The sequence below is a fragment of the Heterodontus francisci genome, chromosome 26, assembly GCF_036365525.1.
Source record: "Heterodontus francisci isolate sHetFra1 chromosome 26, sHetFra1.hap1, whole genome shotgun sequence".
NCBI classification, from domain to species: Eukaryota; Metazoa; Chordata; class Chondrichthyes; order Heterodontiformes; family Heterodontidae; genus Heterodontus; species Heterodontus francisci.
Genome location: NC_090396.1, coordinates 28431097 through 28552992, shown reverse-complemented (window position 1 = coordinate 28552992; position 121896 = coordinate 28431097). Strand labels below are relative to the sequence as shown.

At 42.8% G+C, this 121896-nt stretch overlaps 4 protein-coding genes across 6 annotated transcripts; 2 read left to right on the top strand and 2 right to left on the bottom strand.

Annotated features, from left to right (window-relative positions):
* The first annotated feature begins 8355 nt into the window (after positions 1-8355).
* tmem220 (transmembrane protein 220) lies at positions 8356-30562 on the top strand. 2 transcript variants are annotated; one of them, XR_010977597.1, is made up of 7 exons: positions 8356-8510; positions 15539-15568; positions 15704-15764; positions 20298-20421; positions 21262-21321; positions 24682-24865; positions 30227-30562. XR_010977597.1 is itself a non-coding variant. In XM_068058686.1 (6 exons), the coding sequence occupies exons 1-6, from the start codon at positions 8391-8393 to the stop codon at positions 24809-24811; spliced, it is 525 nt and encodes a 174-aa protein (XP_067914787.1). In that variant the 5' UTR covers positions 8356-8390; the 3' UTR covers positions 24812-26404. The 2 variants fall into 2 exon arrangements, 1 of the variants encoding a protein (XP_067914787.1); XM_068058686.1 differs by lacking the exon at positions 30227-30562 and having other exon boundaries at positions 24682-26404.
* A 172-nt stretch (positions 30563-30734) lies between these two features.
* Positions 30735-62512, bottom strand: LOC137384542 (manganese-dependent ADP-ribose/CDP-alcohol diphosphatase-like). Its single transcript, XM_068058685.1, has 4 exons — positions 62449-62512; positions 57327-57959; positions 48469-48591; positions 30735-31030 (listed from the first exon to the last, which is right to left on the bottom strand). The coding sequence occupies exons 1-4, from the start codon at positions 62486-62488 to the stop codon at positions 30735-30737; spliced, it is 1092 nt and encodes a 363-aa protein (XP_067914786.1). The 5' UTR covers positions 62489-62512.
* Positions 62513-72066: 9554 nt separating this feature from the next.
* Positions 72067-83491, bottom strand: adprm (ADP-ribose/CDP-alcohol diphosphatase, manganese-dependent). Of its 2 annotated transcripts, none has more exons than XM_068057977.1 (4): positions 83400-83491; positions 80092-80735; positions 78550-78672; positions 72067-75460 (listed from the first exon to the last, which is right to left on the bottom strand). In XM_068057977.1, the coding sequence occupies exons 1-4, from the start codon at positions 83408-83410 to the stop codon at positions 75195-75197; spliced, it is 1044 nt and encodes a 347-aa protein (XP_067914078.1). In that variant the 5' UTR covers positions 83411-83491; the 3' UTR covers positions 72067-75194. The 2 variants fall into 2 exon arrangements, with proteins under 2 accessions (XP_067914078.1, XP_067914077.1); XM_068057976.1 differs by having other exon boundaries at positions 72068-75490.
* Positions 83492-86946: 3455 nt separating this feature from the next.
* LOC137384239 (protein SCO1 homolog, mitochondrial-like) lies at positions 86947-115561 on the top strand. The gene is made up of 7 exons (XM_068057960.1): positions 86947-87167; positions 90908-91033; positions 92330-92420; positions 101009-101206; positions 104888-104980; positions 106126-106241; positions 112440-115561. The coding sequence occupies exons 1-7, from the start codon at positions 86997-86999 to the stop codon at positions 112569-112571; spliced, it is 927 nt and encodes a 308-aa protein (XP_067914061.1). The 5' UTR covers positions 86947-86996; the 3' UTR covers positions 112572-115561.
* Positions 115562-121896: the final 6335 nt, after the last annotated feature.

Genomic DNA, 121896 nt, shown 5'->3' with positions numbered 1-121896 from the left:
AATCTAATTGAGTTGTTTGGTGAAGTAACAGAGAGAGTTGATGAAGGGAATGCAAAGGATGTTGTCTATATGAATTTAAGAAAGCGTTTGACAAAGTACCACATAAATGGCTGGTTAACAAAATTGAGGCTCATCGAATGGAAAGGTCAGTGTCACCTGGCATTAAAAAATTGGCTTAAGGACAGAAAAAGGCAAGTCATGGTCAATGATTATGTTTTAGACTACAGAATAGTAGACAGTGGTGTTCCCCAAGGTTCAGTGGTAGGACCACTGCTTTTTTGATGTATATAAATGACTTGGATATTGGAATACAGAGTAAAATTTCAAAATTTGCCAATAATAGCAAACTTTGAAGGAGTAGCAACAGTGAGGATGATGCAAATTGATTGTAATAGGACATAGATAAGCTGGCAGAATGGGGATACAAATGGCAAATGGAATTTAATACAGACACATGTGAGGTGATGCATTTTGGCAGAAGGGCTAGGGAGAGGTAATATAGACTTAATGGCACATTTCTAAAGAGTGTGCAGGGACAGGGACCTGGAGGTGCATGTGCATAGGTCTTTGAAGGTGACAGGACATATTGAGAGAGTGGTTAGCAAAGTATATGGGATCCTGGGCTTCATAAATAGAGGTATTAAGTACAAAAGCAGAGCGGTTATGCTGCTTGTTTATATTGCTTCTTCACAGCGTTAAGCTTAGTAATTCCTCAACTCTGACAGCAAATGTTTTTAAAGATATGTTAAAAACAGCTGAAATAAAAGGATAGTCATGAAAATTCAATTTTTTAAATGGGGAATGGTATGGTGCATTAATAGCTTTGGGCTGTTGTTTATAATTATCATTTCCAGCCCTGAGTACTTATGATTTTATGAATTTCAATTACATCTTTTCCCCTTAATTGTGCTCTAACACCCTGGTTGCACTGTGGTGTTTGGCTTTGAATTAATCCCATTATGATGCTGGCAGTGTAAATCCTGCCAGGACTGCTGGGATGAAAATATACTTTTGTAGTGGTAGCTTAATTCCCGGATTTGCTTGAAACCACATCAAGAAAAACTTTGCGTCAGGATGCATAACCCAGCAGGTGTGTGCTTTTTGAGGAATTCACATTTAAATGAAATGCAGGAACTGCAGTATTCTGGAAACTATTAGACTTTATGTTCCTGTCTGAGGTTTTTCCACAATCCAGTATTAGAAGTTATGTCAGAATAATGGGATCTATTTCAGGTCACTGATCTAAATTCCAAGGAATGATTAATATTTCTGGTACCATTTAGAGTTTCATAGGTAAATTTCTAATCTAGTGTATAAATTAAAATTGAACCAGGCCTTTTCTTTGATTCTTTTATGTGTATAAACTTCTCGTTTGTAATAGAAATTTACTGAATACCCATCCTTTTAAAAAAAAAAGTCATCCGAGAATAATTGATGGCCATTAATGCAATTGCATTCTTAGTGTTTCACAATTATGCTTGGTTGGAGCCTAAGATATACGGTCTGTTAGTCAGAGGGATAAAGAATGCAAATAAAAACAGGAAATGCTAGAAAAACTCAACAGGTCGGGCAGTAACTGTGGAGAGCAAAATAGAGTTAACATTTCAGGTTGAGGCCCTTTGTCAGAACTGAAACTCAATTCCTCTCCCTGGCAACAGTCTGAGATTAAGCCAGTCAGTTTGCAACCTTGGTGCCACATTTGACACTGAAATGAACTTCCAATCTCATATTCACACCATCACTAAGACCGTCCATTTCAACCTCTGTAATATTGCCCAATTTAGCCCTGTCGCAGCTCATCTGCTGCTGAAACACTCACTCATGCCTTTGTTACCTCTAGACTTGACTATTCCAATGCACTCCTAGCTGGTCTCCCACATTCTACCCTCTATAAACTTGAGGTCATCCAAAACACTCCTGCCTGTGTTTTAACTTGCACCAAGTCCCATTCTCCAATCACACCTGCGCTTGCTGACCTACATTAGCCCCTAGTCAAGCAACGTCTTGATTTTAAAATTCTCATCCACGGCCTCGCCACACCCTATCTCTGTTATTTCCTCCAGGCCCACAACCCTCCAAGATATCTGCGCTCCACTAATTCTGGCCTCTTGAGCATCCCTGATTTTAATGGCTCCACCATTCAGTTGCCTACGCTCCAAGCTCTGGAATACTCTTCCTACACCTCTCTGCCTCTCTACCTTGCTTTCCTCCATTATGATACTCCTTAAAACCTATCTCTTTGACCAAGCTTTGACAATGTCTCCTTGTGTGGCTTGGTGCCAAATTTTGTTTTATAATGCTCCTGTGAAGCAGCTTGTGACTTTTTTAATTTGTTAAAGGCGCTATATAAATAAAGGTGGTGGTGAGGGAGGAGGTGGTGTTGAGGGAGAGTGTGATGGTGGTCGTGAGGGAGGGGGGGGGGAGATGATTGACAAGGGTGCATAAAGTTAGGAGCACAAGATCTGATTGCCCTCTAAGCATTGACACATGATAGAGATAGCTTTCTACTCCTTTACTGATTAATGCCCAAGCTTGTTTCCAGTGCCCCTGTCCTCTCCATCCTCTATTGACTCCCAGTCCCTCAATGTGTCAAATTTAAAATTCTCATCCTCTTGTTTAAATCCCTTGCCCCCTCCACCATCACCGATACCTGTCTTGAACCAATTAAATTTATTCCATGACATGAAAAGATGGCAGAGTACAGTGAAGGCTGAGAGCCCTGACAGAATCCCAGTTGTAGTGCTGAAGACCTGTGGTACAGAACTAGCTGTGCCTCTCGCCAAGATGTTCTAGTACAGTTACAACATGGATCTATCTGATGATGTGTAAAATTGCCTAAGTCTGTCCTGTCCATAAAAAGCAGGACAAATCTGACCTAGCCAATGGGTGGCACAGTGGCGCAGTGGTTAGCACTGCAGCCTCACAGCTCCAGTGACCCGGGTTCAATTCTGGGTACTGCCTGTGTGGAGTTTGCAGGTTCTCCCTGTGTCTGCATGGGTTTTCTCCGGGTGCTCCGGTTTCCTCCCACAAGCCAAAAGACTTGCAGGTTGGTAGGTAAATTGGCCATTATAAATTGCCCCTAGTATAGGTAGGTGGTAGGGAAATGATGGGATGTGGTAGGAATATGGGATTAGTGTAGGATTAGTATAAATGGGTGGTTGATGGTCGGCACAGACTCGGTGGGCCGAAGGGCCTGTTTCAGTGCTGTATAACTAAACTAAACTAAACTACCCTAGCAACCTATTCCTAATCATCTGCAAAGTAACGTAATCAACAGTGCTATCAAATGCCAATTATTCATCAATAACCTGTTCATTGATGCTCAGTTTGGTTTCCACTTGGACCACTTAGCTCCAGACCTCATTACAGATTTGGACACATGCTGAATTCTACAAGTGAGGTGAGAGTGACTGCCTTTGACATGAGGGCAGCATTCAACCAAATATGGCACCAAGTAGCTCTGGTAAAACTGAAGTCAATGAGGATCAGGGGGAAAACTCTTCACTGGTTGGAGTCACACCTGGTACAAAGGAAGATGGTTGTGGTTGGTGGTCAATTAGCCCCACCCCTGTTAAGTAGTAAGTAACATACATGCCACAAAAGTGCCAGGCAATAACTATCTCCAACAAGAGAAAGTCCAACCACCACCCACCCACCCAACCAAGACATTTAATGGCCAAATGCCCCACTATCAACAACCTGGGGGTCACAATTGACCAGAATCACACACAAATGGCTTGGCTAATTGAGCTGGTCAGAGACTGCTGTGGTGAGTGGTTCATCTTCTGACACCTCAAAGGTTCTGTACCATTTATAAAGCATAAGTCCACAGTGTGATGGAATACTCTTCATTTGCTTGGATTGCTGCAGCTCCAACAACACTCAAGCTGTTGAACACTATTACAGTGGCCTGCTTGATTGCCACCTCGTCCAGTACACTGAACGGCCACCCCCTCCACTGCCTTGTCTGCAGAGTGTACTATCTATAGAATGCACTGCAGCAGCTGCGTCAGCAGCATCTCCCAAACCTGAAACCTCCATCACCAAGAAGGACCAGGGCAGTAGGTGCATGGGAGCACCATAACCTCCAAATTTCCCTCACTCACAAACCATCCAAACTTGAGCATATACTGCCATCCCTTCATCACTGGGTCAATATACTGGAACTGCCGACCTAACAACACTGTCGGAGAACTTTCATCACACAGACTGCAACAGTTCAAGAAGGCCCACTATCACTTTCTTAGAGTAGCTAAAGATGGGCAATAATTGCTGGTCTTGCCATTGATGTCCCCATCACAAAAATTAATTTTAAAAAGAGTGATTAGGGAAAGACTGTTTCCTCTGGTTGGAGAGTCCGTGACGAGGAGTAATCATTAAGATTGAGCAAAACCATTAAAAGAGCAGGGAATGTTTCACTACAGGGAATGTTTCAGGCAGAGATCATTACATCTTTTAAGAAAAAATTAGCTAAATATTTGAAGCAGAAGAAGATAATGAGGAGAAGCACAAGTTAGAGGGATTAAAAGAAAGAACTTGCATTAAGGTAGGGATTTTTGTGATCTTGGGACATTGCAAAGCACTTTGCACTAATGAACTACTTTAAAAGAGTAGTGTAGGGAAACACAACAGCCAGTTTGCTCTTGGTAAACAGTACTGTGATACAAGACTAGTTAATCTGTTTTGGAGATGTTAGTTAAGGGATAAATGTTTGCGACAACAGCCCTCCTGCTCTGCTTCAAATTATGCCATGGGATCCTTTGCAACCACTTAAGACAGATGTAGCCTTGGTCTTACAACTCAACTGACAGACAGTATCTCCAACAGTGCATTACTCCCTCAGTACTACACTAAAGTGTAAATTATATGTTCAAGTCACCACATAAGTCCAATAGTGCTACTATTGGAGCCAAGGGTGACATCAGTTTTGAGTTGCTCTAACAAAGCCTACACAGACACGATGAGTTAAATGGCCTTCCTCTGTGTTGGAAACTTCTATGGAATTTGAGACAATCTGGCTGTCCACATGGTTATTTTTATTTTTGTTAATTTAGCCCACAAGTAACCAGATTTATTGAATTTAATTTTACCACTTGACATAGTGTCAGGATTTGAACTTATCCTCTGGATTCCTAGTCTGTATTGTAACTACGATATTACTATACTATTTTATTGTGAGGAAGCCTAAGTTTTAAGGACTGCATTCCTTTAGTTAAAGGCAGCAGTGACCTTGTTCCTCGTAAGAATTTTGTTTGTCACAACCATGATGGGAAGTCAGGTATTCAAAAACCTCAACTAATAAGCGCTTGTAAGCAACATTGAACTATTCTTCCCTCATGGCAATAGTGACGGTCTGTTATGAATACTGGACTTTGTAGCATAATTATGTTTTTAAAAAACTGTGATTTTTAATGCAGTGTAAAATGGAGTTGCAAGAGACATGTGCCAAGTCTATCCAGAAACAAGCCAGGGGTCTTGGTTGCCATGCAAACAAAGAACCCAGATCAAAGACCCTTTTGAAAGCAGAATGTAAGGTTGTAACACTTGAAAGATAATGATTTTCACTCTCCCAGACTCTCAGATCGTAAACAAGGAGCTGGGGCACTACAGATGCAAACTCCAGTTGAAATTTTTAACACCTGGAAACAAAGGAAGGCCTGGGTTCTGCTGTGGCCAGACTTGTGGACTTCGCGTATTGAAAAAGGCAAGTGACTATTAACCTTTGATTCTGGAGGCTGTCAGCCAGAGTAGAAGGCAAAAAAACGGTGTTGGCAGCCTCAGGAGAGACAGAGAGAGAGAAAACAACTGTTCTCAAGACATTGATACAGCGAAAGGCTGTGAAGACTTGAACCCAATTTGGAAACTGAGGTTTGCAGAGGGAAAAGACCAATAGGGTCACCAGAGATCACATTCATGGAAGTCCAGGTTGAAAGTGCTTGGAAGAAGTGAGTGAAGAGGCCATTGACTTTGAGAAAGGCCTGGGAGATCCAACCCATTGTGACTGGGAGCAGTTTGGGAATTTTAACTGCAAAGACATTGCTTCAATATGGACACTGTTTATGTATAAATGTGATGTGGAGTTTTCAAGTGTTTTGATAAGTTCAGGAAAAATACTGTTCTCTGTAATTTAGTGTGTTAGCTACTTACAAAGTACTGTTTAGTTAATATTGATTTTTAGTTTTGTAGTTTTGGTAAATGTCTTAAAACGTGAAATCTTGTCATGTATTTCTTTAAATTGGTCTGGGAAATTCATATACCTGGTTTTAACGTTAATGGTCTCAACTGAGGTCATAACACAGATTCACTCAAAAACAGCTGGTGCAGGAAATGAAAATATCCATCGTGGGTTATCGTCTGAAGCTAATGTCAAGGCAACTAGATTGGCCAGCGTAGAAGAATTTCTACCTTGTATCTGTTCCATTGTATACCTGATCTGGGAATGTTGTACAATGAAACTGGCTGCAAGAAGTGAAACAAGTTCCGTTGGCTGAACAGTGACGTTTCTCTCAGACAAAATTCATCACAAATTACTATTGGCCCAGATTTTGCAGTCAGTGGTGAAGAAAGGATGCTTGCTGCTGACCTTGAAGAAAGCTGCCCATAAAGATCTAGCAATCTCCGTGGCGTGGTTTTACCCCTTCTGACGATAGTTGAAATCTTGCGCCAAGTCAAGGGAATGTCGTGGCTGGCAGCAGCAGTGATGTCAGCAAACAGGCAAGCAACCAATCAAATTGAAGCATCTTCATACACAACAAATCAGGAAGTTAAAAGCACTTAATATCCTTCACTTTTAATATAAGTTTTCAATAGCAAAATAAATGATTGGATAAAGATGCAAGCTAATGTAAAGATAAATGAACTTAAAAAAAGAAAAGTACCTTTTTAAAAATGTGAATTTTTAATTTTTTGAAAATGTGACATTCCACAAATATAAAATTAGCTTTTCAGGGCCAGTGAGGGTGTTTAGCAGTAACGATGGAATCAGGTATTACCTTATCAATGGTTCTTACAGCGAGACTAACAATGTAAAAGTGGAAGTTCTCATCAATTCAATTGATTTCCATTGACTGCCTTCTGGGTGGAGCTGGGGAGGGGGTCATTATGCAGCAATAGATTCCCAAAGTCTTTTATGGGACCCCTGTTTCCTCAGCTGTCCATTAGGAGCAGGTGAGAGGTAGGGGGTGGGGTTGTTGGCCAATTAGCTTCAAGGAGCAGCAGCTAAAAGTTGTGAAGTTAACTATAGCAGTAATTTGACTGCTCTGGTGTCTTAATCCCATTCCCTTTTGTAAGTGTAAGATTTTACATGGTATTTTTAATTTACTATATAAATAATTTAGTAACAGTGTATGCCATCTCCTGGTGACAGTTTCAGAAAAGCAGCACACATACGAGGTCCCATTCTTGAAAATTCAGTGTGTAGGTTGTATGACCGATTTCAATGCCCCCTTCCAAATATATGAGCTAATAACCTTTGTAATTTCTGTGTCAAAACAGAACATTAGTAGCTGGGCTGGAATTAAATCCAGCTTTTAGAAAGTCATTGGAGCTCTTTTTTTTTTAAGGTCACTTCGTAGCCCCAAGTGAGGATGACTGTCTGTGACACTGATGCAGCTGATCGCAACATTATACCTGCAAAAAAAAAACGCTTGGCAGCATACGAAACTGTCTCGTCTGGTCCATCTACTGAGCATAACTTACTTCACTGCTGACAAGAATTTTCTAAGACTGGGTCATAAACAGAGGATGTTTATCTATTGGAACAGGCCCAGGAAGAGATCAACCTTACACTATGGCTTTACCGAGTAAAGCAACACGCTGTTTATTAACAAACTACTGATCAACATTAAGCAACCTTCATGGAGCAAATAATATGAACAGGGTCACATTTTTAAAAACCGAGGATACTGCAGAAATTTTTTTAAAACTGTTCACAGTTGGGTGGTTTTTTTTTAAACAAAACCTCTTTTAAACTGTAAGCTGCCCCTGGCAAACGGATGGAGTGTCAGGGGTCTGCATAACCACAAGTCATAAAACTTCTGCCTGGGTCATGTCAAGACAATGTGTGCTTGCAGTTTATTCTGCAAATTAGATTAGACTGATTTCATTTGGCTCCAATTCATTTCCCAACTTTTACTGGAATTAAAAGACAGTTTTTGCCCACCCCCACCCTGACGGTGCTGCCTCATGTTGGGGGTGAAACTCCATGGGCACCTTTTGGTATGATCTTTCTGAAAAAATTCAGCTATCCAGCCTGCACTGATCTCGTATCTTTGGCAAACTTCTGAATTAATATTGCATTCACCCTCAAGGGACGCCAAGCGTAAGGGGTGGGCCCCACACAACACGTCACCAGCATAAACTTACAGGGTCGAATATGAAGCGGAAGGAACATGGAAGCGAAATCACAGCAACATCTCTGCAACTCGCCTCCTCCGCCGCTTTATCGCATATCCTGGAAAGTCTGCAACTTCTGCATGGCTTTCTTTTTTGCACTTGCCGCCTATGTGCAGGTAAGTTTCCTGTCAACTGCTTGCGAACTGAGCAGGAAAGCAAACCTCAACCACCATTCGACCATCCACTCCACACACAGTCGGACAACATGCTAAAGTCCAACTTCGCTTCCCGATTGTAATGGGTGCTCCTGATTATTGGGACTGGTATCCTCTTTTTTCACAGTAACTAACAAGAGTTTGAAAAACTCAGCCAGGCTAGTTTCAGCCTCTGGGTCCAGTTTGTTCATGGGGAGTTAACTGCATTCAGGTTATTTACCATCTTCCTCAATTCTATGAAAAGGGTTATCTGAACTCCTTTGGTATGTCCAGTACCAGTCTGCGTCAAAATAACCACATCAGGCCAAATGAGAACATTAATGTTTGAAACAAAAAGTTTAGAGACACACAAATAATGACCTGGAACTCGCTGCCCACAAGAATGGGGGAAGTGAAGACATCAATGACTTCAAAAGGAAATTGGATGGCCACTTGGCGATAAACTTGCAGAGCTACAGGGATCGAACAGGGGAGTGGGACTGACTGGATAGCTTCGCAGCAAGCTGGCATGGACTTGATGAGCCGAATGGCCTCATTCTGTGCTGTAAATGACTCTAAAAGGATCTACTTTGTAAGAAATGGATTGAAAGAGATGCTTGTCATCACGAAAAATTGGTAAATCTTTGGGGAAGGGCCTTTGTCTTTTTTATCGTAATGGTCTGGATTCTGAGGTTGTAATGAGGGTGAAACTGTCAACGTTCACCATCATTACAATTGTGAAACTGATAGCAACGCATGCTCGGTTAAACATGGAAATCCAGAAGTTGCTGTCAATAATTCCCATTCCTTCACAGGATGCGCTGCTGGAGTCCCTGCACTTGGAAATCTTAGAAATCACTTGAATTGATTCCACTCTTACCCTACTAGTCTCACTGTAAAAGCCCTCAAAAAAGTTACATCTTGTAAAATGACGTGTAGCTGGGTTTTTAAACAATGTAATAAGTTCATAATTACTGATGAACAACCTCTCTGGCCCTGAAAAACTAATTTTATATTTGTGAGATGTCAAAATTCTCCATTAAAGGCATTCCATCGATCTTTTCAATATAATAGGCTGGATTTTGCAGTCAGTAGTGAAGCAATAGTACCTGCCACTGATCTTGAAGAAAGTTGCCTCCAAAGATATCGCGACCTCAGTGGCATGGATTTCCCCTTTCCTGACGGCAATTTAAATCTAACAGCAAATCAGGGGATCTCCAAGCATTCAGCAGCAGTGATGTCATTAACCAGGGTAAGTAACCAATCTCTCTGAAGTATTCTCACACTGCAAACCAGGAAGCTAAAAGCAATTAATGTCCTTCACTTTTAATTTAATATTTCAGATTGTGAAATAAATGATTATGATTGGTTTAAGATAAAAACTAAAGTAAAGATACACAAACTTTATATATATATATATTTATTTAGAAATATAGGAAATTTTATCATAATGGAGAAACTTGACATTCCACAATTATAAAATTAGTTTCTCCGGGCCAGTGAAGGTATTTAGCAGTAATTATGAAGTTAGTCCACTGTTAACCCAGTTAGTTACACTCTCTCATTTAACAAGTTATAACTTTTGTAAGAGTAGATGTTCTCACCAATTTAATTTATTTCCTTATTGATTGCAATCTGGCAGTTCCTCAGAAGCATATTTATTTATTTAGAGATACAGCACTGAAACAGGCCCTTCAGCCCACCGAGTCTGTGCCGACCATCAACCACCCATTTATACTAATCCTACATTAATCCCATATTCCTACCACATCCCCAACTTCCCTCAATTTCCCTACCACCTACCTATACTAGGGGCAATTTATAATGGCCAATTTACCTATCAACCTCAAGTTTTTGGCTGTGGGAGGAAACTGGAGCACCCGGCGAAAACCCACGCGGTCACAGGGAGAACTTGCAAACTCCACACAGGCAGTACCCAGAATTGAACCAGGGTCGCTGGAGCTGTGAGGCTGCGGTGCTAACCATAGAATTACTGACTGCTATTTCTGGATAACTGCGTTAATCTGCACGTGTGCGGAGTCTAGAAATTGCTGTCAGAATTTTAGCTTACACCTTAATCCCACGTGTAAACCTCAGTCCTTATTTCACTCTCTATAAGATGATTTGAAAGTGAAAGATAATCAGTGCATTTTACTTCCTGGTTTTCTAGCTGTGAGAATTCTTCAATGTGATTGGCTGCTTAGCCCGATTGATGACATCACTGTTGCCGGATGCCTGATATCCTGCACAGCTGGCACCAGAATGAAATTAACATTGGAAAAGGGGAAATCCACATCACAGAGATTCCTAGATCTTTGTAGGTAGCTTTCTTCAAGGTCAGGGGTGAGCATCGTCATCACTACTGGCCACAAAATCCAGCCTTTTGTCAACAAGAGAGGGCTGGGTAGAATTCCTGAAAGGGGTGGTGTGGAGTGCATAAGATTGCACCCAACTGACATTGCGCACTCCCTTGCACATTGTAGTTACCTACAAGCATAGGAAGGATTCTACGCTCTGAAAGTTCAGCTTGAGTGTGACCATCAGCAAGTCAATGATCACTTCCCCCAGATGTCACTATGTCTCCATTTTAAAGCAGTTCACTGTCCCACTGATACTTAACCCAAAAGGGTAAGTTTCAGGGTGACTCCAGGACGATTAAGGCTATAACTCAATATCTGTGTGGCATCCAATGATGCCAGATAAGACCAGTATAATAATAATTTTCATCCAACAATCAGTCAGTTCACCATTTACATTAGTTTATTACCATTTTAATTACATTCTCCTTTCCTCCTTCTGTCTTGTTCTGCTCTTCATTTCTGAGGAAATATGGTGATCGTGAGACTCTTGCAGATCTCTGATTTTAATCGCTCCACCAATGGAGGCTGTCCTTTTGACTGCCTCAGCCTGAAATTCTGGAATTCCCTCCCGAAAGTTCTATACCTCTGTCTTCTGCTATTAGGGGCTTCTTAAAGCCTAACTCTTTGAGCAGGCTTATGTGGCTTGATGTCAAATTTTGCACCTTGCGACATTTTACTACATTAAAGGTGCTATATAAATGCAAGTTGTTGTTGTATACGAATAAAATCTCATACTAAAATCTGGAGCCATTGTAGGTTAGCATAACATGTGATAGAAGATGCAGCATATCAATTGTTTAATGTTCCTATTTATACAAAAACTGGAACTAAATTACATGATCAGAAGCAGGTATGGAATAACACTCAAATCAAAATTACATAGTTAATGCATTAGACGCTAGTAATTCTACCATCAACATTTTGTGTCAAGTGATCTCAGGTAGAAAAGCAGTTGTCATGTTACAACTGGCCTTAGTATCTCTGAGCGTGGTGGGAGGGAGAGCAGGAGAGGAGGAATGGGCTAGGGTTCCATCTCCAACCCAAGAACTACAGCTGCAAAGTGCTGAAACCCTCATCCATTCTTTTGTTTACTTCCATTACCTCACCTATTCCAGTGCTCTCCTGGCCAGCCTCCTACTTTCCACTCTTCATAAACTTAATCTCATCCTAAACTCTGCTGCCCGTATCCTAACTCACACCAAATCCAGTTCGCCCATCATCCCTGTGCTGGCTGACCTACAATCGCTTCGGTCTGACCATGCTTCAAATTTAAAATTCTCATTCTTGTTCAAATCCCTTCATGACCTTGCCCCTCCCTATCTCTGTAACCTCCTCCAGTGCCACAACCCTCCATGCTCCTCCAATTCTGATCTTTTGTGCTTCCCCAGTTTCCATCGCCGCACCAATGGCGACCATACCTTCAGCTGCCTTACTAAGCTTCTCTGCCGCCCTCTGCTCCTTTAAGACACTCATTAAAACCCACATTTCTGTCCAATCTTTTGCTCATCTGTCCTAATATCTTTTTATGTGGCTCAGTTTCAAATTTTGTCCGAGTATGCTTTACCATGTTAAAGTGCTATATAAATGAAAGTAGTTGTTATGTGTGGATATATGTGAGTACAAGACTGGGGACTATTGTTAAAATGGCCTGATTTGACTAGGAATAGCCACTTGATTGAGGTACCAGAGAGCTGCCAGCTGCCATGGAACTAGATTCTCAGAATCAGCAGGAGAAAATTAGAGAATAAAAAGGCTGGCAATTTTGTACCTGTCCATGTAAATTTATGATTTGTTTGGGAGTTCAGAATACAGAGTACGGAACATGTACAGTGGTTTGCAGCAAAGCCAGAAATAATGAAATATGTTGATAGGGTCTTGAAGGTACTTTGTGGGGGAGGGTGGGAGGCTGCTATTTCAGGATAAACAAAGCTTTTCATGCAGCCGTACCTTCTGAGGAAAATGATGGTGACACCAAAGTCATTCACATGCATTATTTGCAGTTCAAAGTCTGGTGATCGGAGAACTTCTAAAATAAACACAAGCTTATTGGCTCTGCTGCAGCATCTCAAAACAGGCTGCATAACGTTACTTGCATTTAGACTACAAGCTTAATTTATACTATCACAAGATTCACCATTGCACCTTTTAATACACATTTTTGTTTTTTGAATTCCCGAATTTTTTTGCCAATGTCCCTCCGCTGCTGCTAGAAGACGTTGAGATGGAAGTGGGGTCTTTTCCTTCCTGACTGCTTTACTTTTTTTTTTACTTGAGATATGTTGCCCTTCGCTTCTGATTTAGTTACAACAGACTTGCTGTGTCCAGAGCATCAGACACAAAAGCTCACTATACCACTCTTCTGTGCCTCGAGTGCCATACAGTTCATAAGACCTCAGCATGAAACATCTGTCAGTGTTGTTTTTATGGTAAAGTGAAGGTAGATTTGGCAACACCTTTTCATATATCAAGATATCTCTAAGATAACTGCAACTATTTATGTTTATGTAACGCCGTCAAGATAGTAAAACGTTTTGCGGCAAAATTAGACATTGAGCTACAAAAAGCATTATTAGGTCAAATGACCAAACGCTTGGTCAAAAAGGTAGATTTTAAGGAGCATCTTAAAGGAAGGAAGAAAGAAAGGTAGAGAGTCAGAGAGATTTAGAAAGGGAATTCCAGAGCTTCGGGCTTAGGCAGCTGAAGGCATGGTCACCAATGGTGGGGCGATTAAAATTGGGGATGCGCAAAGAAACCATGGAGGCATTTGAAAACAAGGGTGGGAATTTTAAAACCAAGGCATTGTTTGACCGGGAGCCAGAACAATTAGACAGACAAAACATATCAGCTGAAGACCACATATTTTCAATATGCTTTTCCATTATTGATATTATTCGCAGCCTTTTTAAAGTTAAATAACTGACTGATTTTTGTGATATGAAAATTATAGCAGCAAGGAAAAGGTCACGATTGTGTCAGATCATAATAATTATGGTTATGACACTTAGTCATAGAAGGGTTACAAGTGAGTCAACAGTAGTTTATAAAATGTTAGCAAAAAGGATAATTTTTAAGCCATTGTGATTTCCAATTGTTTTCTGTGGGAATAAACATTTTTTGGCTTTATTGGTACAGTTGGTGCAGTAAACTGAGCTCATGCTGGGCAACGTTTATGCAACCCATAAGTAGAGGTAATTAATGGTTTGGAATCAGATTATGGATTTATAATTCTAATGTCAGTACTTTCTTATGAACTAAAATACATAAACTTGGTAGGATATAAAAGTGAGACTTAATACTGTGGGAACACAGATATATTGAAGTCGTGGGAAACCCCAGAAATCAAAATTAAGTACCAATATTGGTGCTGTTATAACCTAGCGAAGTATTTCAAATATTTGATCTGCCATGCCGCCAAAATCCGCAACACAATACACTGTAGTACTTACATGTACTGAGCACTTCCTCAGTGTAAGGTAAACAGCGCACCCTAGTGCTTTCCATTATGTATTGTCGAAATGCTGGCTTCTTAACACACAATTATTAATGGTTCAATTTTATGCAAGTTCTAGGAAGTATGTAGTTAGCAGAAATTTGGAAGCAGATTTATGTTCTATTGTTAAGTTTGTATGATTATTTAAACTACTCTGGTACACACTTAAACAACACAAAAGCAAAAAGCTGCGTTTGCTGACAATGCTACGACTAGGTGGCGCAGTACTGGCACATGCCCAAATGCAGCCTCACCGACTGAAAGGTCACTGTCTGTGCCGTCTCAGGCAGCTGCCAGTAATAAAGATGGCGCTGCTCAATTTGACACACAAAAAGCGAATTGAACTTAAACCTCCTCACATTGCCGCCTCCATACCCCCCAGACAGTTCCCCACTCCCTCCACGGTCGCCACTTCTGTTCACCACTCCCTCCTGCAATCATTGCTTGGGAGGGTGCGGAACCAGGGGTGGAGGAGGGTGGGAGCAGTGCCGGTGGGGAAGGAGCTGGGAGAGGGGAAGTGAATGCAACGATCGTGGGAGGATCACATTGTGAATTTGCTTTTGTGTGTCAAGTTTAAAAGCAGACAGGTGGGGAAGAGATCCTCTCTGGCCCCGTAATCCCTCCCATCCTTTCTCCGCTCCCCGTTCTCTTCTCGGGTGCTGATGTTGGCTGCGCATGCAGAGCATCATACTGGCAGGATGAAAGCTTTCTGCGCATGTACGCAGTTCAGACCACAGTGATGGCGGCAGCGCTTGGCTACGTTGTCAGGAAACAGTCTGAAAGCAAAACACTGCAGATGGTGGAAATCTGAAATAAAAACAGAAAACTCTGGAAATACTCAGCAGGTCTGGCAGCATCTGTGGAGAGGTCACAGAAATCAGAGACTTGAAACATTAACTCTGTTTCTCTCTCCACAGATGCTGCCTGACATACATAATTAAACGACACTGACACAGTCACCCATCACCATATTGCAGAAGCTCCATTATATTGCCTGTGAAGGAAAATACTTACAGGTTTGCTAAATGGGTCTTGTACACAAATGCAACTGGTCACCTTGTACTGTAATTAAAATGAAATAGCTTGAAAAACAAACCATTCTGAATCTCCATGTCAAAACAATTATAAAAAATGTAATCTCTTTTTTTAATTGTCCACAGATTAATGATCCAGATGCAGGAATATGGATCGTAAGTATATTTAATTACAGAGTGGACTCTTTAAAATGTGTTCAGTAACATTTGGATTATATGTCCATGCATAGTAAAGCTCAAAGGAATTTATCATCATAAAATCACCTTTAATTGTTCTCTTTTCACCAACAGGTTGCCTATGTAATCCCTGCTGCATTAGCCTTTCTTGTTGGGCTAAATCCACCAATCACAGGTAGAAAGCATAGTATCACTTAAGTCAGTATCTCCATTGGGTTATATTTACAGCTGAATCCAAACAATGATGGTCTGTAGATTCTCATTCTGGTTTTCAAATCTCTGCATGGCCTCACTTTAACTGTGTAACCTCCTCCAGCTCCACAACCCTCTGAAATCTCTGCACTCCTTCAACTATGGCCTCTTGCGCATCCCCGATTTTCATTGCTCCATTATTGGCAGCTATGCTTTCAGCTGTTCAGGCCCCAAGGGAATTTTCTCCCTACATCTCTACCACTGTCTTTTGAAATTGCTCCTTAAAACCTACCTCTGTAACCAAGGTTTTGGTCTCTCTCTGGTTCAATGTCAAATTTTGTTTGATTACACTCCTGTGAAGTACCTCGTTTTAATAGGTTAAAGGCTAGGTTATATAAATATAAGTTGTTGTGGAACGTTTTTATGTAGCTCAGTCTAATACGGTGATAGTCTGGTCTCTCGAATGGTTGTAAAGGGGTCTGCATGTAATTAGAATGAGAAATATTCAGTCTAAATCCTAGTGATCTCAAGTCCACAGGAAACAGCTGCCCCTGCTTTGTCAGTAAATTGGCAACTATATAACAACTACTGCTTCTTGTATCTCATTCATAAAAGCTGTAAACATGGCCGATGTAGAAAAGCAAAATATTTAATTTGTCATTTGTCTTATGTCATTTTTCTGCCAAAGAACTAGCTGCTGCAACTTACCTGATCACCCCGTTCAACCAGCAACACGTTCTGAAAAGTACATTGCCAGTATTATCAGCTCCCTTCTTTCTCTCAGTACATGGAAGCTCAGAACATGCAGCCTTCCACAACAGGGGAAATCATCCATCTTAATTTCCTGTAGTATTAGTGACTCAGCAGTTGTCAGGTTTCCCTGTGATGCAGGTCTGTGCACATTATTCAGTGCAGTTGTTTTCCTTATTCTGTGAACGATTGAAACAACCCCTCCCACCAAAAGAATACCAAATCTGTGTTTAAAGTCTGCTATATTGCACATTCAAAGTTGGACAATCTCTTTCACAATCTCTCTGACCGTCACATTTCAGAAACAGCCCTAAAACAAGTGTATTTGCTGCTCAAAGTTTCTATTTCCATTCATGTGGTATTTTTTCAATATTGCTTTTTGTACCATTAATAATTGTGTGCAAGGAAGAATAGAGATTGGTAAAGACATTTTAAAAAATGAGAAATGTGTATTTTCTGGTGGAGCAGTAATAAGTATTTCAGTTACATTAGCGTAGTGGTTATGTTACTTGGTGAGTAATCAGAAGGTCAGGCTGAAGGATCTGGAGACATAAGTTGCCATCACGACAGTGGGGAATATAAATTCAGTTCGTTCATTAAATCTGGAATAAAAGTGAGCATCACTAATGGCGACCATCGTGACCAGATTGTTGCAAAAACCCAGCTGGTTCAGTGATGCCCTTTAGGAAAGGAAAACTGCCATCCTTACCTGGTCTGGCCTATACTAGACTACAGACTCAATGCAATATAGTTGTCTCTTACCTACCCTCTGAAATGGCCTAGCCATACTAGTGAGTGTGACTGTGTCAGGCTGTTGCTTGATTAGTCTGTGGGACAGCTCTGCCAATTTTGGCACAAGTCCCCAGATGTTAGTGAGGAGGACTTTGCAGGGTCAACTGGGCTGGGTGTGTGTCTGTTGTGTGCTGTGCCTAGCTCGATACCAGGTGGTCCATCTGGTTTTATTCGTATTGTTTTTTGCTACAGTTTGATACAACTGTGGCTTCCTAGGATGTTTCAGAGAGCAGTTAAGAGGCAATCACATTGCTGGCATATCCCTCACTCTACCATGACCATCAAGCCAGGGACCAACCCTGGTTCAATGAAGAGTATAGAAGAGCATACCAGGAGCAGCACCATGGGTACCTAAAAATGCAGTGCCAACCTGGTGAAGCTACAACACAGGACTACATGCAAAAAAAACTTTCATTTATATCGCACCTTTCATGACCACTGGACAACTCAAAGCAGTTTACAACCAGTGAAATGGTTTTGAGGTGTAGTCACTGTCACAATGTGAAAAACGCAGCTGCCAATTTGCTCACAACGGGCTCCCACAAACAGCAATGTGATATTGACCAGATACTCTGTTTTTGTGATGTTGATTGATGGATAAATATGGGCCAGGACACTGGGAAAAACTCCCCTGCTGCTCTTCAAAATAGTGCCATGAGATCTTTTACATCCACCTGAGAGAGCAGACAGGGGCACCTCTGACAGTGCAGTGCTTCCTCAGTACTGCACAGGAGTGTCAGCCTTGACTTTTGTGCTCAAGTCCTGGAGTGGAACCTTCTGACTCAGAGGCAAGAATGATGCCAACTGAGCCACACCTAAACTTAATGCTTCCTAAATAGTGGAGGCAGCATGCTAGAGTTGGAGACACAACCAACAGATCAGATCAAAACTCTGCAGTCCTGCCAATTCCAGTTGTGAATGGTTGTGAACAATTAATCAACAAACGAAAGGAGGAGGGTCCATGAACATCCCTATCCTCAATGATGGCTGGCACATGAGTGCACAATACAAGGCAGAAGCCTTTGAAAACATCTCAAGCCAGAAGTATTGAGTGGGTGATCCATCTTGGCCTCCTTCTAGGTCCCCACTATCACAGAAGCCAGTCTTCAGCCAATTCAATTAATTTCAGATGATATCAAGAAATGGCTGAGTGCACTGGATACAGCAAAGGCTCTGGACCCCAATAACATCATGGCTTAGTGTTGAAGACTTGAGCTCCAAAACTAGCTGCACCCCTAGCCAAGCTGTTCCAACACAACTACACCACCTACCCGGCAAAGTGGACAATTGCCTGAGTACACCCTGGCCACAAAAAGCAGGAAAAATCCAATCCGGCCAATTACTGTCCCATCAACCTATGCTCAATGGTCAGCAAAGTGATGGACGGTGTCATGGACAGTGCTGTTAAATGGCACTTACTCAGCAATAACCGGGTCACTGATGTTTAGTTTGGATTCCTCTAGGACCACACGGCTCCAGACCTCAATGCAGCCCAAGTCCAAATATGGGCTAAAGAGCTGAATTCCAGATATGAAATGAGAATAACTACCCCAGACATCAAGGCAGCATTTGACCAAGTGTAGCATCAAGCAGCCTTAGCAAAATTGAGGTCAATGGTTATCAGGGGGAAAACGCTCCACTGGTTGGATGTGTGCCTAGCATGAAGTGTTGTTGGAGGCCAGTCATCTCAGCGGCAGAACATCGCTGCAGGAGTTCCTCAGGATAGTGTCCTTGGCCCAACCATCTTCAGCTTATTCATCAATGACCTTTTCTTCATCATAAGTTCAGAGTGGAGATGTTCGCTGATGATTTTATAGTGTTCAGTTCCAATCACAATTCCTCACATAATGAAGCAGTCTGTGCCCCCATACTTCAAGACCTGGACAACACTCAGGTTTGGGTGGATAAAGTGGCAAGTACTATTCACAACACACAAGAGTCAGGCAATGAGAGAATCTAACCACCTCTCCTTGGCATTCAACAGCATTACCATCACCGAACCCCCCTCATTGTCATTCTGGGGGTCATCATTGACTGGACACTTAACCAAGACCAGCCACATAAATACTGTGGCTAGAGGAGCAGGTTAAGGGCTGGACATTCTGCAGTGAGTGACTCACCTCCTGACTCCCCAAAGGCCTTCCACTATCTACAAGGGATACGTGAGGAGTGTGATAGAATACTGTCTACTTGCCTGGATGAGTGCCAGATAACTTTTTTTTTTAAAAAGGAGTTCTGTTGCAACTTCAATTTGTTAAATCTAATTTATGTAATTCAGCCACTGAAACTCAGGGCACACTTGATTGCTAACTATTTTGTCATTGACTCTCTAACAACTATCCAGTTTTAAGTCAACAAAAATATTCGCGGGCACTGACCCATTTTTTTTAACCCAAGGTGTGTGGCCACTTTTGCTGGGCTTGGTGGAGGAGAGAGCAGCGTTGTAAATGGTGTCAGCCTTAGCTCACTGATGACATTCTTATCTCTGGGTCAGAAAATTGTGGGTTAAGGCCCCACTCCAGAGATCTGAACACATATTCTAGGCTGATGGAGCTGCTGTCTTTCAAATATTAAGTTAAACCAAGGCCTTCTCAGGTGGCACTATTTTGAAGAAGAGCAGGGTATTATCCTGGGCAGCTTTTTATCACTCAACCAAAAGCACTAAAACAGATTAACCGGTCATTTATCTCATGGTGGGACCTTGCTGTGTGAAAATTGTTAGCTGCATTTCCCTTCATTACAACAGCAATAACACTTTAAAAGCACTGTGATGTCCTTTTGGATGCCTCAAAGTTATGAAAGACACTATATAAATGCAAGTTCTTCCATGCTGTTAGCTGTGAAAGGAATGGGATAAACTATGAAACACAATGATTTTAAGAAATTCCTGTAAAGCAGCTCATATAGTGAAGAACCATGCCTGTCTGAATCATGTTTTTTTTTCTCAGTTTATCATCACTTTTAACTTTTGTAGAGCACTTCATCTGGAAAAGTCTTTCAGAATTGCACATGTACATGTGTTCCATGGTAGCAATCCTGTGGGGTTGGCGTCTTCATCGAGCTGCAAAGAGCAGCATTTTCCAAGAAGAGGAGGGACGGTATGCAGCTTCCATTTTAACTATGTCGCTGAGACAAACAGTAATATTTCACTGCATGTCAATCATTCATTTTAAAGCACGGATATTTTGTTCATTTTCTGCATTAAATGTGCTATATAAATGCAAGTAGTTGTTATCTTGTGCTCCCTTTCATTTCATTTTACTTTTTCCCTTTTGTGTCTTCCCACGTCACGCACATTCCTTGTCGAAGAGGTTGGACAGAGGTAGATGCTCCGAGGCATTGTACCCAAGTAGATCTTGGTCCAGCCACTTGACAATGTACAGGGTAGACTGGGTAAATTAGTTTGGCTCAGTTGGTGTCAGTTACACCTCTGAATCAGGAGATTGTGGGTTCAAGCCTCATGTAATTTAGGCTGACACTGCAGTGCTGTATGGATGGAGTGCTGCATTGTCAGAGCTGCTGTCTTTCAAATGAGGTGTTAAACTGAGGCCTGTCTGGCTGGCCAGGAGGTTGTAAAATATCTCCATGGCTGTTCATGGGACTTTGTGTGGAAATTGGCTATTGGATTTACCTATATAACAAGAGTACGTAAAGAAACAGTGCTCAGCACTGTCCCAAGGAAAGTAGAAAGTGCTATATAATTGCAAGTTTTTTTCATGAATGACGGCATGAATTACCGACAAAAGGAGAGTAATTGTCTGTTATCACTGTGGTTTTTTAAATTAAACTTTTTCCATTTCTTTTATTCTGTAAATTCTTTTTTACATGGGATATTATTGTATGATTCAACAATTGCTTCACGACCGTCAAATCGCAATGCTTTTTCATGAGAATACTAAATGGAACCATTATGATTCTTACTCTGTTTCGTTTTGCAGGGAGTTTTTGGGGTTAGTTATCATTGTTATATGGATTCTTCTGTGTCGGCATTCAGGAAAGTGAGTATAGTTCATTATTTTTCAAACAAATCATCAGACAGGATACGACCTTGGATATTTAAACAAAGAAATAATATGAATAACTCATAATCTAGGTTCCATCTCCTTTAATCATTCCAACAACATTCTGTCCAATACTCCTAAAACCTAGAAGCTTTTCATTTCATTGATACCTGGAATGAGCGGGTTGTCTTATGAGGAAAGGTTGGACAGACTGGGCTTGTTTTCACTGGAGTTTAGAAGAGTGAGGGGAGACTTGATTGGCGTATACAAGATCCTGAAAGGTCTTGACAAGGTGGATGTGGAAAAGATGTTTCCTCTTGTGGGTGAGTCCAGAACTAGGGATCGCTGCTTTAAAATTAGGGGTCGCTCTTTTTGGACAGAGATGAGAAATTGTTTCTCTGAGGGATTTTGGAACAGGGTCATTGAATATTATTAAGGCGGAGGTAGATCGATTCTTGTTAGGCAAGGGAACCAAAGGTTATGGGGGGGTAGATGGTAAGATGATAGTGGTAATGTTGCTGAACTAATAATCCAGAGGCCCAGGCTAATGCAACTGGGACACAGGTTCAAATCCCACAATGGCAGCTGGTGGAATTTAAATGCAATTAATTAATAAAAATCTGAAATTGAAAGCTAGTCTCAGTGTGGAATTCGAGCCACAAACAGATCAGCCATGATCTTATTGAATGGCAGAGCAGTCTCGATGGGCTGAATGGTCTACTTCTAATTCGTATGTTCAATGCAAGGTTATGCTTTCCAATATAGGACTACCAAAGATCGAGTATGTAGTTATGATTAGATTAGATTAGAGATACAGCTCTGAAACAGGCCCTTCGGCCCACCGAGTCTGTGCCGAACATCAACCACCCATTTATACTAATCCTACACTAATCCCATATTCCTACCAAACATCCCCACCTGTCCCTATATTTCCCTACCACCTACCTATACTAGTGACAATTTATAATGGCCAATTTACCTATCAACCTGCAAGTCTTTTGGCTTGTGGGAGGAAACCGGAGCACCCGGAGAAAACCCACGCAGACACAGGGAGAACTTGCAAACTCCACACAGGCAGTACCCGGAATCGAACCCGGGTCCCTGGAGCTATGAGGCTGCGGTGCTAACCACTGCGCCACTGTGCCGCCCAAAGCTCACTTCCTTCAGTGCAATTGGATCTGCGCATTTTGCCACCTATCAGTGAACCTTCTGGGAGATGGTGGCATAGTGATAATGTCACTGAATTAGTAATCCAGAGGCTCAGGCTAATGTCACAGAGACAAGGGTTCAAATCCCACCATGGCAGCTGGTGGAATTTAAATTCAATTAATTAATAAAAATCTGAAATTGAAAGCCCGTCTCAGTAATAGTGCCATGAAAACAAATGATCGATTGTTGTAAAAACTCATCTGGTTCACTAATGTCATTTAGGGAAGGAAATCTGCCGTCTTTACCTGGTCTGGCCTACATGTGACTCCAGATCCACAGCAATGTGGTTGGCTCTTAACTGCCCTCTGAAATGGCCTAGCAAGCCACTCAATTGTCAGGGGCAATTAGGAATGGGCAACAAATGCTGGTCTTGCTAGTGATGCCCACATCCCATGAAAGAATAAAAAAGAGGTATCACACTATAACATCCTATCAGCCTCATTTGCAGGACCAGTGTTGTACACAACATAAAGGCAGTATTGTGGTTTGACTACAGTCCTGCCATTTGTTATGCTAAAGGTTCCAGTGGTCTTAAAGGGACAGGCAAGGTGCTAAACATTACAACTGTTTCATTCTGCACTGTACCCAAAGGGATCCACTAACCCTTTAAAATTGCTGCTATCTCTCCTGCATTTATGGAAATATTTGAGTTAAATTTTGCTTTTTCTACCATTTAGCTCTGTTGATCATTTTTTGATCAACTATTTATGCCAGTGATTTTGCGTAGGATGCAACCATATCTGGTATAAACAGCACATTTCTGTATATATTATTAAAAAGAGAAAATTGACTTTCCAATGCAGCATATGCATCCTTCCCTTTCTCCCCATTCTTTCTATGTTCTTCCTTATTCTTAGTCTTGGCCATGGACATTGGATAGATGGCCTGGTTCACCATTCCCCTCTGGAGATATGAGCTGAAAGTCAACCGGGCAAGAACACCCCAGCCAGTCTTCTCCCTTCATCTGCTGTGCTGCCCTGCAGGGATATGCTGCAAACTTTGCCTTGCACAACGTCAATTAGAAATTGAACAGCGAGGGTGGATTAAACCTGTGACTTGCCACGCTAGTGCTGCTTGTTAGTGTTCTGACATACAGTGCCATCTTGTTGCCATTAATTTTTCAATTTAAATGCACTTAGGATAACTCACTTAGTGATTACCAGTGCCTAACTGTTAAAATGCAACGATTCATTGTATCAAATATTATCATGAGCTGAAGTTAGTGCCACGTTTAAAAGTAAATACTTGAGATGCTGCCAAATAGCAAATATTTTTCAAATCTTGTCACTCATAGTCCTGTGGATTCTCAAATCTGTAGTTAATCTGTCAGACAGCATTTACAGGGCTCATTCCCATTTACACTGTAGCCTAAGTTCTTTGCCCTCACTTCTGGATCACATTGTGTCCTGTTTCCACAGCAACACAGACCCGGCCTAAATGACAAAGCTTTGTAGGTGTACACTTACAGCACTAATGCAGGATTATCAGAACAGGACAAGCACTAGCAACTGAAGGTTGCCTTCTATCAACAGTCCTGAACTTGGCAAATGGCTCAGTGCTGCAGCTTGGAAAGCCATGATATCTAACATTGTCTGATTATCACTCCAGTTTCATGATAAAGACCTATGACACAACTTTAATGATTTTGCTGTGGTAATGGTCATGAAGCTGCCTCTTTAGAATGGCTGTCAAATCATTTGGTTTCCATGTTTGATTGGAGAAACCTCTCTTTGTGGTTTCTGCAGCCATCTAGCTGCCTGTCTCATTTCCTGATTGCATTCTTAGTGTGTTAAATGTATATTAAAGGAGAACAGTAATGTCAAAGGAAATAGTTTAGAAGCAAAGTGCTTTCTCATTAACTTGCAAGTGTGGAAACCTATGAGGAGGAATGTTTGTGACCACAGTGCTTCATATCTACAAGGACCCAAGATTTTATGCTGGGTCATGGTATGTTACCGATTAATGATGAACTAGTTAACAAATCGCCACTCAAAATTAGATTGCCATCCTTTACCCAATAGGTAGGATTTATTTGGATTATATATTTCAAATTAATAAAGGGCGGTGCACTACTTCGATACTTTATAGTATTATTCCATTGTGCAATCTCAGTTGGTGATGAATTTAATTGGATTTTATATTTTCCAGGTATCTTGGCGGCTACAGGCTTTCCATCGCAGTTCTCATTACAGTCCTGCCATTCATAACATGGCTATATTACTACATCAATAAAGAACTGCGAGCATCTTGGCCAGACCACTGTAGGAACACCATCTAGGCTGAATGTAAGCCAACAATGGGACCAGGAGAAGGGCCTCAGAACTAGACTGAGGTAGATTGATCAGAATAATTACCCGAGCCTCCAGTTTTTATTTTTTATTTAGAGCTGCTGGTCTGGATAATTTTGATTTGTGATAGAAAACTACTTTGTATTCAAGCACATTTTTCTGTTTAGATGGTATAATTTCTGAAGAAATTTTACTTTTAATTAATTTAAATTTTAATTAGTGTGAATTATGTTAATTTTACAATGTAAGTGTCATTTTGACATCTCCGAGTCAGAGGTGGCAGTTTGAAGCTGTGTTCCAGGTCTTGAATATTTAATCTGGGTTGAAACATTTTTACAGTGACGTTTTCATGGCCTTAGTGGGCTAAACACATTTATATTTGACAGAGTGGGCATCAATAAGTCTCAGAAGCTGAAAATTTCTAACTGCAATCATAATACAACAAATTTTAGAATTGGAAAATATTATTAGACCTAACAAACCCACCCCTTTTTGGCAGGTGCCATTGGTCTAGCAGAAAGCAACAGGCTTGCTGTGTCTAATAGATGTATACTGCTCCAAAAATAAAACGTGATTTATTTTGCACATCCAGAATGGAAAATGAGTGCGGTTGTAATGTATTATTATTGTGAAATAACTACTTTAAGTCAGCAGTTTTAAAACAACACAATACAGTAGGCATTTACTAATAGGGAAGCAATTCTTCACAAACTTTTTAGTTTGAGTGAACTTTGTTGACATTGTGACATAATGTTGCTTCTTTGCACAGCCTTGCTGGCCATTGCAATTACGAGATTTTTATGGACACTTTTGTGTTCCGCTCATCAAGTTTAATTTACATTGTAAATCGTTCTATTCAGTTACTTGCACATTTTGAAAAGCTTACTGCGCTACCAATGTGCTCATACTAGTGAGGTCCAAGCTTAGGCCTAGACCTGCTTGACATGGCAGTAACTGCCTGTGCTTCATGCTGTTAGGTTATTATAAAGTGACTTGAGATGTTATAGCATTGAAAGATAAGAGGCATGGTTTCCCATTCTGTGTTTGGAAACTTGAGATTGTACATTCCTGAAGAGTAGTTGCAAGGAACGAGGTATAAGGTGTCATGGAACTTTGTTTAAAGCAGCATGCCTTTAAGACTCTGTCTAAAAACAGTGTACCTTTAAGACATAAAGAGAAGTTTTTTTAGATTCTTTGAGAACAGTGCCACAGCCAGCCTGTTCCCTAGGCAACAGCAGGAGATGTGCTGTAATGTTTCAATTTGACTGTGTGCAGTGACAGGCTGAAACCAGCCTGATCCGGAGCCCAAAGAAGTGCCTGCTGCAGCTGAAATACTTTGCCTATCTATTAAAGACTGTTTCGTCAAATTCGCCTGGAGACTTCGAGTGGCATCTGATTATTCTACCCTGGGACACCTCATCAACCGGGAACATAACTCACCAGGACTTAAATCCCTGCTACTTATTTTATTCCTAAGAAACCCCATTTTTTACAAAAACTGGTTGACTGACAGTTTTTGAATGTAAAGGGGGGTTTAGGTTGAATAAGAAGTTATAAGGTCTTAAGACATAAATTTATCTTAATAGTGTTTATGATTTAGTTTATTAATAAATAGTTAATTTGTTGTTTAAAGATACCTGGTTTGGTGTATTTTATTCCGGGGGTTGAATAAAATGTTTAATTTGGCTGTTCTCCGATTAGGTGGGAAAACTTTAATAAGGTGTTGCGACCTGTGAAGTGATGGGACTGAATTGACAGTGCATTGCTCCCACCTCGGTTGTAACATCTAATTGGGGGCTCATCTCTGGGATCATATTAATCATATTAATTGCTCTTGCTTCTGGGGTCATAAAAATTGCTCTCATGTCTGGAATCATATTAATTGGAGACTCAATTGTCGGGATCCAAATCTAGAGCCAATTACGTGAATTATAAGGGGATTAATAATTTGAAAGAGAAACATAAAAGGAACCAGTTTTCTTGTATATAAGGGTAAAGGCTGTATCATCAGAATGGCATTAGCAGTTGCAGCAGAGTTTCTGGGAAAGGAGAATGTGCCCTCAGTGACTTGACAACTTTAACCAAGAATAAACTAAAAGAGTTGGCGGCAAAATTGGGGTTAGAATTGAAATCAGGTGCTAAAAAAGCAGTGATAATTGACCTAATAGCCTAACATCTGGAATTGGAAGAAGAAGATAACTCAGAGTGATGCAGTTGAATTGGCTAAGATTCAGTTACAAATGAAAAAAACTAGCAGGAACAAGAAATGAGCAAACTTAGGCTTCAACAAGAAACGGAAAAAGAAATAGCAATAAGAAAACTTGAATTTGAAAGGGAGAAAGGGAGGGAATTTAGGTTAAAAGAGATGGAACTAAGACAAAGGGGTAGTCTTGAATCCAGGGAAAGTTCTGGTCAGGAAGAAACTGAATTCAGCCCAGGGCTCAGCAAAAAGCTGTTTAAACTTATACAAGCTCTTCCTAAGTTTGAGGAAAGGGATGGAGAAGGATTTTTCACATCTTTTGAAAAAATAGCTGAACAAATGAAATGGCCAAAGGAAAGCTGGACACTACTAATGCAAAGCAGGTTGATAGGCAGAGCTCATGAAGTTTATGCCATGCTTTCCGAAGAGGCTTTTGCAGATTATAAAATGGCAAAAAAAGGCTATTCTCACTGCCTATGAGTTCGTCCCTGAAACTTACTGTTAGAAGTTTCGAAACTTACAGAGATTGGCTGGGCAGATGTTTTTACAATGTGAGAGGGTGAAGCAAATTCATTTTGACCGTTGGATACGGGCATTAAAGATGGAAACTACATATGAGAACTCATGTAGATAACTTGAAAGTTTTGAAAGCTAGGCAAGCAGCAGAAATTGCTGATGATTTTGAGCTTGTGAAGAAGCCAAAACCTTTTGTCCGTCACCCCCATAAACCCGAGAAGGATAGAAAGTGGGAAAGTGAAAGGAAGACAAGTAGCCAGGGACAAGAAGGAACAGCTGGGAATGCCCCAGGATCACCACCTCAGGCCTGAAAAGGTGCTGAAGTTACAAGTGAGGTTCACAAGTTGAAGTGTTGTCATTGCCACAAAACTGGTCATCTTGGTTCAGAATGCTGGAAGTTACGAGGTAAACCCATAGGACTTGTTGGGGTACACAAAGCTAATGCAGAGGAAGTAGCTCTGACTGACAGTACAGCAGACCAGGCTGTAGCTTTAACGGCAGCTGTAAAACCAGATACAAAAACTAAAGTGAGTGTAGACGTTAAGAATTAGATACTGGAAAGTTATAATTAATTTTTGTCAAAGGGGAAAGTAACTCCATATACTTTAAGTGAGGCAAGAAAACCGATATACTCAGGGATACAGGAGCAACCCAAATATTCTTGCTGGGGAAAGGTGTAACGTTTCCACCAGAGAGTGCCTTGAACGCTAAAGTTTTAGTTAATGGAATTGGTGGGGAGTATATACCTGTACCTTTATATAAAGTGCGCCAAGAGAGTGACTAAATATCTGGGATGGTAACTGTAGTAGTCCACGGTTTGCCTGTAGAGGGAATTGATCTACTCCTAGGAAATGATTTGGCTGACTCAAAAGTATCAGTTTACAGAGGAACCAAGTGAAGTTAAAGAAACTGAACAATTACCGGAACAAGTTCTGAGAATATTTCCTGCGTGTATAGTCACCTGAGCAATGTTCCATTGACAGAGGTAAAAGTGGCACCACAGATAGCTGGGGATTTAGATAATCCAAATGAGATGTTTAACAGATCTTCTATCACTGTAGCACAGCAAGCTGATCCAGAGTTATACAGAATGGGACACACACCTGTTTAATTTGGCTGTTTTCCAGTTAGGTGGGAAAACTTTAAGAATATGCTGTGACCTGGGAGTGATGGGACTGAATTGACAGTGCATTGCTCCCGCCTCGGTCATAACAAAGATTATGTGAAGGGCTTGGCATGGGTGAGGAATGAGTGAAACTTCACAAACAATCTTCAGGCCACCCTTGCAATATATGAAACTGTTAGGGACTGTTTGCTTGCCAAATCACATTAAATATGCTGTTATCTTTTGCATCTAGTTTCACCTCTTGCTGCTAGTGTGTACAGTGTGCATTTAACATCCTCTGGGAACGAGGCACCCATCTTGTGCGGCTTCATGTCCGTTGAACTGCCTCACAAATGAGGCACTTTACTACGCAGTCATTTTGCATCCACATTGGGTTTTCTTCCACTTGTTTTATGCCTGACACCTATTGCCTCCTTCCCAATTTTGGCCAAGATTGAAAATATCTGAAATTGATTTTGAAGCTTGACGAATATTTCCATTTATTTCCACTCTAAGTGCACACAGCCCTTTAGTTTGGATCTGCTGGCGCAAGTTTCCGCTTCTCCCATTGTGATTGCTCCCTGCGCAAGGGCAAAATGGAATAGTTATTTATGAATAATTATTCAAATGAGCTGCTGGAAAATTTGAGACAGCTCATTGCTGCACTGCGGGTACATGGCAGCACTGGGACTTTTGTGACACAAGGCTCGATTATGCTAGAATTGGAATTTCAGGGTCCTAATGATCTATTACCCTATTCTGACATGCAAGCCTTTCAGTGCCTGTGTTTACACTGCATTCTCCTGCCTGTCCCGCAGGCTAGCGGGAGACTTTTTTTTTTCATTGTGGGGGCATTTCATTACAAACAAATATTTTATCAGCCCTTTTTCAAATGGGGACCAGTAGCTCATTAGAAGAAATTTTAAGTGCTGATCCACATTGTTGGGCACGTTTTCAATTTGTATATTTGTATTTGCTGGTTATCCTTCTCAATCTATAATGGTTGTATTAGCAAACAAACAATGGCCTAATATTAGTTGAAGAATAGACTTATCATTGTACTGTATAATGAGACAAATTACTGCATGAAAACAAAATGAACCTATGTATTACCAGTAAGAAACAACTGTAGCTATGCACCTTTGGTTTGAAGTACTCCCCCACTCTCTCTTCAAAATATACACATCGATAAAAGGTTTGCTTTTAAATGTTTTTATGACTGCAATTACCCTATTAGGGTTGCCTTGCCCCTGGCATGCTGACATACTGAAAGTGATGACATACTGAAAGAGACCAGAGTGCATCAATTACCAGCATGGCCATGCTTGTGGATCAGCCTGAGAGCTGATTGGGAGTCGCCTGCCAAGTGGTACCCTCATGACTATTTTGAACAACATTTTAAAATTTCTACGAAAAGAAGTTCTTGCATTTAGATAACAGCTTTCATGACCTCAGGATGTCCCGAAGCACCCGACAACCAAAGTAGTACTTTTGAATATAGGAAATAGAGCAGCTAATTTGTACACAGCAAGTTCCCACATTATCTGTAATCACATAATGACCATATAATCTGTTTTTTGTTAGTGATGTTGATTCAGGGATAAATAGTGGCCCGGAACTGGAAGAACCCGACTGCTGTTCCGATAGAGCCATGGGATCTTTCGCATCTACCTGAGAGGCCAGGCAGGGCCTCAGTTTAACATCTCAGCCAAAAGGTAGCACTTTTGACAGTGCAGCACGCAGTGTGCGCTGAAGCCTCTGGAGTGAGATTGAACCAAAACCTTTTGGATCAGTGGTAAGCGTTCTACCAGTAAGCCAAGACTGATAACTAAGTGGGCAAGAAACTCGGAAAATGTGGGACAAAATTTGATTATGAAGAATGCAAGGCCAGAGGTCGCATTCAATTGATCTTGAAATAAAGGCAACGATTCTGACACAAAACAGAGCATTGGACTTACATGATTAGAGAATTTAATCTGTATCTTCTACTATACGTGACAGCTCTTGATCTAATTTTAATCACACCTACCACATTACATTCATATGGGATGGAACATTAACATATGTGCCATGTATTAATATATAAATCGATTCAGATTTTCCTATAGTGTAGAATCCTGTCCTGAATCCTGCCCCTTCCCTTTAAAATCATTCTGTCACTATATACGTGGATAGTTCCAAATGCATGGCTCTCTGGTGATGTTTCAATCACACCTTCAAAGGTAAGATGGTGAATTCCATGATCGTCCAAGTAGTAGCCACCATCGTGATCGTGTCCTGCCATAAAACACACTACACTACTGTGTGCGTACAATACGGAGAGGATCTCTTCATAGTTCCAGGCAACACCTTGTGAATTTGTAGAACATGGATGGATTGGAACATGAGCTGCAAGAAGAAGACAAAGATTTTATTTGTGTGATCCGACATTGTCAGCACCTTTGATGATGCTGGATCAGATAGTTATGGCTTCAGTCATCACACACACAAGCTGAAGTGAAATATACTGCTGGGTTGATTAGATAATGATTTTCAGGAAGTGTCTGTGTGCATTGGTGGAGTATATGGAATTCACCGTACAAAAGGTTATCCCAACATTCTATAACTACCTCTCAGTGCTCTGTTTCCCCCAAGAGTTCAATATAAATTAAACAAACCATTTAATATGACTATACTTGATCATAATTGTGAAAAAAACAAATAGAGTGATGACCATTATATCTAGAGGACGAGAATATAAAGGGGTAGAAGTCATGTTTCAGCTATACAAAGTCCTGGTTAGATCACACCCTGGAGTATTGTGCTCAGTTCTGGACACCACACCTCAGGAAGGATATATTGGCTTTGGAGGGAGTGCAGCATAGGTTTACAAGAATGATACCAGGGCTCCAAGGGTTAAATTCCGAGGAGAGATTACACAAACTAGAGTTGTATTCCCTGGAATTTAGAAGGTCAAGGGGTGATCTGCTCGACATTTTCAATGTTCTAAGGGGATCAGACAGGGTAGATAGATAGGAATTATTTCTGCTTGTTGGGGAGTTTGGACTGGGGGCATTGTCTTAAAAAGTAGAGCCAGACCTTTCAGGAGTGAAATTAAGAAACAAAAAGGGCGCAATAAGTTTGGAATTATCTTCTGCAAACAGCAATTATGTCAGATAAACTGTAAATTTTAAATCTGCGATTGATGGGCTTTTGTTGTCCAACGATATTAAGGGGCAAAGGTGGATATATGGAGTTAGATCGCAGATCAGCCATGATCTCACTGAATGGCAGAAGAGACTGGGGGGGCTAAATGGCCAACTCCTGTTCCTAAGTTCCCATAATCAAAGATGAGTTATTGTTACCCTGTAAATAGTTATAATAGGACCACATATAAATGGCATTCCACAATAATTAATGTAATGTATAGAATAATATTTGATAAAAAAAAATATACAATGCTATTAGAGCTGTAGTCTTTGTGCAATTAGGTGGAAATCGATGAGCCAGATTTTCACTCTATCTGTGTGCTGCTCAGTTCTCGAACCAGATGGCATGTGGAAGATCCCATCCATAACAGGTGTATGTTCCACATGTGCTCACCTGCAAGTTGTGAAAACTAACAGGTCAGACAGTAGTTCATTACGAAATACAAGGTTAGGTGTTTTGGGTCCATTTCTGGCCAGGGGTGGGGGGAGCATTTGCTTAGTTCATCACTCTCTGTTGTCACTTAGGCACTCACAATCACTTGTACCAATTGTTCTTAATCTTTGTCTCTTGTTAGCAGCACTCTTGTTGGCATCAATGTTACTGTAATAGGGTCAATTCTACAATCTACAGACTTTGAAAGATGAAGCATTGTATCACCTAAGAATTACTGGATTTCTTCCATCCTCCTCTTGTTGATCTAGGTAGACTTTCAGCGTCTGCCTAAGGTCTCTATTCAGATAAGATCAGGAATCTACATCAAAATAGTTAACTCATGCTGTTCAGAGCATTGTCCAGTTGAACTGTGATAAACATGGAACAACACAATTACAGACATCACCAAACTTTGGTATAGCTGATGAGAGCATTTTGCACTATACAACAGTTCAGTAAAGTACTGCTGCTCTGTCACTAGTGGTGGTGATGGTTAGGAAATTTCAAGGTGATGAATTGAATACATCAACAAGAAGCTTGTAAAAATATATTGGGTTAGGTACAGTTTCTCTTGGATAAAAAATTGGCTAAAGGACAGAAAACAGCGAGTTGTGGTAAATGGTCGTTTTTCAGACTGGAGGATGGTAGACAATGGTGTTCCCCAAGGTTCAGTGCTAGGATCACAGCTTTATTTGCTATATATAAATGACTTGGACATTGGAATGCAGAGTAAATTTTTTAATTTGCCAATGATACCAAACTTGGAAGCAAATAGTGAGAATGATACTAATTGATTGCAACAGGGCATAGATAGGCTAGCAGAATGGACAGACAAGTGGCAGATGGAATTTAATACAGAGAAGTGTGAACATTTTGGCAGAAGAGATGGGGGAGCTAATATGGACTTAATGGTGCAGTTCTAAAGAGTGTGCAAGAACAGAGGGACCTGGGGATTCACGTCCATAGATCTTTGAAGGTGGTAGGCCATATTTAGAGTGTAGTTAGCAAAGCATATGGAATCTTTGGCTTCACAAATAGAGGTATTGAGTACAAATGCAGGGAAATTGTGCAGAACCTTTATAAAGGTCTGGTTATGGCACAACTAGACTATTGCATCCAGTTCTGGTCAGCAAATTTTAGGAAGGATATGAGCGTCCTTGAGAGGGTGCAGAGGAGATTTGCCAGAATGGTTCCAGGGTTGAGGAAGTTTAGCTACAAGGTTAGATTGGAGAAGCTTGTGTTGTTCTCCTTGGAACAAAGAAAATTGAGAGGAGATTTGATAGAGGTGTACAAGATTATGACAGGTAAGGTTAACAAAGAAATACTGTTTCCATTAGCTGATGGTACAGGGACTAGGGAACACAGATTTTGGACAAGAGATGCAGGGGGGAATGTGAGGAAGAACTCTTTCACCCAGCAAGTGGTGATGAGCTGGAACTCATTGGGCTGAATTTTATTGGGTCCCAGGGGTTGGGAGTGGGGGCGGAGTAAAATTGAATGGGAGGCTCCGGAGGCCTCCTCGCCCCGCTCCTGCCTCCGGCCAACTTTACGACGGTCGGAAAAAAGGTCAGCCTGCCCGTCCAAGGCCAATCAAGGCCCTTAATTGGCCAGCATCGCCAGCCTCCACGGGTATTTTACCCGTGGCAAGCGGGCATGCTGGGGACATGAAAGGCCACCCAGCAATAGCTGCTGGCCTTTCTGCGTGCCGGTGGGGTGCCATGGCAGTCGGGCACAGGGTGCCCAATTGAGGGCCACCCCCACTCCCAACCCCTGGGACCCAAGACGCCCCCCTTCCCCACCCCCTGTAGACCCATCAAAAACACATCAAAATTTAGTTAAAACAAATGGGCTAGTCACACAACAATAAATAATGTGTTAAAACATGGGGGGGTATGAGTAGAACGGGGCCACAGCACACAGATGGCCGAGGAATTGTAAACAGTATAGATAAGACATATTGATGATACCAGACCCTGTCTTTCATGTAGCAGATAAAGGGGGTCGTCATGGATACTAGATAAGATCTGACTCATAGTAGGTAATGGGAAACTGTGAAGTTTTGAACAGGTTCTCACCGAGCCAAATAAGGAATTATCATTGTCATTATACCAGACCCTTATGAGTAAGTAAGAGGGGAGGGTCTTGGAAACAAGATTTAACCCCTGACTGAAACTAGGGAAGGTACAAGAACCCCGGGGAAGAACATTCGAGAAGATACCCTGAGCCAGGGGCTCAGAGAACAGAACAGCAGCCGCGAGTCTGAGACTGATCACCTCGTGTCTTGACGGGTGGTATATCGTACAAATAGTGAGAGCTTGTACTTTGAGTTTTGATACTGTGCAAGTAGTGAGAATTTGTATTTGATAATTTAGTATGTGAATAAAATATCAATATACCTTTCACCAATCGGATTCTGTGGATTCTTTAAGAGTAAGTGCGTATTAAGCACAACATAATTGGTGCCCGAACAGCACTCAATTGTAGTGCTATTTCAAATTATTTTGAATAGCCTCGCTGAGTTTGAACTAAATTATAAACAAAATTACGAGTCTGACAGATCGGATTGAGTAATTATAGCCCTGGCCAGGCCAGCATGGGAGTTGGAGCTCCGGAAATATTTGAAGGGCAAGTAGCCCTCGTGGATAGAGTTTACAATACACGGGCCAGGGGTCCGTTGGGGTATAGCAATGGGAGGATGCGCGTACCCACCAAGCCAAAAGGGCACCTATGTTAGTGAAAGCCACTGCTTGTATGAGGGAATTAGATGAAAAAGAGAGTGAAGCCGAAAGATTGAAGCAGGAGTTGCAAAAGTCAGAAAAAGAAAAGAATGAGTGGCGTGATAGGGCCCTGAAGGCAGAGTCAGTTAGTGCAGCACAGGTAGTGCATTTTAAGTCAATTCCAGTCTCAAGTTGAAAAGGCTGAGTACCGACGCAGTAAGGCTGAGAGGGAAGCGAACAAGGCAAAGGAACAGCTCACAAGAACGGAACAGAAATGCTCTGACTTACAGACCGCAATGACAGTTATCAACCACTCAGACGGAGCAGGCGTACCAGTCAGCGGATCATACAAAATGTCAGCAGGAGATAAATAAACTACAGTCTCAACTCTCAGCGCAAAGGGGTATAATATGCGCGTTTGTGGATAGGGAGGATGATGACAATGACGACATTAAGTGGACCGACTTGGCAGACCAGGCCAGTACGTACCATAACGATGAAAACGGTTCATGGGATGATCCATCTCCCGAACCGCCTGAACCCCCAACTGAGCTGTCTGCCCCCACCCTGGCCTTACCTATGGCACCATTGATAACTAGTCGAATAGACGGGGTCCAAGGGGGCAAACACTAACATATACGATCACTCAATTGGCAGAAATGCAGAAGGAGGTCCCTAAGTATAATGGAGAAGGGGACCTGTACATTACCTTTGCAGCTATAACCCATTTACGGGCTCTACACGGATTGGACAATAAAGAGGAGGTTAAACTATTGGGAATGTGTTTTGCTCCCATACTCTTCTCTGCATTGCCACAAGCACAGCAAGGGGGCGAGGGTACCCCAGATGAAATGAAGGCAGCAATATTGGCAGCATCAGGGTGTAATAAAGGGGATCCCACAGAAGGCTTGCATAAGTGCCGGCAGGGGTTGAATGAGCATCTGGTGGTGTTTGCCTATCGATTATGGAATAATTTCAATGGAGTTTATGGGCCCAGACTAGGCAGAACTAATCTTGGGAATAACACATCTAGATGGGTGCGCATGTTGACAGCTCATTCTAATGAGAGTAGTCAGAATGCATGTGAGAGTTCTGATCTGGAAGACCAAACCCACACTGAATAGTGGGCTCTCCGACATATGACTCATGTATGGGAAAGAGGCCTGGGAAAACGAGAAACCAATAAAGACAAGTGAAAGGGCAAAATCAGCGCCTTTCACCCGAGGGGCCCGGGAACAGTATGGAGAAATGAGGGGCCCAGGAAAGGTCGAGGTCGCACAGCTAGGGTACCACCACCACCCCTTTATGAAGAAGAAGTAGGGTGAGGTAGAGCGATGGCCAGGAACAATTCCCCCCTGCCCATAATCGGCAGATGTTTTAATTGCGGGAAGCAAGGACATTTTCGTTCGTGATTGTAATGCACCCCAGCAACATATAAGGGAAGGAGAACCAGAAGTATCCTATACCCTCCGTTGCCTTTGGAAGGGGCCAGGAGACCGGTGACTCAGCAGCCGGAGTGCGAGGGTGGTCGATATCATCCTATGGCTCCTGTTAGTGAAATCCGGAGAAGGGCTGGACAGAAGGAAGGGTTAACCAAGTTGGTTACCTGTAATTCTGATCTCGATACAGGCTGGGACGATTGATGGTGTCAGGCCTCGGTGGAGTGGGTTTGCAAAGGGAGATGGGATCCGTTTGGGCGACCGGTGGTGAAAAGTGAGGTAGGAGGCTGCCTCGCTATGTTTTTGTGGGATACCGGTGGATCCCGGACAGTCCTGAAGCAATCTAAAGGAACAGACCCTTCTTGACATACCCAGAATAAAGTGCTGTTAAGTGGCTTTACAGGCCATGTTCAAACAGGGATTGAAATGAAACCATTACTATTCAGATTTGAAAATTATTGTTTTAACCGTACACATGTGATCGTCAAGTTGGGACAATTGATGGAGAACATTTTGGGATCAGATGTAATGAGGAAACAAGGTTTGTCTTTTGATCCGGTGAATTGTTGCATCTGGAAGATGCCGAACGTGCAGGGTTTCTCTGGTATGATCCAAACGGGTCAATACACAGAGAGAATCTGCGCGATGGCAGAATTGGGGTTAAACCCAGAGGACATGACTGCTGATGCGGCAGCGCAAGTTATTGAAAAACACCGTTCGGTGTTTGCAACTCACAAGCATGATTGCGGACGGATGACAGGCGACGTCCTAATTGAGGGGCCAGATCATCGACCCCAGAAACAGTATGGGTTCCCCAAACAGGCGGAGATAGGAAGGTCATTGACAGTCTCCTACAACAGGCGATATGAAGACCAATGGCATCCACCAATAACGCTCCTATTTGGCCCGTCCGTAAACCAGATGGATCATGGCGATTGACTATTGACTATCGAGAATTAAATAAGGTCACACCCTTGACAGCACCGACTATTTCTACAAGCCCTGCAATGATAATGAAGCAGTTCCCACAGTCTAAATGGTTTACCGTGTTGGATATTAGTAACGAGTTCTGGTCCATACCACTGGCACAACAGCATCAATATAAATTTGCGTTTACGTTCCAGGGACAACAGTACACCTGGACATGTCTCCCCCAGGGATTTCATAATAGTCCATCAATATTCCACCAGCGGTTGGCAAAAGGGTTAAGTCCTTTCTCCCTATCAGAATGTTTGATCCAATTTTTGGATGACCTTTTTCTCCAAACGGAGCGTAAGGAAGAGCATTTCGAGCTACTGGAGGAATTCCTTCAACTCCTTTGGAAGGTCGGAGTGAAAGTTAACCCGAAAAAGGCACAGATATTGAAAGAAAAGGTTTCGTATTTGGGAATAGTGGTAACACAGGGAAAGCACGAGATAGAGCAAAAGCGAGTACAGACAATCCTCGAACTTCCCCTACCACAAGATATTAAAGCTCTGAGATCATTTTTGGGCCTTGTTGGGTATTGCAGGAACCATATTGATGGATTTGCCTTAAAGGCAGCCCCTTTATATGATCTCCTGAAGAAGAACTCCGAGTGGGTATGGACACCAGAGTGTACGTCAGCAGTTGCAGAATTAAAACAGGCACTAGCCACAGCCCCAGCGCTACAGGTGCCGGACCCATCCCTACCCTTTGCCCTCGAGGTTGCTACCACAGATACTACCTTATTGCTTCAGGAAAAATATGGTCGATTTTTGTCCAGTGGCGTACGTGTCTCGCTTGTTAACATCAGTAGAACGAGCTTTTACAGTGTGTGAAAAGCATTTGCTGGCCGTCTTCTGGGCAGTTCAACATTTTACTTATATTGTCGGCCTCAGCCCGGTAACTATTCTAACTGAACACACGCCTATCCGGTTGTTACTGGATGGACGACTGAGGAATGGTAATGTTAGTCAGAATCGTATTGCTCAGTGGACCTTACTCTTGCAAGGCAGAGACATTTCAGTAAAAAAGGCAAAGGCCCTCAAGGGACCTTTTGTGTCAAAATCATTGGGGGGTGTACATGGGAAAGAGCCAGAAATCAAACCAGCTCTAAAAAATGTTATTGACGGTTCCTCTCCAATGGAGGATGGGATTAGGCAGACAGGATGTGGATTACATGTACAGGATCATAATGGAACACCTATTAAAGATATTGCCTTACAGTTACCCGTGAGTCTATGTGCGTAGGGTGCAGAACTAGCTGCGGTCGCTTTTATGGTGACACAACCACACGTTTCCCCCACCAGTTGACATTTATTCTGATAGTATGTATGTGTGTAACAGTTTAACCGAGTACCTACCTCTGTGGAAAGCGAGAGGTTTTGTGTCGGCAGATGGAAAACCTTTGCTGTCTGCCCTCTTACTGCAGAGGATAGTAAATGCAGCAAGAAAAGGGGAAGGTCAGTACGGGATCATTAAAGTAAAGGCTCATAGTTAAGAGAGTCCTGAAGGAAATAAGAGAGCCAATGAGTTAGCAAAGACCGGACCAAGAGCAGGGAAATATTGGGATCCGAGGGGAGATGACACGAACCCCATAAGCGCAGTGATAGTCTCCCAGCTTAAGATTGAAGATCTGGTAGAGGCACAAAGCCAAGATCCCATACTAAAACAGATACAGAAAAGAAAAATGGCCAGAAGAGTATTCTAGATGGAGGTCGAAGATACAATCAGAGACAGGAGTGGTACTGAAGGAAGGAAAATATGCAGTGCTGATAGAGGATAGAAATCAAATAATTTATCAGTGTCATGATGTACAAGGACACCAAGGGATGGAGGCTACAGAAGGTCGAATAAAGGAATTGTGTTGGTGGCCAGGAATGGGAGGAGATGTGAAGCATTATGTGGAAAACTGTTTGATTTGTGCTCAAAATAATCCAGACCAGTACACACAGAAAGGAGAATTACGACACACACGTCCGGTAGAAGGGCCGTGGACGAATCTGCAGATTGATTATGTGGGGCCATTGCCTCCATGCAGGGGAGGATTTAAATATGTACTGGTGATTATTGATACTTTCACTAAATAGGTAGAGGCTTTTCCCACAAAGAGTAACACAGCACGGGTAACTGCTGATATTTTAGTGCAGCATGTTTTTACCAGATGGGGGTTGCCTCGAAGCATAGAATCAGATCAAGGGTCTCACTTCACTGCTGAAGTGATGCAGAGTGTGATGACTATGTTGGCGATTGATCAGAAATTCCATATAGTCTATCGCCCTCAGTCAAGTGGGATTGTAGAAAGAATCAACAGGACTTTAAAGGGAATGTTGAGAAAGACTGTGCAGCAAAATAATTCAACTTGGTATAAGGTCCGACCCTACGTCCTGATGGTAATCAGTCACATGGTATCCAGCTCGACTGGATTTACCCCCCCATGCCCTAATGACGGGAAAACAAATGCGAGGGATAGTAACACTGTTGGGGTTAGACCTTTCTGAACCTGAGATAACTGCCCTAACCCGTGAGAAATTTATGAATCAGTTATTGGAGCATTTGTGGGCAACTCAGAAGATAGCAGCAGTACAAATGGGACGGAAACAGAAACAAAGTAAGGCATATTTTGATGGAAAGATAAAGATGGTAGAACTAGATGTGGGGCAACAAGTTATGGTCCGAATCCAACAGACAGGAACTTTTTTGTCCCCAAAATACGCTGGGCCATACCGTATCATAGATAAAGCCGGCCGTCAGTGTACAAGGTAATGATGGAGAACGATAGGGCACGCTGGTACCAGGTGAACCAACTTAAACTATTCGGAATACAGAATAGCCATCAACACCATGTACAGTCAGACGCACTAGGAGAGGTAGAGATGGGGCAAGTGGGAAACGCTCCCGCCCATGGAGGAAATGGACAGGATCAGAGTCCTCAGTTCTTAGAGGATGATATGGAAAACTTAAGTTTTGCATTCCAGAGAATGTTTCTAGAGGACCCAGGGGAAGCCACTTCCTCTGGAGTCACAGAAGTTGAGAAAGGTAGCATCAAAACAGAGAAATTAAATGTGGAACCAGCTGTCCGTTCAAAAAGGAAACAGCTTAAACCACACCTTCAAACAGAGTGGAGGCGAATGGGGAAACCACAGGGTAATGGTCCATCAGAACTAGGGGTACGGGGTCGATTAATCCGCATAAGTGATGATGAGTTTGACCCAGCTGGGGTACACTAATGAGAACTGTAAATAAGAGCAGGTGTTATCTTGATCTTACAGGTAACAGAATGAAACCTTGGTATCTATTGCTCGTGATGACTGCTGCAGCTGTAGCCATCAACGCGTTGAAGGAGGATGACAGACCGTATAACATCAAGTGCTGTAACGGGAACTGATTCAGGGGAGGACATACAGATGACATTGTCTGACTCAGTAGAAGTACATGGCAACTATCAGGGGCTATGGGAAGTTGCAGTTGGGGACGAGCGGTGGGAGCAGTGGGCTTATTTTGTAAATGTTACTATCAGACAGTGGGTATGTGTCGAATGCCCAAAGGGAACCACCTTACGGGACCCACCAGGTGGCCCCAAATTTCCTGTATGGGAATGTGATGATAAAGACTGTAAGAACCGACCACTGTGTGTGAAGCCGCACAGTGATAGGGTTATTGGCTCGACTGCGTTGGGAAAAATAAAAAAGGACAGTTTCTACTTCAGGTCGTGAGTGTAATCGGGCTAGAAGCTCCAACCACCACGGTTAACCCCACACCCGAATTACTAATGAGGAGGGTTACAATCCAGCAGCCACAAGTGACTGATCTCCCTTGCCCTGCCTTAACTGCAGGACCAGAAAATGGACTTGCGATAATAAAAAATAAAATTGTATGTGATAATATACAGCATGAGTTGGTACCAGTAATATTAAATATCTCAGATATCCAGCTACCTGGCTGGTGCCCTGAGAAGACCCGAGAGTTGTATAAGGTACGACTGCAACAATTGCTGAGACAAGAATTTGGTGATGAGGGAATAATAAAGGGAAAGAGACGTAAACGTAGTTTAGTTAATGACGTAGTCACAGTCTTTAACTTCAGTTGTTAATACTATAGATTTGGAAAATGTGGACCAGAAGGTTAGAACTCAGAAAACTTGTTAAGGTATGGAAGGGTCAGGAGTGTGTAAGTACAAGATCTATGAGTATTGGAGTAGTATTGGGAATACCTGTAATTCCGAGAGATAAGTTAGGGATGCAGTTATATAAAGTGGAAAATATAGGGGTGATAAGGGGAAAAGATTACATAAAATACCATGATATTTTACCCTATGTTGTGGAAATTGGAAAAGAGGTAGTTGGAACAACATTGTCTGAGTGTAGTGTGGAAAACCAGGTGGTCATATGTCCTCATCCTATATATAAAACAGAAGAATCAAAATGTGGAGTTAATGCCACTGTCTATTGCACCATGGAAACTAGGAAAGCATTGTCAGGGGTAACCCATGTGGCCTATATGGGAAAGGGGAGATATTGCTTACCCACCACGGCAGAGGAGTACCAGTATGGACATAACCGGACTTGTCTGGTGAGCAACAGTACATTTTGTTGAAATTAATTAGGCAATGTGAGAGGATGTATGAACACAGGTTGGACAGCTATCTTAAAGGTGATCAGTATTCGAACTTGTTCTATAAAAGATAGACAATTAGTTATGTAACAAGAGGGTAATTGTATAACCTATTCGTATATACTGAAAATGAATTAATGAATGATCAACATACTCTAAGAATGAAATTGCACTGTATTATGTTCACACAATTGATTGATTATGTAATAGTGATGTTTAAATTGTGCTTTCTTTAACATTACACTGCTTATGCTTTTGCTTTGAAAATGAAATTGTAATTGGACAAGTGTACTACCTAAGAGACATGAGAGTGTGATCCCTTGGGCATAGCCCTGCAGGATCAAAGGGGGGACTGTAGACCCAGTAAAAACACACAAAAATTTAGTTAAAACAAATGGGCTAGTCACACAACAATAAATAATTGTGTTAAACAATAGGGGCTATGAGTAGAATGGGGCCACAGCACACAGATGGCCGAGGAATTGTAAACAGTATAGATAAGACATATTGATGACACCAGACCCTGTCTTTCATGTAGCAGATAAAGGGGGTCGTCATGGATACTAGATAAGATCTGACTCACAGTAGATAACGGGAAACTGTGAAGTTTTGAACAGGTGCTCACTGAGCCAAATAAGGAATTATCATTATGTCATTATGCCAGACCCCTATGAGTAAGAGGGGAGGGTCTTGGAAACAAGATTTAACCCCTGACTGAAACTAGGGAAGGTCCAAGAACCACGGGGAAGAACACTTGAGAAGATACCCTGAGCCAGGGGCTCAGAGAACAGAACAGCAGCTGCAAGTCCGAGACTGATCACCCAGTGTCTTGATGGGTAGTATACTGTACAAGTAGTGAGAGCTTGTATTTGATGATTTAGTATGTGAATAAAATATCGATATACTTTTCACCAATCGGATTCCGCGGATTCTTTAAGAGGAAGTGCGTATTAGGCACAACACCCCCCCCCCCCCCAAATGACCACCCTAGCCTCACCAGGGCATGACTGATGTCCCTGGTGAGGCATGCCCAACTTACCTTCCCTCCTGCCACCATGTCATCGGCTGGGCTGCAGTCCCAGCAGTGGCCACCGCTCCCAGTGGCACTGCTGGGACTAAGGGCTGCCGGCCCACTGATTGGGCGGCAGCTCACTGAGGCAGAATTTTCTCCCTCAAGCAGCTGGAAGTCCCACCTCGGGACAATTAAAGCCCGGGGACCTGTAAAATGCGGGATGGATGTCCAGGCTAGGTGGAAGCGGGTTCGCCACCGACTTTTACATCGGTGGCGAATTCCTGTCCGCCTAAGGTAAAATCTGGCCAGTTGCCTATGAGGGTGGTGGATGGGGAGAGGATCAGTGATTTCAAAAGGAAACTGGATGGACACTTGAAGGAAATAGACTTTCAGTGCTAGGGGGGTAAAATGGGGCAATGGGACTGACTGGATCGCTCTACAGAGAGCTGGTATGGACTTTTTTTTTGATTAGAGATACAGCACTGAAACAGGCCCTTCGGCCCACCGAGTCTGTGCCGAACATCAACCACCCATTTATACTAATCCTACACTAATCCCATATTCCTACCAAACATCCCCACCTGTCCCTATATTTCCCTACCACCTACCTATACTAGTGACAATTTATAATGGCCAATTTACCTATCAACCTGCAAGTCTTTTGGCTTGTGGGAGGAAACAGAAGCACCCGGAGAAAACCCACGCAGACACAGGGAGAACTTGCAAACTCCACACAGGCAGTACCCGGAATCGAACCCAGGTCCCTGGAGCTGTGAGGCTGCGGTGCTAACCACTGCGCCACTGTGGCCTCTTTCTGTGCTGTAATGACTCTATGACAAATATTTGCTGTGGGGCTGTAAGATGCTCCAGGTACATTATGGAAGCACCCCTCATTGTTTTTTCCTCATAATGAGTCCTATGCACAGTGTGTGTACAGGCCTATTAGGGCTGGGCATTATGGTTAGGTGGAAGACTGCAGGCGTGTTCACCCGGGAAACTTTGCCGCATTCGGTGGCAATCATCGTTTTATTGACCTCTATGAGCTTTAGGCCTTCCTCATTTGAAGACAATGGGGATGAGGGAGTGGAGCAGGGAATGATTAACAATATTCAAGTTGTTTTTATTTAACACCATAAATGACTGATATCAAAAAACACAAAAAAAAACTAGCAAATGAAAATAAATTAAAACTTCTAAGTTTGCTTTGCAATTCATAACATATTTAAATGTTAAAAAGAAAATTACATTAAAAGAAAAATAAGGTTAGCAAAATCATGATTTCAATAGTTAAAAGTGTCTCAATTTGTAAACAAATAGGCGAACATTTCTTCTGTATGTTGTGTGTAATGAGTAATCAGAAAACTGGTAACTTGGGAACCTAGAAATGTTTGGAGTAACTAGCACAATCCCAATGCATGTGTTAATGAAAGGTGTTTTGACCATGGCGGGAGAAATCCACTGTTAATTTAGTCCCACTTCTCCATGGGTCACAGCATATCAATACATTTTCCAACCTACCGAAGAATAGCCAATTAAATATTCCATTTGTCCCCCAGAAAAAAGCACACCAACCAGGTTTCTTTAAACAACAACAACATTAACTATTTCTTAGGAAAAAAATAAGGCTTAACCACTAATGAGATAAATCTATATATATGAAAAGCTCCTTATTTCCCTAGCCCTCATGCACACACACACACATGCAAAAAAATGATTTTTGATTTACAGCTTTTTAAAAGTGATAATAAAACAATTCAGTTTGTCACGTTCTGGTAGGAAATTCTTCAATTGAGTGAGGTGTCCTAGAGTCGAATAGTCAGATGCACTCTAAGTCTCTCCCGGCAAGGCTGTTGAGCAGTCTGTGATGGGTAGGCGTTCAAGGCAATTTGACTACAGCAGGTGTCACATAGGTCTTTCAGCAGGGGTGTAGCAACAAGTCTACTTTGGACTCACAGCAGCAATACAGCAGCAGAAGCTTTCTTCAGGTTCCAGGATTTCCAAAAACACAGGAGGCAACAGGAACTACACTGAATGCAGGAATTCTTCAGAGACAGGAGGCAACAGGAATCTGCCACCTTTCAAATACAGATGCAAGTCTCCTATATAGAGAGAGGTCTTTTTCTGGGTCTTCCACTTTGATCTCCAGGCAGGTAGGTCAAAAACCAAATTTCAAATGCCTGCTCTTTGTCCAACTCACTGGTTTTTAAAAGGGTCGAAAGTGAAAGTAAGCCATCCTGAACTGATCACATGACCAGACATAGTCTCCCTGTCATTCAAAGTGTTGTTCTGAGGAGGTCAAAATCCCTGGCTGGCTTCCTTGAAACTGCTTGCTTTTCCTATTGTATACAAAGTCAACATCCAAAAAATGCAGCTATTTGCAGGTATCCATGTCCACTGAAAATCCTTTTTCAGTTTTTTAAAACACACAGACTTCTAAGATTTTAGTACAAAAATAAACCCCTTGTAGCAAAGGGGATTATCAATTAGCTTTGAACTGTTGGTAAACAATTTAAGAATAAACTATTCTTCCCTCATTAAATATGGTGCAATATTCCTTGTGAAAAACATTTAATATTTGAGCCAAAGCTTTCATTGAGATGTTGTACAAACAGACAGCGATCCTAGTGTGTTGATTTTTGATTCCAGTCAAATCTATAATATTGTATGATTGATACTGTCTTATGGGGTAATGCCGTCCTTTCCAGGGGCTTTTCCACTGGCTAGAGAATCAACGGTTCTGATTTTGTTGGCTGTTTGTCCAGCTCATCCATGACTGGCAGAGACTGGGCTGCATTGAGGGCAGAATCAGTGACAACATTTTCCTTGGAGTACAGTTTTAGGTAGTGGTCCACCCAGTGGTCCATTTGCCTGCGTTGGTCAGTGATCGTGTCCCCTGATTTAGATTTGAGGGGGGCGATCTTCTTGATGGTTGGCCCAAAAGCTCTCTTGATGCCATCATACATTCCTCTGATGTTTCCGGTGTCAGAGGCCAGCTGAATACAACTGCATAGGTGTTGCCAGTAGTCATGTGCACAGCGCCTGGCTGTTCTTTGTGCAGCGCTTCTGGCTACTTTAAGTGCTACAGATGTTAACTTGCTGGGGGCTGCTTTGCAGTTCAACAGTGCAGTGTGCTTAGTGGCTATGACAGGTTCCATCTCTTCAAAGTGAGATTGAAACCAGTCTGCATTCTGCTTCTCACATTTGCCAAAGGTGGTCATTGCTGAGTCATAGATGGCGTCTCAGATGTGGGCCCACTTCGTCTCTGCATCCCCAGGAGGAGTGTTTTGAAGGGCTTTTTCAAGTGAATTTAGAAACTTATGTAACAGCTGTGGATAAGAAATTCTGTTAGTGTTGATGCGCAGGTGGCCCTTCTGCTTGGAGTGATGCAGCTTCTTTGGTTTGTGTCTAACTTTGCTGCACACCAGGGAGTGGTCACTGTCGCAGTCTGTACTCTGGAAGCTGCGCATGATTTGGACACTGTTTTGTGATGAGGTCCAGCTGGTGCCAACAGCATAATCTTGGGTGCCTCCATGAAACCTGGTGACAGGGTTTAGTATGAAAGAACGAGTTGGTGATGCAGAGGTTGTGATAGGTACACAACTCTCGCAGTCTCTGCCAGTCATGGATGAGCTGGACGAACAGCCAACAAAATTGGAACTCAGTGATGTCATTGATTCTCTAACCAGTGGAAAAGCCCCTGGAAAGGACGGCATTACCCCTGAAATTATCAAGAGTGCCAAGCCTGCTATACTCTCAGCACTCCATGAACTGCTTTGCCTGTGCTGGGATGAGGGAGCAGTACCACAGGACATGCGCGATGTCAATATCATCACCCTCTATAAGAACAAGGGTGACCGCGGTGACTGCAACAACTACCGTGGAATCTCCCTGCTCAGCATTGTGGGGAAAGTCTTCGCTCGAGTCATTTTGAACAGACTCCAGAAGCTGGCTGAGCGCGTCTACCCTGAGGCACAGTGCGGCTTTCGAGCAGAGAGATCCACCATTGATATGCTGTTCTCCCTTCGCCAGCTACAGGAGAAATGCCACGAACAACGGATGCCCCTCTACGTTGCTTTCATAGATCTCACCAAAGCCTTTGATCTTGTCAGCAGACGTGGTCCCTTCAGACTACTAGCAAAGATCGGATGTCCACTAAAGCTACTAAGTATCATCACCTCATTCCATGACAATATGAAAGGCACAATTCAGCATAGCGTGCCTCATCAGACCCCTTTCCTATCCTGAGTGGCATGAAACAGGGCTGTGTTCTCACACCTTCACTATTTGGGATCATCTTCTCACTGCTGCTCTCACATGCGTTCAAGTCCTCAGAAGAAGGAATTTTCCTCCACACAAGATCAGATGGCAGGCTGTTCAACCTTGCCCGTCTAAGAGCGAAGACCATAGTATGGAAGGTCCTCATCAGGGAACTCCTCTTTGCTGACGATGCTGCATTAACATCCCACACTGAAGAGTGTCTGCAGAGACTCATCGACAGGATTGCGGCTGCCTGCAACAAATTTGGCCTAACCATCAGCCTCAAGAAAACGAACATCATGGGACAGGACGTCAGAAATGCTCCATCCATCAATATCGGTGACCACGCTCTGGAAGTGGTTCAAGAGTTCACCTACCTAGGCTCAACTATCACCTGTCTCTCGATGCAGAAGTCAACAGGTGCATGGGAAAGACATCTGCTGCTAGGTCCAGACTGGCCAAGAGAGTGTGGGAAAATGGCGCACTGACACAGAACACAAAAGTCCGAGTGTTTCAAGCCTGTGTCCTCAGTACCTTGCTCTACGGCAGTGAGGCCTGGACAACGTATGTCAGCCAAGAGCGACGTCTCAATTCATTCCATCTTCACTGCCTCCGGAGAATCCTTGGCAGGACCGTATCTCCAACTCAGTCCTTGAGGTGGCCAACATCCCCTATTGAGCCAGGGCGCTTGAGATGGCTTGGCCATGTGAGCCGCATGGAAGATGGCAGGATCCCCAAAGACGCATTGTACAGCGAGCTCGTCACTGGTATCAGACCCACCGGCTGTCCATGTCTCCGCTTTAAAGACATCTGCAAATGCGACATGAAGTCCTGTGACATTGACCACAAGTCGTGGGAGTCAGTTCCCAGCGATCGCCAGAGCTGGCGGACAGCCGTAAAGGCAGGGCTAAAGAGTGGCGAATCAAAGTGACTTAGCAGTTGGCAGGAAAAAAGACAGAAGCGCAAAGAGAGAGCCAACTGTGTAACAGCCCCGACAACCAATTTTATCTACAGCACCTGTGGAAGAGTCTGTCACGCTAGAATTGGCCTTTATAGCCATTCCAGGCGCTGCTCCACAAACCACTGACTTCCTCTAGGCGCTTACCCATTGTCTCTCGAGACAAGGAGGCCAAAGAAGAAGACTGTCTTATGGACATATGCATAAAAGTTCTATGCTTACATATATTTTTCTAAACCATGACTTACCAGCAACTGTAACCTTCTCCTGGTTACTATCTGAGAAAGTTAGTACTTTGTTTAGCCAAACCAACTGCTCCTGACTGAAACCTCCATTGAATGCCACAAAGCGTTTATCCAATCCGGTGAGGCCTGTTAATGAAATATTTCAGAGCCTTTCAATTCTCAAGTTGCATCAATTTCAAACATTTGACACATCATACATTTTTGAAATGCTAGGAGACACACAACAATTCGATACCTTTAGTTTTTTTTTTAATACCATGGTCCTTCCCCCAATTTTTACACATTTGTTCACTGTAAGTCATTCAGCAAGATGCCGCAGCAGCCACTATTATTTCACTGAAATGCCAGGGAAGTTGGTCCCTATTTAATATGTCTGAGATTGAACTTGAAAAAGACCAACATTCCATGGCCTTCCATCGTCACACTCTGGTAGGAGTGAGATAGAAGGGCTGAAGTATAGCCCGCGAATATGATGCATCATATGCTGTTTTTTTGTCTTACCACTTCACCAACAAAGGCATATGGTGTGAAAATATGAATATCAAGTTTCCCAGTATCTATCACTCTTTTTATTTACTAATAGGTGATTGGCCACATCTGGATTCACAGTGAGCTACATGTGGCAGTTCATTGGATAACACTGAATTTCAAAGATTCACCACCCTCTGAGTGAAGAAGTTCCTCCTCATCTCAGTCCTAAATGGCTTGCCCATTATTCTGAGATTGTGTCACCTGGGTCTGGACCTCACAGCCAGAGGAAACATCCTTTCTGCATCTACCCTGTCTATCCCTTTAAGAATTTTGTAAGTTTCTATGAGATCACCTCACATTCTTCTAAACTCCAGAGAATACTGGCCCAGTCTCCTCAATCAACAATCCCACCATCCCAGGAATCAGTCTGATGAACTCCGCTGCATTCCCTCTATGGCAAGTATTTCCTTCCTCAGGCAAGAGGACCAAAACTGCACACAATATTCCAGGTGTAGCCTCACCAATGCTCTATACAATTGAAGTAAGACTTCTTTGCTCCTGTACTCAAATCCTCTTGCAATAAAGGCTAACACACCATTTGCCTTCCTAATTGCTTGCTGCACCTGCATGTTAGCTTTCAGTAACTTATGAACAAGGACACCTAGGTCCCTTTGGACATCAACACTTTCCACCCTTTCATCATTTAAGAAATACTCTGCATCTGTGTTCCTTCTACCAAAGTGGATAACCTCACACTTATCCACATTATATTCCATCTGCCATGTTCTCGCTCACTCACTCAGCCTGTCCAAATCTCCTTGTTTGCATCCTCCTCACAACTCACATTCCCACCATGTCTTGTGTCATCTGCAAACTTGGAAATATTACTGTTACGACCAGGTGATAAGGGGTCTCGGGGTTCCCTCTCAGCATTTGCCTGGTTTCACCCTAAGAGGGTTTAATCTTAGAAACACTGTGTTTTTAGCTCCCCCTCAGTGAATCCTTGTTCACTGCTCCAATTGTAGGGCAAAGAGATCAGACAGGTTTCCTTAGATTTAAACAAAAAAGGTGGAAGTTTATTAATCTTAAATTTTAATCCAGTTAACGACTACAAATATGCAACGCGACCACGCTAGCAAGCATACGTGATAAAGACACACGCAGATAGAGACAGAAAAAGTAGAAAAGAATAAAGGGGAAAGGTTTGAGGCAATATCGGGATTATAATTGCAGTCCTTTACGTTCAATGTGGAGTCTTTGGTTGCCGGTAAGTCCTGCAAATCATTGGGGCCCAGTGCACGCTTCAACTTGTTTCAATGTTGGAGTCTTTTCTCTTTTGAGGTTTACGAGTCTTCCATGGGTCCAGTGGCTTGGGAGAAAGCAGAGAGAGAGAGACAGCCAGGAGAGCGGCTTGCTTGTTCCAGCTTCAGTTGCAAACTGCCTTCCGTTCCTTTCTATGTGGCAGAATTCAAAATTCCAAGTTGGCCAGCAGGTTAGTCATATGACTAACTGGCTTAACCACTCCTGCGTTTGTGGATTTCAAAGCTCTTGGTCGGGGTGGGGTTGGGGGGGAGGGGGTGGTGTTTTGTTGTAGTGCTGTCTCGTACTGACAAGATGTGGAACCATTGCCCAGACCAATCTCTGTTAATTGAATAAGTGAGCAATTCCTTTTTCTCTCAAAGCACTGTCTCTTAGTATGCAAATGTTCTTCCAACCAAGTGTCTGGTGATCTTCAAATAAGTCATTCCTTCACTCCAGCAACAGTTTAAAATTAATATTCATATGATGAAATTCATATGCCTCATTCTTGGCAGGTGGGGGTCTGCATGACAATCACAATTGGTCCCCACATCCAAATCATTGATATAGATCATGAACAGCTGGGGCCCAAGCACTGATCCTTGCGGTACCCCACTGGTCACAACTTGACCCATTTATTTCTACTCTCTGCTTTCTGTCTGTTACCCAATCTTCAGTCCGTGCTGGTATATTACCCCCTATCCCGTGTGCTTTAATTTTGCATATGGTTACGCAGACCCCCACCTGCCAAGAATGAGGCATATTAATTCTGTCATATGAACATTGAGTTTAAACTGTTGCTGGAGTAAAGAAATGACTTGTTTGAAGATCACCAGACACTGGACTGGAAGGACATTTGCATACTAAGAGATGCTGCTTGTGGAGACAAATGACTATTCCCTGCTCCAATTAACCCAAATGGATTTTGATCACCAGACATTGAAGGTGTAAGGAAGCACATTCCAGAGACTGCTAAAGTAATCCAATCCACAAACCTCACAGGAAAGACTGTTCCAAATAAGGAGCTAGTCACAGGACTAACCTGCTGGGCAACCTCAGGTTTTTTGAATTGTGCCACACACAAAGACAGAGGCAGTTTGCAACTGAAGATCGAACAAGCAAGCCGCTCTCCTGGCTGTCTCTCTCTCACTTTCTCCCAAGCCACCAGATCCGCGGAAGACATGTAAACCTCAAGAGAGAAAAGACTCTGACATCAAGACAAGTTGAAGTTTGAACTGGGCCCCAACGAATTGCAAGACTCACTGGCAACCAAAGACTCCACATTGAACTCAAAGAATTGAAATTATAACCCTGATATTGCGTCAAATCTTTCCCCTCTATTCCTTCTACGTTTTCTTTCTCTGTCTGCGTGTGCTTTTATTACGTATGCATGCTAGCATGGTCACGTTGCATATTCGTAGTCGTTAACAGGATTAGAGTTTAAGATTAATAAACTTCCACCTTTCTTGTTCAAATCTAAGGAAACCTGTCTGATTTCTTTGACTTACAATTGGAGCAGTGAACAAGGATTCACTAAAGAAGAGCTGAAAACACTGTGTTTTAAAATTAAATCCTGTTACGGTGAAACCAGGCAAAGGCTGAGGGGAAACCCTAAACCACTTCTCACCTGGTCGTAACAATAGTAACCGCCTATGTGGGATTTTATCAAAAGCCTTCTGAAAGTCCAAATACACCACATCCACTGGTTCCCACTTATCCACTCTGCTAGTCACACCCACAAAAAACTCTTAAGTTTGTCAAACATGATTTCCACTTCATACCTCCATGTTGACTCTGCCCAATCAGACCATGATTTTCTAAGAGTCCAGTAATCACATCCTTTCTAATAGATTCTAGTATTTTCCCAACTACCAGCGTCAGGCTAACAGGTCTGTAGTTCCGTTTTCTCTCTCCCTCCTTTCTTAAACAGTGGGGTTACATTTTCAACCTTCCAATCTGCAGGCACCATTGCAGAATGAAGAGAATTTTGAAAGATGATCACCAATGCATCCACTATCTCTGTAGCCATCTCTTTCAACACTCTAGGGTGAAGATCATAGGGTCCTCGGGATTTGACAACTTTCAGTCCCATTAATTTCTTCAATACTACTTTTTTACTAATCCTAATTTCTTTCAGTTCCTCATTCTCACTAGACCCTTGGATCTCAATTATTTCAGGGAGACGTCTTGTATCTTCCTCCGTGAAGACCGACACAAAGTAATTACTTAGATTCTCTGCTATTTCTCTATTTTCCATTATAAATTCTCCTGTCTCTGCCTTTAATGGACCCACATTTGTCTTTGCCAATTTTTTTCCTTTTTACATAACTATAGAAACTTTTACAATCCATATTTATATTTCTTGCTAGTTTATGTTCATATTCTATTCTCTCTTTCTTTATCAATTTCTTGGTCCTCCTTTACTGGATTCTAAAATTCTCCCAATCCTCCAGCTTATGACTTTTTTGACAACTTTATAAGCTTCCCCCTTTGATCTAACACTATCTTTAACTTCCTTTGTTAGCTACGGCTGACTTGCTTTCCCTTATGGGCTCTTTTGCATTAAAGGAATGTTTGTTTTTTGAAAACCATGCAATAATTCTTTAAATACTAACCATTGCCTATCTACCATCAAACCTTTTAATGTATTTTTCCAATCCATCATGGTCAACTTGCTCCTCATACCCTCATAATAGCCCTTGTTTAGATTTAAGACTCTAATTTCTGATTGATCTACGCATTTTTAAAACTTAATGGAAAATTATATCATACTATGGTCACTTTTCCCTAAAGGTTCTTTTACCGCCAGATTATTAATTAACCCTTTCTTATTGCATAATACTAGATCCAAAATAGCCTGTTCACTAGTTGGTTCCTCAACATATTGCTCCAGAAAACCATCTCAGACACATTCCAGGAATTCTTCTTCCACATCATTGGTGCTCATTAGATTTACCCAGTCTAGATGTAGATTGAAATCACCCATGATTACTGCATTGCTCCTGATACATACACTTCTAATTTCCTTATTTATATCATTCCCTACATTACCACTGTTTGGTGGCCTGTAAACCACTCCTACCAATAATTGTTGCCCCTTGCTGTCTCTTAGGTCCACCCAAACAGATTCTACATCCTGTTCTTCCGATCGAGCATCCTCTCTCACTAATTCACTGATCCCATCCCTTATTATCAGCACTACCCCACCTCCTTTTCCTTTTTGCCTGCCCTTCCTAAATGTCAAATATCCTTTAATATTCAGTTCCCAGTTTTGGTCACCCTGCAGCCACGTCTCTGTAATGGCAATAAAATCATACCCGTTTACTTCTACTTGCACCATCAACTCACCTACCTTGTTGCGAATGCTGCGTGCATTCAGATAGAGTGCCTTTAATTCCACCTTTTTAACTCTATTCTGTATTTTGTCCCTGGTTGGTTCCAGCATTTGTTTCTGCTGCTTTCCACTTTCATTCACAGCTTTTCTACTTCCCATAACCAGCTTTGTTTTTCTCCTATCTGAACCCCCTGACAAACTAGTTTAAACCCTCCCCAACAGCACCAGCAAATCTCCCTACGAAAATATTCCTCCCGGTCCTGTTAAGGTGTAACCCATCCATCTCGTACAGGTCCCACCTGTTGCAGAACCGGTCCCAATGCCCCAGGAATCTAAAGTCCTCCCTCCTATACCATTTTTCCAGCCACATGTTAATTCGCTCAATCTTCCTATATCTATATTCACTAGCATGTGGTTCTGGGAATAATCCTGAAATTATTGCCTTAGATGTCCTGCTTTTCAATCTCCTTCCTAGCTCCCTAAATTCTGCTTTCAGGACCTCATCCCTCTTTCTACCTATGGTCATTGGTGCCAATGTGGACCACGATTTTTGGCTGTTCACCCTCCCCTGAAAGAATGTCCTGCAGCCATTCTGTGACATCCCTGACACTGGCACCAGGGAGGCAACATCATGTCCATGACCACAGAAACGCTTGTCTTCCACTATCAAATTGTCTACCACTATTGCCCTTTCACTCTTCTTCCCCCCACCTGTGCAGCTGAGCCACTTGTTGTACCACAAATTTGGCTCTTGCTATATTCCTATGATGGACCATCACCCTATCCAAAACAGAAAACTGTTTAGTGAGTGAGGCAGACCCAGAGGACTCCTGCACTACTGGCCTGGTCTTTCTAGACTGCTTAGCGGTCACCCATTCCCGCTCTACCTGCACGCTCTTAATCTGTGGTAAAGAACAAAGCCAATAGGATGTTGAACTATACAGCCACAACAATAAAATATAAGCCAAAGGGGATAGTGAACAACCTGGACTGTGCTCTGGTTAGACTACACCTTGAATAATGCATTCAGTTGTGGTCACCAAGAAACGAGAGAGGCATTCAGGTATTGAAGAGAAGAGCGACAAGACTGATCCCTAAGGCTTGAGTTATGAGGAAATACTGCAGAAACTTGTGCTTTTCATTACAGAATCACAAAATTATTACAGCACAGAATGAGGCCATTCAGCCCATCATGTCTGCACCAGATCTCCAAATGAGTAATTCGCCTAGTGCTCTCTGTCCTCTCCCTGTAACCCTGCACATTCTTCCTTTTTAGATAACAGTCTAATTACCTTTTGAATGCCTCGACTGAACCTGCCTGCACCACACTCTCAGGCAGTGCATTCCAAATCTCAACTGCTCGCTGCATGAAAAAGTTTTTCCTCCTGTTGTTTTTGTTTCTTTTGCCAATTACTTTAAATCTGTGCCCTCTCATTCCCGACCCTTTCATGAGTGGAACAGTTTCTCCCTATCTACTCTTCATCCTAGAAAGGTCTGAGAGGTGAGATAATAGTTATGAGATTGTTAACAGTGTAGCAAAAGTTACAACTGCAAAAATAGAACTAGGGGACACTAGTTCAAGCTGGTAAAAGGTAATTTTAGAATTAATATCAGGAAATACTTCTTAGCACAATAAGTGATCAACACCTGGAATACACACCTACAGTGCTGTTAGGGAGGGAGTACCAGGATTTTGATCCAGCGACGGTGAAGCAACAGCAATATAGCTCCAAGTCAGGATGGTGTGTGACTTAAAGCGGAACTTGCAGGTGGTGGCGCTCCCATGCATCCGCTGCCTTTGTTCTTCTAGGTGGCAGAGGTTGCAGATTTGGAAGGTGCTGTCATAGGAATCTCAGTGAGTTGCTGCAGTGCACCTTGTATATGGTACACTCTGTTGTCCCTTTGTGCCAGTGGAGAAGTGACTGAATGCTGAAGGCGGTGAATGGGGTGCCAATCAAGCGGGTTGCTTTGTCCTGGATGGTGTCGAGTTTCTTGACTGTTGTTGGAGCTGCACCCATCCAGGCAAGTGGAGAGTATTCCATCACACCCTTGACTTGTGCTTTGTAAATGGTGGACAGGCTTTCAGAAGTCCGGAGGTGAGTTACTCACTGCAGAATTTCCAGCCTCTGACCTGCTCTTGTAGCCACAGTATTTATGTGGCTGGTCCAATTGTGTTTCTGGTCAATGGTAACCCCCAGGATGGTGATAGTGGGGGATTGAGCGATGGTAATCCCATTGAATGTCAAGGGAAGATGGTTAGATTCTCTCTTGTTGGAGATGGTCATTGCCTGGCAATTGTCTGGCACAAATGTTACTCGTCATTTATCAGCCCAAGCTGAATGTTATCCAGGTCTTGCTGCATGATGGCACGGACTGCTTCAGTATCTGAGGAGTCGTGAATGATACTGGATACTGTGCAATCATCAGCGAACATCCCCACTTCTGACCTTATGATGGAGAAAGGTCATTGATGAAGCAGCTGAAGACGTTCGGGCCTAGGACACTACCCTGAGGAACTCCTGCAGTGATGCCTTGGGGCTGAGATGATTGTCCTCCAACAACCACAACCATCTTCCTTTGCACTAGGTATGATTCCAACCAGTGGAGACTTTTTCTCCTGGTTCCCATTGGCTTCAATTTTGCTAGAGCTCATTGATGCCATACTCGCTCAAATGCTGCTTTGATATCAAGGGCAGTCACTCACATCTCACCTCTGGAATTCATCTCTTTCGCCTATACTCATGGAAATAAAAGCCAAGTCTGTACATGTGTAATGTAACTTCCACCCATTTATATTCCAGCCCTGAGAGAAAGCCCAACATCCCAATGGTCTTTTTAATTACTTTTTTATCTGCCCACTAGCTTTTAGTGATTTTTGTACTTCAACCCCTAAATCTTACTCATCCGCAGTTTCTAGCTTCTCCCTATTTAGAAAATACTCTGATCTGTCTTTCTTAGGTCCAAAGTGGATGACCTCACACTTTCCCACTTGAACTCCAGCTACCACATTTTTGCCCACTCACTCAATCTATCTGTCCTTTTGAAACTTTTTGCTCCCATCTACTATTTACGATACCACTTCTTATTGAGTGCGCAGAAACAGCACTATGAGAGAGATTAGAGTTTTTTTTTATCATGGTGACTGAAAGTGGAGTTTTCCTTTATGCCCTGTGGTTCAGCTTTATCCTCTATATTCCTAGAGGTACAGTAAAGAAATCTAACCAACACAATCAAACAAAGAAGGCAACTACTCTCTCATAGGTAAGTTTCCCTAGGAAATTAGTATTTATTGCCTACATAATTATTGTCAAAAATTAATACATTATTCTATGTATTACTCCTGCAATTTATGATGTCTAAATGAGTTATTGTCTAACAACACTTTAAAGACTAATGTCCTAAATATAACTTTACTAAATAGTGCATGATATGCATTTTATTAACAGAATACCACAGAGCCAGAAATTGTGAGGCTGAACAATGAATACAGAAAGATAACCTGTTCCTGGTATTTAAACCAAAATAGGAAGTTTCAGACAGTGAATTAATTAAGAAAGGGCAATGCCTTTATGAAAGACGTGCCCAGTCTTAAGAAAAATGCATGAAACATCATTGCTTAAAAAAAGAAAACTGGTGTTTTCAACAATGCATTCGGGAATTAAAAAATAGTATTTATTAGAGGCTCAAAATTTATTTTTCTATATTGGAAACCAAAAATAAAGATACACCACTGTATATGGATGTAACCTTAAATTACCTTTCGAGGTATTAACATTTTCATTTTTGTTGGATGACTTCAGTATCTCCATTGAATCATGGTATTTCTTGCTGGAATATTTCCTTCCCAGAATGCTGAGATCATATGAGTCAGTTATTATGAATCGAAACTTAGGAAAAGGGCTAAAATGGTAGCCATAAAATGCCTCAGGATCATCAAGGTTGAACTCTGTCTCAACTCTGCTATCTGTGTTTCCCAGGTGCTTGCTATTGAGAGCTGATTTAAGTAATACCTCCCTGTCAAAATTATACAATTCATGGTTTCCCCAAATATGGTGCACTGGAGACATACAGTTTGCAAATTCATTTATTACCACTTGTAGCGCATCATCTGAGGACTTTAGTTGTGAATTGCATCCATCAATGATATCGCCAAGCTGCAGAATAAACCTGGGAGTGGTAGGTTCTTCATTCCATCCCTTGACAGCATTGTGCAGCAGATGCAGGCTGTTCCTGTAGTAACGCCTCTTTGTGCGTGTGTCATTGTAACCATTATCTACATTGGCGTATTGAATATCTGCTATGACTCCAAAAGCAAAATTCAGTTTTTCACTCTCATCTGCTTCAGTTGCCATTCTTTCAAAAGCTAAAATTCCACATACCTTGCCACCATCTGAAAAATATAAAACTTAGGTTTAAAATTGGCTCAGTTCTAGTATAAGTTAAAGTAATAATTATTGTTAAGCTTTCTTTGTTCATACCACCTGGCAATTCTATATTGGTAAAAGATTTACTGATAATCTGATGCCAGGATTGTTGGGCCCAATCCTCCCCGGGACGGGATAGGCTGATGTCGGCCTTCTCGCCCTGGGTCAATTGAGGCCCTTGAGTGGCCTGTTGACAGCAAATTAAGGGCCTCTTCCCACCAATGCTGGGATCTTACCAGCAGCGGGGGTGGCCTCTACTGTGTTGGGAGGACGCCTTGGAAAATGAGACGTCCTCCCTGTGGGTTTAGGTGAAGGAGGCCCTCCTTTGTGGGCAATTTGTGACCTATGGAGGACCCTCTGGGAACCACTGCACCTCCCGGAACCCCCACCCCGGGGCCTTCCAGACCAGCCCTGATGACCCCGCCTCACAAACCCTGGGTCCGGGGTTCCAATGAAGGGCTTGGGTCTGAGGTGTCTGCAGTACCAGCAATGGCCAGCACTCCTGGTGGCACGGCCAATACTGTTGAGCTGCTGGCCCTGAGATTGGCCAGCAGCTCTTCGGGGAGGGTACCCTGTCCCTCGTCAGTGTGTAAAGGGATGGGAATTCCGCCTCCTTCAACTTTCACCAAAGACTGGAGGATCGCTCCGGGGGCCTGAAAAAGTGCAGAGGTGGGGTTCCCCTTGCCTTTTCGGCCTGGTGCCGGGACCTCTGCCTCCTGCACAAAATCCAGCCCACTATGTGCAATCCTGGACACCCATACAGGTAATAAGGAAAGAGCACAACAAATAATCATTTGGACGAAAGTCTATAACTAAATAAGAATTGAAAAATTGGAGCACAGAAGGGAAACAGAGATTTTAAAAATTATGAAGGTTTTTGAAATGGTAAATCGTGTAAGACTTTTTCTGTTGGTTAATAAAATGGTAACAAGGGACATAGACTCGATGATCATTAGATGTAAAGGTGTGGGGGGTGGAATTAGGAGACAACTTTTCACACAGAGAGTTATTAGAACATGGAATGCTTTACCCAGGCAGTCCACAAAGTCAGTTTTCTTGTCACCAGATGTTTGTATTTGTTCTATATTTGTTGATTTACTGATACATTAGGGTTGGAAAATCTGGCCTTTAAAATAACAGGCAGCCAACCCCCAATGCCAGTTTTATACCTGAGTGGCAAGTTCAATATCCACCCCATTATTTCTCTTGCTGTATACCGATTTAAAATAAAGCCTTCGCAATAATAGCACTAATTTTGGTTGGGTTGCTGACACTGCCTTTTGGAATTTAGAAGAGGGAAGTTTGAAAATGACTGTACTCTTGGGAACCAATACCTGCTTACAGCAATGTAGACCTGGCTATCTGACGTCAGCTTATTCTCTGAAAAAGAAAAATGGAACTCTGTGCATATAGTTGACTGCTTTGGATCAGCATGTATTATTTTTAAAACCCCAGTCAAATAGAAGAGAGCATGACAAAGCAGTTATATCCTCCATAGATCCAAATGACAGTTACAAAGTAGTTGAAGATGCCATCTGAATCACAAAATGCATAGAGAATCAAGGAGCAGAGGGAGCAATAAGGACTCCAGTGTTATATCAGATGAGTCCAATTGGCTTCTGTATGATCTAGGATGATCCAAACTGTAGCCCCAGGGTGACATGCAGCCTTCAAGGGAGTAACTCAGCCGTACTTGTAGTGTTTCTGGGGATGTGGAAAGCGCAGTTCTTAGTACTGTTGCCTTATTAGATTAGTCCATATTAGATCACCATGATCTAGTGGTATCTGAAGTTTGAAATCAATGCCAATTAATGAATGCATACTGTCACACAGATGCCAAGAATGAGGCATATTAATTTTGTCATATGAACATTGATTTTAAACTGTTGCTGGAGTGAAGAAAGGACTTGTTCGAAGATCACCAGATACTGGACTGGAAGGACATTTGCACACTAAGAGACGCTGCTTGTGGAGACAAAGGACTATTCTCCGATCCAATTAACCCAAATGGATTTTGATCAACAGACATTGTAGATGTAAGGAAGTGCATTCCAGAGACTGCTAAGGTAATATAATCCACAAACCTCGCAGGAGAGACTGTTCCAAATAAGGAACTAGTCGCACGGCTAACCTGCTGGGCAACCTGGGATATTTGAATTGTGCCACACAGAAAGGCAGAAGGCAGTTTGCAACTGAAGCTGGAACAAGGAAGCCGCTCCCTCGGCTGTCTCTCTCGCTTTCTCCCAAGCCACCGGACTCACAGAAGACACATAAACCTCAAGAGAGAAAAGGCAAGTTGAAGCGTGAACTGGGCCCCAATTAATAGCAGGACTTACCGACAACCAAAGACTCCACGTTGAACTCAAAGGACAGTAAATAACTAACAGAAATTGCCTCAAACTTTTCTCCTTTATTCTTTCTACTTTGTCTCTACCTGCGTGTGTGTTTAATGCGTATGCATGCTAGCGTCGCATATTCGTAGTCATTAACTGGATTAGAGTTTAAGATTAATAAAATTCTGCCTTTCTTGTTTAAATCTAAGGAAACCTGTCTGATTTCTTTGCCTTACAATTGGAGCAGTGAACAAGGATTCACTGAGGGGGAGCTGAAAACATGGTGTTTCTAAAATTAAACCCTTTTATGGTTAAACCAGGCAAAGGCTGAGAGGGAGCCCCTAGACCCCTTCTCACTGGTCATAACAATATGGATTTAAACATTATAGGGTCAATTTCCCACTTCAGCAGCTGGATATTGTCATGGTCCTGTAGTTTTTTTTCGGCATATACGGTTTGCCTTTAAGAACCAGCAAGCTTCAGGAGTTATAGGAAGGCGCATTTTCGTTGCCCTAGAAACAGCCATTTGGAGACTGCGATTCAAAGGGTGCATTCTCATTACTATAGATATAGCCACTGGGAGTGAGCCTGATGCGATACATTTGTTACAATTCGGTTTTGAACTGGCTTATGAGTTGAAGACAGTTTGTCCTAACAGAACACACACACTGAGACACACAGAGGATACAGCTGTGATGAGCACACCTGAAAAAAGCTCTCAACCATTTAAACTAAAGGAAGAGGATTTTAGTCTATTATCTCTCAAAATTCTAAGAAAAAGTCAAGCCAAAACAGAGATCTCTGGTAATTTAAATTGAAGAAAGGGAAGTTAGACTGTGACAATCTTTTATCCCTCAAAAACTCTAAAGTCAGATTGATTCTGTTGAAAATGTTTACAAGTCGTTAATTGTTGAAATTCACTGGAGAAGGAAAGCAACATCCTGTGAGGACTCCGAGCAACATCCTGTGAGGACTTCAAGCAACATTGGACTGTAAAATTGCAAGGACTCTCATTTTTTCTATTTTAAATGTTGTCTATATCTTCATAGTGTTTAAGAATTTAGTTCTTCTAATTAAAGAGTTAACTTGTTGATTTAAAGACACCTGGTTTGGTTAGCATCATTCGGGGGTTAATAGATGGTACAATTTGGCTGGGTCTTTCTTTAATTTGGAAAGTTTTAAATGATATGTTAGGCAATCTGTGGAGCGGCGGGATTGAATTAACAGTGCGTTGGTCCCACCACAATCAGAATTGCTTATTTTGATTGGGGGGCACTGACTGTAGCGGTTGGTCGTAATAATATAAAGGCCTGCTGAGGTATAAAATTGAAACCCGACTCGGGCCCGACCCGACCACAGCCAATCCGAACCCATCCCGGGCCCAACTCCTTTAATTTTTTTTCGCACCCGACCCGACCCAAATATCGCAATAAATTTCATGATATCAAGCTTGTTATTGTCCAAATGGTAATACTTGTGATCCTATTCATCTGTTCCGGCAGCAGGCTATTCCTGCAGATGGAGTTGTGGGGAATCATGACTGAGTCTGAACTGCTGAGTTACCGAAGGCAGCACTGTCCAGCCCGACCCGACCTGAGCCCGAATGTTGGACTGGCAATATTGACCCGACCCCACTCGAACCTGACACGTAGTCGGGCCTAGTCGGGTTCGGGTCGAGTAGTTAGGCTTTAGCTGGACGTAGGTTGGTGGCTGGAAGCCCCTCCTGTAACTTCAAGCACAAGCTGCCTTAAGATTTTTTTTCTTCTTTAATTTTTATTGTGGAAAATCGTGAACTGCATGTGCCTGGATTTGTGATAAGTGCTACTGCAAGCCTGGCGACTGAAAAAGAACATTTGTCCAAATTTGTGACTCAGGACCTGTGTCATGGCACCTGTGTCGCCCACCAAGAGTTTCGACATCTCTATCCATAGATTTACCTGCAGAAAATATTGCGCTCCTTACATAAAATGTTGCATTTCCAATCCTGCACTGCCTACATAAAATACTGCACTTTTCGGACCACTTCATCCTGTGAAGTGCTTTGAATAACTTCGACTTAATAAAGCGATATATAAATTAAAATATTATTATACTAATTGGTGTAGTTTTAATTAAAACAAACCTGCAAGTTTCATTGAAAATAAGGAAACGTGAGTGTACATCTACAAAGATGAAATATTCCTTGGGAACGACATATAGACCGTGCCCCGTCTTTGAATTGTACCTGCTGCAGAATGACTGTTGCTGTATGTACGAGAAATATCAGGCGATCCGATAACAGAACAGCCCGCAATCTCCAACCAGAACAGAAATTCCAATGCAGAAATCTACATCAACAAATTTCCCCCACACAAGGGTACAGAAGCTGACACAGTGATTCTTCACCGCTAACGCAGACAGGGAGCTGACCGTCCTACCTTAACGGCACAGTATCAGGGCCGTCATTTTCATTGATTCTATTGCAGAGATCAAACGAGGGAAACCCATGTACATCATTTCCGCCAAACTGGACAAATTGCAACAACAATTAAGATCCTTAATGTGTATTTTCTTTCCGAACTGAAGGTGGTGCAGCAATTATATATCTAAACGTCAAATAAAAACAGAAAAAAATACCGTCAATGTCAGATTTCAGATTAAATATCTTAATTACATTTTAAAGATGTTAATTTGCATTTATTGCATATATACCAACCTATCAAACCCCAAAAAGATGACCCATGTTACCCCCGCCCCCCCCCACAAATCTGACTTTTTAAATTATAAAAGCCTGCTGAATAAGTTAAACTAGCAGAGACAGGCAGAACATTACTATTTTTAATTGCAACAGTACTTCTTTATATACAGGATTTCTAATTTAACAGAATCAAAACTTCTCACTCTGGAAATGGCTAAGTAAAACTGTCCATGTGTAAAAACAGGTGGAAAATTTAAATACAAATTCTGTCAGGAGTCTGGCCTTGTGGCTTTTTTTATATAGTCATAGAATATGGAAGTCTCATTGGGAACTGTTATCTCCTGAGTTGAAAAGGCAATTTTACATCTGATGTTATTCAAGGAATAAACACTGTATCTCCTTGAAATGTGCCTGTTATAATTTCAGTATCTATCATCGAAGAAGACAGCTTCCTAACAACCAATCTTGTTCCATTACAAAGTCCTTGTTTAGGATTATGGTTTCATAGCAACATTATAACTACTCCTTCCTTGAGTCTACGTTTGTGTGGTAATATGCCTTTTGGAGTTAGACTGTGTGAAAACTCTGGAGCGTATAGATGGTTATCATCTTCTTTGTCTGTAGAATCAATGCCTATGTATTATTTTAATTCACCTGACAGGTTTTCTAAAACTTTTTTATTCAAATCTAGTGAACCTTCGTTTGCAGCACAAATAGCTTTTGAATAATAAATTGTATCAAATAATTGTCCCCGCCATTTTGCCACACTTAACCAATTCCATCATCTCATATATATTCCACTCCTCCCATGCCATCCCCATCCCATTCCATCCTTCCAATGCCTGCCCCAACCCATTCCTACCATCCTTCCCATGACATCCCCATCCCTCCCATCAATCCCTATCCCATCCCTCATGGAAACAATCTCTCCTGCCAGGGTAACTTTGTTATTGGGCTCCTCTTACCTTCTCCTGTTTTTGTTCTCAACCAACCACCACACTCCACCAGGTCATCCCCGCCGCCACCACCACCTGTTGGCAGCTGCACATGCATCATGTGCTAAAGTCCTCCACGAACCACAGGTGCCTCTGTGTGCGCCAGGCACCTCCCACCAAATAAACCCACCAACAGACCTGTCCCTTAAGCTGACCAATCAAAACAGTCTGAGCCAAAAACTGAGATTATTATAGATTGATAGCTATTACACTGGATTTCAGGACTTTAATTAGTCTTTTGGAATCGCATTCTGTGAAAACCCAACCCTAGTGGCCTCATGCAAGTTTCAAGGCATATATGGTGACACTGAAGTGTTTGTTTTACAGCCAATTATGTGTGACAGTGAATGAACATTTAGTTAGGTTGTGGCAGGAGGCTTTTCTGTGTAAAGACCCTGTAAGATTACAGTATCATAGTTTCTAATGCAAAATGCAACTTATAATTGAGCCATGCTGCAGTATGGATGGAAAAGGTAAACATTCAAATAGCCATAACATTATTTTTGATTGGGAAAATATAAAAGAGAATCAGATAACAAGAAAATACTTTCTGACAGGCTTGGAATAGGAAGGCTTACCTTGACCTGCAATCTTCTTCCACTTTTTAGAGCCAGGTTTTCCGGTTGCTGACAGAATTTATCCCATCAACAAACTCAGGCAAATTTATTGCACAATTCTTTTTTCTGGAGAAGGTGCTTGACAAATTTGGGTTTCACAAGATATTCTCTCAACTTCAGCATTACTAGTCTCCCTTGGTAATCAGATCCCACATCTCTTGCAATCAGGACTTCACTTTACTTCCCAAGTATCTGGACCTACAACAGTGTGACCCAGGAGCTGTAACCATGTAGCTCCTTGTTATTGTTATGAGAATTTTTTTTGTAAAATATGTTTTTAAGGACTTAGAACTGAATTATGGACATTGAGTCATCTGGAAGCTTAAAGCGATGCTGAACTTTGTGTTTTTTTAAAAAAAAGAGGTCACCAGAAGGCTTCCTGGACTTGGCTTGTAAACAAGCAGGGAGCTTGTTGTTTTGACTTAGGGAAGATGTTTACAGAGAAGTGACAGGTCAAGATGTATAGGGGTCAGGAGGCTTGAATCCTGTGACACTATTTTGGTTTCACTTTGGACAGTGAGTTGGAGGGCAAACTGCTTGGAAGACAGTTGGTTTTTGCCTGCGAAGGAAACCCAGCTCACCTCTTTCTCTCTCTTTGAAATAAACTCTGTGTGTCCAGTGTGTCAGTCTCCTCTTTCCTCCTATATTTGAAGAAACCTTGCATATCAAATGTGTGGGAACTGAAACCCCTCTTGCCGCATTTCTGCTGTGAAGCCTATCTTAAACCTCTGTTGCTACATTTCTTGGAACGCCTACCCAAACTGATCTTCAACATCACCTGGAAAGAACTGTTCTTGGAAGATCCCGGTGACAGCTGTATACACACATTTGGAATGGCAAACTAAAACAAAGGACATCTTTCCCTATCTTCTCTTTCTTATTCAAAAATTAGCAAGTATTTAACCCTTTTGTTGTCTTTTTTTGTAATAAAGCTCTAAAACACAAATCCCTATATTTTTCAGTTAACTGATGTGTGTGTGTGAGTGTGAAGGGCTAAGGTATAAAGGGAACTTTAATATTTCAATCTGTGCGCTTATGCTTTACTTCATTACTGGTTAAGACTTGATTTATAATAAACTGATAATTTTGTTGTTTATTAAAGAAACCTAGTTGATGTGTTTTATTCTGGGATAAAAATAAAGTATGATTGACCATATCGGTAAGTGGGGAAACATTTAAATATATGTTGTGATCCGTAGAGAAGTGGAACTAGAATAAACAGTGCACTCCTCCTGCCTCGGTCATATCATTATATGAACTGGATACAGTAATCCCAGACATGCCACCACGTGCAGTTCTCCAATCTTCCAAAAGGTGGTTGGATCAACATTCAAGTGAGACAACGACAAATATAAATTGTCAATCTGTTTATTTTTAAGGATTATTAGAATCAATTTTCACTTACTTCAGCTATAAATACTCAAGTTGTTTTTAAAGTGACAGATGAATTTAAAAAAACTTGCATCCTAAATTTGAGACGATATTCTAAAATTTCCCATCTTTTCCTTACCAAGTAACAAATTTATATGCATCCCATCTGTTACATCAACAACCATGCTGTGTATTTCATGTAATTTGCCATAGTCACTGATGAGATGCACACACACTCAGGACATAGGACAAGAGTGACTGAGAGTTTTTTTTTGTATAGTACAGCAGATGTCAATCTTTCATTCTTAGGCAGGTATGGAGCAAGAAGAGCAGTGTACAGAGAGTTACCAAACTGATTGTCCCCGGACACCCTGGTCATTAAAAGCCAACTCAGGTTATTCAAAGCAAGGTTGCAACTGTCTCCTGGTATGTGATCTTCAATGATTTTTATTTTTCCACTCATAGTTTCAGGCAAGCAGTGGAAGCCGGAATAAACATAGATTCTTTTACATTACTATAAACTTTTCACAAGAATCATGTGAAGTGAGTCTGATGGTTAGCCCCATAAAAGTGGATGTGAATTGTTATAATTGAGAGTTTTCATTTACCTCGAATTAAACCCTCTTTAACTCCTATGACTGTTTTCTTGAGCTTTAGTCATGTTCAAAATGAAAACTGACTTTATTCCATTCTCCAAGTTTACTTATTTTTAGGTTCAATTCCCCCTCCTCCCCCACCCGAAATATTTCCGCCCAGTTTTACACTTAAAAATATCACTTTATGACAATAAAAACTGACTTTAAAGGTCCTTATTGCACTGACAAACAATAAGTGAACTGAGTAACAAATACAATAAATTACAATTTATTTATTAACACAACTTGCAACATAGAAACTAATAAACACCACATTGACCCCACCAGTGAGCCAAGTGCAACCTTTCTCACGAATAATTGTGAATCTGATCTACTTTAAGGACAGCATAATCATTGTTTCTGACTGCCTTACCAGATCTTTCAGACTGTCTCAGTCTATGTGCTTCTGTGTCTTTTGTTCCAAACTTGGACAGGAAACCAATGGCTTGACCTCCAACCCTCAACATGTCTGGAAAGTGGCCCAGATGAGCCATCTACCACGCACTTTACTGAGGCCTTTGAGGAACTGACTACTGCTGAGCACAAATGGAGGAACATTCCAACACCGATGTGTGAATATTTACTGGGATGTTTTGAGACAACCTCTTGTCTCAAGAAATTTGGATGGAAGTTTCATCTGGATTCCATCTTTCGCAGAAGCTGTGTGTTGCAAATTTAAATACTTGTGAACTGAACCTATCCGAATGGCATTTTGATATCAGTTACACCTAAATTCTTCCACGAACAAAATATTCAGAAATCCAGAAATGTGACAATGATGCTGCTAGTGATGGCAGCGTTGTTTTCTTCACTTCTTCAGCATTAAAGAACAAATTTGCATTTATATAGCACCTTATCACAGCCTCAGGATGTTTCAAAGCACTTCCAATGCAGGTAGCGCAGGGAAACATGGCCAACAATTGTGCATTGCAAGGTTCCACAATCTGCAATAGAGATGAATTACTAATTAAATGGTTTCTCTTGATGTTCATTGAGGAAACAATGTTGGCAAAAAGAGAACTCCCAGCTCTTCTAAATGTCACAAGATCTTTCATTTGCACTTCATTTTAATGTCTGCACAAATGGATGGTACTGGTGACAATGTAATTTTCTATCAATAATGTACTGATCTGTCAGAGTGGGGCCTGAACTCGCAATCTTTTGACTAGTACCAATCTTGGTAATTTATATCTAGACTTATCCTTATAAGGTCAATCTCATTCAGACACAAATATTCATTGAGCTTTTTTATACGTTTGCATTACTTTTAATGGTGGTTATTTTGTGCATGCATTTATACTTTTCTTTGAGATAGAAGTTTCTTCTGTCTTAAATATCACTTAAAGCTGGCCAGTTTTGTACTTATTTTGTACTCTAGTTCCACTATCACAATTTAAATGGAATAAGCTGCTTACAGCAACATATTAAAGACTTGGATTATGTCCCTTCTAAATCATCATTTCTTTAATAGGATAAAAGCTAACATCTGTAAGTAGCTCCAGATAGTTTTGAACCTTTCCCCTCTTCTCTGGACCTTCTAAATTGTATCAGTATCCAGTATGCTGAAAATATCCTTATCAATGATTTCAAATCAAGATGCCTCAAGTAGCGTCTCATTAAAGCCTCACACTGCCTAGATACCTTCCAGTATTCAATAATCATAAAGCTTTTATCGTTCCTACCTCTGCACATGAACACCTGGTCTTTGTGGGGCCTATGGATAAGTGATCTAAGCTCTGGCCAGCTTTCAAATGTGAGCTTACTTTTTACTGACACCTTGTTCTGATGTGTTCACTTAAGTGAAACTACCGAAATAACCAAAATCGGACATTAAGATTTCCTGTGTTATACTCCAAAAAGACAGTTGGTCAACTGGAGACAATCTTTACAAACTTCTACAAGCATGCTTCTCCTAACTCAATAACCAGAGTTTCAGTCTGGGTCTATTTATAGGGGCACAAGTGAATCCCCAGTTACTACCCACCACCTGCATACAATTAAACACAATTAATATACAATTAACATCCTGTACCAAGCTGCATTCCTATACATGTAATTAAATTCCAACCTTAATTTTTAGCTCATCCTCTTTATTTTCTAGGTCCATTTGGATGCTATTAATCTATCCTTCTCATAGAAACTTACAGCAGTGAAGGAGGCTATTCAGCCCATCATGCTTGTGCTGACTCTTTGAAAGAGCAGCCATGCTTCGTCCCACACCCCAACTTTTTGTCTGTAACCCTGTAGGTTCCTCATCCTCAAGTACCTGTCTAACTCCCTTTTAAAATTATTTATGGAATCCGCTTCCACTACCTTTTCAGGTAGAGCTTTCTAGATCCAACAACTGAGTAAAATATTTTCTCATTGCCTGCTAGATCTTTTGCTGTTTTTAATTCCATGATCTCTAGTCATTGATCCATTCATCAGAGGAAATAATTTTTCCTTATCTACTCCATCAAAACCTCTCCATCTTGAAAACCTCCACCAGGTCACCTCTTAACCTTCTCTGTTCCAACAACAGTCCTAACATGGATACAAAATTGGCTATCTGACAGGAAAGAGATAATGGTTAATGGATGTTTTTCGGACTGGAGGAAAGTTTGTAGTGGAGATCCCCAGGGGTCAATGTTGGGACCCTTGCTCTTCCTGATATATATTAATGACTTATACCTTAGTGTACAGGGCATAATTTCAAAATTTGCGGATGATACGAAACTTGGAAACATTGTGAATTGTGAGGATAGTGTAGAACTTCAAAAAGACATAGACAAATTAGTGGAATGGGCAGACAAGTGACAGATGAAGTTCAAAGCGGAGAAATGTGAAGTGATTCATTTTGGTAGGAAGAATGTGGAGAGGCAATATAAAATAAAGGGTACAACTCTAAAGGGGGTGCAGGAGTGAAGGGACCTGGGTGCATATATGCATAAGTCATTGAAGGTGGCAGGACAGGTTGAGAGAGCGGTTAATAAAGCATACAGTATCTTTGAAGAAGTTCTGCTCTGCTCTCCCATGGGATTTCCATTTGTCTCTTTTACCTTGTTCGTCTTCATTGCTTTCTATTTCCCTCCTGGTGTTAGATAAGGTGTCAACCAACACTCATTTTCACAGCCACATCTCCTTCCTCAGCGACGGTCTCCGACTCCGACTTATTCCACGTGGATTCAACTGAAGTCCCATCCTTCATGTTTTCAATCCACCCAGGATTTCAGGGATCTCCGAGAAATACGTTTTTCGGACTGCTGCTCTCACCGCATCCTGAGATCCACTTGACCTCTCTCTCCAGAAGCACCGCCTCACCTTATCTCAAAGCTGTTCTGCTCTGCAGTTTCATTTCATCTTTCGTCTTAACCGATGCATAAACAAAAAACTTTTTCACTTCTTTTCAGGTGTTGAGGAACGCAAGCTCCAGCAGCTCATGGGTACCAACGCCCCTCTAGATCCTTCTTCCCCTTCAACTCCATCCCTTCTTCTAATCTGTCCCCGAGTCGTGTATTCACAAATACCCTCTGACCTGACCTTCCCATCTCTGATGCTGAACAACCTGTACTTAACAAAGGACTCCATCTTATCCCCTTATGGCCCCACTTCAATGAATTTCACACTCGGCATGACGTTGAGCTCTTCTTCTGTTATCTTCGCCTCCAGGCTCATTTCTTTGAGCAGGAGTCCTCCCCCCAACCAGCAGACCCTTTCAGCCACCTCCAGTATTCTCCATCCACCTGGACCCCTCCCTCTGGACTGTTACCCACTCTTGATCCCTCCATTGAGAACTGTCGGCGTGACATCGGCCGTCTCAATTTCTCTGCTCCCCACACTGACTCTATTTTGCCCTCTGACCTTGCTGCACTCCATTTTCTCAGGTCTAACCCCAACATTGTGATCAAACCGGCTGACAAGGGTGGTGCTGTTGATGACTGGTGTACCGACCTCTACCTTGCAGAGGCTGAGCGCCAACTCTCAGACACTTCTTCCACCCGCCCCCAGACCACGACCCCACCACCGAACATCAAGCCACCGTCGCCAGGAGTGTCACTGACCTCATCTTCTCCACAGATCTTCCCTCTACAGCTTCCAACCTCATAGTCCCTAACAGCCCACTTCTACCTCCTTTCCAAAATCCACAAACAGGATTGTCAAGGTAGACCCACCGTTTCAGCTTGTTCCTGCTCCACTGAACTTATTTCTTCCTATCTTGACTCTATCTTTTCTCCCCTGGTCCAGTTCCTTCCCACCTACATCCATGACTCTTCGAACGCCCTACGTCATTTTGACAATTTCCAGTTTCCTGGCCCTAACCGCCTCCTCTTCATTACGGACATCCAACCTCTCTACACCTCCATCCCCCACCAGGACGGTTTGAGGGCTCTCCGCTTCTTCCTTGAAAAGAGGTCCAACTAGTCTCCATCCACCACCACCCTCTTCTGCCTGGCTGAACTTGTTCTTACACTGAACAACTTCTCCTTCAACTCCAGTCACTTCCTTCAAGTAAAAGGTGTTGCTATGTACCCGTATTGGTCCTAATTATACCTGTCTTTTTGTGGGATGTGTCAAATATTCCTTGTTCCAGTCGTACTCAGGCCTCATCCCTCACCTCTTTTTCCGGTACATTGATGACTGTATCGGTGCCGCTGCCTGCTCTCGCCCCCCAACTGGAAACTTCATCAACTTTGCTTCTAATTTCCACCCATCTCTCACCTCTACATGACACTTCCCTTCCCTGACTTCTCTGTCTCCATCTCTGGGGATAGGCTGTCTACTAATATTTATTATAAGCCCACCGACTCCCACGGCTACCTTGACTACACCTCCTCACACCATTTCATGTAAGGGCTCCATCCTATTCTCCCAGTTTCTCCGTCTCCAATGCATCTGTTCTGATGATGCAACCTTCCACGACAGCACTTCTGACATGTCTTCCTTTTTTTCTCAACTGAGGATTCCCCCCACTGTGGTTGACAGGGCCCTCAACTCCGTCCGACCCATTTCCTGCACTTCTGCCCTAACCCTTCTTCCTCCCTCCCAGAACTGTGAAAGGGTTCCCCTTGTCCTCACTTTCCACCCCACCAGCCTCCATATTCAAAGGATCATCCTCCGCCATTTCCGCCACCTCCAGCATGATGCCACCACCGAACTCATCTCTTACCCTCCCTTGTCAGCATTCCGAAGGGATCATTCCTCCGCGATACCCTGGTCCACTCCTCCATCATCCCGACACCTCGTCCCCTTCCCATAGCACATTCCTAGGCAATCGCAGGAGGTGTCACACCTGCCCTTTTACCTCCTCGCTTCTCACCATCCAAGGCCCCAAACACTCCTTCCAGGTGAGGCAGCAACTTACTTGTACTCCCTTCAATTTGGTATACTGTATTCACTGCTCACAATGTGGCCACCTCTATATTGGGGAGACCAAGCGCAGATTGGGTGACCACTTTGCAGAACACCTCCGCTCAATCAGAAAGCCATGACCCCCAGCTTCTGGTCGTTTCCCATTGCAACACCCACCCCTGCTTTCATGCCAACATTTCTGCCTTTGGCCTGCTCCAGTGAACATCAAGGCAAGCTTGAGGAGCAGCACCTGATCTTTCAATTAGGCACTCTACAGCCTTGTGGACTAATCATTGAGTTCAATAACTTCAGAGCATTACTGGCCTTTTTAAAAAATTTATATATTTAATTGTATAACCATGTGACTGTTATTCATATTGACAGAGCTGTGCATTATTCTATTAACACTCTCTCTGGACTAATGCTTTGGCTTTCACCACAAGCATTAACACTCTCTTTGCCTTTGTCCCATGACAGCTTTGTTATTTAATCACTCCTGCCCTCTGCCTGATCACACACCTTCCCTTTTGTTGCCTTCCACCCCCCCCCCACCCCACCCCCACACGCGCTTAAAACCTAATTCTTTTCTAACCTTTGCTAGTTCTGATGAAAGATCACAGACCTGAAACATTAACTCTGCTTCGCTCTCCACAGATGCTGCCTGACCTGCTGAGTATTTCCAGCACTTTGTTTTTATTTCATCCTTGTCTTTATTAATAGGGGCATAGAGTACAAGAGCAAGGAGGTTATGTTGAACTTGTATCAGACACCAGTTTGGCCTCAGCTGGAATAGTGTGCCCAGTTCTGAGCGCCGCACTTTCGGAAAGATGTGAAAGCATTGGAGAGAATGCAGAAAAGATTCAAGAGATGAATTCCAGGGATGAGGAACTTCAGTTACGAAGATAGACTGGAGAAGTTTGGACTGTTTTGCTTAGAGAAGGCTGAGAGGTGATTTGAGAGGTGTGAAGTCATGAGAGGTGTGAAGAGTAGATAGGGAGAAACTGTTCCCATTCGTGAAAGGGTCAAGGAAAAGGCACAGATTTAAAGTAATTGGCAAAAGAAGCAAAAGCGACAGAAGGAAAACTTTTTCACACAGCGAGTGGTTAAGGTCTGGAATGCACTGCCTGAGAGTGTGGTGTAGGCAGGTTCAATCAAGGCATGCAGAAGGGAATTGGATAATTATCTGAAAAGGAAGCATGTGCAGGATTATGGGAAGGCGGGGAATTGCACTAGGTAAATTGTTCAGAGAACCAGTGCAGACATGATGGGCCGAATGGCCGCCTTCTGTACGGTTACAATTTTGTGATTGTGAACTTTCCCAACCTCTTTTCATAACTGACATCCCTCATCTCTGGTAATATCCTGGTAAAACTCCTCCATATCCTTTCCAAGCCCTTTATATTTTTCCTGGAATGTGGTGCCCAGAATCGTCCACAATGCTCCAGCTGAGGCATAACCAGTGATTTATAAAATTCGAGCATGATTTCTTTGCTTTTATATTCTATACCTCCACTTAAAAACCCAAGTAACCCATATGCTTTTTTAACCACCTTATCAATTCTCCTGCTACCGTTAGGCTTTGGTGTCCACATACAAATCCTTTCTGCTCATCTGCACTTTTCAAAAATATGCCATTTATAGTATACGGTCTCTATATATTAGGTCTCCCAAAGTTCACCACTTCACATTTTTCTGCATTAAATCCATCATGTATGCTTCTGCCCATTTCACCAAACTGATGTCTGCTCCCTACACACAAAGTCTAGGTTGTTTATAAAAATTAGAAAGAGTTATGCACCCAAAATTGGCCCATGGGAACACCAAAAAAACCCACTCCCAATCTGAAAAACACCATCAACCAGTATCTTCTGTTCCCCGTCACTGAACAAATTCTGTATTCATATCGCTACTTCCCTCTTTTTAATAAGCCTTCTATGTGGCACTTTGTCGAATGCCTTCAATCCATATCCTTATCAGGTGGATAAGGTAGTCAAGAAGGCATACGGCATGCTTGCCTTCATTGGTCGGGGCATAGAGTATAAAAATTGGCAAGTCATTCTGCAGCTGTACAGAACCTTAGTTAGGCCACACTTAGAATATTGCATGCAATTCTGGTCACCACACTACCAGAAGGATGTGGAGGCTTTGGAGAGGGTACAGAAGTGGTTTACCAGGATGTTGCCTGGTCTGGGGGACATTAGCTATGAGGAGAGGTTGGATAAACTCGGATTGTTTTCACTGGAACGACGGAGGTGGAGGGGCGACATGATAGAGGTTTACAAAGTTATGAATGGCATGGACAGAGTGGATAGTCAGAAGCTTTTTCCCAGGGTGGAACAGTCAGTTACTAGGGGACATAGGTTTAAGGTGCGAGCGGCAAAGTTTAGAGGGGATGTGCGAGGCAAGGTGGTGGTGAGTGCCTGGAACTTGCTGCCGAGGGAGGTGGTGGAAGCAGGTACAATAGCGACGTTTAAGAGGTATCTTGACAAATACATGAATAGGATGGGAATAGAGGGATACGGTCCCCAGAAGTGAAGATTTTAGTTTAGACAGGCATCAAGATCAGCGCAGTCTTGGAGGGCCGAATGGCCTGTTCCTGTGCTATACTGTTCTTTGTTCATATATAGATCTACTGCAGTACCTTGATCAACCTTCTCTGTTACCTGTGTTAAGGTAATACGATCACTCAACTTCAGCAAATTTTCTTTTACTAAATATTGTGCACCTGATTAAAAGGTGATCGAAACAAGAAATTTGTTACTAACAAGGGTTCACTGTGTTCACATATATTAACTTAACAGCTGATATAATTTAGTAACAGCTGGTTCGAACTGCATCATAAGGGCATGATAAAATGAAAGGGTACAGATGAATAATACCATGCACAAGCAAAGCAATTTAATAAAGTCAAAATTCCAGAGATAATAGTTTACCTTGTCATTAGGTGCACAATTCTTCACTATGGGTTTAAATTTTCAACCACTGTCAGATTTTGAGACTGGGTGCAAATCTTCAGTAGAAATTTGCCATTTAAGTTCTTTTTTCATCCTCAGATTTACTCCTTTGGATTATATTTTCCCATACCACTGCATTGCTCTGTCATTTCAGTTTGATTAATAAAATTACAACAAAAAATGCAAGGCAAAGGGTGTGCAACTGATTGCAACATTTGCCAGGAAAGTACACAGCGTCATGTGATAGAGGTCACTGAGCCACACTAGATTATAACATAGAAGTCTAGTCATTTATGTTTTTCTGTAGTATAGAATTCTCTCAGGAATCCTGCCCCTTCCGTTTAAGATCATTCTATCTTCATATACATGAATGGTACCAAATGCATGGCTCTCTGGTGATGTTTCGATCACACCTTCAAAGGTAACATGGTGAATTCCATGATCGTCCAAGTAGTAGCCACCATCGTGATCGTGTCCTGCCAGAAAACACACTACACTACCGTGTGCGTACAATACTGAGAGGATCTCATCATAGTTCCAGGCAATGCACATTGGATCTGTAGAATATGGGTGGACAGGAAGATGACCTGCATTAAGAAAACAGTTTACAATTACATCATCTTACCCCCTTCCTAAAATAGATACATGTTATATTGCTCAATGCCTAATCAAAGTAGAAAGCAACAAATCCACTCTATCCATCTTTTAGTACTTCAGTCAAACCAGGTAAAACAATAACCTATAAGATAAGGGTGCAACTATATTACAGGTACCAATGCGAGACCAGTAGAGCAACAAAGAGCTGACAGAACACTTGTACAGGACTATGCATCTCTCTAAATAACAGTAAACAGAACTCTGCATGTCTCTGCTTCCCATGCACATCATGCAAATCCTGGTTTAATTTTAATGTTCGCAGGGAAACAACAGGAGAGTCTGTTAACATTAGAAAATTTTTAAATGAAGCTCAAGTTATAATATCAAGTTCCTAAGGTATCAATTGCTAAAATTAAGAACCCTAGTATAGGTGACTTTATGCTTGACTAATACTACATATCCTGCATCAACATGAAGATCTAGTTGCTTTGCATTGGTGCAAACTTTGTAGTCTAATTGGCCTATAAGATGAATGGCAGATAAAGATAATAAACTGACATCAAAAGGAAAAAAAAAAAATCAGCAAATTACACATTTGCTAAAAATACTGGAGGAAATTTCACAAAGACATTTACAATGTCATTCATGTAACATAGTGCCCAGAAGTGTTCAGTTGCTTTTGCTAGCAGCAAACTAACGAACAGGTACAAGTGACTTGGATGAGATGTTACACTGAAGATGGCAACTGCAATGGCACAGCACTCCTTCAGGATTGCCATCCTAGATTATGAGCTGAAATAAGGGCACTGTCAAACTGATAAAGTCAAGTGGAAGACAGCAAACGGTACTCTCAGCAATTAAAAAGATTTCCTCAGCAAACTCTCCAATTCTCTCTATGGAAATGAAAGATGGTCTTTTTCTTAATTGCTGAATGGCTGTATGGATTTGAGATTTGTTTCTAAACGTAACTACACATACCAGATAGTGGACCTGCAATTTTTTTTTGTGAAGTCCTTGTAATGTAGTTTTAAATACTTGTGCATACATTTTAAGTATCAGCTAGGCTCAGTTGCTGGCACTCTTGCCCAAGTCAGAAGACTGGATAGCACTCTCACCTCTAGTTCTGGATTCAAGCCCCACTACAGACATGATCAGTTAATTTAGGCTGGCACTTCAGTGCACCATTGAAGAGCTACATTGTTGAATGTGTTGTCTGTCATATTAGATGTTAAACCAAGTCCCATCTACCTGCTCAGGTGGATGCAAAGGATTGCACGGCATATTCAAAGAACAGCAGGGAGTTTCCTGGTGTCTTGCCAACATTTTCTTCCTCAACCGACGCAACCAAAAACAGATGATCTGATCATTCAATTGTTGAACCTTGTTATATTCAAAAAGTAATCCATTGGTTGAAAAGTACTTTAGGGAATCCTGAGGATGTGATAAGGTTGTATATAAATGCATATATACGTTCACAAAAATTATTTTGTAACTGATATTAATCACAAGATAGAAATTATAATGCATCAATTCACAATAAATTTTGAATGAAAATAATGAAGAAAAGGAAAACTTTATTTCATGGAAAAGTAATCAAATGTGTGATTACATAAGGAAGAGGTAAACTTAAAATAGAATGTGCAAAAAGTTCAAAGGAGAGTCACTTTAATGTCTTGTGTCTAACACTTCCCTGGAACATTCAAATTATTAAGGAATGGTAACCTCTGAAATATTAACCTAGCTTTCTCTTCCAATATTTGCATCTTTTTTTCTAGGTAATTCCTCCAGGGGAATGGTCTAACATGGTATAAAGGGTTCAAGATTAAATCTTAATGAAACCAAGTATCAGCACAATGATCAATATAAGTGAGATCAAGGCAATGCAAATGTAGGTGCAGCTCCCATTATTGTAAGTCTCTTGTGATAAGAGCATGAGTATGATGTCTTCCTGGCCAATATTACATACAAGGGATGGAATGAAGGAGGATATTTTGACTCCCTAAATAAAAACAGAAAATGCTGGAAGTACTCAGCAGGTCAGGCAGCATCTGTAGAGAGAGAAACAGAGTTAACTTTTCAGGTCAATGACCTTTCATCAGAGCTGGGAAAAGTTAGAAATGTAATAGGTTTCTTTTGGGCCTCCTTATCTCGAGAGACACTGGATACGCGCCTGGAGGTGGTCAGTGGTTTGTGAAGCAGCGCCTGGAGTGGCTATAAAGGCCAATTTTAGAGAGACAGGCTCTTCCACAGGTGCTGCAGAGAAATTTGTTTTTCGGGGCTGTTGCACAGTTGGCTCTCCCCTTGCGCCTCTGCCTTTTTTCCTGCCATCTACTAAGTCTCTTCGACTCGCCACATTTTAGCCCCGTCTTTATGGCTGCCCGCCAGCTCTGGCGAACGCTTGCAACTGACTCCCACGACTTGTGATCAATGTCACAGGATTTCATGTCGCGTTTACAGACGTCTTTAAAGCGGAGACATGGACGGCCGGTGGGTCTGATACCAGTGGCGAGCTCGCTGTACAATGTGTCTTTGGGGATCCTGCCATCTTTCATGCGGCTCACATGGCCAAGCCATGTAATAGGTTATAAGCAAGTGAAAGGGGTTAGTATGGAAAAAGAACAGAAGGGAAGGTCTGTGATAGGGTGGAAGGCAGGAGAGATTAAATGACAAAAGAGTTGGTGGTGCTGGGCCAAAGAAACAAAAGATGTGTCTAGAGGAGGTGTGAATGGCTGAATGAAGAACAGCTGGCATCTGAACACAAAAACAAGAGAAAAACAAGATTAAAACCACAATCTGCAAAGGAAAAGGAAACAACATGGGGGCATTTGAGTCCAGAAGGCTGTAAAGTGCCTAATCAAAAGATGAGGGGCAGTTCCTTGAGCTTATGTTGAGATTCAGTGGAAAACTTCAGGAGGCTGAGGATAGTAACGTCAGCATGAGAGCAAGGTTGCTCTTCTTTGAATACTGCCACAGAATCTTTTGTATCCATGACAGGCAGATAGGACCTTGGTTTAACACCTAATATGACAGATGACACATCATTACTTACCAATGACTGTAACCTTTTCTTGGTTATTATCAGAGAGAGTGAGTATTTTGTTCAGCCATTCCAGCTGCTCTTGACTGAAACCTCCATTAAACCCTGTAAAGCGTAAATTCAGTCCAGTGAGACCTGTCAGTTAAAAATATGGAATGAATAAATTTTCAATTCGCACTGATTCACTACAGCAATGCTACTAAAATTCTCTATTTTTAATACATATCCTTGCATTTGTACCAATTTTTACATTTCTTTTGCTATTTGTGCGTTTTGTAAACAAAGCTAATAATTGAATTCTGACAGAAAATATTTCAAACAACATTTCTGTTAGGATTACACATTATGGAAATTGATTAATTATACTACTATTCTCCAAACCCAAATTGATGCCGTATACCAGTTAATATTAATTCTGGGACTGCTTTATATTGTGGTCAATGCTACGACTACTGGGCAGGTTGATACAGCTGTAGTTCAATTCTGGGTTTTGAAATAAATTCTTAAATCATTCAAACTTTGTTTGTAGTTTCCAATCGGATCGGAATCCTTCAATTGGGTTTCAATCCTTTTAGGTAGTTACCATTCTACACATAATTTTTAAAAGTTTCTATCAGATGTGCTTTTGTAAGCATTTTATTAACAGACATGAACAATTGTAATGACTATGAAAATTAAAGAGACCTACATGAAGAAGAAATATAGGTTTTCAATGCAAATTCATGGGCAAATCTTGTACAACCCCAAACAGGGGTTTGTCCTACTGAAAGGATTAAATGAAGGAAAAACTAATGACCTTTATGTCTACAAACCAAGAACGATGTACACTGCACATACAAAGTAGAGATTGGTTAATTGACAGGTATTAGGTTTTTAAAAAAAATTAGGACATTATTCTGGCATTCATGAACTAATTTTATTTTCTTATTTTCCATGTCTACTTCATAATAGTATTATTCTATGCTAGGTGCCTATGCTTTTCTAAGGTCGAACCAAGGAAGCATCTCCAGGTGCTTCACTATAATTTTCCTTCCCATTCTCTGGGGCAGCCTTCAGCCCAATAGGTAGACAATTTGCAGGTAGGGAAGCTGGTACTAAACTGCTGCAACCTAATCACATTGTTAGATAATACTAGTCAACCTTCTGTGGCATTTCCTGTGGAGAGTCAAGTCTGTGCAGTATTGAGGGGAGGTAGGGGTAGAGGGTGGAGATTATTAGATCAGAAGGTGCAAATATAAACCAGTCCCCACTTTAAAAATCATATTCATTCTGTTCTCATATTATATATTTCCATTGTAAGTTCCTATGCCCACGTTTATAATGGGAACTGTCTCTATAAACTAGTTAGAGCAATTTCATTCTCCTGCTAACATTGTCATGCAGCACCTCCCAGAGGGGAAGTGTGTAATTATAAGACAAATTTTACATAGACTGTTCCATTTTCAATGTGGCAATGAGACTTGTTTTTTTAAATAAATGTAAAAAGTTGACAGGAAGTGCACACAAGGTAAAACCAAAATTACATGACAAGTTGATAATAAAATAACGGTTTACCTCTGGGGCTATTAAGGTTTTCATTTCTGTTGTTTGATTTCAGTCTCTGCATTGAATCATGGTATTTTTTGCTGGTCTTCTTCCTTCCCAGAATGCTGAGATCGTATGGGTCAATTAATATGAAGCGGAATTTAGGAAAAGGGCTAAAATGGTAGCCATAAAACCCCTCTGCATCATCAGGGTCCAAGTCTGTCTTAACGCTGCTGTCCGTGTTATCGGAGGACTTGTCATTTCCCAGGTACTTGCTATTGAGAGCTGATTTAAGTAATACCTCCCTGTCAAAATTATAAAATTCATGGTTTCCCCAGATATGGTGCACTGGAGATGTACAGTTTGCAAATTCATTTATTACCACTTGTAGCGCATCATCTGAGGACTTTAGCTGTGAATTGCATCCATCAATGATATCACCAAGCTGCAGAATAAACCTGGGGGTGATAGGTTCTTCATTCCATACTTTGACAGCATTGCGCAGCAAGTGGAGGCTGTTCCTATAGTAACGTTCTCTTGTCCTTGAATAGTTAAAGCCATTCTCTGTATTAGCATATTGAATGTCTGCTATTACTCCAAAAGTAAAATACAGGTTGTTTTTGGCTACTTCAGTCTCCATTCTTTTAAATATTTCACTTATACATGTGCACCATCTAAAAAAAAGAGGTAAGTGAAAACAGTAATCTGGATTTAGTATAAGTCAGGCTACTGGCAGTAGTACAAGGGAGCAGGGGGGGCAGACTGGTTCTTTAGTAACGTGATCATAGAGCATGGCTTTGTGCTGGTTTTGTGATCTTGGGGCAGGCAATTAAGCAATGCTAAGCAGCTGCAAAGTGCTGTCCACAGGGAGGGGGAAAATGAAGTCAACTGTTACTACCTGGGCAAAGATAGCAAGTTTGCCAGAACAGTGCTAAAATGTAAAATAAAAACAAGAAATGCTGGAAATACTCAGCAGGTCTGGCAGCATCTGTGGCGAGAGAAGCAGAGTTAACGTTTCAGGTTAGTGACCCTTCTTCAGAACTGGCAAATGTTAGAAATGTAATAGGTTTTAAGCAAATAAAGCAGGGGTGAGGCAAGAGATAACAAAAGGGAAGGTGCTGATAGGACTCAGGGTCACAGAGAATAACTGACCAGAAGGTCATGGAGCCAAGGCAAATGGTATGTGAATGGTGTGCTGAAAGACAAAGCGTTAGTGCAGAGAGGGTGTTAATTGACAGAAAAATGAACAGCCCTGGCCCAAAGAACAAACATGAAAAAAAAAGTGGGTAGGCACATGGTAAAAAAAATTATGAAACAAACTAAAATAAAACAAATAAAAAAGAAAAAATAATAATAAAAAGGGGGGCCCTGTCATTCTCCAAAATTACTGAGCTCAATGTTCAGACCAGCAGGCTGTAGTGTGCCTAATAGGTAAATGAGATGCTGTTCCTCGAGCTATCGTGTTCACCGGAACACTGCAGCAAACCCAGGACAGATATGTGGGCACGAGAGCAGGTGTGTGTGTTGAAATGGCAAGCAACCAGAAGCTCGGGGTCATGCTTTCGGACTGAGTGGAGGTGTTCCGCAAAGCGGTCACCCAATCTGCGTTTGGTCTCCCCAATGTAGAGACCACATTAGAGCAGCGAATACAGTATACTAAATTGAAAGTACAAGTAAATCACCACTTCACCTGAAAGGAGTGTTTGGGGCCTTGGATAGTGAGGAGAGAGGAGGTAAAAGGGTGGGTATTACACCTCCTGTGATTGCATGGAAAGGTGCTGTGGGAAAGGGGCAAGGTGTGGGGGGTAATGGAGGAGTTGACAAGGGTGTTGCAGAGGGAAACATCCCTTTGGAATGCTGACAGGGGAGGGGAGGGGAAGATGTATTTGGCAGTGGCATCACGCTGGAGGTGGCAGAAATGTTGCAGGATGATCCTTTGGATGTGGAGGCTGGTGGGGTGGAAAGTGAGGACAAGGGGAACCCCGTCATGGTTCTGGGAGGGAAGGGAAGGGGCGAGGGTAGAGGTGCGGGAAATGGGTCGGACGGAGTTGAGGGCCCTGTCAACCACTGTGGGGAGAATCCTCGGTTGAGGAAAAAGGAAGACATATCAGAAGCGCTGTCATGGAAGGTTGCATCATCAGAGCAGATGCGTCGGAATCGGAGAAACTGGGAGAATGGAATGGAGTCCTTACAGGAGGCAGGGTGTGAAGTGTAGTCTAGGTAGCTGTGGGAGTCAGTGGGCTTATAATAAATATTAGTAGACAGCCAGAGATGGAGACAGAGAAGTTGAGGAAGGGAAGGGAAGGCAAGTGTCGGAGATGAACCACGTCAAGGTGAGAGAAGGGTGGAAATTGGAAGCAAAGTTGATAAAGTTTTCCAGTTCGGGGTGGGAGCAGGAAACGGCACTGATACAGTCATCAATGTACTGGAAAAAAAAGAGTTGGGGTGGGGGCCTGAGTAGGACTGGAACAAGGAATGTTTAACATATCCCACAAAAAGACAGGCATAACTAGAATCCATGCGGGTACCCAGAACAAGCCCTTTTACTTGAAGGAAATGACTGGAGTTGAAGGAGAAGTTGTTCAATGTGAGAACAAGTTCAGCCAGGCAGAGAAGGGTGGTGGTGGTGGATGGAGAATGGTTGGGGGTCGGTTCAAGGAAGAAGCAGAGAGCCCTCAAACCGTCCTGGTGGGGGATGGAGGTGTAGAGAGATTAGACATCTGTAGTGAAGAGGTGGTGGTTGGGGCCAGGAAACTGGAAATTGTTAAAATGACGTAGGGCGTCAGAAGAGTCACAGATGTAGGTGGGAAGAGACTAGACCAGGGGAGAAAAGATAGAGAAAAGCAGAGTTCTAAAATGTAAACCTGGTTTGTAAAATTGCAGTCTCCTTTCCCCCCCTACATCTATCTTGTTGGGTGAAGGAATTAGTTGTGATTTATTTCAAGGAATTTGCATCAACAGCAAAGGATACTCCAGAAACAAAGGCACAATCCTGACTCTCTCTGCCCATTTTGGTAGATGCTAAAGAACGCAGTATGCGCTGAGAGTTTCTCTGGTGGCCTGAACCCTACCCCCCAACCAAAATCAACAAAAATATATTAACAATCTTGTTAACTGGTTTTAAACAGTGATGCGGGAGCGGCGAAGTTGAACTTGATTCCCTCTTAGTAATTCAGATCCATTTAACTTATACATATATCCCAACCATAGTTCCATATTTAATGCTGCAGCTTAACATGCACAGTCTATGGGGCCCTGATCCCAGCTCCTCTGAGCAGCAGGAGAAGCCGCTCCCAGCGACCCAGTGCCGGCAGCAGCCTCAGACGCACTTGACTCACCTGGCGCGCATCCACTACCCAAGCAACACCGTCCGCCAGCCCCGCCCACCGGCAGCAGCACCACTTCCGGCATCACCGCCTACCGGCAGCAGAGCCACTTCCGACAACTTCACCACCGCCAGCCCCGCCCACCAGCATCATCGTCACTTCCGGTAACTGGTTTTGGTTGTGTTCATTTGTGACGTCAGCAGTTTTGTTTCCGAGGGGACAAATTGGTTCCATTCAGTACTTCCGGGGTTAGCTGGTTAAAGGTCATTCTTGAAGTTAGTTAGCAGCTAGTGGTTATTTCTGGTAATAGTTGGTTAATGGCGCTACCTGGGAATGGAAGGTTAATTGTTATTCCTGGGAATATTTGGTTAATGGCTAGTACTGGGTAGCTAGTGATTATTTTTGGGCATATTTATTTCCAGTTATAGTTGGTCTTAGTTTCTCTGTATATTTGGGTTATATGGGCTATTTCTCTGTCTAATCTATTGCCATTGGCTATTTCTGGCACTAATTGATTATTTCTAGGCATAGTTGGTTGTTACGTTAAAATACCATTTAAAAAATAAATAGATTGAACAAAGGCAAAAAGCCATTTTGTCACAGCATCATTGGGTGTGTCTGTCCATAATTCGACATTTTGGGGTCTTTATAAATATATTATATGTTTCTCAGAATGTTTGATTTCTGAGTGTTTCCATTTCCAATTTTGAAATAGGCTCTACAAAAACACACATTCTTAATCTCAATCTAAAAAGTTGATACAATTGGGGAACTTTTAAAAAAAGCCAACATTTAATTGCTATGCAATGACTACCGTTATTATTACAAAAAGTGCATATGATGGAGGACAGCGTTAGGTTTAGTTGTTGATCCCCAAAACTCTGGCTTCATCTGAAGAATGACTCTATGGTTGAAATACTAGGTGCTTGCCAGTGCCCAAAGAACTGTAGCCAAGCAAAATGTCACTTTAGGATAGGAAGGAAGGAAATTAGAGGGAAAAACAAGACCTTTAATGTATTTTATGAATAAAATTACAAATTGTTAACCTCTTTTTGGTTGTGTGACTTTTAAAAAATATATGTGGTTATTTCATTTCTTGTGGAAAGATGTGAAATGCTCCTAACATTCTGGTAATCTTAATCAGCTCTTTTCTACAAGGCTACATAATTTTCCTGTATGCTCTTCATGTTCCTATATTAGCAGAACAGTAAAAGTATACAAAGAAAATTTTGATTTTTGACTTTTAAAATCACTTCTTACGGCCAGGTGAGAAAGAGTCTAGGGTTCCCTTTCAGACTTCACCTGGTTTTATTGTAACAGGGTTTAATTTTAAACACACTGCCTTTAGCTCCCCCTTGGTGAATCCTTGTTCACCGCTTTCCAATTATAAGGCAAAGAAACCAGCACAAACAGGCTTTCTTAGCTTTAAAGCAGAAAAGTTGAAATTTATTAAACTTAAACTCTAATTCAGTTAACTCTATGGACACACACTGCGCCCCACGCTAGCATGCATACACAGGCAAATATAGAGATCGAAAAGAGCAGAAGAAAAATACAGTCGAAAGTTTGAGGCAATATCTGAAGAGTTGTTACATTTCCTCAAGCTCACTGTAGTGTCTTTGATTGTAGGTAGATCTTGATTTTCATTGGAGCCCAGTATTCTTCTTAAACCTTGTTCGCTGTAGGAGACTTTTCTGTCTTGGGGCTCATTTGGATTCAGAGGCTTGTGAGAAAGAGATGGGAGCAGACAGGAGAGAACTTCTCAGTCCAGGAACATTCTGCTTTTTGCCCAAACTGTTTGTACAAATTCAAAAAACTCAGGTTGCCCAACAGGTTAGTCATGTGACTAGCTGGTTTGACCATGTCAATTTGTGTATTCGGCCACTTTAGTAGTCAACTTGGAATCCGAGCTCCCCCACCTTCAAAGTCTGGTGATCGAAAGTCCATTGTGAGTTGAATGTGCCAGGGAATGGCTGCTTTGTCCTTCCAAACACCCTGTTAATATCCAAATGTCTTTCCAGCCACTGCTGCTTTGTTTAACAAGTCCTTTCATCACTCCAGTAACAGTTTAAAATCAATGTTCATGACAAAATTGATGTGCCTCCTTCTTGGCAGGTGGGGGCTTAGCATGACACACTTTTAAAGTTTCTTTGAAGGCTCAGAAAGTCTTCCACTATCAAGATCCCCACATATTAGCCCAACGCTCCAAGGGCCTTCCTTAGGTGGAAAAAGCTGGCTATGATTGGAATTCATTGGAATAACTGTACCAGTTTTGTGAAAATATTCGACATTTTGGGTTCGATACCAGCCAATGTTCATACAGTTGAATAATATTGTAATTTGTGGTACAATTTTTAAAAATACGGATCGGTTTATTAAAAAGAAATGATAATTTAACCTAATTTTGTATTGCTTTTGAGAAGGAAAAAGATTTACAAAATGTATCGGCGTATGGACCCTCCATCTGCCTAGTTTCCTAATCGAGAAATGGTGGAAATAGCACTGATTAAAATAAATATACCTTTAGGGATCGATTTTTGTAATTCGAACATATATAGTGGGGCATGCAGTGATTAGTTCATATGTGCAATATATAGCAAAACGAATGCATATATTTAGGAATTCCATTTACTCGATGTAGCAATGTTATCAAATGTTTTATAGGATGCAACTTTAGTTCGCTGTGTTAGTGTTTAATTTCAAGTTGGTGTTGACTAAAGCTGTAATGTGGACAATAAAGTAAAACAACCCAGCTGGAGAATGTTGCTGTTTGAATATTGTTCCATGTGTATTTGCTGTGCGGAACACAAAAGTCCGAGTGTATCAGGCCTGTGTCCTCAGTACCTTGCTCTACGGCAGCGAGGCCTGGACAATGTATGCCAGCCAAGAGCGACGTCTCAATTCATTCCATCTTCGCTGCCTTCGGAGAATACTTGGCATCAGGTGGCAGGACTATATCTCCAACACAGAAGTCCTTGAAGCGGCCAACACCCCTAGCTTATACACACTACTGAGTCAGCGGCGCTTGAGATGGCTTGGCCATGTGAGCCGCATGGAAGATGGCAGGATCCCCAAAGACACATTGTACAGCGAGCTCGCCACTGGTATCAGACCCACCGGCCGTCCATGTCTCCGCTATAAAGACGTCTGCAAACGCGACATGAAATCGTGTGACATTGATCACAAGTCGTGGGAGTCAGTTGCCAGCATTCGCCAGAGCTGGCGGGCAGCAATAAAGACAGGGCTAAATTGTGGCGAGTCGAAGAGACTTAGTAGTTGGCAGGAAAAAAGACAGAGGCGCAAGGGGAGAGCCAACTGTGCAACAGCCCCGACAAACAAATTTCTCTGCAGCACCTGTGGAAGAGCCTGTCACTCCAGAATTGGCCTTTATAGCCACTCCAGGCGCTGCTCCACAAACCACTGACCACCTCCAGGCGCGTATCCATTGTCTCTCGAGATAAGGAGGCCCAAATGAAAGAAAAGAAAAGAATTTGCTGTGCACTCATGGTTTAATGATGCAGAGCTGATGCCTGGCAGTGATGCTGCCGGTAGGAGGAGGCTCTGAGTCTTTTACCGGATGTATTCAGCGAAGGTCATGTAGTGTGCACCATGGCGGTGCTACTGCAGCTCTGGAAACGGACGAACGCTATTTCAACAAGGTTTAATTGGGAAGTTTTCTGCGAAGCAGCCAGGGCGGCTTCTTTTTGCTGCAGAATCACCGCACGGCAATGCAACCGTCCGAGATTAATCGCAGCAAACGCACGGTGCACGAACACAGTGGTGAGTACCAGACCAGGAAACGCTAAACACTTAGCATGCAGTGTCACTGAACAGGGGGATCTCAGAAAGGCTGCCCACAGCAAAGCAACAACAAGGCATAGAATGGGATCATGACGTGAGTTATGAAACTCTGTTGCTGACGTGCATTGATTGATCCCCCTGAGTAACTAATATGGCCACATCACAAGGCACAGGAATGGGAAAAGGACTGATAATGGTAATCTATTATGTCTGGCTTATGTATTTCAGGAATTTCCAGAAAGGTCATTCAAAGGCTGGATGATTGGCAATCACAAGTTCACAGTTTTGTCTTTACTAAAGTCACTTAGAAATCTGCTGTTCCTAGGTGAATCCACTAATTATCAATGGGGATGATATAATATATTGGCTTGATAGGGTAGAAGCTGAGAGATTGTTCCCACTGGTCAGGGAATCTAGAACACGGGGACACAGTCTCAGGATAAGGGGTCAATCATTCAGGACTGAGATGAGGAGAAATTACTTCACTCAAAGGGTTGTGAATCTTTGGAATTCTCTACCCCAGAGGGTTGTGGATGCTCCATCATTGATTACATTTAAGGCTGGGATAGATAGATTTTTGGTCTCGCAGGGAATCAAGGGATATGGGAGCGAGCAGAAAAGTGGAATTGAAGCCCAAGATCAGCCATGATCGTATTGAATGGCGGAGCAAGCTCAATGGGCCATATGGTCACAGGCAGTGACTAGTGGGGTACCGCAGGGATTGGGCAGTGACTAGTGGGGTACCGCAGGGATGGGGCAGTGACTAGGGGAGTACCGCAGGGATTGGGCAGTGACTAGGGGAGTACCGCAGGGATTGGGCAGTGACTAGTGGGGTACCGCAGGGATGGGGCAGTGACTAGGGGAGTACCGCAGGGATTGGGCAGTGACTAGTGGGGTACCGCAGGGATCGGGCAGTGACTAGGGGGGTACCGCAGGGATCGGGCAGTGACTAGGGGGGTACTGCAGGGATAGGGCAGTGACTAGGGGAGTACCGCAGGGATCGGACAGTGACTAGGGGGGTACCGCAGGGATCGGGCAGTGACTAGGGGGGTACTGCAGGGATAGGGCAGTGACTAGGGGGGTACCGCAGGGATCGGGCAGTGACTAGGGGGTACCGCAGGGATAGGGCAGTGACTAGGGGAGTACCGCAGGGATGGGGCAGTGACTAGGGGAGTACCGCAGGGATGGGGCAGTGACTAGTGGGGTACCGCAGGGATGGGGCAGTGACTAGTGGGGTACCGCAGGGATCGGACAGTGACTAGTGGGGTACCGCAGGGATCGGGCAGTGACTAGGGGGGTACCGCAGGGATCGGGCAGTGACTAGGGGGGTACCGCAGGGATCGGGCAGTGACTAGGGGGGTACCGCAGGGATAGGGCAGTGACTAGGGGAGTACCGCAGGGATCGGGCAGTGACTAGGGGGGTACCGCAGGGATCGGGCAGTGACTAGGGGGGTACCGCAGGGATCGGGCAGTGACTAGTGGGGTACCGCAGGGATCGGACAGTGACTAGGGGAGTACCGCAGGGATGGGGCAGTGACTAGTGGGGTACCGTAGAGATCGGTGCTAGGACCCCAGCTATTCACAATATATATTAATGATTTAGATGAGGGAACTAAATGTAATATCTCTAAATTTGCAAATGACACAAAACTGGGTGGGAGGGTGAGTTGTGAGGAGGATGCAGAGAGGCTTCAGGGTGATTTGGACAAGTTGCGTGAGTGGGCAAATGCATGGCAGATGCAGTATAACGTGGATAAATGTGAGGTTATCCACTTTGGTAACAAAAACAGGAAGGCAGATTATTATCTGAGCGGCTATAAACTAAGAGAGGGGAATATGCAGCGAGACCTGGGTGTTCTCATACACCAGTTGCTGAAGGTAAGCATGCAGGTGCAACAGGTGGTAAAAAAAACAAATGGTATGTTGGCCTTCATAGCGAGAGGATTCGAGTACAGGAGCAGGGATGTCTTGCTGCAATTATACAGGACCTTGGTGAGGCCACACCTGGAATATTGTGTGCAGTTTTGGTCTCCTTATCTGAGGAAGGATGTTCTTGCTCTGGAGGGAGTGCAGCGAGGGTTTACCAGACTGATTCCTGGGATGGCGGGACTGACGTATGAGGAGAGATTGAGTCGGTTAGGATTATATTCGCTGGAATTCAGAAGAGTGAGGGGGGATCTCATAGAAACCTATAAAATTCTAACAGGACTTGACAGGGTAGATGCAGGGTAGAACAAGGATGTTCCCGATGGTGGGGGAGTCCAGAACCAGGGGTCATAGTCTAACGATACGGGGTAAACCATTCAGGACTGAGATGAGGAGAAATTTCTTCACCCAGAGAGTGGTGAGCCTGTGGAATTCACTACCACAGAAAGCAGTTGAGGCCAAAACATTGTATGTTTTCAAGAAGGAGTTAGATATAGCTCTTGGGTTTAAAGGGATCAAAGGGTATGGGGCGAAAGCGGGAACAGGTTACTGAGTTGGACGATCAACCATGATCATAATGAATGGCGGAGCAGGCGCGAAGGGCTTATGGTCTATTTCTATGGTCTATTTCTACTCCTATTTCTTGTGTTCTTGGAATGCAACTGCGATGAGAAAGTGGTAGCATAACTTTGGAGTCAGGTCCAGAATACACGACAGCAGGGTCAGTGCTTGGCCTGGGCAAGGTTTGGAGTCGAACACCATCGTGGTGTGCAGTGAAGTTTAAAGGGTGTTCAGGTGGTCTCTTGGTCCTTTTAGGCAACTAAAGCACTCACTGTGAAGTATTTTTTAATATTTCTAGAGTGTCAGTCAGAGATTGGAGCGCTTCCTGTAGGCATAGGTGTACAAAATTGTTCCCTTGCCTGGCAGAGTACAATTAGTAGCCCACACTACAACATGAGACATGCCAATTGAACTCCATGGGCACTGGTCTTAGACCAGTGGTGAAATATAATTACAACCTAGGAAATATGACAAATGATGCAAAGATGTTATTGAGTAGAAAACTGAGATGAAAATAGTCCAACAAAAATCATTCCAGGAGCAGAGAATTTAGCTGAAGCTTCTGTAGTTTCTAATTTATTCTCCTGCACCTTCATTGGGGCAAGGTTTAATGCCATGGGCAATATGAATGACTCACGACTGACCACCATATAAATCAGGGGCTCCAACTGTTTACAGCTAGTATAGGGCTACGCAAAATAAAAATCTTTCTTTTGTAATGTGAATTTGCATGCTAAAATTTTGCATATTTAAGTAAACATTGTGGTTTGTGTTTAATCTTTAGCACTCTTGCCTCTAACTCAGAAGCTTGTGGATTTAAGCACTACTCCAGGACTTGAGCACAAGATTTAGGCTGAGACTCCAGTGCTCTGCTGAGGGAGTGCTGCATTGTCAGAGGTGTCATCTCTTGGATGAGACAATAAACTAAGGCCTAGTCTGCCTGCTCAGGGGGATGTTTAAGATCCTGTGGCCTATTCAACAAAGAGTTCTCCTAGTGTCTTAGACAATATTTATCCCTCAACGAACATCATTTTAAAAGTAACAGAATATCTAGTCATTAGCTCATTTGTGTGATCTTGCCGAGCGCAAATTAGTTAATCGTGTTTGTGTGCAAAATGTCAATAACTCCACTTTAAAAGTAATTAATTGGCTGTAATGTGCTTTAGAATGGTTTGAGTATGTGAAAGGTACTCATTAATCGCAAGGTCATTCTTCTTTTCATGTTTGTACAGTTCAGTAAAGACCTTTGCCCAATATGGAAGTCTACCAAATACTCCATGCACAATCTCCACTCCTTCAGTACAATGCCTCCATCACCACCTGGACAGAAACCAAACAGTGGGACTAAAAAGAGTGGGGTAAGTGAGGATGTGGTTAATTTTGGTGAATAAAATAGCAATGTTGATTGTGCCAAATAGTTGTCCAGATTATCGGACAGATTTTTCTGTTCCTGTGGCTACATAGCCGAACTCCTTTACAGGCATGTAATCTTCCCTGCCCGACTTTCCACTATATTCCTCCAGGCCCAACTACAGTAAAATCTACTCTCACATTTTGTTTTAAGGATTGGGCATACCTTACTGTACTTTGAGCGTAACTGTATCAAATGTTTGAACTAATTAAGTCTCACTCTGGAGACTTGAGCACAAGATCTAGGCTGACACACCAGTGCAGTACTGAGGGAGTCCTGCACTGTTAGAGGTGCTGTCTTTCGGATGAAATGTTAGACCGAGGTCCAGTCTGCTCTGTAAGGTGGACATAAAAGATCCTATGGCACTATTTCAAAGAAGAACAGGGAAGTTATCCCCATGTCCTGGCCATATTTATCCCTCAATCAACATCACAAAAACAGATTATCTGGTCATTAGTACATTGCTGTTTGTGGGAGCTTGTTGTGCACAAATTAGAGTCATAGAATCATAGAGAGATACAGCACCGAAACAGGCCCTTCGGCCCAACAGGTCCGCGCCGACCATCAACCACCCATTTATACTAATCCTACATTAATCCCGTTTTTTCCCTCTCACATCCCCACCTTCCCTCAATTCTCCTACCACCTAACTACACTAGGAGCAATTTTTTTACAATGGCCAATTTACCTATCAAGCCGAAGTCTTTGGCATGTGGGAGGAAACACCCGGAGGAAACCCAAGCGGTCACAGGGAGAACTTGCAAACTCCGCACAGGCAGTACCCAGAACCGAACCCGGGTCGCTGGAGCTGTGTGGCTGCAGTGCTGCATTCACTACATTCCTAAAGTGAATACACTTTAGGACATCTCGAGGTTGTAAAAGGTGCTATATAAATGCAAATCTTTTTTTAATCAAATGCAGTTAGCTATTTGGAAGGACCAGTTTTACTCTTATCTGTTGCATAGAATCTATTGAGCAAATGTTGCTGTGAGGCACAAGACAGGTCATTAACATCCTTTTGCTTTACAATGTTACACACTGTAGTTGAACAGTGACAATTCAAAATATTGTACAAACTGATGGTTCTGAGTAAAACATTACTAAATAACTTTTACGCTCCAAGCTATGTTCAGGCCTCTGGTGTTCAAAATCAAACTGGAATTATTTTAAAGTTGGCCAACTATTTATAGTTTGTTTAGTCCTATTTTTTAAAATCTAAGACATGTTTTCTGTTTCTTAGTAGCCTGTTACATGGAAGTCTTTAGCAATCACTTTTGCTGTAGGAGGAGCACTGTTGGCTGTCATGAAATACTTTAAGAAAGAAAAAGAAGAAAGTAAGTCTCGCTTACAACATACTTTTATCACTTTGGACCTACAAAGGATAGATCAGACTACTTTCAAAATGGTGAAAAGCTAGAAACAGTGGAGGTCCAAAGAGACTTGGGGTCCATGTGCATAGATCATTAAACTGTCATGGACAGGCAGAGAAAATAATCAAAAAGGCTAATGGAATGCTAAGATTTATATCTGAAGGACTAGGATACAAGAGGGTAAAAGTTCTAGTTAGACCACACCTGGTGTACTGTGTTCAGTTCTGAGCACCACCCCTCAGGAAGGAAGTATTGGCCTTGGAGGGAGTGCAGTGTAGATTTATCAGAATGATACCTGGACTCCAAGGGTCAAGTTATGAGGAGAGATTACAAAAACTAGGTTTGCACTCCTGGCTGGTCTCCCACATTTTACCCTCTGTAAACTTGAGATCATCCAAAACTCTGCTGCCTGTGTCTTAACTTGCACCAAGTTCCATTCACCCATCACCCCTGTGCTTGCTGATCTACGTTTATTCCCGGTCAAACAACAACTTGATTTTAAAATCCAGCCCCACAACTTTCCGAGATATCTGCACTTCTGTGATTCTGGACACTTGAGCATCCCTGATTTTAATTGCTCCACCATTGGTGGCCAGGCCTTCAGCTGCCTAGGCCTCTAGAATTCCCTCCCTACACTTCTCCGCCTCTCCACTTCTTTCCTCCTTTAAGACGCTCCTTAAAACCTACCTCTTTGACCAAGATTTTGGTCATCTGACCTAATATCTCCTTATGTGGCTTGGTGTCATATTTTGTTTTATAATGCTCCTGTGAAGCGCCTTTGGACGTTTTATTACTTCAAAGGTGCTATACAAATATATGTTGTTGTATTCCATGGAATTTACAAGGTTAAGGGATGATTTGATCAAAGTTTTCAAGCTATTAAGGTGAACTGTTAGGGTAGATAGAGAGAAACTCTTTCAACTGTTTGGGGAATCTAGGACTAGGGGACATAGCTCAAAAGTTAGAGACAGGCCTTTCAGGAGTGTAATTAAGAACTACTTCTGCACGCAAAGGATGGTAGAAGTTTGGAATCTCTTCCACAAACAGCAATTGATAGGAGATCAATTGCTAGTTTTAAATCTGAGATTGATAGATTTTTCTTAAAGGATATACGGGAAAGGCAGATATATAGAATTAGGTCACAGATCAGCCATAATCTCAATGAATGGCAAAACAGGGGGAGGTGATACCGTAGTGGTATTGTCACTGGACTAGTAACCCAGAGACCCAGGGTATTGCTCTGGAGACATGGGTTCGAATCCCACCACAGCAGAAGGTGAAATTTGCATTCAATTAATAAATCTGGAATTAAAAGCTAGTCTAATGATGGCCAGGAAACCATTGTTGTAAAAACCCATCTGGTTCATTAATGTCCTTTAGGGAAGGAAATCTGCCATACTTACCTGGTCTGGCCGACATGTGACTCCAGATCCACAGCAATGTGGTTGACTCTTAAATGCCCTCTGAAATGGCCTGGCAAGACATTCAGTTGTATCTAACTGCTACAAAGTCAATAAAACAGAATGAAACCGGACAGACTACCCGGCATCGACCTAGGCACCGAAAACGACAATGGCATACCCAGCCCTGTCGACCCTGCAAAGTCCTCCTTACCAACATCTGTGGGCTTGTGCCAAAGTTGGGAGACCGGTCCCACAGACTAGTCAAGCAACAGCCTGACATAGTCATACTCACGGAATCATACCTTACAGACAATGTCCCAGCCGCTGCCATCACCATCCCCGGGTACGTCCTGTCCCACCGGCAGGACAGACCCAGCAGAGGCAGTGGCATAGCGGTATATAGTTGGGAGGGAGTTGCCCTGGGAGTCCTCAACATCGACTCCAGACCCCATGAAGTCTCGTGGCATCAGGTCAAACATGGGCAAGGAAACCTCCTGCTGATTACCATCTACCGCCCTCCCTCAGCTGATGACTCAGTACTCCTACACGTTGAACATGACTTGGAGGAAGCACTGAGGGTGGCAGGGGTGCAGAATGTACTCTGGGTGGGTAACTTCAATATCCATCACCAAGAGTGGCTCGGTAGCACCACTACTGACTGAGCTGGCTGAGTCCTAAAGAACTCAGCTGCTAGACTGGGTCTGCGGCAGGTGGTGACGGAACCAACAAGAGGGAAAAAAATACTTGACCTCGTCCTCACCAATCTGCCTGCTGCAGATGCATCTGTCCATGACAGTATTGGTAGGAGTGACCACCGCACAGTCCTTATGGAGACAAAGTCCAGCCTTCACATTGAGGACCCTCCATCGTGTTGTGTGGCACTATCACCATGCTAAATGGGATAGATTTCGAACAGATTTAGCAATGCAAAACTGGGCATTCATGAGGCGATGTGGGCCATCAGCAGCAGCACAATTGTATTCAACCACAATCTGTAACCTCATGGCCCAGCATATCCCCCACTCTACCATTACCATCAAAGCCAGGAGACCAACCCTGGTTCAATAAAGAGTGCAGGAGGGCATGCCAGGAGCAGCACCAGGCATACCTCAAAATAAGGTGTCAACCTGGTGAAGCTACAACCCAGGACTACTTGCATGTCAAACTGCGTAAACAGAATGCGATAGACAGAGTTCAGCAAACCCATAAGCAACGGATCAGATCTATGCTCTGCAGTCCTGCCACGCCCAGCCGTGAATGGTGGTGGACAATTAAACAACTAACTGGAGGAGGTGGCTCCACAAATATCCCCATCCTCAATGATGGGGGAGCCAGCACATCAGTGCAACAGATAAGTTTGAAGCATTTGCAACAATCTTCAGCCAGAAGTGCCGAGTTGATGATCCATCTCGACCTCCTCCTGAAGTCCCCAGCATCACAGATGCCAGACTTCAGCCAATTTGACTCACTCCTTGTGATATCAAGAAATGACTGAAGGCACTGGATACTGAAAAAGCTATGGGTCCTGACAATATTACCGCAATAGTACTGAAGACCTGTGCTCCAGAACTTGCCACGTCCTTAGCCAAGCTGTTCGAGTTCAGCTACAACACTGACATCTACCCGGCAATGTGGAAAATTGCCCAGGTATGTCCTGTACACAAAAAGCAGGACAAGTCCAACCTGGCAAATTACTGCCCCATCAATGTAGTCTCAATCATCGGTAAAGTGATGGAAGGTGTCATCAACAGTGCTATCAAGTGGCATTTGCTTAGCAATAACCTGCTCAGTGACGCTCAGTTTGGGTTCCGCCAGGGCCACTCAGCTCCTGACCTCATTACAGCCTTGGTTCAAACATGGACAAAAGAGCTGAACTCAAGAGGTGAGGTGAGAGTGACTGCCCTTGACATCAAGGCAGCATTTGACCAAGTATGGCATCAAGGAGCCCGAGCAAAACTGAAGTCAATGGGAATCAGGGGGAAAACTCTCCGCTGGTTGGAGTCATACCTAGCACAAAGGAAGATGATTGTGGTTGTTGGAGGTCAATCATCTCAGCTCCAGAACGTCACTGCAGGAGTTCCTCAGGGTAGTGTCCTAGGTCCAACCATCTTTAGCTGCTTCATCAATGACCTTCCTTCAGTCATAAGGTCAGTAGTGGGGATGTTCGCTGATGATTCCACCATGTTCAGCACCATTCGCAACTCCTCAGATACTGAAGCAGTCCATGTAGAAATGCAGCAAGACCTCGACAATATCCAGGCTTGGGCTGATAAGTGACAAGTAACATTCGTGCCACACAAGTGCCAGGCAATGACCATCTCCAACAAGAGAGAAGCTAACCATCTCCCCTTCACATTCAATGGCATTACCTTCACTGAATCCCCCACTATCAACATCCTGGGGGTTACCATTGACCAGAAACTGAACTGGAGAAGTCATATAAATACCGTGGCTATAAGAACAGGTCAGAGGCTAGGAATCCTGCGGTGAGTCACTCACCTTCTGACTCCCCAAAGCCTGTCCACCATCTACACGGCACAAGTCAGGAGTGTGATGGAATACTCTCCATTTGCCTGGATGGGTGCAGCTCCAACAACACTCAAGAAGCTCGACATCATCCAGGACAAAGCAGCCCGCTTGATTGGCATCCCATCCACAACATTCATACTTCCACCACCGATGCACAGTGGCAGCAGTGTGTACCACCTACAAGATGCACTGCAGCAACGCACCAAGGCTCCTTAGACAGCACCTTCCAAACCCACGACCTCTGCCACCTAAAGGGACAAGGACAGCAAATGCATGGGAACACCACCACCTGCAAGTTCCCCTCCAAGCCACACGCCATCCTGACTTGGAACTATATCGCCATTCCTTCAGTATCGCTGGGTCAAAATCCTGGAACTCTCTTCCTAACAGCATCTTGGGTGTACCTACTGCACATGGACTGCAGCGGCTCAAGAAGGCAGCTGACCACCACCTTCTCAAGGGCAATTAGGGATGGGCAATAAATGCTGGCCTTGCTAGTGATGCCCACATTCCATGAAAGAATAAAACAAAAACAGGCTCAAGGGGCAAAATGGCCTACTCCTGTTCCTATGTTCCTATCTAAAGGACTTTTCAAAGTTTTAAAGCAGTATGAGGAGCAAATTGTGAAATAACCACTTTAGTCACAAATCTGCTCAACTGTGAGTTGATTTGTAAATTAAGGTATTGCAATGTCAGCTGTAGCTCAGCTGGTAGCACTCCTGCCTCTGTGGATTCAAGCCCTGCTCCAGGATTTCAGCACAAAAGTAAGGCTGAGACTCCAGTGCAGCACTGAGTGATTGCTGCACTAAAGAGGCCTGCTTTAGGTCAGGAGAAAGAACCTGACCCGATCCCGACTGAACCACAGCGGACCTGGCCCGAGTCCCTCTGATTTTGCCCCGAGCCCGACCCGACCCGAACCCGCCACTACTCGACCCGACCCGACCATCCCATTACTTACCTTCCTGACATCCTACCTGCAAGAAGCCGCATTGCATGCGCGTTGACGTCATAGTGACGTCACTTTCTCACTGCGCAGACTCCATTTCGTCCCGACTCCCAGCTCAGGTAAGTTTTTAAAAAATGTTTTAATACTTACCGGCAGAGCACTTACCGTGTGTGTCCGGCCCGACCCGACTCGACTTGACCTGGACTCGGCCCGACCCAACCCAAGCCCGAAAGCTGGCCCCGGAACATGGGCCCCACCCGACCTGAACCCTGTCGGGTTCGGGTCAGGTAGCATGCCTCTACTGCACTGTTGGCGGTTGCTGTCTTTTGGATGAGATGTAAAACTGAGGCACCTGGATGTAGAAGATCCCATGGCATTGTTTCGAAGAAGAGCAGGGAAGTTATGCCTGACATTCTGGGCAATATTTATCCTTCGATTAACATCACTAAAGCAGATTATCGGGTCGTTATCACATTACTACTTGTGGGAGTTTGCTGGGTGCAAATTTGCTGCTGTGTTTCCCACATTACAACAGACACTGCACTTCAAAAGTACTTCATTGGTTGTAAAGCACTTTGGACGTCCTGTGGTTGTGAAAGGCACAACATAAATGCACGTTTTTCTTTCTTTCTAGAGAAACACAGTCTGTTCTTTTTACAGAAACAGAAATTGCTGGATATACTCAGCAGGTCTGCAGCATCTGTGGAGAGAGAAACAGATGAAAGATCACAGACCTGTAACATTAACTCTGTTTCTCTCTCCACAGATGCTGCCAGACCTGCTGAGTATTTCCAGCATTTTCTGTGTTCACTCCAGATTTCCAGTTTCCACAGTATTTTGCTTTTGTATTATGGTCTGTTCTTCAGTTTATTGTAAAGACTTACTATTGTTTGTGCTGGAGGGTCAATAGAATCCTTTCTGCTTGGAGGAAGCATTTGGTACTGTTTGAGTCAGTGCATACCAGTAAAATACAGGAATGGATATTGTATTTACAGGTTAATATGCCACTTTAAAATTACCATGATTATTCTCAACAACATCTTGCATTTATATTGTCGCTTTAACATTGTAGTCCGAAGCAATGCTTCCTTTAAGTTTGGTTCTTTTCTGCGGCCCGTTTTTTCAGTACGCAGTCCCTTTAAATTTATTTTCACGGCCGTGCACATGGGTTATTTCTCACAGAATGAGGCCAGCGTGCTACCTTTCAACCTACTGTGTGACCATGCACCTGTGCAGCTTAGCAGGAACACAGGTCCCAAGGAGCATTATCTAACAAAATCTGACACAGAGCCACATGAGATATTAATGCAGATGACCAAAAGCATGGTCAAAGAGGTAGATTTTAAGGAGTGTCTTAACAGCAGAAAGAGAGATAGGGAGGTTTAGGAAGGGAGTTCCAGAGGTTAGGGCCTCAGCAGTTGAAGGCTTGGCTGCCAGTGGTGGAGCAATTTAAAATTTGGGGTGTGCAAAAGGGCCAAATTGCAGGGGGGTTGGACAGCTGGAGGTGAATTCAGAGATGGGGAGGGTCAAGCCATGGAGTGATTTGAAAATTTTAAAATCAAGGCATTGTTTTCCAGGAGCCAATGAGGTCAGTGAGCTAAGGGGTGATCAGGGAATGGGACCTGGTGCGAGTTAGGATATGAGCAGCAGAGTTTTGGGTGAACTTAAGCTTAGAGAGGGTGGAAAATGTCAGACCGATCTGGAATGTGTTGAAACAATCGAGTCCAGAGGTAACAAAGACATGAATGAGGGTTTCAGCAGCAGTTGAGCTGAAGCATGTGTGGAGTCGGGCAATGTTACGGAGGTGGGAATAGGCAGTCTCAGTGATGGTGTGGACATGTGGTTAGTTGCTCATCTTTGGGTCAAGTATGACACCAAGGTTGCCAGGGAGAGGGATGGAGGTGGTGGCTGAGGAATGGAATTTGTGGTGGGGACCAAAGACAATCGCTTCGGTCTTTCCAATATTTAGTTGGAGGAAATTTCTGCTCATCCAGTATTAGATGTTGGCCAACATTGTGACAATTTAGAGACAGTGGAGGGGTTGAGAGAGTTCCTGGTGAGCTAGAGCTTGGTATCTTCAGCGGACAAACTGGCATTTTCAGGATACGTCACCTAGCGGCCACGCCTCCTTGTAGTTTCCCTGCACCATACATCATCTGGCACTGAGATGGTGGGAAGCCACGAAGCCACCTGAACTCAAGTCTGCACAGAAGCCATTGAATGCTAGGTGGAGAGTGATAGTTTAATTTTATTCGTTCGTGGGATGTGGGCGTCGCTGGCTAGGCCAGCATTTATTGCCCATCCCTAATTGCCCTTGAGAAGGTGGTGGTGAGCTGCCTTCTTGAATCACTGCAGTCCAGTGGGGTTGGTACACCCACAGTGCGGTTAGGAAGGGAGTTCCAGGATTTTGATCCAGCGACAGTGAAGGAACGGCGATATAGTTCCAAGACAGGATGATATGTGGCTTGGAGGGGAGTTTGCAGGTGGTGGTGTTCCTATATGTCTGCTGCCCTTGTCCTTCTAGGTGGTAGAGGTCACGGGCTTGGAAGGTGCTGTCGAAGGAGCCTTTATGAATTGCAGCAGTGCATCTTGTATATGGTACATACTGCTGCCACTGTGCGCCGGTGGTGGAGGGAGTGGATGTTGAAGGTGGTAAATGGGGTGCCAGTCAAGCGGGCTGCTTTGTCTTGGATGGTGTCGAGCTTCTTGAATGTTGTTGGAGCTGTACCCATCCAGACAAGTGGAGAGTATTCCATCACACTCCTGACATGTGCCTTGTAGATGGTGGACCGACATTGGGGAGTCAGGAGGTGAGTTACTCGCTGCAGAATTCCCGGCCTCTGACCTGCTCTTGTAACCATAATACTTATATGGCTGGTCCAGTTCAGTGTCTGATCAACGGTAACCCTAAGGATGTTGATAGTGGGGGATTCGGCCATGGTAAAGCCATTGAACGTCAAGGGGTGATGGTTAGATTCTCTCTTGTTGGAGATGCCTGGCACTTGTGTGGCGCGATTGTTACTTACCACTTATCACCCCTTGCCTGGATGTTGTCCAGGTCTTGCTGCATGTGGACATGGACTGCTTCAGTATCTGAGGAGTCGTGAATGGTGTTGAACATTGTGCAATCATCAGCGAACATCCCCACTTCTGACCTTATGATGGAGGGAAGGTCATTGATGAAGCAGCTGAAGATGGTTGGGCCTAGGACACTACCCAGAGGAACTGGGCTGGGCCTCCCTCCCTCCTGGCAGGGAAATGCTTCCCATCTACAGAAGTTCTATTCATGACAATGTGGGAGACCTAAGCACACACAACTTATAAAGCTTCACTTTGTTTTCTACTTGTCTTAGAGTGTCAAATTGCCTCTGCGACTGCTCCTTGTCACACTTATTAGCATCAGTTTTTGTTTTGTGTAGAAGATATTTGACAAAAGGTGAACAGAATGGTTGACATGTACTGAAGATCACCTACAATGTCAGTGTTCTGTTTTCTAATAAGTGCATTTGTTCCCAACATACATTATTTTGAGATCTATAATGGAGATACATATGTGTATGTATATTTGAGAGCATAGAAAACAATTCCTAAAAATTTGTTTAAAGCTGTGGGATATACATGGTGTGCTTGTCTGATATGGTGTCAATCTTTTTTTTTAATTGACTTTTGTTTAGAGATTGAGAAGGAGCGGACCCGAAGTATTGGAAAGGCAGCACTTGGAGGACCCTTTTCACTCATTGATCATACACGACAGCCCAAGACGGACAAAGACTACCATGGACAGTGGGTCTTGATTTATTTTGGGTTCACACACTGTCCAGACATCTGTCCTGAAGAACTGGAAAAAATGATTGCTGTCGTAGATGAAATAGGTAAAAATTTCAGCAACGGATGCTGTGCGTGGTGATTGAAAATATGCACCAGAAAACATACAGAGGGGTTGCTGTTAAAATTGATATAACTTAAAAACTAACTGATCTGTAGTGCATCAATGGGATATGGGATAGATTTAAATGTGTCTTTCATGTGTGAACTAACATTAAAATACCATTTCAGGTTTACACTGCTACAGTGTAGATCTATGAATAATAGTATAGTTCACAGGAGTTTATACAGGGTGATATTTTGGTGCATTCCCCTCTGTCTTGTAGTACAGGGTTCTTCATAACTTTTTCTTGAAGGCCACATTCTCTCCCACTGTGTCTCTGTTGGGGGGATGTGAATGGAGGTCTAGAGAAACATTGAGCAGCAGGTCTTCTGAAGGCTAAATAAGGGAACGTTGAGCCTCAAGTGATGGTGACAGTGGAAAGTGTCGACAGCGCAGCCAAGCGGCACTTACACAGCAATAACCTGCTCACCAGTGTTCACTTTGGGTTCCGCCAGGACCACATGGCTCCAGACCTCATTACAGCCTTGGTCCAACCTGAACAAAAGAGCTGAACTCCAGAGGTGATGTGAGAGTGACTGCACTTGACATCAAGGCCGCATTTGACCGAGTATGGCATCAACATCCTAGCAAAACTGAAGTCAATGGGAATCAGGGGAAACTCTCCACGGGTTGGAGTCATACCTAGTACAAAGGATGATGGTTATGGTTGTTAGAGACCAAACATCCAAGCCCCAGGACATCGCTGCAGGAATTTCTCAGGGTAGTGTCCTAGGCCCAACCATCTTGAGCTGCTTCATCAATAACCTTCCCTCCATCATAAGCTCAGAAGTGGGGATGTTCACTGATGATTGCACAGTTTTCAGTGCTAGTCGTGACTCCTCAGATACTGAAGCAGTCCATGTTCACATGCAGTAAAACCTGGACAACATTCAGGCCTGGGCTGATAAGTGGCAAGTTACATTCGTGCCACACAAGTGCCAGGCAATGACCATCTCCAACAAGAGAGAGTCTGTCTATCTCCCCTTAACAGTCAACAACATTATCATCACTGAATCCCCTGCCATCAACATCCTGGGGTTGCCATTGACCAGAAACTGAACTGGACCAGCCATAAAAGTATTATTGCTACAAAAGCAGGTCAGAGGCTGGGAATTCTGCAGCGAGTAACTCATCTCCTGACTCCCCAAAGCCTGTCCACCATCTACAAGGCATAAGTCAGGAGTGTGATGGAATATTCTCCACTTGCCTGGATGAGTGCAGCTCCAACAACAATCAAGAAGCTTGACGCCATCCAAGACAAAGCAGCCCACTTGATCGGCATCCCATCCACCACCTTAAACATTCACTCCCTTCACCACCGGCGCACAGCAGCAGCAGTGTGTACCATCTACAAGATGCACTACAGCAACTTGCCAAGCCTCCTTCGACAGCACCTTCCAAATCTGCAACGCCTAGCATATAGAAGGACAAGGGCAGCAGACATATGGGAATACTACTATCTGCAAGTTCCCCTCCAAGTAGGACATCATCCTAAATCGCTGTTCCTTCACTGCCACTGGGTCAAAATCCTAGAACTCTCTTCCAAACAGCACTGTGGGTGTACCTACACCAAATGGACTGCAGTGGTTCAAGAAGGCAGCTCACCACCACCTTCGCAAGGGCAATTAAGGATGGCAACAAATGCTGGCCTGCCAGCGATGTTCACATTCCCATGAAAGAATAAAAAAAAAGGAGTACTTCCCTCGAAAAACCATTTTTTAGTGTGTCCTCATTCTATTGTTTACCTCACTCTAGCACAGTGAACAGTACATTCCCAAGTAGCTATTGTAGTGAAGGTTAACTACATAATTTGTTTGCTTTTGATTTATATTATATCTCTGTGACTCTATCGGGGAGTGAGACTGACTGCATAGCTCCGTGGAGAGCGGCATGCTGTCAATGGGCCGAATGGCATCCTTCTGAGCTGTTAAACTCTGCATAGAGTCATAGAGTCATTAATATGAATTCAGTAAAACAGTTGAAGATGTCATCATTTAAAATGCAGTTCAGGAATAAGCTGATTAAAGGGGTGCCTTACTGAACTTGTATTGCTGTTAGAATCCACATTGTGTTATGATATTACACTTCATAGTATTTTCATAGCAATTCTAGCTATCAGCATCAGGTGGCACTAATAGTTGTTGCAGCTTGTTGCCTACATTGCAATGTTGACAGTTGTATGTTCAAGCTTCAGGGCACCCACATCTGGGTCGGAGCTATGAGGGAATTGCAAGTTTTGATTGGGAAGTCAATTTCAGTGCCACTTACTTTGTCTTTCGTGACCATTGAGCACCGCAGGTACTGGAGTTATGTCGTGGATGTCCAGAAACATGTTATTATTTAGTTTGATAAGTTTCCTTTTCCTTTTATGGTTAAGTTTTTTTATTAGTTGTGCCCCAAAAAAAAAGGGGAAGATTTATTTGGCTTTTGGTTGATTGGTTATTTTAGTAAAAGTGTACTTTGTGTAGCCACATCACTAACTGCTTTTGGTCACCAGTTAGTTTCAGGTTAGTTATGGACAGAAGCTCATTTTTGGTCAGCCACGTGAAAACATAAGTTGTGCATTACCAAAAATGACCTTTGTGCCAAGCGCAGCTATTTGTATTATATGGGGGAGAATTTTGCTTTTTAAATAAGTGATGGGTTCCTTGGGTTTCTTTGCCTGTAGGTTAAAAAACAGTTGTGTAGTAGCTGTAGTGCTTTAAGGCTCTATTAGTACCATGAAAACAACACGAAGAGTAACTGTACTTAGGTGGTTGAGTGAAGATTTCTTTTTTTTTAGAGATACAGCACTGAAACAGGCCCTTCGGCCCACCGGGTCTGTGCCGACCAACAACCACCCATTTATACTAACCCTACAGTAATCCCATATTCCCTACCACCTACCTACACTAGGGGCAATTTACAATGGCCAATTTACCTATCAACCTGCAAGTCTTTGGCTGTGGGAGGAAACCGGAGCACCCGGCGAAAACCCACGCGGTCACAGGGAGAACTTGCAAACTCCGCACAGGCAGTACCCAGAATCGAACCCGGGTCCCTGGAGCTGTGAGGCTGCAGTGCTAACCACTGCGGGTGTGAAGCTTTGCTTTCGAATAAAATGTAAGATGAAAGTATTGATTTGGATCAAGAGTTAAGTTTTGGGTTTAGGAATTTGTACAATTTGTGGACATAATGTAATAAACATGATTAGTGATAACTGTGGAATCACAGCAATGTAGTTTATGCACTAGCTTATAGGAGAACCAAACAGGAGGAGGTTGAGTTAACAAAAAATGCAATTTCCAATTTTATTCAAATCTAAACATATCAGTAATAAAATACAGAAATATAGTTATTACCTGTTAGGAAAAAGTGTTGGTATATTCCAATCTTCTATTGTCATTATATACAATTGATTTAAATGGAACAGAATCTATATGTTTGTACACAAAGTTGTTTTGAGTACAGGAGCTGGTGTAGGGGCTGTTAGATTACTTAGTTCTACATGTATTGAGGAACTGTAGGGAGTCATTGTAGCTTGTCTAGTGCAACCACACATTTGAAATGCACAATGTTGCAATAGTTAGGTGTCTCTGTTTAGTTTAGAGTGATCTTATTATTGCTGTCATACTTCCTGTTACAGACAAAATCCCCTCATTGCCAAACCTGACACCGCTTTTGATCACAATTGATCCAGACCGAGATAATGTTGAGGCCATGGCAAGATACGTCCAAGGTAGGTTGGCTAATTTTTAAAAAAGTAGAACATTTTGGAGTTACATAACAGATCAGTTAACAAGGAGAAAGAAAGTTAATGTTTCCGGTCAAACCCTTTCTCTTTTACAGATGCTGCCTGATCTGTGCACTGGTACAATTTGCAGTATATTTTTTCTTCTTATCTGACTAACTTCTTTGAAAAATCCTTTCTGGAGGTCAGCCCTTGCATCCATGATAAAGGAAGAAGGCATTAGATTAAGTAATTAACTTGCTGTGTAACGTTAAAGTCTTCATTGCCTGTACAGGGTTAGTGCGGGGGGTTTCAGTCACTCAATCTTGGCAGTTGGCATGTGTTTTTTTGCAGCTGTTATGCATTTTCTGCTGTTGAAACTATCAGATAGGAGCAGTTGGGAGTCTGGAATGTGAAAGTATTGCCTGTTAACGTGAAGTGATTTGGTACAGTAAAAGTGGTAAACCTTGATTCTCATCTGCTTAGGGTTCTGAACTCTTGATTCAGCGCCAGAACGGTGTGTACAGTTTTGTCGCTATAGCAACCCATGTGAAAATTCCATTTCTCCTTTATTGAGCTTTTATTGAAACTGTAGTCTTACTATGCAGGAAGACTTAGTGTAAAGCTGCAGGAGCACCTTTGGGTTAATCACATTATGATCCACTAATATCAAGCTTAAACTGAACAGTTTTAAGTTTTATATTTTTTTTAAAAACTGAATGCTTGAAATCTGAAAGAAAAAACAGGAAATATTGGAAGAACACAATTGATCAGTCAATACCTCTAAAGGGAAAAGACCATTTCTTGATGGGTCAGAAGTGTGTCTTTGCTGCTAATGGATTAAGACCTAAAACATCAACAGCCAATCTTTTTTCTTTGCAGATGTTAACAGTCCAGTTTTGCATTTCCAGCATTTTCTGCTCTAAATTTTAAATGGATGCATTTCGTTCCAGTCTGCTATAAGCAGATAGGTGGGGCATCACAATAGTAACTGCATTTCAAATCTAATGCATTGGCTACAGATTACTTTGGGACATCCCGCGGATGTGAAGGGAGCTGTATAAATGCAGTCCTTTGCTTTTAATGCAAATGTTTTTTTTTAAAATTGCACACTGTAACATAATACAAATAAATTCTGGATCCTTTCTCTCTAGAGTTTTCTCCAAAGTTAATTGGTTTAACTGGGTCACAAGAGCAAATAGAACAGGTATCGAGAGCCTACAGGGTCTATTTTAGCCAAGGACCTAAAGATGATGACAATGATTATATTGTAAGTAAATTTATTTCCATTTGCAGTGTTTGGTTGTTTTTATTTTAAAACATAGTAAGATAGTAACTTTCAGGTAGGAGGAATCCTTCAGTCTATCTGGCCCACCTTTCCATAGTATTCCCTTGGTACATTTCTAATTAACTGTGAATCTCATTTGTTGATACTGACCTATCCAGTTTCTTCTTGAAACCCATTAAGGATTCTTGTTCCAGTATGGACTGGATGGGCCAAATGGGTGCCTCTTGTGCTGTAATGACTCTATGACCTGTGTCAGTAGTCTCTTCCACAAAGTTAGCAACCATTTAATAAAAGAAAGTTCCTCCTGGATCTCCTATTGTCCTTAATTCATAAATAGGATTCCTTGCGCTTAAGTGCTGTACACACATAGCTGCTAACTTGGATCCAATTTGTCCAAACCTGTCATAATTTTAAACATTTTTATCATTACCCCTCTCGGTATTCTCTTTTCAAGAAAGAAAAGACCCAGGGCAGTGAATCTTTCCTCCATAAAAGTGAATCTTTCCTCAAAAAAGAAGCAAATTATCTAAATGGTGAGAGATTGCAGTACTCTGAGACACAGTGGGATCTGGGTGTCCCAAGTGCATGAATCGCAAAACGTTAGTATGCAGGTACAGCAAGTAATTAGGAACGCTAATAGAATGCTATCATTTATTGCGAGGGGAACTGAATACAAAAGTAGGGAGGTTATGCTTCCTTATACAGGGCATTGGTGAGACCGCATTTGGAGTACTATGTACAGTATTAATCTCCTTATTTAAGGAAGCATGTAAATGCGTTGGAAGCAGTTCAGAGAAGATTTACTAGACTAATAGCTGGAATGGGCGGGTTGTCTTATGAGGAAAGGTTGTACAGGCTAGGCTTGTATCCACTGGAGTTTAGGAGAGTAAGAGGCAACTTGATTGAAACATATAACATCCTGAGGGATCTTGACAGGGTGGATGTGGAAAGGATGTTTCCCCTTGTGGGAGACTCTAGATCTAGGGGTCACTGTTTAAAAATAAAAGGTCACCCATTTAAGACAGAGATGAGGAGAAATTTTTTCTCTCGGAGGGTCGTGAGTCTTTGGAACTCTCTTCCTCAAAAGGCAGTGGAAGCAGAGCCTTCGAATATTTTCAAGCCAGAGGTAGATAGATTCTTGATAAGCACGGGGTGAAAGGTTATCAGCGGTTGGCAGGAATGTGGAGTCAAGGTTACAATCAGATCAGCCATGATCCTATTGAATGGCGGAGCAGGCTTGAGGGGCTGAGTGGCCTACTCCTACTCCTAATACGTATGTTTGTATACATCATTCCATTGTGTTCTGGGATAAGCCCATGGGATAAATGGGAATGGATTAAAATAAATTGATAAATGTAGTTCTTCTATGTACTTTCTTCAATAACTGAATATCTTTTTTGAAACAGGAAGACAAAAAATTGCATGCAGAACTCCAGATGTAGTCTCAACAGAACCAAATACAGTTATAAAATGATTTCTCTGGATTTATATGTTTATACCTCTTGCTAAACATCTCAACGTTCTTTTTTTTAAACAGTCTGAGAATATTGTGCTGATGGTTTTGGTGACCTTTTCACTAAAACTCCAAGATCTCTGTCCATTTGCAGCATCTCAAATACAGTCCCATTTAGCACGAAATCCATATCAACATTCTATCTGCCAAAACTTATAATGTTACATTTCCCCATAATTACATTATCTCCAACCACTGATCGAGCTGATCCCTTTAAATCTGTGCACATTGATATTGATAAGAGAGCTCTTGGGCCAACCATCAAGAAGATCACCCCCCTCAAATCTAAATCGGGGGACAAAATCACTGACCAACGCAAACAGATGGACCGCTGGGTTGAGCACTACCTAGAACTGTACTCCAGGGAGAATGCTGTCACTGAGACTGCCCTCAATGCAGCCCAGCCTCTACCAGTCATGGATGAGCTGGACATACAGCCAACCAAGTCGGAACTCAGTGATGCCATTGATTCCCTAGCCAGCGGAAAAGCCCCTGGGAAGGACAGCATTACCCCTGAAATAATCAAGAGTGCCAAGCCTGCTATACTCTCAGCACTACATGAACTGCTATGCCTGTGCTGGGACGAGGGAGCAGTACCCCAGGACATGCGCGATGCCAACATCATCACCCTCTATAAAAACAAAGGTGACCGCGGTGACTGCAACAACTACCGTGGAATCTCCCTGCTCAGCATAGTGGGGAAAGTCTTTGCTCGAGTCGCTCTGAACAGGCTCCAGAAGCTGGCCGAGCGCATCTACCCTGAGGCACAGTGTGGCTTTCGTGCAGAGAGATCGACTATTGACATGCTGTTCTCCCTTCGTCAGATACAGGAGAAATGCCGTGAACAACAGATGCCCCTCTACATTGCTTTCATTGATCTCACCAAAGCCTTTGACCTCGTCAGCAGACGTGGTCTCTTCAGACTACTAGAAAAGATCGGATGTCCACCAAAGCTACTAAGTATCATCACCTCATTCCATGACAATATGAAAGGCACAATTCAACATGGTGGCTCCTCATCAGAGCCCTTTCCTATCCTGAGTGGTGTGAAACAGGGCTGTGTTCTCGCACCCACACTTTTTGGGATTTTCTTCTCCCTGCTGCTTTCACATGCGTTCAAATCCTCTGAAGAAGGAATTTTCCTCCACACAAGATCAGGGGGCAGGTTGTTCAACTTTACCTGTCTAAGAGCGAAGTCCAAAGTACGGAAAGTCCTCATCAGAGAACTCCTCTTTGCTGACGATGCTGCTTTAACATCTCACACTGAAGAATGCCTGCAGAGTCTCATCGACAGGTTTGCGTCTGCCTGCAATGAATTTGGCCTAACCATCAGCCTCAAGAAAACGAACATCATGGGGCAGGATGTCAGAAATGCTCCATCCATCAATATTGGCGACCACGCTCTGGAAGTGGTTCAAGAGTTCACCTACCTAGGCTCAACTATCACCAGTAACCTGTCTCTAGATGCAGAAATCAACAAGCGCATGGGTAAGGCTTCCACTGCTATGTCCAGACTGGCCAAGAGAGTGTGGGAAAATGGCGCACTGACACGGAACACAAAAGTCCGAGTGTATCAGGCCTGTGTCCTCAGTACCTTGCTCTACGGCAGCGAGGCCTGGACAACGTATGCCAGCCAAGAGCGACGTCTCAATTCATTCCATCTTCGCTGCCTTCGGAGAATACTTGGCATCAGGTGGCAGGACTATATCTCCAACACAGAAGTCCTTGAAGCGGCCAACACCCCCAGCTTATACACACTACTGAGTCAGCGGCGCTTGAGATGGCTTGGCCATGTGAGCCGCATGGAAGATGGCAGGATCCCCAAAGACACATTGTACAGCGAGCTCGCCACTGGTATCAGACCCACCGGCCGTCCATGTCTCCGTTATAAAGACGTCTGCAAACGCGACATGAAATCGTGTGACATTGATCACAAGTCGTGGGAGTCAGTTGCCAGCATTCGCCAGAGCTGGCGGGCAGCCATAAAGACAGGGCTAAATTGTGGCGAGTCGAAGAGACTTAGTAGTTGGCAGGAAAAAAGACAGAGGCGCAAGGGGAGAGCCAACTGTGCAACAGCCCCAACAAACAAATTTCTCTGCAGCACCTGTGGAAGAGCCTGTCACTCCAGAATTGGCCTTTATAGCCACTCCAGGCGCTGCTTCACAAACCACTGACCACCTCCAGGCGCGTATCCATTGTCTCTCGAGATAAGGAGGCCCAAAAGAAAAAAGAAAGAAAGAAAGATATTGATCATTTGCCACACTCCCTACTTGGTATTGCCTGCAAATTTGAATGCTGTGGGCACAATTTGTTCCTCTAAATTTGTTATATAAATTATACACAGCAGCCTTAATTCTGAACCTTATGTCACTCCACTGGTATCTGGCTACCAACCAGATAGCTGCCCATGCACTTCTATCTGCTGTCTACAAACCAAGCATTTATCAATCCATTTGAATACATTCCCATTTATCCCATTTGTTCAGACCTCATCCAGTAGCCTATTGTATAGGACAGTCAGTTGCCTTCCTGAGATCCAAAAAGTTAACATGCACGCTCTCCATAACATCAGTGGCTCCCTTATCTACTATGTCTGTTGACTCCTCAAAAGAATCCAATAAGTTAGTCAAGCATGACCCCCACTCATAAAACCTTCCTGTAGCAGGTTAGCTCATGCTCCTCAAGCTGATCTTTTATATTATCACTCATAGTATTTCCCAACAGTGGAAGTAAGGCTACAGGTCTATAATTTGACGGTTGATCTCTTGTTAGTTTTTTTGCAGATAGGAGTCACATTGTTTATTTTTCAATCCTTGGGGGTTTTGGCTTGAGTCCCATGAGCTCTGAAAAATATTCTTAAGTGGACTTGCAATCATTTGAGTTAATTCCTTCAGAGCTCTGGGATAAAGTTGTCAAGGCGGCACAGTGGTGCAGTGGTTAGCACTGCAGCCTCACAGCTCCAGGGACCCGGGTTCGCTTCTGGGTACTGCCTGTGCGGAGTTTGCAAGTTCTCCCTGTGACCGCTTGGGTTTTCGCCGGGTGCTCCGGTTTCCTCCCACAGCCAAAGGCGCAGGTTAATAGGTAAATTGGCCATTGTAAATTGCCCCTAGTGTAGGTAGGTGGTAGGGAATATGGGATTACTGTAGGGTTAGTACAAATGGGTAGTTGTTGGTCGGCACAAACTTGGTGGGCCGAAGGGCCTGCTTCAGTGCTGTATCTCTAAATAAATTAATAAACCAGGAGCCTTGTCTACCTTCAGTTTCAACAGTTTCCCCAATATATCCCCTTTTGAGATTTAAGAAGATTTCAGTCTACATTCACCTTTAAACTGCACCCCACTTTGACATTTCTCCCCCATTACTTTTGTGAACACTATTGGAAAATTCCTATTAAATACTTAAAGCAGTTTCTCTGTCTTTGGACACCGTTTTCCCATTGTCATTTTTCAGTGGGTCAACACCTCTTTGCACCCTTTTTTATTTTTATGATAAATTTGTTCTTTCCCTGTCTCAGATGAGTATTGGCTAAAATATAGCAAGTGTAACATCAGGAAAGAAAAAGGCCTCAGAGTGGTCTATAAACCCTGCATCCTTGATACTATGAAACAGATATTAGAAGGAAACCCCTTTGCCATTTCATTCTCGCGCATCCAGTGTTGTAAAATGGATGCAATTGGAGCTTTTACAATGCTGATTTAAAGCAAATAAACAAATAATACTTTGCCCTATTGAAAGAAGAGCACCGTATCATTTATTTCTTATTCTCCTGGAGTTAGGTTACAAATTGAAGGTATTTTGTGTTTTTGACTTGCCCCCATTAGGTATTAGGTTGGGACTGTCACTTAAAACTTATATACATTGAGCAAAGAGAGATTTTCATTCCATAGTTGGAGGTAGATATGATCCTAGTTCCCAGAAATTGAGTACTTTGCAACTGATTTGGACCATTGTAACTCAACTTTAGCATTGACCGTTCCTTTGGTGACTGGGGCACTTTTGAACATAAGGCCTACCCTATCAAATTACATTAGTGGTTGTTTTGTAGTTTTCTTGTGATTTTTTTTTTTAAAGCTGTTTTTGGATTCCTTTGCTTTTAAATATGTTGCACTGCCACATACAATGGGTGTATTATACATACCCCATATGGAAGACACTCAGCCAATTGATGGAGTCATATGCAAGTACCTAAATTACACAATACAATAGGTTGAGATGAACATAGACCAGAGGCTTCACTTTGTACCTTCCTAATCTGTAGTATTCGGTTGCACAACAGGCAGTACATTTAACCACCAAGGGATTTTTTGATTTGTCCTTACCCTTGTAGATTGCTATTAGATTGCACCTCAATTCCAGCCTCAAAACATTACAGTACACATACTCCATGTTATGCATCAATATTTTGGGCCTTCTAAAACTGAATTACATAATTTTTTGCAAATGAACACAATCAATGTCTTTGTTTTCTTGCTATTTAAGAAGTGAACCTCAATAAGACTCTTGAAGGAGAGCATACAGGCCAGATACAAAATCCAAAGCCCATTTATTTAAAAAAAAACACCATAGGGCCTACATGAGTTGAAGTCTTTTCAGTTCTAATTTAGATATATAGCAAGGGATTCTGTTGCAAAAAGTGTTAACCTGCCTTTATGTTGTCTTTTTTTTCAGGTTGATCATACAATAATCATGTATCTTGTTGGTCCCAATGGAGAATTTCTGGAGTATTATGGTCAGAATAAGAAGAGTGCTGAGATTTCTAGTTCTATAGCTTCACACATGAGAAAGTTCAAACACAAGTAATATGAATACTTGACTGCACATGAAAAAAAACTGGTAAAGTCAAGCTGAGCATTTTTGAGAAATAATGAATACAGTATTTCAAATAAAAATTAAATAATAGTTGAAAGCTCTTTGGGAAAGGGTACAAGTTCATATGTTGCCTTTGAAAACATGGGTACATGTTAAAAATGAGTAAATCCATGAACAAAGTTAGAATCATAAAATAAAAATGGGAAATGCAGAGGTCAGTCAGCATCTGAAAGGAGATCAGACTTTGTTATAGAATCATAGAAAGTTTATGGCACAGAACGAGGCCACTTGGCCCAACGTGCCTGCGCCGGCCAAAAGCAGAGTCACCCAACCTAATTCCAGCATTTGGTCCCTAGTCCTGCAGGTGACGGCACTTCAGGTGCACATCCAGGCTCCCTTTAAATGAGATGAGGTTTTCTGCCTCCACCACCCTTTCAGGCAGTGAGTTCCAGACCCCAACCACCCTCAGGGTGAAAAAAATTTCCTCATCCCACCCACCCTCTAATCCTTTTACCAATCACTTTAAATCTGTGCCCCCTAGTGACTGACCTCTCTGCTAAGGTAAATAGGCCCTTCCCATCCACTCTATCCAGGCCTCTCACAATTTTGTACATCTCAATCAAATCTCCCCTCAGCCTCCTCTGTTCCAAGGAGAACAACCCCAGTCTATCCAATCATCCCTCATAGCTGCATTTTTCCAGTCCTGGCAACATCCTCGTAAATCTCCTTTGTACCCTCTCTAGTGAATTTACATCCTTTCTGTAATGAGATGACCAGAACTGCATACAGTACTCAAGTTATGGTGCTTCAGATGTGTATCCGTCATCAGAACTCTCAAAATCATAAAAGGTTGAAGCACAAATATGGACCAATTGCCCCATTAAGACTGCGCCGATGTTTTTCTCTGCATGAGCCACCACATCTAGTTCCACACTCCTGCTCGCTGTCCATAGCCTTTGATATTCTTTTTCAAGCAACAATCTAATTTACTTTTAAAGGAATTTATGGGCCTTTCCGCAACCATGGATTGTAGGCGAGAATTCCACATGTTCTGTAGAGATTTGTTTTCCAACCTTCCTTTTAATTATTTTGTTTAAATTTTTGCTCTCTTGTTCCTGTCTAGCCACCCAACAAGACTAATCTATTGCTATTTACCTTATCCTAACCCTTTATAACCTTGAAGGTCTCTGTCTGATTACCTCTTAGCCTTTTCAGCACCAGCGAAAAAAGCCCCAAGTTCTCGAGTCTCGCTTCAAAACTATAACCCTCTGTCCTAGCAATACCATACTGAATCTTAGTACATCTTTTCCATTGTTTTTATATCCTTCCTGTCTGCCCCTGGGGAATCGGCGTAGCCATTTTGAAGCGGCGCTACGTAAACAGATTTTCCTCCGGTTGTTTAATAGAACTGCACCCATCGAAACCATTGGAATAGACAGGCAGAACATTGGTACCCCTGACAGTGAGGGACTCTTGGCCTAGCTTATAAGGTCAATCATGGTATGGCGTTCGAGCCCAGAATCTTCTGGCCTAGAAGCTTGGGTGCTACCAGTTCAGCTAAGCTGATACATGATGGCAAATTCAATATTTCTTTCTCTTTAGATTCTTTTCTCTTGTAAAGACATGGAGCCATGTTGGGCTATGGTTCCAAGAAAACTGGCAGTCCTGTAAATCTTTATGCAGGTGACCATTCTTCAATGTGTGACCCAAGATAATGTTAGTAGGCATCTCAACTGTGGTGAGGTTGGGGGGTGGGGAGGTTGCAGAGAACAGGGAAAATGAAAGAAAATCCTGGTTGAACCTTATCTGTCCTTACTGGACATCTATGTTAATATACTTCCCAGAAAGATCTTGGTGGATGAGGACTGTGAGATGCAGGTGATATTTAATCCCTCCCCATCACTGGGGTTCCATCACACACAAATTTCAAACACAATTGTGTGGTGAGTTCAAAGATCCTTGCGTGTACACCCATGCTGATCTAATGGTAAAATGTTACATTCTGTTACTTCCAAGTTATAAAAGCTATTTTTAGCCTAAAAATCATATCTAAAATCTCTTCCTATTTTGATTCATGCATTGTACAAAGTTTTTTCAAGATCTTGTAGCCAGATCTGAAATATTGCACACACATATACACATACACACAAAGATGTGGTCACAGGGCAACTGTTTAAACAGTTTTCTGGCATAATTCAATTTGTATTCTGGCTTTTCAACAGTTAAGAGAATTAACCCGTGAACTTAATCTGTTCATTTAACTAAGCAGAGATAAATATGGGAGACTGTACCTTTTTATATAGTTATATTGAGAATATAGAATATTCTAATGCAAAACTAAACGACCAGGGAGGCATCTTCATGAAATGGACATGTCTAGCACCATGAGCTCTGGTCTAGGATAGTTACTATTTGAGAAGAATTATGGAGGTCAGTTATGCAGGAAAATTTCCAAGAAGTGATCTTAATTGTACAGCAGTCAGTGCGAGTAAATGTCATGTAAATTAAGCAAGACACTTGGCATCTCTCTATTATCATCAACTATTTATTTGGCTGGGATCAATTTTCTTTTAAGGCTATTAAAAGGACATGAATCTGCATTTGGTAAAATAAGCCCACGACATGGTCTCTGTTCCTTCGAACATTCCACAGACTTCAGTACTTTTATCTCTGATGATGATTAAAGCATAATAAAATGAAATGCTGTCTGGAATCTTTTCTCAGTTTATGGTTCACCATGTTTGAGTGACATGACCAGCAGTTTACAGTAACAGAAAATTATCACAGCATTGATTGTCTAGGATCAGTACATGAACAATAAGGGAACTATTACAGAAATCTTATACATAGAATTATTCTTCTATAAGTCAACCTTGTATAGATCTGTGTTTTTCAATGTTTTTGTCTTTCTTATAGAGTTTTAGATTTTAATGATCAATTTGACTGAAAATAAACATTCTGATTTATTTGAAGATTAAAAATTTGCCTTTTAGATTGTAAAATCATCAGATGTAGGGAAAATCTTTAGAACTAAGAATTACAAAGGTTCAAGGCTAGAAAAATATCTTATGTCCTGGATTATATGTTGAGAATAACGGTGAGGCTATAAGCACTCGCCATTATTGAATAAATCGGACAGTAACTTCCAGAGTCCGCACACACAGTTAAACGGGAAAATCTGCAAGTTGCGATCCAAGTTTTCCTGCTTCTCCACAGTCTGTTCTGTAGAAGTACCTCACTGACAGACTCACATGTTACCCAGTAAACAAGATAGAAAAAGCTAGAGCTGGTGCATTTAGGTGCAAGTGACCAGGTCCCTCTCACTAGTGAATACTGAAGCAAAGTATTCATTTAGGACCTCCCCTACCTCCTCCGACTCCAGGCACAAGTTCCCTCCACTATCCCTGATCAGCCCTACCCTCACTCTGGCCATCCTCTTGTTCCTCACATAAGTGTAGAACGCCTTGGGATTTTCCTTAATCCTACCCGCCAAGACTTTTTCATGTCCCCTTCTAGCTCTCTTAAGTCCATTCTTCAGTTCCTTCCTGGCTACCTTGTCTAGAGCCCTGTCTGATCCTTGCTTCCTCAACCTTAAGTAAGCTTCCTTCTTCCTCTTGACTAGCTGTTCCATATCTCTTGTCATCCAAGGTTCCTTCACCCTACCACCCACTTGAGGGAGGAGGTCCAGCCTCCGTGAGCTGCCAGCCAATTAGCGGGCCGGCAGCTCTTAGTCTCAGCAGCGCCACCGGGAGCGTGGCTACTGCTGGGACTGCAGCCGAGCCGACGGCAAGGAACCTGGAGGGAAGGTAAGTTAAGGTTGCCTCACCAGGAGGATCGGTCCTTCCGTGGTGAGGCTGGAGTGGTCGTTTGGAGGGAGGGGGGCGTCTTGGGTCCCTGGGGTGGGTTGGGAGGTGGGGATGTCCCTCAATCGGGCACCCTGTGCCTGCTTGCCATGGCACCCCCGGGCGCGGAAAGGCCGGCAGCTATTGCTGGGTGGCCTTTCACATCCCCAGCACGTCCACTTGCCATGAGTAAAATACCCGTGGAGGTGGGTGAGGGCCATTAAGTGGCCACTTAAGGGCCTTGATCGGCCTCAGACCGGTGGGCCGTTTCCCATCCCCACCCGATGCTGTAAACTTGGCCGAAGGCGGAAGCGGGATGGGTAGGTCTCCCGGAGCCCCCCACTCAATTTTACGCCGCCCCCACGCCACCATCTGACCCACTGGGGCAGCGTAAAATTCAGCCCTGTGTGTCTCAATGAGGATTCTTGAATCTGATTAGTTGAAGAGATATAGTCATACAGGTGCCAGATCTCCTGTAGAGAGGATGTAAGTTGTTGCTTAATAGCCTACGAAAACTCTGGGCAGTATCAATGTAATGAATGGCGAACACTGTTCTTTCACCGCTGTGAGCAAAGTATGGGCCTAAAAGTTTTGCATCTGTATAAATGTAGGCAAGGCCATGATATCAGTTATTGTTATTGGTCACATGGTTCACAGGGACCAACCCGATTGGCGATCACAATCACAATAAACACAGAACAGAACACAGCCAATACGTTCCACAACAAAAACTTAAAATATAAACATGAAATTTGAAATAACCAGCCATTCAAAAGATGCAAGTGAAAATGTAAGGAGGTTTAATTAAATTCAAACATTTAAAAGTTCAAGTTCCAATCAAAATTGTAATGGTGATGGGACAGTTTGAGAGGTCTAGGCTTGTGGTAGCTAGGACTGGACTCAGAAGCAACACTGTAATTTTCCTGGTTAATGAAGACTAGATTTATTTTGTGATTAGATTGCTCAAGAGTTAGAGGTGTGGGCTGCTGAGCCCTACTCAATTCTGCAGTTTTAAATTTCAAATTTGTCAATGAGCAATGCTGCTTTCAGATTCGGACCTCATTGCCATTTTGTTGCTGAGCTGAGGGTGGCGAACTGATGCCCCACTGTAGCTCAGCGTTTCCCAAGTTGGAAAATCAGACAACTTCAGCATGTAGCCAGTCAGTGGATAAGGCCTGTGGTGGGGTGGGGTGGGGTGGGGAGTGGGTGGTGGGAGGGGGTGAAGGGGAGCTGTGAGAATGAGCCACCAGCCAGCCAGAAGATTTTTGTGGGGCCCAGAGGAGCACATTTGCTTGTTCTTCCACAAAAATCTCTTTAAAAAAAAAACTTACTTTGGAGAGACCTCCTACAGTAGCTTTATGGATTGCCGGTTAGGTCTCTTAATGGTTAAAGAAATGGGACTGTCATTTTCCATACTTGCTCCACCCATTTCTCTTTGTAGGTTGCAATTGTGAGACACTGATTTGCATATTTATACAGCCTCCTGTCTGTTTTACTGCTGGGTATCCATTCAAAGGCTTGCCTGAAAGTTGATTCAGGTGGACAAATCAATGGTTCTCTGATAACATACTGGAGGCCTTAGTGGACGAGGTGGAATGGAGGAGCCATGTCTGTATTTGCAGAGAGGCAGGAGAACCTCCAGACGTATGCTCAGGAGGCAATGGAAAGTAGTAGTGGCAGAGATTAATGCCAGGATTGGTACCGCTCAAACATAGATGCACTGCAGGAAGAAGTTTAATGATCTCACATGAGTTATCAAGATGAGTAACTTCATCTTCAAATGGCATATCCTATCAACTGCACCAATAAACTCATCCACTGCTCAATTTACTATACGCCCATCACTCACCTACTGACAATCTCGTTCAATCAGTACTTAACTGTAGGACTCATATATGTCTCCTCACCCACACATGCTTAACACTGTTGCAAACCTCACAATCACAGCTCCACACAAACTGCCAGCTATTTCACCCTGACAGCCACATCACCCAAACATACTGTGCAACATTCACTGACATGCTTCCCTCTTGCTGGAGAACGTGGTGCATCAGAGGAGGCAGCAGAAAAGAACCGGAAGAGGTCAAGTGCACCTGCATATTTTAACACCCGTGAAGGAGACAGTGCTGGCCAGCATGGGAAGGGCATCACTAAAGCCATGGCCACTGTTGGTGCTGAAATGATTGCGAATGAGGGTATCCACATACCTAATCCTCTTCTCATCCCACTTCTCCCTTATCCCTCAATCTTCTCTGAATGAGAAGTTGCAGATGGTGTAAGCTCACACTTCTTACTTTCTCCTCTCCCCTTACCACAACCCAACCCTTGCCTCTTTTTCAATTTAGATAACCAAGAGCTGGGACCTTCTCAGTCAATGATGGAAGAGGATGAAGACAGTGAAGATAAAGAGACATCATCACTTGATCTTACACTCTCAGCCACCAGCTCACAGACGGTCACTGAGTATTTTAGAGGTTTGGATAGAAGTGGGATCGGCACATGATGAGACACCGGGCACACGTGTGCAGGAGATAGAGTGAGGAGAAAGGATATTGCAGGTACCTGCTTGACCAAGGGCAAGGTCACACACTGGCTCAGCTGCAGAGAACTCAGAGAGGAGGGCTTTGATGGCCCAGGATATAGAAGTCTGATAGCTGTACACAACCAAATGCTTGGCACACTGGAAAGCTTGCCAGAAAGCTGTTCCCAATATCAAGAAGCATGTAGGAGACCAGCACCAACTGGCACACGGGTTTGTGCCGAGCTTGGAGTCCATATTTTCCAACATGGAATGGGTGGTCACTTCCATCAGCATACTGTGGAACCCACCATGATGCAGAGTCTGATAGCCAATGCCACAGCTTCCATTGCAGCACAAACAGCTTTCATTAAAGGTCTGTAGCGTAAGATCAGACTGCTGCCAACATGGCTCTGGACACGAGTGTTCAAAAGGGCTTCACAGCAGTCCAGTGATCTGTTCTCCAATAGATTATTAGGATTGCTACAGCTCCACCCTGTGAGAGTGGCAGTGGCTCCATGGACAATGAGCCTGCTGTCCTCTCAGGATGGCAACATTCCTGCTCCCACCCCTGAAACTCCACCAGTTCCTTTACTATTGCCTGTTATTCAGTCAGTCCAGACGACTGCAGCACAGGCAAAGATAATACATTCTGAAGCTGAGCCTTCTAGGCACAAAGCTACTCGAACTCACTCTCCAAGGCCATCTGCAGTCTCCTCAATTGAAGATCAGCAAGCTTTCACAATCCATGTTGCAACCACTCAGGGAGAACATAGAGCCTGGGCAGAAAGGGACTGTCTATGTTGAACCTTCCCTTCCTCTTCCTGATCCTCCACCTCCTGTAGCACTTCTTTCTCCTCCCTTTCCTCGTATTTCTGCTCCTCAGCTTCTTACCTGTAGGTGGTGGCAAGGGCTGTTCCCTTCTAATGGCCAGTTTGTGTAGCGTGCAGCATATTACCCCAAATCTTGCTGCCCTATCAGCTGAGTACTGTAGGGTTCTTCCAGAGCAGTCCAGGCAGCAGAAGCATTTCTTGAGGACATTGATAGTGTGCTCTATAATGTTCTTTGTAGCAGCATGGCTCTCAGTATCGGCCTGCTGTACATGCATATGTGGGTTCTAGGCCAGAGTTATCAGCCATATCAAGAATAAATAGTCCCTGTCAATAGGTAGCCAGCCTTTGACTTGCCATGGTGGGTCAAATGCAGCTGATACAGAGGACTGCTGCAGAATGAAGGAATCATGAACACTACCAGGATAACAGGAATTCATCAGCATGATGCACTGGCTGTGGTCTCCGAGAAGCTGCACATCGAGAGAGTGGAATCACTTTCAGTTCAGCAAAACGGGAAAATTTACATGAGGTGCATGCTAAGCAAGTGGCACCCTACAATCGAGCAAATCCTCTTGCTCATTCTATTTGCTTGTTTCTGGCAAAAGGGAATGCAATGAAGTTGTCTTTCTTTGTATAGAGAGCCTCAGTGGCTTCTCTCATGCAGCAGCGCACTGCAAACTGCGAGATGTTACTTACATCTCCAGCAGCAGCCTGGAAGGAGTCAGGCACATAAAAGTTAAGAGCCAGAGTCACCTTGACAGGCATAGGCAATGCAGTCTGTGTCCTGCCTGAGGTTGCAGTTATGGCTGCATCAGTTCGAAGTTTTGAGTCACGATCTCTTTAGTGAAACAAAGACATCTCAAGCATTGAGTGTTGCTCAAGTTGAGGTCAGAGCATTGCTCTGTAAACACCCTCCGTGGATATGGTCTGTTTCATAGAGCCTTTTCCCCTTCTCCTCCCTCTTCTAGCACCGTGTCCTACTCTGTCTGGTCTCTCTTTATTCTTGCTGTCAATTCCAAGAGAAGCCTACTCAGCCAATCATGCCTGGAAGCAACTTGTTTCAGCACAAGCATTTAAACCACCAAAAAGAGCTTCAGCATCAGTCAGATCACTTGCTGTATAGACTATTGAAATTTTAGATAAGTATGGGAAAGCTCCAAAAATGGATACAATTGCACCAGCAGCCAGAAGAAATAATCCAGCAACTAACCTTTAAATCATGCTGGTGGGGTGTTCTTCAAGACGTTTAATGTCATGTTCAACTGTGCGAAGTTGAGGAGCATAGGCTGGACTGCAGCATTTGAAAATGGCAGCACTAGCATTAAACTAGCATTGATTGATATCAAATTCTGCCTTCTCTGCTGGCAGTTGTTAGCTGTGCACACGCAAGCCCTTTGCTAAGATGGCATCCAGCCCACTTCCCGTCAGAAGTGTGCGTGTGCACAGCAGACGCCATTTTGGAATATAAAAGGCCCCATTGTGTCCAAATAATGGGTGCTGCTGAGTTTAGTTTTGCTCCCTGTCTGTCTCAATGAGGATTCTTCAATCTGATTGGTTGAAGAGACACACTGTTGCTTGACCTGCTCACATATGTCACAGATGACTTGTAGTGGGGATCTCTGAATACTGTAGGTTACTGCTCAAAAGCCCACGTAGTCTGTGGATGTCTGTGAGCGTCGTGAACAGTGAGCGCAGCTCCTTCGCTGCTGGCTGCAAAATCCCAGCCAACGTTGTTTCATCTTGTCAAAACAACAGGACCAAAACATAGGCCACTGGGTTTGATATTCATCTCAACCTGTACAGCTAATTCTTCGTCAGCAGCATGAAATATTCCAAACAGTTGTAAGGAGCCTCCTTTATGTATAGGGAACTGTAACTGTGCTTTCAACAACAGAATTGTTGCCATGAGTTTTTTGGATACCTCAGTGCTGCTCCAGCAAACCGAGTCTTCTAACAGGTGGTCATGGTTCTTGACATGCTGGGAGATGTCAGCTCGTTCAATGCAGCTGCTGTCCTGAGAAGAGATAGGGAACAAGGAAAGAGCCATCTCATCCCCTTGCAATTCCCTGGCCTCAGCACATTCCAGTGCCAGAGACAGAGGATTTGCAGTGCTTGCACCGAGA

Coding starts and splice junctions, on each gene's coding strand:
- tmem220 (XM_068058686.1), top strand. CDS start 8,391: ATGGAAGCGAAATCACAGCAACATCTCTGCAACTCGCCTCCTCCGCCG. Junction 15,569..15,703: donor CAGATGCAGGAATATGGATC/GTAAGTATATTT, acceptor TTTCACCAACAG/GTTGCCTATGTAATCCCTGC. Junction 20,422..21,261: donor TTCCAAGAAGAGGAGGGACG/GTATGCAGCTTC, acceptor TTCGTTTTGCAG/GGAGTTTTTGGGGTTAGTTA.
- LOC137384542 (XM_068058685.1), bottom strand. CDS start 62,488: ATGTACACTCACGTTTCCTTATTTTCAATGAAACTTGCAG. Junction 48,592..57,326: donor AAATGTTAATACCTCGAAAG/GTAATTTAAGGT, acceptor TTTCATTAACAG/GCCTCACCGGATTGGATAAA. Junction 31,031..48,468: donor GGAGAAGGTTACAGTTGCTG/GTAAGTCATGGT, acceptor TTCTTCTTGCAG/CTCATGTTCCAATCCATCCA.
- adprm (XM_068057976.1), bottom strand. Junction 78,673..80,091: donor AAACCTTAATAGCCCCAGAG/GTAAACCGTTAT, acceptor TTTAACTGACAG/GTCTCACTGGACTGAATTTA. Junction 75,491..78,549: donor AGAAAAGGTTACAGTCATTG/GTAAGTAATGAT, acceptor TTCTTAATGCAG/GTCATCTTCCTGTCCACCCA.
- LOC137384239 (XM_068057960.1), top strand. CDS start 86,997: ATGGCGGTGCTACTGCAGCTCTGGAAACGGACGAACGCTATTTCAACA. Junction 101,207..104,887: donor TGCTGTCGTAGATGAAATAG/GTAAAAATTTCA, acceptor TTCCTGTTACAG/ACAAAATCCCCTCATTGCCA. Junction 104,981..106,125: donor CATGGCAAGATACGTCCAAG/GTAGGTTGGCTA, acceptor CTTTCTCTCTAG/AGTTTTCTCCAAAGTTAATT.